The sequence below is a fragment of the Hyperoodon ampullatus genome (assembly GCF_949752795.1).
Source record: "Hyperoodon ampullatus genome assembly, chromosome: 10".
In the NCBI taxonomy this organism is placed as follows: domain Eukaryota; kingdom Metazoa; phylum Chordata; class Mammalia; order Artiodactyla; family Ziphiidae; genus Hyperoodon; species Hyperoodon ampullatus.
This window is the reverse complement of record NC_136923.1, coordinates 84,549,140-84,693,318: the sequence shown is the minus strand read 5'-3', so window position 1 is coordinate 84,693,318 and position 144,179 is coordinate 84,549,140. Positions and strand designations below refer to the sequence as shown.

Here is a 144,179-nt window from a genome sequence, read left to right as displayed (position 1 = left end):
AGGCACTAGATTAAATGTCTGAAGACATAGGGTACCTGTAAGGAACAGCTTTGTCAGATTATTTATTGAGGATAAATCTCCTACTCCAGCAAAAATAGGGATTTTTTTAAAAAGTATTGCAATATATGGTGATTTGCTTTCTAGAAAAGACCAAAGAGCATTCTCAGTTTACCACATGCTGGAAGTGAAGTTGGTTGAATCCTCTTCGGTTTCATCAACTATTAATGGAACTTAGCCTCCTTTGTTTTGCCCTTTTTAATTACTAAATACTGAAGTAGCTTAGAATAAATGATATATAGTAACATGAAGAAGATTACACGTGCTTGTGTGAGTAGTCGTGGCCGAGTGGTTAAGGCGATGGACTAGAAATCCATTGGGGTCTCCCCGCGCAGGTTCGAGTCCTGCCGACTACGCTTTGCCTTCACAACGTACAAAATTTGTGTATCTTTTTGCCTCGTAGGATTGACCTTCAATTTCAAGTTACTTTTTAAAATATTAAACATGCTCTCAGAACTTTTACAAGCTACATCAAAACAGAGTTCTCATAGACCACGAAGGAATCCTACTGCATGAGTGAGAAAGAAGAACCAGTAAGACTTTCTTTTAGTTCATTTCTGAGGTTTTGAGGCTCGCAAGCTGAAAGGAAAGATTTCACACATTCATATTTAGAGCAACAGTAATGCCGCTACTTCCTTTTTCTAAAAGTGTAAGTTGCTAGGAGTTGTGGGCGGGCCAGTGGCGCAATGGATAACGCGTCTGACTACGGATCAGAAGATTCCAGGTTCGACTCCTGGCTGGCTCGTTACTTTTGTAACTGAAGTTCCACAAATTCCCATCTTTCCCAGGCCTCTGCGTTAATTTTTTTTAATTTAAAAATGTGTTTATTTTATAATATCACTTTATACAAAATGACAAAAATGTTAGTAAACAGTCTTCAGCTATAGTTCGCTAGTCTTCTTTTACATACACGCATTTTCTTTAAATCACATCCCTAAACTGATTGTTTTCGAAACTGATGAATCCTTACATTAGATGTGTGAGGGAAATTAAAAGAGGAGACCTTTCAAATGCATCATTCTTCTGAGAGTTAAGATTGGAAGTCTCACAAGGAGAAGACTTCTAGATAGCAATTTTTTCTTTTCTCTTTTTTTAAGATTTAGTTTTTTAGAGCAGTTACTGGCTCACAGCAAAACTGAGAGGAAAGCACACACACCTTCACACATGCATAGCCTCCCCCATTATCAACAGAGCAGGTACATTTGCTACAATCGATGAATCTACTATGGACCAAAGTCCACAGTTTTCATTATAGTTCGCCCTCGATGTTGTACATTCTATGGGTCTGAACAAATGTAGAATGACATGTACCCAGCGTTACAGTATCACGCAGAGGATTTTCACTGCCTGAAAAATCCTCTGTGCTTTGCCTGTTCATCTTTCTTCCCCTCACCAACCCCTAGCAACCAATGATCATTTTACTGTTTCTGTAGTTTTGCCTTTTCCAGAATGTCATATATTGGAGTGATACAGTATGTAGCCTTTCAGATAGGCTTGTTTCACTTAGTAATATGCATTTAAGTCTCCTCCATGTTTCTCATGGCTTGGTAGCTCATTTCTTTTTAATGCTGAATAATATTCCATTGTCTGTACGTACCACAGTTTATCTATCCATTCACCTACTGAAAGGCATCTTGGTTGCTTCCAAGTTTTCGCAATTATGAATAAAGCTGTTATAAACATTCGTGTGCAGGTTTTTGTGTGGACGTAAGTTTCAACTCCTTTGGGCAATTTAACAAGGAGGGCAATTGCTGGATGGCATGAAATGCCAAACCGTCTTCCACAGTGGCTCTAACATTTTGCATTCCCACCAGCAATGAATGAGAGTTCCTGTTGTTCCTCCTCCTCACCAGCATTTGATGTTCAGTGTCCTGGATTTTGGCTATTCTAATAGATGTGTAGTGGTATCTCATTGTTGTTTTAATTTGCATTCTTCTCAAGATATATGCTTTTCATATGCTTAAAAAATGGGCCAAAGATCTCAACAGACACCTCACCAAAGAGGATGTACAGAAGGCAAATTTTCTTTATAAACTCTCTTCTCCCAAAGGTCTCTTCAGGAGGAGAAGTAACCGCCTTTAGCAGAGGATGGTGTCGATCCATCGACCTCTGGGTTATGGGCCCACCACACTCCCGCTGCGCCATTCTGCGGTAAACGCACACAGGCTCACAGACACACAGCCACCCACCCACCCTCACATAGTTAGTATTCAGCTTTTTTCAGACTTGTTTTTTTTTCCCAACCTGCAGAATTAAATGTGCTCTCGCTCTGTCTCTCTCTCTGTTTCTCTCTCTCTTTCTCTTCCCCCATACCAGGAATCTGACTTTTGTAATGCGATGGCCAAGGGCCTGAACTAACTACTAAGAATAGGGTTAATAAGAAATGGATAAAGATTACTTTGGATACTCTTCCCCATGCACAAAGGCATGCTTAGATGTAATGTCTGTTACTAGGTACTATGTGAATGTGTACATTACATCTATAACAAAATATCTGCTGATAGTCCATATGTCATGTTTTAAAGTCATTCTAAGTTATACAAAATAATAGGCTCTGATGAAATAATTGTGCTTTCCCTTTCTTCCATGCTGTCATGTGATGGTTCATAATCTGTTGGAGGGTTCTCGAGTCCCAGGTAAGAAAAATGAACATTCCTGTACATTTTTTTTTAAACAGAGTTTTAGGGGGTTCAGGGAACTTCTAGCCCAGAGGATTAACTTTCTCTGATGTAATGGTTCATTTCCTCTAGTCTCAATTTGGCAGAACAAAACGAAACAAACAAAAAACTTCGTTCAGGTTTTCTGCATCTGGAAATGAACTGACTCTTTCCATGGTTTGCAGGAGTAGGGGACTCGCAGAGACCAGGAATCTGCTTGCTATGTAAGCTCTCTAGCAAGGAAAAGCTGACCCAGGTGTGAAGCAGGTGAGATGAGGTCACCCCCTCGAACCTGACCAGTTGTCTGAGAAGATCTGCTAAGCTTCTGACGGTTGGAGAGAGATGTGGATCAGGAGATGGGTCAGGGACCACAGAAGTGAGCATGGAGAGAAGGCTGGGAGTTAGCAAAGAGTGAAATTCAGAACGTTTGCAATGAAAGAAAAATGTCTTTTGCAATAAAAGAATAAAAATGTCTTTATGGGCCCAGAGATAAACCCCCGAAGCACGTAACAGTAGTGTACACCTACCTATTTATTTACTTTCTAAAGGTGTTTTAAGGGTATCCAACTTTGGAGAAACAGGGAAGGCATTTTTGTCGTTCTCTACGTTTCACTTCATAGACCAGTACACCCCACAGACACTAAAACAGTTGACCCCGACGTGATTTGAACACGCAACCTTCTGATCTGGAGTCAGACGCGCTACCGTTGCGCCACGAGGTCTTGCGGGAGCCCCTCTCCTCCTTTACCTGTCAACCTGATCTATGAAATTAATTATCTGTACTAAGTAAGTGAAGTTTAATTGTGCCGCATCCCATCTGCGCGACAACGGCGTCTCCTTATACCCGCTCTTGTCCTTAGTTTAAATGATCGATTTCATACTGCGAGAGTTCTTTCTAATCTGATCACTGGATCTGAAACTGCCCCTAAGAAGAGCAGGAAATCTTTTTTGCCGGAGGAAGCAAGTGATCCGTCACCATGGTTTGACTGGTTAAAGCGCCTGTCTGGGAAACTGCAGGCGGGTTTCGAATCTCAATGAGATTTTTTTCCCGAGATGTAAATAAGGGAGAGTTCGCTTTGAACGCCTAGAAAAAGATATTCTGGAAAATGATCCACTACTGTAAAACAGACGCACCTCTCTCTGAAAATTAAAATTTCCAGTTCTGAATCTTGAAAAATGGGTCCAGAGCTCAGGATTCATTTTTCAGTAGTAGTAGTCTGTCCAGTAGTCTCAAAATTGTGTACCTCTGATTCTCCTTATCTCTTTTCCTTGCTTTTCCTAGGCTAGATGCTGCATACTATAGATCAGCATCTAGTATACCATATATTTTACTTATATATTTACTGATTACCTATTGAAAATAACTAAACTAAAAGCTAAGGCACAGCCTCTTTAGGGGCTCGTCTGAGAGGTCAGCTTGCCCTCCACATAACACATCCTCTTTGGCTACCACACCCACCTCACCATAGCATGGCTACCACTCCCTGCTAAGAACAAACACCAGGAAGTTGACCCAGAGGGACGGTGGCCTCTCTAAGAAATCAGACTCTCAGACTTGATATATGTCCCTCATTTTGGTTGTGGATCCCCTGTGACACAGAACACGTGGTAAATTATTGCAGCAGAGGCTGCTAGAGTAGTTATCAAAGTCTGTTTCCTCTTCTTCTTGGAAATACAATTGTCTTGGTCTGTTTGGGGTGCTATCACAAAATATCATAGACTAGGTGGCTTAAACAAAAAAAAAACATTTATTTCTCACAGTTCTGGAGGCTGGGAAGTCCAAGATCAAGGCATCAGCAGTTCAGTATGGCCGTGTCCTCACATGGCGGAAGGGGCCAGGGAGTCCTCTGGGGTCTCTTTTATAAGGACACTAATCCCGTTCATGAGGGCTCCACTGAATCACCTCCTGAAGGCCCCACCTCCAAATACCATCACACTGGGGATTAGGTTTCAACATATGAATTTTGGGGGGGACACAAACATTCAGTCTAAACTACATTTCCTAGCCTTCCTTGCAATTAGTTTCGGCCATGTGGCTGAGATCTGGACAATGGAATGTGGAAAGAATTGTAACCAGCCAGTTCGAAACTTTGAAGCTTGACCCAGGAAAACCTCTCCTGGTTTGGGGGGTTCCTCTCTAGGTCCCTTTGCCTTTCTATCTGTCAAACGCAGAGGACTCTATGGTCCTAGACTCCAAAGTCACACGATAATCTCTCAGCGACCATGTGAAGACCAACCAGAAAATCTGCACTAGATGTTGCCTGAGAGAAAAACATTTATTGAGGTGAAAAACTGAGATTTATGGGTTTTTTTTAAATGGGTTTTTTACGGGTGCTATAAAGCAACTGGTATCACTAATACAATACTGTTTTACTATTGCTTGCTTATTAATGTCCCACATTTTAGTGCTTAACTCTAAAGATCATAATTACATCTTTCTCATAATACACCAAGTGATAAAGTAATGGGAGTCGTTAACATACACATGCTACACATATGGCAGAAAATACACAAATTTCTCCAAAATGCTAAAAATTATTACCTCGTTAATAATGTATAATTATTTTGTAAACTAATTTAGGATTCTTCCTGCACTTCCCTTCTTCACCTTATAAATCCAAGCTGGGCAGAAATATAGAAACGTGCCACTAGAGATTATCATACTAAGTGAAGTAAGTCAGAAAGAGAAAGACAAATACCGTATGGTATCACTTATATGTGGAATCTAAAATATGACACAAATGAACCTAACTATGAAACAAAAACAGAATCACAGACATAGAGAACAGACTGGTGGTTGCCAAGGGAGAGGGGGTTGGGAGAGGGATGGAGTGGGAGATGTAAGCTTTTATACATAGAACGGATAAACAACAAGGTCCTACTGTATAGCACAGGGAACTATATTCCATAGGCTATGATAAACCATAATAGGAAAGAATATTTTTAAAAAAGAATGTATATATGTGTGTGTGTGTGTGTGTGTGTATAACTGAATCGCTTTGTTATACAGCAGAAACTAACACATTGTAAATCAACTATACTTCAATAAAAATATATTGATCAAGAAAAAATAAAGCTTTGTAGACATTTAAAAAAAAAGAAATGTAGAAATGGATAGTGCTGCTCTGCAAATGTTATACTACCCTAAAATTCTCATAATAATGTGGACTTCATATTAGGTATGACTTTACTTTAGACTGACTTTCCAATTTCTTCTGACTCCAATCAAAACAAATACTTTTCTTAAGTGCCCTTCCATTTCCACATTCATTTCTTCTCACTGGGCTATTGAGGCTCCTGGTCATCCCAGGAAGTGGTATGTTGATATGTTTAATAACCAGCTCTCCAGGAAAAAACACTATCCTGGCATAGATTCTCCTACCATAGCTGATTCAAGCTACAGCTTTGAAGTCACTGAAACCATTGAATGTTGAGCTAGGTAGAGATGTGTACAGTTGGCTCCTGCAAACCAGTACAAGCTGGCTCCAGGGTCTAGTCTATCATTGCTTAGCAATAACGACAATAAGAAGAAGCTAATATTTATTTTAAGCACTTACTATGTGCCCAAAAACATTTCTCTGAATTTTCATATGGTGTTATATAATTATATTCAATCTTCTCAATATGTCTGTGAGGTTGGTGTTACAACTATTAAAAAAAAAAAAATTCCAGGAGCTGGAAGCTAAATGCCAGGACACTTGAACACAATGTTTTACAGTATCAACAATAATCAGACAAGGCCACTCTGTTACCTGTGATAGAACAAGGTGGAGACACGGTCCCTCCATAACTATGTCTGAAACAGGAAAGAGATAAGGATACTCTGCAATCACAGACATAAGTAAACCCCTTTCCAGCTTAAGTGACTGTGCTTTCTGACCAGTAACAGCTCCAGCCTCCTTCCTCCTACATAAAGATTACTGAAATACCTACTCACTGAATTGCGCTGCTCCCTGACAACACCCAATCCATAACTGATGTCTGATTTCCTCACACCCTCCTCAGAATAATAAGCTCCTCCCAACTCCCTCTTAGCTAGATGCCCCAAGATTCCTCCAGTGTGCTCTTTCCCCAAACCTAACTTTGACTACAAGCATATTCCTGGAGGTCTTTGGTCAGCGGACTTTAACAGTGTCAGTAACCTGACTTTTCAGGAGAGAAAATTAAAGTTTACACTTAAGAGTCCTTAGGAGTCTGTCTTTTGAGTTATGATTTCATATCAGATTGCCTTCCCAACCTTCAAGGAGCAGATGGTCTGAGCCGTATTTAAAAGACATTGTAAGAGAGAGCAAAATGAACTGGCTGTCAGTATAGGGACTCACAGGAGGGTAATGCAGAGATTATCAACAGCAAGAAGCTGTTATGCTCCTAAAGATGGAGGCACAATGGGAAGAGGTGGCATTAGAGCCCAGAGCGGGGGCTAGAACAGAGGATGACCCAGGGATGAGCAGCAGGAGCTAGGATGCCAGAGGGAGGAGCTCTAGTCTGAGAACAGATGCAGCTGCAGCAGAAAATGCTATAGGAAGCAGAGAGATGGAGAAATGCCCTGGCTTCTGCCTTCCTCCCGCATTCCAATCTTTTGTCAGTCCTCCCATTGGCTACATCTACCCAGAAGCCAGAGGGGAAGGAAGCCTGGGAAATGTAGTCCCTTGTGGTACAGAGCAGAGCAAGAGAAGGGTAGGGGATGAACCTGACAACAGGCAACTTGACTGACACAATATCCACACCCCCCGCCCCCGCCTCAGCTCTGATCAAAGTATGAAATCTACAAAAAAAAATTTTTTTAATAAACCTATAAATGAATCTTCTCATTAGAGTTTGCCCTTTGGACCAATTCCTTTTAGTATGCAGTAACACTTATAAGAACTCTAGTATTATACACATTTACATTTTATATGTATTTATAGAAGTGCCTAAGTTTTATAGCATAAACATCATAGAGAACAACAAATTACAAATATTCCACTAAATAGAAAGTTTTCCTTTTTAAGATCTAAGCATCCAGTATATAAAACACACACTAGATCGCAGGTATAGAAATGCTAATAATTCACTTATGCATTTTGATTTGTATTAAATAGAAAGCACTTTAACAAAGAGTCAAGCTATGATTTATGGTCAGTTCCTTCACCAGATTTCCTTCATTTGAGTAAATCACTTCCCAATTTTTTTGTAGAATTTTAAAACCAGGTCTTGGGAAAGTTCTCAACTGTCAATTCGTTAGATTAAAGCAAGAGTCGGCAAGCATAGTCCTTGGGCCAAATCTAGCCCATCACCTGTTTTTGTATCACTCACAGCTGTTTTTACATTTTTAGATGGTTGAATATAAATGGAAAGAAGAATAATATTCTGTGACACATCGAAATTATATAATATTCAAATTTTAGTGCCCATAAATAAATAAGGTTTCATTGGGACACGGCCATGTCCATTCATCTATGGCTGCAACACAAGTGTAGTTATGACAGAGACCACATGGCCTGAAAAGCCAAAAATATATAATATTCAGCCTTTTACAGAAAAAAGGCTGGTCTTTTGGCTGGTCTAACAATCAAATTGATATAAAACAGATTAACAAGAGAAAAAGAAATTTAATTTGGTATATATGGAAGCCTCTTAGGCATAGGACCTAAGAAGTGACCAAAGCAGGCTGTTTATGTTCCTTTTTAGACACAGATAATCAATTATTTGTGAAGATTTGACAAAACAAAGGGTTTTTTTTTTGCTTGGGGTAGCAAATTAATGAAGAAGTAGCAAAGTTTGTGTATACAGCTTTCTCAGCCTCCAATTCCCTGTCTCCCCAGATAAGGATGCCCTCCATCCTCTGGGCATAGGGAGGATACCTTTCCATGGAAACTTTGTTTCTCAGTGAAAAAAAGGAAGGTCAGAGTATTCTTCTTGTACTGAACGTTTCTCAAGTGACTTTAATGCAAAATGATCAATATGCCACCTTGGCATATTTGGGAGAAGGTGTAGGCAAGAAAATATTAAGAAATGTTAACTCATGTATTTATCCTTTTGCATCAGAAAGCTCTCTGCTCGGCCTCATGCCAGAATAAAAGTTGTTCTTACAGCATTAATATGATGAGATATAAGTGCATTTTTACTTTCAAAATCATTTTAAAATATCCATGTCAAAAACTGTAATTTGAAAGTAAACATTCGAGCCTCAAAATCCTGTCTTTTGGGTAACAAAGCAGAGCCCTGCAGGACCTGAGGCATAACGTTTATGCCACAGACAATAATCATAGGACAGTGCTTTTCGACCTCTTTTCAACCTGCAGGTCCTGGTTCATTAATGGATTGTAAAATCAATACATTGAGTAGCGACCAACATTTAAAAAATATCAAATAGAACAAAAAGTTATAAGAGCAAATGGTATCTATATAATATGGATGCTGCCTTGAGTTACAATATAAAATGTATTTCTTACTGCGGATCACAGTAAAAAAAAAAAAAAAAAAAAAGTCAAGATTACTTCAGAAAAAAAGATGTAGGAACCCAGCGGACCCGGCTTCCGGAGGAGCTGAGGCAGAACCACAGCGTGGAACGGAAGCAGGTTTCCGGGTCCCGCTCGGTGTGCACGTGGCTGAGAGGCGCACAGTCCCCCGGACACCTCGCCAGGATGTAGAGGAAGGACGCGGGGATTTGCGGGGTTCCACGCTGAGAAACCAGCGCACAAGGATGTAGAGGCAGATCTCCTAGTGGGCAGATATCAGTTGAGAGCCGGCAGCTCTTCCGGGTACCTGGACAAAGGGCTCTTCTCTTCATGCGCAAACTGACATAAAATTCCGAAAAAACGTGGAGTCCCCAAATTAGTTGATAAAGTCCCGAACTAAGACAAAGCCCACTGACTTAGATGTAGCCCAATTTGGCTAAGCCCCTGCCACTAAGCAGAAAAGGGCTGGGGACTGAGATATACCTCAGTTCATATTGTATATTAAATAAACATACAGAATTAACTGCTGAATTTGTGGCCTACAGAATCCTAATCTATTCATGGGACCTTCTAAATCTTTTATAATGTTCTTGCGGGAAAACACCACGTCTTTCGGCTTTTGGGGTTCTGCACAGCACAGCCCTTGGCTTGCCTGTTTATTACCCACTCCTTTCATACTGGTAGAGAGACGGAGACTGTTTCCCAGGCACATAGCACATGCACTGATGCATATTGGCCACCAGGAGGCGGAAAAGCCTAAAGATTATTAACACAAGTCAGAGGTGGCGGAGGGGGCAGAAGGAGACGTGGGGGAAGGGACTAGAGCCCAGGAGAGGAAGAGGGAGGAGGAGGGAGGAAAGAGAGGGAGGAGGAAAGCGCGGGCGCCCTCTCTCTGACTGCTCCCTGACCATTTACCCGAGGCCCGCCTCTCATGAATAATCCGTCTCTCTCTTAGTCACCAGGCCTGCCTCTCCAGCTGAGGATTGTTTGGTCTAAACGTCCCCCAGGCACCTCCAACGCAAGAGATACTGAGCTGCCATCACCACCTGCCCTGCTCTTCCTCCTGGCTGCCCTGTCCCTAGTAGTAGTAGAAGTACTACTGCCTTCCTCAGTCACCAAACCATGGCCTTGGAATAAGCCAGCAAAGTCATTCTCTCTACCCCCTCCTCCAGCAGGTGCCATTTCTACCCAGAGCTGAGGCAATGGACTTTGCAGGACACAATGAAAATGTGGAGCCCCTTGTTCAAAACGCAGGGCAAGAGCCTTTAAAAATACTAAACTAGAAAGCTTTTCTCTTCCCTCTACAGTCTGTCTTTCCCTCAACTCATCATAGTGGCTTTTATTTGTTAGTTAATACTGTTCTGAGTAAAGAAATGTTAGATTTTTAATTCTTAACATGAATTTCACTGTCCATCTTTATAATGTACAATATCAGTTGTAAAGGCAAATATCAGAGCATTTAACTCCGGAGTAGAATCACTAAAATTACACCATTTGTATCTCATAGAGTGTACATGTATTTCACTCTTACCAGAACAATGGAAAACATGCACAAAACTAACTCCGCTGTTTTTATTTCTCTTCTTCATATATGTACATCCTACCAACACACTCTTTGACTTATTGATAAATGAGGAAGGACTGAGAGAAAAGGAACGACGTGTTGCCCTATCTTTTCCTGACCTTCTCTGTCATCATTTTAAGCATAAGTGGTTGGCAAATACAAGGAAGTAACACACGAAAGGGTATGATAGGATTGTGTTTCTTAGGACTTCACTGGCTTTTTTTGCATCTGAAGCAAAGTTTGGTTCAAAAGGGAAGCATGGCCCCTAGGCGCTGTCAGCACCGCATTTACTCAGTTGTATGTGGAACTTGCTTACCTTGTACTCACTCTGAGTCTCACTGAATTCGCACGCTTCGTGGGCCCCCTGGAATTCTGTGCTCATGGGGCATCACAAAGACTGTAACTGGAATGGAGCTGCCGAAATGGTGGACACACATACTCTGATTATATCCTTTCCCCATGAGCATGCTCTGGTGGCCCATTGGACTTCACTTAAAATACACAAGTTCAAAGATAAAATTATTAAGAATTTCAAGGTGGCAACAGCAGAGCATTAACCCAAGAGTGGCGTCCTACTGAGTCTGGATCCCGTGCCCCTGCATAGGTGACACGCCTCTGAAGCCAGCTTAGTCACCTTACACTCTCCTGGACCTGCCCTCTCCTTTTCAGCCCCTTGGTCTCCATCCAAGTCACTGGAACCTCTGTCGCAGCTGTTACAATAGTTTCCCTACTTCCTGTTGCCTTCCCTGTCCTTCCTCCATGTTGTCCTGAGAGAGACCTGCATAAAGCACACATTTGATCTGGTCCTTCTAACCCCTCTCCTTTTACATCCTTTTATGACAATAAAGTATAAAATGCTAAGCATGGCATCCAAGGCCCTCGGTGACCGTCCCCATCAGCCCTGCAGTTTCACCTCCTTCAACACTCAACCCCTGACAGACTAGTCTTTATCCAAGCAAACATTTGACTGATGAGTACTGTTGCCAGATTTCACAAATAGAAATCCAGGATGCCCATTTAAATTTGTCTCATGCATATTTGGGACATATTAACCAAAAAGATTATTTGTTATTTATCTGACATTCAAATTTGAACTGGATGTTAACTGTATTAGCCACTGGATCTCTCTCTTTCTCCAAGTTACACCTCAGAGGCTGCCCCCTCCTGGAAGTCTCCCTGGGTTTCCTGTCACTTCCCTCATCACAACACCGACACATTGCTCTCTTTGGTCCGTGATGTTTGGCCCCCAGCAGACCTGGGGCCAAGCAGCCTGATTTCAAAGTCTAGAGTCACTCTCCTCTAATTGTGACAAGTCACTGAATCTCTTTCTGCCTCACTTCCTGCATCTATAAAGTGAGCATGATGAGGACGGTGGTGATGAGGGTAACAGTGCCTGCTTCCCAGGGTTCCTGTAAGGACTCAGAAGTTCGTACATGTGTAAACCACTTAGAATGATGGCTGGCACATAATAAATGGTAATTCTTTGCTGTGGATTCCTGGCCAGCAGAACCTGTGTTCTATTTATTGCACCCTTGGCTCCTAATACCATACCTGGCACACAAATAAGGAGTGCTTGTTGAATGAACGTACCTGCTTTAAATGCCAACCTGAACTTTGAGAAGGAAGATTATAAAAAACCTTTCCTGGCCTAAGGCTTTATCCAGGGACCAGGAAGGCTCCTGTTGACAGGGCTGTTTCCTCCCCAGGCCCCTGGGGGTCCTCCTGGGGCAGCTCTCCACCCTGGCTTCTGTTACTTCCACACACTCCCTGTTTCTAGGCCTCATCACCTCCCTGGCTCTTCCCTTCTCCTGTCTCAGCAGCCGTGTTGCTGGATGTGCAGCTAAGCCCCGCTCTGCAGGCGGTGGCGGGGCGGGGGGCGATATTGTGCACCCCCTTGCCTGGCCTCTCCTGGTCCAGCATCTGGGCCAGACTCTTCTGCTCCTGTGACCCAATTCTGACAAACTCCGGAGAAGAAACTTTTCCTATCACTGAAGCCAAGGTGCTAGAAACGGGGAGCAGAGAAGAAAGGGGAGATGGGCAGGAACATGTGTGGGAGGTAAGTGCAGATAAAAGTCTGAGAGAAGGAACAAGAAAACCACAGTATCCCTTTCATGTTATTCTCTGGCCAAATAAACTCTGTTCGGGCAGGAAAAAGAGCCGCTGGGCTTGAGCCAAGGAACTTTGCACTGTTGTGTGACACTTCTCAGCTGGCCAGAGCTTCCTCTCCTGCCCTCACTGGCTGGCTCATGGGCCTGCACAGAAGCAGCTTTGCCCCTTAACTGGCTGGTCTGAGCTGAGGTCCTCTTCCTCGGGGTCAGGGGGGGCAACCACAGCAACAGGGCAGGCCTGCTGCACAGCTGAACCGGTTTAGAGGTCAAACTTTGTGCCAGACTGAGCCAGGTTCACTCTGGCATTGCTACTCGCTGGCTGAGTGACTTTGCTCCATTATTCAACTTCTCTCAGCCTCAATGTTATGCAAAAAATGGGAACATAATACCTCCCTGGCAGGTTTGGTGCAAAGAGGAGAATAAACAAAAACTCGCACCCCTGGGGCTTACTTGAGTCCTGGGGATGCTCACAGCTCCTAGAGCAGGGAGAGCACTGGATAACTATTGGCCTTTATGATTGGTATCTTAGGAAGAAGGTACAGTAGGATTCTGAAATGTGACCTGCTCCTAAAAAGGAGCAAAGTTGGAATGAATGAGACTCTTCCCTCCTTTTCTGTGATCTGATTCACTTCAGAGAACTCTGTAGATTTCTTGTGAGAAAGTGAGGGGAGGCTTCCGAATTCTATATAGAGGGCAGATGTGTGTATATGTCCTGGGGAGCCTGAAGCTGCATCTGCACAGACCTTCTCATACTATTGAAAAAAAAATGTCAAGAGTGTAAAAGATGTTGAAGGTTTGGGAGGCACAGTCCCAAATATGTTAGTCCCCAGTAGTCCCCAAATTTGTTAAATATGTTTTCACATTAAAAATGATTCGGAAGGCCAGGCTGAGTATAAAGAACACTGGCAGTGAATTGCGATAACACAATCTAGGGTTAAATTTTATGGAGGGAAGAACAAAAATACAGAAATGAGGAAGTCCTCTGTAAGTTGCTGTGGGAAATAATGACTAGTCAAACAAAAAAACATGGTGCTTTAGTTTCAGGAAAAATTGCCAGAACCTACTCTGTCAATAAAAATTCTACTGTATTAGGAAGGTAACAGCAACTGATTTTTCACTGTTCCTTTAATCCTCACGACAATGACATTTGTCAGATATTGGGAGGAAATTTGCTTATGCTCCATGCATTGACCTTAGGCTGTTACATTTATGTCCAGTTATGACTCTGCTCTGGCTGTACAGGTAGTTTTTATTTTGTTAATTTAACTTTTTCTACACATATAATGTGTCACTGAATTTGTAAAACCTCTTTGGAAAGGCTCTCTGTTCACATGGAATCCTTTTTCTGATAGAGAAATAAAGGGTTTACACTCTCACTTTTTTTTTTCAACTCAGTGGTGTTTATTGGATGCTAACTAAATGAATTGCATGGGCTGGGTGCTAAGGGAGATTGAAAAGAAATACATGCATAAAAGTTCATATAGATAGCCAAGTTCTCTTCTCACAATTTTCTTATTGAGCTGGTGGTGTTGATAGCACAGGTAATATTATTGAACTCTCCACTTTATAGGAAATCAAGACAGAGGGACACTGGATGGCTTGACTGAAACCACAGGTGGAATAAGCAGTGGGGGTGGGACTAGTACCCAGGGCTTCTGATTCCCAGCAGCATCCATTTCACTACCAAAAATATACTTCTCTCAACGATTGCAAGTAACTTGAGGGGTTCCCACACACGGGGTGATTCTCAGTGGAAGACTCCTCTTCTCATGATCTGAGGAAAAGAGAACAATTTCCATCCCTTCCTCCGGATCCCAGTTTCAGTTCCATATTTCAGGAGTGATTTGAGCCTCCTTGATGTAACACTGGGTCCCAGAGCCTTTATGTTTATTTGTTGTTGTTGTTTACCATGATGACTTTCAAGGTATCTTGGTTTCCCAACCATCCTGTGGGAGAGAATGGGGCAAAGCTGGAGTCACTCTCCCAGCCAGGCCCCTCTGCCACTGGGCTGGCCCAGGAATCTCGGAGAGTCCGGAGACATCCTCTGTGCTCTCCAGCACCCACAGTCCTTGGCCGTTTCCTGCTTTTCTCTGCAGGAATGACGCCCAGCACTTCCAGCTCAGGCACCCTCTTGCTGAAGGACTTTCCTTGGGCAGCAGCTCAGACTTCCCTCTTGCTTCTTCTAGGACTTCTCCTGCTGGCTGCTCTTGGTTTCATCTGGAAGCTTCACCAGGAGAAAGAGCAAGAATGCTGGACCAAAGGTAAAGCAATCAGAAGACCGAGGCAGTGAGGTCCAAAGAATTCTGTGGAAAAGGGATTGGACAGAGGGGAAGGGAGAGGACAAGGATGAAGAGGATTAAGGGGATTTGAAGGTGAGGTTTTTAATTCAGTCCTTCCTCCCTCAAAACCAGCAATCCTACCTCATTATTTCCCTCACCCTGTGACACGGACCGTGCCCTAGCTTTCCTAGTTCTAGGACAGCTCACAGGACTCACTGCACACATGATGCAGGAAGGGGTCTCCCCGAGGCCCTTTCCACATAAACCTGGCTCATCTCTTGTGGACGGTACTGATTCATTTCTTGTCCGTTCGCAGAGAAACTCCAAAGAGAGCTCCGTAAGTTCTGTGCTTCCCTCTCCTGTGTATACGATTTGAGACCCTCTCATGTGCCATTTATCTCATGAGGTTTCTTTGTCCTACTTAAGGCTGGAGAAAAGCCCAGAAAGTGGATGGTGAGTAAATTGGAATTTTTCTTTTTCCTCTAAGACTTTATGTGCATCATTTAATGGGTGCCTTTCTCCTGATTCTTTCCCCTGAGACCTTGCTTACTCTTACACTATCTGGACTTACCCCATAGAATCCCAATAGTTCTTTTCATACCTCATGGATGCCCCAAAGGTTTTTCTTCTCTTTTTTTTCTTTTTGGCTGCATTGGGTCTTCGTTGCGGATCGCGGGGTTCTTATTGCACCGGCCTCTTTTGTTACAGCGCTCGGGCTTCTGAGGTTGCTGCACGCGGGCTTAGTTGCTCGTTAGTTGCTCCACGGCAAGTAGAGATTTTCCCGGACGAGGGCTCGAACCCGTGTTCCCTGCATTGGCAGGCAGTTTCCTAACCACTGCACCACCAGGGAAGTCCCCCAAAGGTGTTCAAACCTGTGCCCAAAACTGAACTCCATCTCCTTTGCTGTCAACTTGCCCTTCCTCCTGGAGCCCCTGTTGCACAATGCTGCCAGCACCCACCCAAGGAGCCTCCTCTCCTCCCCTCAGGGCAAGTCCTGTTACTGCTTAGCCCAGGACCCCTTCTGAGGCATAGAATACCTCCCCAGTTTTTCTTTCTTCTTTTAACACAGATCCCTGGGATTCGGTTACCAAGACCCTTCTCTTAACAGCAAGCTGCTTCCATTCCCCCAAGAGCTGGTGTTGCCCTTTTCCTTTTAAGACTTTTAGTTTAAATAAATATTAGGAAACAGACAAGAAATCTGAAAAACAACCAGCATAAACAAGACATTGCTTCTGAAAAGTTTACCATTGTCTAGAGTTTCAAAGTAGACTTGTTAAAATAGAAACCCGATTACATTCCTCTCAAGTCCCAAACCTTCTGTGGCTTCCCATTGCCTTCTGCAGTCTTACTGGGGTGGGGGATGCTATGGACATGTGTAATCCTAAAACGATCTTCAATATTTTTTTGAAAAATTGTCTTAATGTTAATTTTAATCAAAACAAACACAACCTAAGCAGATCCTATATCACCTGCTTAACATCCTTGTAATCAATTATTGCGGAGTGGTTCCAGTTTCCAAGCTAACTGCTATGTTCATAATTGCATTAGTGACAAAGGAACTCCCTAATGACAGATTTTAACTTTTTTTTTTTTGCGGTACGCGGGCCTCTCACTGTTGTGGCCTCTCCCGTTGCAGAGCACGGGCTCTGGACGCGCAGCCCCAGCGGCCATGGCTCATGGGCCCAGCCGCTCCACGGCATGCGGGACCCTCCCAGACTGGGGCACGAACCCGTGTCCCCTGCATCGGCAGGCGGACTCCCAATCACTGTGCCACCAGGGAAGCCCCCTGATTTTAACTTTTAATGCTACATTTTTAAATTGGCTCCCTCAGGACTTTGAAGGTATATTTTCAGATGTATTTGGAAATTAATTTTTGCCTAACCAAGGTTCTTACGTAACTCAGTTGAAAAGGTAACTCACTACATGAAAAGGTAAAGTCCAATCCGTGCACTTTTTTGTTTGTTTATTTATTGATTTTTGGCTGTGTTGGGTCTTCGTTTCTGTGCGAGGGCTTTCTCTACTTGCGGCGAGCGGGGGCCACTCATCATCGCGGTACGCGGGCTTCTCACTGTCGCGGCCTCTCTTGTTGCGGAGCACAGGCTCCAGACGCGCAGGCTCAGTAGTTGTGGCTCACGGGCTTAGTTGCTCCGCGGCATGTGGGATTCTCCCGGACCAGGGCTCGAACCCGTGTCCTCTACATTAGCAGGCGGATTTTTAACCACTGTGCCACCAGGGAAGCCCAATCCGTGCACTTTTTAAGCCCACAATGCAGTCACTCGATGGTCCAGTCCTATTTCTGCTCCATTCCTGTACACTCCCTCACACGCACCACCCTACACTGGCCTGACCACACCACCTGCAGTGCCCCAAATCCATCATTCGGTTTCCTACTTCTGTGCCCATTTCCTCTGCCTGTTCACCACACCTGGTTGACCTTGTTTATTCTACTCATTCAGACAAACTGGGACAGGCTTCTTAACCTCTCTGAAGTTCTATTTTTCCCACCCAGAAACTGATTTAATTACAGCTACTACTTTGAGCAGATGTTAGGAAGTGAGATAAAGGTGTGGAGGACACCCAGTACAGACGTAGCACGTAGCTAAGTTCAGTGAACATTAGCTGTGATCCTTCATCACCACATCCTTTCCCCACATCTCTGAAGGTAATGCAACCTCAGAGAGAAAAGAGAAGGGGGAGTTGCCAAGCTTCCTGCCCCACGACCTGCACCTGCCCTTTCTAATCTGTTTGCTCTGATTTCAACAGAGCAGACGCCCTTTTTTCCTTTCTGAGGCTATTTCCCCCTTCTCGTCCTAGACCCCTCACTTTCCAGCTTCCCTCAGGGATTCCCTATTCATTTCATTCATTCATTCATCAACTCAGCAAAGATCCATGACTATTAACTATGTGCCAGTTACTCTTCTAAGTGCCCAGGGCACAGAAATGAACACCACAGAACTTTCCCATTCACAAAGAACCTACCTTCCAGTGGAAGAAGACAGGAAAAAAAAAAAAAAAAAAGAAATAGTAAAATATACAGTTTGGCACACGTTAATATGTACTCAGGAGATAACAGAATATTGCATTGGAAGGTGTAGTTTAAAATAGGGTGATGAATTGTACACCTGGAACTTACAAAATATTGTACATCAACTCTATTTCAATTTACAAAATTAAAATAAAATAGGGTGATGATGAAGTAAGGGAGCAAGCCACAGGAGTAGCTGGGGGAAAGCATTCCAAGAGGGAGAACCGCAGTGCCAAAGCCCAGAGGCAGAAGCACACTGGTCTGTTTGAAGAGTAGCAAAGGAGCCAGTGTAGCCAGAGGACAGGGAGTGACCAGGAGAATCAGAAGGGGTAGGATCAGAGGAGCCTGGAGGGCCAGATCACATACGCCTTGAAAGTCATCGTGCTGGCCTTGGCTTTGCCTCTGAGAAAGGAGCCACCAGTGAGTTTTGAGCTGAGGAGGAACTGAGCTTGACTTAATGTTTTGAGAAGTTACTTTAGATGCTAAACTGAGACTGGGCTGGCGGGGAAAGGGGGGAGTCATGTGACCCTGGATCCAGACACTGCCTACTCTGAACTCTTTCTGTCTGAAGATCACTGTAGTGTTAGGCGGAGAAAATTGTGGCAGGATCTCCCCAAAAACCTGAGAGCTTTTCTTTTGAGCCTTGTGTGCTGGGCCACGAGTACTTCTCTTCGGGGAGACATTACTGGGAGGCAGAAGTGGGCGACAGGACTTACTGGGAGCTGGGGGTTTGTGAGGAAAACGTAGAAAGGATGTGGGGGAATCATAGAGTCACCTCAGAATGGGTTCTGGGCCATGGCACTCTATGCTGGGAAGTACCAGGCCCTCACCTCCCCTCGGACTGTCCTCCCCCTGAGCGAGGCCCCCAGCCAGGTGGGGATGTTCTCGGACTATGAGGCTGGGGATGTCTCCTTCTATAGTGTGGCCGATGGGTGCCACATCTACACTTTCCCCCAGGCCGCCTTCTCTGAGCCTCTTCGGCCGTTCTTCTGCCTCTGATTCTATCACCCAACCCCTCTGACTATCTGCCAGTGAGGCCATCTGTCTCCAGACCTTCTCTCGGTGGAGCGTCCAGGGGAGAACTTGGCACTGGGGTTGAGGTGCCGTATTTCTGGGGACAACACCTCCAAGGCTCCAGCTGAGCCAACAGTGGAGGCTGAGGCCCTCTGACCTTTGCTGCAGATAAAGACTAGGGACAGTTTATAATTCTCCAAGGCTGAGTGGTGCAGAGGCCAAGAAAGGACAATGTGACCCTACAGAATCTTGTCAAGAGAGTGTGTCTGGTGTTGCCATCCTAGCTGGAAACTGAAAAAGGAACCCCAAAAGAAAGCAGAGACAAGATACTGATGGAAAGACTAGCTGGGTGGAGAGTGATCTCTGATCTTGAGCTCCTTGTCTTTAATGTCTGCATAAAAGAACAACAGGAAGCGGGATCTGGATGGGCCTTGGCTGTCTTCTGAGTCTTTTCATACAAAGACATTATTTCATTTGGACGCATGTACAACCCAGGGAGAGACTGAATAAAATGCACAGAGAAAAGTCACTTCTCCAGATCACCCTGCTGCTCTGGGACTTGATGCTGCCTTCAACATTCTTACATCTAATGCCAATCATAGCACCTCTAAGCGTCCAGTCATTCCTTATAAAGCAATTGCAATGGTCCTTTCAGTGACAATTTTCACCCCAGATCCAAGATTTCTTTTCCAGTTTGTGAATTTGTTTACTGCTCCTGTCCCTAAATATCTTCCTACCTTTAGAATATTTTACTTCATCAACAGTTAAGTGCATATTCTTTAACTTTTTTCTATGCTTATACAAATACACATACACACACAGCTTTTCTAATGAAAATTGAACCTTGTTATATTTGTCCCATGATATGCTTCTTTTACTTAACACCAAATCTTAAATACAAATCTTATATTATTCATAATCAACGTGGTTTTCTTTCTTCCCTGTTACAAACAATGCTACTATAAACATCTTTGTATGTAAATCGTTTTGCACAGCTCTGGTCACTTCCACGGAATAAATTTCCAAATTGCATTTGTCATTAGGATAAATTCTTAAAAGTGCAATTGCCATACAAAAGGAACTTGAAATATTATTAGGTATAGAGCTACCTATTTCCTGCAAAAGAAGCTTCTGCGTACAGTTTGGTATCTATCAGGCTCATTTTCCTAAAGTCAACAGTAGAAACCCGCCCTTCAGTTTTGCATTCCTTCAGCTTCAAACCCAGCCATCTCATTATCCTCAAAGGACAATCCAATCTATCAACCCTAAGAAGGAGGACCAAATCTATATTTTACTGCACATACATTTTTATGTCTTAATCTCTATGAAGCATGGTTGTAAGCAAATTGCCTGAATGATCTCATTTCATCCTCACAACAATAACCCAAAAGATAGGTGCTGTTATTACCCTTATTTTACGTATAGGACAACTAAGGCACAGACAGGTTAAGTGATTGGCCCAAGGTCACACAGCTAGTTAAGTTCACCCAGGCAACCTGACCTCCAAGTCTATGGTTTACCCATTTCAATATTAACTTCAATGCCTGATACCTACTAGACTGTAGGTTCTCAATAATAGTGTGCTGAATCAATGAATTCTTTCCTGCAAATGAATTCTTTCCTTTTCCATTTTATATACATTTCTCTCCCCAGGCTTTATGTAAAGTTCTGGATGAGAAGTGGATCTGGAGCCTGTTTCTTTGGAAACCATAAAGTTAAGAGGTGCAAAATGCTGGGCCTAGAAACCCCTTCTCTGAAGTTTAGCATCTAGGCTGGAAATCAAGTTTGCTTCTCTGTGCCAAAGTAGGTTGGATCCTCCAGACAAGAGGGAAATATTTCATTCTCATTGATATGATTTCCAGCAGCAAAGCTTTTTGACAGACTGTGAATTTTAAAAACGAAATTTCCCAGTGAGTCAGAAAGCAGGAAGCACTCAGAGAAGGGGGCTGTTTTTCCCCTTTGCAGCTGCAACATGACCTTGAGAGAAATACTATTTCCTGTTAAGTATGGAGTTGGCTTTATCAGGCATGTCTGTTATCCCAGCCTGATGACTGGGAGGGCAGATTTTTACTTTCTGAGCTAAGTTTTACCTTCTCACCCCTCTGTGATATCATGCCCACTGCTCTATTTTATTTTATTTTATTTATTTTATTTTATTTCTGAATTCAATCCCATGCCTTTCCTCAGTTTCCTTTATAAGTGGTTTTATGCCTGCCATTCTACATGTGATTTGGGGGCCTAAATCCTACAGGTCCTCAAGAACCTCAAGTCCCTTCTTGTGGTATCAGCAGAGAAAGGAGCATTTCTCTGAGTAGGTGCCAGGGAAGGGACAAAAGGGACCTGAGGCAGTGCTTGTCCCTGCCTCAGGTTGTTCCTGAGAGGCAGTCCTGGAGCCCTCCTGCTTACACATAGCCTGTTGGAGGTAGCCCTGACTCTTAGTAAGAGTGGCCAGGTACCTGGGGCCAGACCATCAATATCTTTGGGGCTGGCTGGACATTTAGGAACTAGGGATAGCCAGATAAAAATAACCCCCTGATCATTTTAGAACATATAACTGAAAGATATTCCTACATTTATATTTCAGACATAGCATTGGTGCCTCAAGCATTTCAGAACTATGTTCTACCTGATAGGTCTGTTGAAGTCTCCAAGGGAAAGTGCACTGATGTTTGCAACTTACTTTAGAAGGTACCAAATAAATCAATAAATATTGGAATAAATAATAAATAAGGATGGATAGGGGTGTGAACAGAAGGACAGATTATAATAGAGCAAGTATAATAAAATGTTCACTGTAGAATCTAGACCATAGGTGTATTAGACGTTCACTGAAAAATTCTTTCAACTTTGCTATCCGTTTGAAAAGTTTCAAGATAAAGTGTTGATAAGTGGGGACTGGGGAGGGATGAATTGTATTTTGCTGCTGATGATAGAGACCAGAAGTACTTCTGGCTCAGATAAAACAAGATTTATTTTCCTTTCACGTAAAATGAATTCAGAGGGCAGCTGTCCAGAGCTGGTCCAGCAGCTCAGAGATGCATCCCCAGCCTCCTTCTGTCTTTATTCTCTGCCCTCTCAGCAGGTAGTTTCCATTCTCAAGGTTGCCTCATGGTCACAAGTTGGTCATTGCACTCCAGCTCCAAAGACCATGTTCTAGGCAAGAGAAAGAAAGAGGTAGAAGATCGTGGACCTGTCTTGAGAAACATAACCCAACAACTTCCGCCTGCAAATCTTTGGCTCAAACTTAGTCCCTTGGCCTCTCTTATCTATAAGGATGGGCACATTGCACTACTCCCCAAAATTGGGTTTGAGTACTAAGAAGCAGGGACCTTTTGCCTCATTGGAAATGAGAAAGCAAATGGGTCACCACCAGCTCTACTGGAGCCATCTGAGAAAATTTGGCCAGGGTTGTCTTGCCATGTCTGCTCAAACCCTCACAGCCTGATCCAGAAATACTGCCTCAGTATGGGCTGCCAGTGTACCATCAGGATACGAGGTATGTAGGCTTTATTAAGCAGGACTCCGTGAACTTCCTTGAATGGGCCATCCAAGACATCTACCTTACCACAGAAAGAATGCTATCTCTTTGTACATTAAAAAAAAAAAAAAAAAAAAAAAGCAGGAAATAGAGCTTACACAAGCAACCAGCCATCTCTACCACAGAGCCTAAATTCAAACTGTTGTAATATAATTAAATTCCGGGAATTCCCTGGTGGTCCAGTGGTTGGGACTCCATGCTTTCACTGCTGTGGGCTCGGGTTCAATCCCTGGTCGGGGGGAAAAAAAAAAGGGAAACACACACACACACACACACACACAGAGTTGGCCAAAAAGTTCATCCAGATTTTTCCATAATATCTTACAGGAAAACCCGAACAAACTTTTTGGCCAGCCCAATATATAATTAAATTCCATCAGCCAAGTCATATCAAAGTCCTTTGAGCTTTAATCATTGTCTCAAGAGGCAAATAAATTGTCTTGGGAGGCTCTAGGCCACAGGTAAGACCACTTTGTCCCAAAGACCCCTTATAGAAACAGTATCCACAGACTATCCAGAATCTAACCTCGGAAAATACAGAATCCTGCTGGCAGAGTAGAAAGAAATACACAAGAAAATACAAATGTAGCACAAATAAGGCTCAGAGGGTGAATGAGGCTTCTGAGCAACACCCCAAATAAGAATTTTTCTGAAAAATGTAAAACATGCCAATCGGTCACCGGCAACACTGCTTTGGGAAATCTGAAAATTATGTTATTTGGTAATGGATCCGAGACCTGAATTTCAGAGGTGCTAAAAAAGGTGGAGTGGGTCTGGTTTTCTGTTCATACTCTCATTTGGCTCTGTTGTAAAAGATAAATCCTCCTCCATGTGCCTGTGTACATGCAAACAGATGTTAGCAAATAGCCACAGAAACATTTTAATTAATGCACATCTTCCTCTCTTCACATGTTAAAATCTTTTATTTCTCTACTCAGTAAACCTTTTATGATATAAAATAGATCTATTATCATATAGAAGAGGTAAAACCGGTATATATAATGAAAGACCGATTATACACATACATATACATAAGTGGTTCAATTAGGAAAACACAGGGTGACACAGTGTGAGAATTAGGCTGGAATTTTTCTTTACCATGTACAATCCAATACAGTTTCAGTTTTCATTTTAAACTTCTTCACTGGTTTCTGCCCAGCAACGGATGAGAAACACCCCTCTGAGCCAATCCAAAACCTAATTCTTCCACAGAATGACCCTGTTACTGTTTCTCATAGTGAGCAGGCATATTTCTTTTTCCTTTCTTCTAGGTAACGGAGCCTCTATTGATTACCTTTATTCTGAGGGCTGTGATTTTCAGATGGGATAGCCAAGAGGTAAGTGTGGGAAAATGGGTAAAAGCCAGGGCCACGAGCCCTAGAGGGAGAGAGGCTGAAGAGTTGAGAGTGGGCCTCCAGGGAGGCCCTCATCCAGAGAAAGGGATTGGTGCTTGTGTGCGCTGAAGTCAGAGGATGAGGGGGTGGAGGCAGCAGGACAATGCAAAGGCTAAAGACCTGAATTGGAAAATGTAAGGGAAGGAGACAATGTGAATGAAAAAACCTTGCCAACTGCATGTTCTTAGGAGCTTACTGTAATGGTCAGAAAGGAGCAAAGGACTCTTATCTCTCTTAGTCATCTCTGGGAATTTGTTCTAAGAGATTCTAAAAAGAGATGTGCCTTAAAGATTTATATGTAAAGCTGTGCATTACAGAATTATTTGTAATTACAAAAATCTGAACCAAACTACATATACAAAAGTTGGAGAATGGATACAAGCACACTGTCCAATCATAAAAGGGATTTTCATATAGTCATTAGGAATCATATTTTTAATAAAGAGTTTTTATTTCTAATTGTAACAAAACTGGATCGAATTTGGAGATTTAAATTGTATCTACATTTTGCTATTGTAGATCTTACTTATGATGAACTGCTTTAAACATGAATGTTTGTGTTAATACCTGATTTTTTTTTTTGCAAATTCTTGAGGCTATCTTTTTTTTTTTTTTTTTTTTTTTTAAAGAAGATGTTGTTGGTAGGAGTTTATTAATTTATTTATTTATTTTTGCTGTGTTGGGTCTTCGTTTCTGTGCGAGGGCTTTCTCTAGTTGTGGCAAGTGGGGGCCACTCTTCATCACGGTGCGCAGGCCTCTCACTATTGCGGCCTCTCTTGTTGCAGGAGCACAGGCTCCAGACACGCAGGCTCAGTAGTTGTGGCTCACGGGCCTAGTCGCTCCGCGGCATGTGGGATCCTCCCAGACCAGGGCTCGAACCCATGTCCCCTGCATTAGCAGGCAGATTCTCAACCACTGCGCCACCAGGGAAGCCCTGATTTTTTTTTCCTTTAGGAGTAATTTCTACAAGTGGAATTTCTGGGTCAAATTATAATTTTGACAATTTTCAGGCATTTAGTATATATCTATGGCCAAAATACTTCCAGAAATAGTTATATTCCCATGAAGCAAAGTATATGATTATCATCACAGATTATTTAAATTTTATTCCTTCATATTTTTCTCCATTTTGAAGTTGTCTATAATCAGGAACAAAAACCAATAAATATCCTTTAAAAAGTAGTGAAAATATATTCCTCACTCTGAGGACAGCACTGAAATTGTTACCTATATAATAATAATAATAATAATAATAATAATAATAATAATAATACTGTCCTCTCTCTAGCAGCTTAGAGAGTAGTTTTGAAGAGCAGAGGATATGGTGAAAGGCAATCTTTTGTCTGAGGGTCATCCAGGTTTCAGGCAGGCTCCAGAGAATTCCCAGCAGCACAGATTTCTGCTCCCGGCTCCTCTTCAACCCACCCACCCGCCTCTGCAGGCCTTGTTCTCAAAGGCAGTTCCTGGTGCAGGTATCACAGCAGCAGGTACTATGAATGTGGGCCTAATGCTGGTTTGTTTTGGGGGAATTGGTGTGAAGAGTTGGTATTTTATTTTTATTTATTTATTTATTGACATATAGTTGATTTACAGGAGTCGGTATTTTCTGAACAACTAATATGTTACAGTCACAATAATTATTTGTAACAATTTTTAATTGTTAAGTAAAACGTGAAAACTTTTAAAATTGAAAACATCCAAACAATTTTCAAAGTATAGGGGGCAAAGGACAAGTGTCTCTCACTCAGTCTCTGATTTTCATTTTAGCATGTAGCCCTTCAGAACTCTTTTAAGGCGATCCCATAAAAATGTATATACAAATTTATAGTTTTGTTTTTGTTTTTTAATAGAATCATTAGTATTTTTCTGCAGTGTTCTTTTCGTTTAATATATCTTGATTATCTGAGTTAGTGACTGTAAATCACTCTTAACTGCCATATTGAATTCCCTCATACAGATGAGCCTTTATTTAACTAACCAGTCTCCTGTTAGTGGTTAGAGTGGCTGGTTGGGTTGTTTATCTTTTTTTTTTTTTTTTTTTACTTTTAAAAATAATGCTTCAGTGTCATCCTTATACATAATTCTCTCTGCACCCATGCAAGTGCTTTGCTGGACCAGATATCTAGAAGTGAAATTCCTGAGCCAATTATGTACTTTCTAAAGTTCCTATTTCACAATGTTTCATGAGTAACTGAAGTTCAAATAGGTTTTGTCATATGACTGAGATCACAAAGCTTGTGAATCATCGTGCCATTACTTACTTCCCACACCCTTTTTATTTCCAACACCTAACCTGTAGTGGGCCTGGCACACAGTGAGTGCTCAATAAACATTTGTTGAATGAATGAAAACACACAGGTGAGACCTGGTCTTATTCCTAACTCTCCCATTCAGTTGCTTTGGGATTAAGAAGTGGTAGGTTCATAAGAGTTCCCTGGTGGTCCAGTGGTTAGGTTTTGGCACTTTCACTGCAGTGGCCTGGATTCAGTCCCTGGTCAGGGAACTGAGATACTGTAAACTGTGCAGCTTGGCCAAAATTAAAAAAAAAAAAAAAAGAAGAAGAAGAAGAAGTGGTAGGTTCAGCCTCTGGGTGACCCAGAGAATCTGCCAGGATCTTGACCAGAGTCTGATGGAAGAGTGATTTGAACTTGGTGATGGCCATGGGTTGGGGCCTAGAGGAGACAGCAGTGTTGCTCCGCAGACGGGCACACCCTGAGTCATTTGTCGGCACACCATCCCATCTGACATTTTCAGGGAAGGACAAAATACATGATGGGCGAAGGGAGAGGGCTACTTCTGGAGTCCTCAGTACTGTCTTGGAGTAATCCACCTGGGCCGACCCTCAGGGTCTCTACTATTCAGGGACGCAGCCAACTCTGGGGTGGCTGGAATGGAAGCCAAATTAGAACTCCAGCTAGAATCAAGCCTGGCTAGTCGGCAAGGGCCACACACTTCCCTTAACACAAAAGTTCACAGTGCTGCCACAGACCATGCCTAAGAGGAGGTAAAGGTGCTTTTCTGAGCCAAGATACATTTGGAAACACTGGTCTGGGACTGGGGAGTTGCAGGGGCCCTGCCTCTGAGCTGGAAGAACGCCAGCACTGCATAGAGGCGTGAGCTGTGTTGGGCTGCTGTGTGCTTCTCGGTTGACATATTTGCCCCTTCTGTGCAAGTGCTAGCACATACATCTCCAGCCCTAAAAGGCACTTCTCTAGCAGTGCAAAGACCAAGATAGGAAAATTATCCATTGCTGGTGAGCCCAGAGGCAGGCCATCTGCCGAGGAGCATTGGTGAGCACATGAGGAAAGGAAAGGAATCATTTCCTTTCCAGAAATGTTTCTCCCCCAAAGAACAGATGTTTCTCCCCCAAAGAACAATTTTTGGGGGTCCACACATGGGATTAGCTCCCCAACCAGGGATTGAACCCAGCAGTGAAAGCGCAGAGTACTAACCACTGGACCGCCAGGGAATTCCCAGAACAATTGTGAAACAATTGTGAAAGGAGTGCACTAAGGCACATCAAGTTGCAACACTTGCATGTCCAGGACAGGCTTGCTCCTTGAAACCACTTTATTGAAAAATAGGAACAAACACATTAATATAGTCAAGGCCCAGTGGGACCAAAAGAGGCCAAGCTCTGATCTCTAAGCCAGACCAAAAGAGCACTGTCATTATGGAGAAAAACACTTATCCTCATAAATTCTCCACCTCCCCTCCTCTCCATCCATTAGTTGGATGACCACCAACTAATCTGATCATCAAAAGTGAACTAAAATGCTAGTGAGTATTGATGGTTTAATATGTAACCCCTCATCCATTCACTCATTCAACAAATATTTACTGAGGTTTCCATGTGAACCACCACCATGCTACGGGCTTCTTACACATCAGGAAACAAAACAGACCAATATCATTATTTTGTGGAGCTTACATTCTAGCAGGTGGAGACAGATGATAAATGTATGACATGTTCACTGGTGAAAATTCAATGGGAAAAAGGGAGCAGATTCAGGGGGATGGGAGCAGTTTGCCATAATTCTGTGGTCAGAGAAGTTCCCATAGAGGAACTGACTTTAAAGGAAAGACTTGAAGGAGGCAAGAGAGGGAGCTTGTGAATATGCAGGGAAGAGGGTTCCAGGTAGAGGGAAGAGTTGAGGTCGAGGTCCTCTGTCATGTCCTGTTCAAGGAGCAGCAGGAAGGGCAGTGTGGCCGAGCAGAGACAGGGAGAGTAGGGGAGATGAAGTGAGGAGTGCAGGTCCTGGAGGTCCATGCCGGCCACTGGAAGGACTTCAGCATTTACTCTGAGTGAAATGGGAGCCACTGGAAAGTGCTGAGCAGAGGAGTGACAGGATGTGACTCAAGGAATGTTCTGGATGTTGTGTTGAGACTGTAGGGGATACAAGCAGAATCAGGGGACCCAGAGAGGGGGAGGGTCCCGTATTAATCAGAGTGTGATGGTGGAGGCTTGGACCTGGTGTAGCTGGGGAAGTGTGGGCAAGGGTAAGGATTCTGAAGATGTTCAGACAGCAGAGCCGAGGATTTCCTGATGGGTTAGGGTTACTGTCTGTACACTTAACATACATACTTTTTTTTTTTTTTTTCGGTACGCGGGCCTCTCACTGTTGTGGCCTCTCCCGTTGCGGAGCACAGGCTTCAGACGCGCAGGCCCAGCCGCTCCGCGGCATGTGGGATCTTCCCGGACCAGGGCACGAAGCCGTGTCCCCTGCATCGGCAGGAGGGCTCTCAACCACTGCGCCACCAGGGAAGCCCCAACATACATACTTTTATGGGAGATTTTCCATATTGGAACGCAAAGGTGAAGAGACTCCCAAGCAGACATTTTGGCAGAGGAAGATCTTGGGTCATCACACTAGTGATCCTGTGTTTCGCCCTGAGTTGGCCCTGTTGAGGTGGAGAATTCTGCGTGGAAACCTCAGAATTCCACGCAGAATTATCCATCTTCTTCCAGGCCGTATTTCTGCCTGACTCCTTCTTGCCTCTCTCTATTTGCAGCACAGATGAAAATGGCGCCGTCCCTAGATTTCCCTCTGCCCCACCTCCTTGTCTGCATCATCTTGGTCCAGCTGCTCACCTCTTGCTCAGGTAGGGAACGATGCTGCTTTTATGTATCGGAAGCAGACAATTACCTGTTAGCGCCCAGTCAGAACCTTTGACCGTTCAGTCCTGGAAGTCCCATCACAAACTGAAAGTACACAAGCCATTAAGACAAATGTCCTTCTGTCAGGATCCTGTTCCTCTCTAGGTTTTTCTGCCTGAGACACCCCCTTACCATCATGGCCCCAACTCCCTCTCATGGAGTTTCCCCCTTTTGCTGACCAGCTCAGTTTGCTGTGATTGGACCCCCTGGGCCCATCCTGGCCATGGTGGGTGAAGACGCTGAGCTGCCCTGTCACCTGTCCCCGAAGATGAGTGCAGAGAACATGGAACTGAAGTGGGTGAGATCCAGCCTCAGGCAGGTAGTTTTCATGTATGCACATGGCAAGGAAGTAGAAGACAGACAGACAGCAGAGTATCGAGGGAGAACTGAGTTTTTAAGAGATGGCATCACTGCAGGGAAGGCTGCTCTCCGAATTCACAGCATCAGAGCCTCTGACAGTGGAAACTACCTGTGTTATTTCCAAGATGGAAACTTCTACGAAAAAGCCTTGGTGGAGCTGAAAGTTGCAGGTGAGCCTCCGGGTTTTGTTCTGAGCTCGTTCCTCTGTGGGGCCTGGGGGCAGACACAGAGCTCATGCTCCAAATCCACCTCGCAGAGCTCCTGGTTGATCACCAGGAACTGCCTCCGCTGCCTTCCAACTTTGTTTCTCTGAGGCCCTCGGGAAAGATGCAGGTCTTCCTCCAGGAAGACTCCCTCCTGTACCCTATCATATCAAGTAGAGAACTCCCTCCTGCTGGTCGCCAGGGTCTAAGCTGGGAAGTGGAGGGTCGGGGATGAGAAGGATAAGAAAACATCTCCTCAGAGATGGTGCACAGTGGTTTGGGTTCAGTTGAATTCCCTGTGGCTTCTGGCGCCCCTCCAGGTACACCCTGCTGTGAGCCCTGGGAGGCTGAGCTGTAGGGACAGCATCTGTACAGCCACTGTTCTCCAACCCGAGTTCCCAGGAACACCCCTGCAGTTGTACCAGTTGACTTTAATCCTTGTTGCAGGAGGGGGAGTCCATGCCATGTGGGAACTGGAGGTCTCAGGAAGAGGCTGTTAGAGAAGACTTGGTACAGACTTTGGGCTTCTGTTAGGGGATTTGGGGCAGCGTTTATGGAAGTAGGCTTTGCTCTGGATTGGATGCTGTCAGGGAGGAGGGGCCGTGTAATTCTGTGGGTGGGTATCTTCATAAATCTTACCCAGGAGGAAGACTAGAGTGAAGCTAAAGCTGGGACTGGTAAAGGAGCATCATCACTCACAGCCAGGACAGGAGGATGTTTGGTCTTCGTTGTGTTTTGGACAGTGTTCGTGTTTTTCTCTATGTTCAAACATGATTGTTGTTGGTCTTGTTTTTGTCTTGACCCGTCATAGTGACAAAGGGCCCTTTGATGCTGACATTCCATGAAATGGCTTGTGTTCCCCAGGAGAACACCAAGACCAGGCCCATGTCCAATGTCAAAGGTTGCATTTCTCTTTCTCAGAGCATTCTCTTGCACTGTGGCTTCTGGCTGAGTTTGGTCAATGGGGAGCCATAGCTGAAGATAGAGGAGGGAAGGAGGAGAGAAGTCCGGGTGCTTATGCCCCTGGCTTTCTCCCTGCAGGGCCACCTTTAGCTGGCTGCATGCTCTTCCCAAAGGTCACAGCTCCTCTTATGAAAGTCCTCTCTACATGACTCTCTCCTTTTAGGTCTTCAAAACGGCTTCCTCTCCACCTCCCTTTGGGTTTGGGGGTGGGTGGTAACAGCTCTACTGTTCCTGGCCCTGGGGTATTGCTCTACCCCATATAGTTTTCTCCTCATTAATGACCACCTTTTTGTAAACAGCTTTTTAATGAAACCCTACTTTAATTTTCTAACGTGGGCGTGCCATCCATTTCCTGCTGAGACCCTCACTGATACTGGAGGCTCCCAAGAATTGAGGCTCATTTGTCCCTTCCACAGCTCTGGGTTCGGATCTTCACATTGAAATGAAGGGCCATGAGGATGGAGGGATCCACCTGGGGTGCACATCCACCAGCTGGTATCCCCAGCCCCAAATACAGTGGAGAGATGCCAAGGGCCAGAACATGCCAGCTGTGGCAGCACCTCCAGCTACAGATGGAATGGGCCTGTATGCAGTCACATCATCTCTAGTGGTGAAAAGCAGCTCTGGAGAAGGGGTGTCCTGTATCATCAGAAATCCCCTCCTCAACCAGGAAAAGACAGCCCAGATTTCCATTGCAGGTCAGTACCCTGCTTAGCCTCAGGTATATTGATCTGTGGCTATTGGAAGAAGAAAGTGTGAACACCTGGAACTATTATAATATTATAAGTCAGTTATACTTCAGTTTTTAAAATTCCATTAAATGCACCTTAAAAGAGGCATATGGAGGGGCTTCCCTGGGCTTCCCTGGGCTTCCCTGGGCTTCCCTGGTGGCGCAGTGGTTGAGAGTCCGCCTGCCGATGCAGGGGACACGGGTTCGTGCCCCGGTCCGGGAAGATCCCACATGCCGCGGAGCAGTTGGGTCCGTGAGCCATGGCTGCTGAGCCTGCACGTCTGGAGCCTGTGCTCCGCAACGGGAGAGGCCACAACAGTGAGAGGCCCGCATATCACAAAAAATAAATAAATAAATAAATAAAATGAAATAAAAATGAATTTTAAAAAGGAAAAAAAAGAAAAGAAAGAAGGAGGACGTGTGATTCTCTGTGCTGACTTTGCAGTGAAAACGAGGCACTGAGCAGGTTTCCAGAGGCGTCTTCTTGCTCCAGGGATGTTTCTTTTTCCCTGTTATAATGTCACAAGTATTTACTGAGCATTTCCTATGTGCCAGAAACTGTGACAGGCAATGGGAATTGGGGGAGAAGTGGTAAAGATCAAATCCTTAAGCAAAGACAAATGACAAAATGGGGGCAGGAGGAATATGTACAACTCATAATTTAGAGAAAGCACTAACCTCCTTAAAATATGAAACAAACCAGTAGAAAAAAAGCAAAGGATATGAATTATTCGTTCACAGAAAAGGAATGACGTATGAAAGAGTGTCCAACCTCACTCAATAGAGAAATTTATATTAAAACATTTTCCACTTGTGAGACTGGCAACAAGATAAAACAAAACAAAACAGTGCTGTTGATAAAACATTCTGATGGTAGGATTGTGGAGAGACAGTCACTCTTAGACATTTTTTGGTATACATAATTTGATATATTTTTGGTATGAATTGGCACAATTGCTATTGGGGGCAATATAGCAATATATATCCAAACTACCTACTTATTGATCCAAAATCCCACTTCTAGGAATTTATCTGACAGATATGCTTGCATGTGTAGAAAACTACCCATGTAAAAAGTTATTTCTTATAGCATTAATTATAAGAGCAAAAAGTTAGCGACTATGCAAATATCCATTAATGGGGAATTTTTATGCAATGGAATATTGCCCAGCTCTGAAAGGAAACACAGGCACTCTGTCTGTAGTAATATGGAAAGATTTGCAAGATACAGTGTGAACAGAACAAGCAAGACACAGAGCAGTTTATACAGAATGTTATCTTTGGAGTAAAGAGAAAAAATAAGAATACATTTATATTTTTAAATTTAATATACTCTTGGATAGCACTCACTATGTGTTTATAATGCTTTATAAACATTAATTTAATGCTTTAACATTATGAGTTAGGTTTTATTATTCTATTATTATTAATTTTATTATCGCCCCCATTTTACAGATTAGGACACCTGGAATAGAATGTTTAAGTAATTAGTCCAAGGTCATACTGCTAGTCAGGTGGACGAATCAGAATTTGAACCCAGGACCCCAGCTCCCAAGTGCACATTCTTAGTCACCACACTAGGCTGATTAAATGAATCTAATAAAAGGAGGCGGGCAGAGAAAGTGAATAGGAGACTTGGGTGATGTTTTATGTTTTTTTATTTGATATTTGAACCAAGTGAATATAACCTATTGTAAATTTTAATTAGAAAAATCTTGATTGTGACGCCCAAGTATCACATTTACATGTGAGAGGCAGACCTTTCAAGACAAGTAATGGTATTTGCTATTGCTGTAACTATAAACCCTTACTAGGGTTTACTGCAGTCTTCCCTAAAGTTCTCTGAGAACTTAGGAAGAGAAAGATCATTTGACGGCAGGAGATGAACTCCATGATCCCTGCCCTGAGGGTGAGAGGCTAAGACTGGATCCCATTGCAGATCCCTTCTTCAGGAGGGCCCAGCGCTGGATCGCTGTCTTCGCGGCGACGCTGCCTGTCTGTCTGCTGCTCCTCGCAGGGGCTGGTTACTTCCTGTGGCTACAGAGGAAAGAAAATGTGGCTCTATTCATGGAGAAAGAGAAAGCAGAAGAGGAAAAAGAAACAGCACGGGCAGAAAAAGAGCAGGAACAAAGAATAAAAGGTATCTGAGCCCGAGAGGGAATCTAAGGCCTGTGCCTACAGGAGGGAGCCGGACTACCTCTCCGCATCCCCATCCCATGCACCCAACCCGGCACTAGGTCATTTTTAAGGTTTATATTCTAGAGGTCCTCCTCCTTCCATCCCCATAACAGTACTTTTTTTTTTTTTCTGCTTCTTTTCCAGAGACACTCGAGTATGAACTCAGTAAGTTCTGATGCCCTGGGGGACTCAAGCTCACCTTCCTATCCCCCGCTGGGCCTCTTAATGACTCATCACCTTCTTCCATTGCAGAGTGGAGAAAGATCCAGTACATGGCTCGTGAGTGGCTCTGACATTTTCTCCGAATTCTCATCCAAGCCTTTCTCTGCCTGAGTATTTTCCAGCCGGTTTCCTCAGCCCCTAACTCTGCCCTGGGCTGAAGGAATGTTCTGGATCCTTTTTCCCAAGAAAAGAAATATGGGAGGCTGATTGGGGGGAAGTGGTTGTTGGGGAGAAAGGAGGAGAGAATCATGAGTGTTTTGTTTGTTTTTTTAATGGAGAAAGGGGCCTTCATTCCCCCTCCCCCCCGCCCCCGTAAGGAAGAGAGGGGAGGAGAGAGTTGAACAGGCAGAGGGAGGAAGTAGGAAGGGTAGGTGGTCAAAAACAAGGAGAGTTGGGTGCAAAAGGAGGAGAAAGGAAATGACTCCGAAATGACAGAGTTCAGTTGACGTCTCCGCCTTTCTTCCCTTGTAGGTGGGGAGAAGTCTCAGGCCTATCCTGGTGAGTGACCTGGATGTCCTCTGAGTTTCCTGGCACGTGTATATAAGCATTCAAACTTTTTCCCTGCTGTGTGACCCATTGGCATTCCCAGTAGGAATACTCAGATCTAACCAAGAGGCTCATTTTCTGTGGGGAGTACCACCCCTGCTTTTCTGCAGCCTCAGAAAGGCCCTTCAGATACAGCATCTGGGCACTTTCAGCCACTCCCCGCCCTGCTGGCACACAAGCACACAGCCTACTATAGCCTGACCATGTCACCTGCAGCCCCAGCATGATGAGGAAGTCAACCATTTTTGAGACCTTTTATGCCTAATCTGTCAGAGCTGTAGAGGAAGGAAGCTGGATACTGGAAGAGACTGAAGGGACACAGAAAAGTCTTGTTGAGGAGAATGGGTAAGGGAAAGATCAGAATTAATGACCTTTCCTTATTGTGTCTCCTTTCTTTCAGAGTGGAAGAAGGCCCTCTTCCAAGCTGGTGAGTGAATCACTATGTCCCCTAGGACAACAACCCAAAGGACCATATTCCCTTTTTCTTCTCCAAGTCTTGAGATTCTGGGACAAGTCCCCATGACTGGGAGAGTTCCGGGCACATGGCTTGAGGTCTCGATCTCAAGGCTGTGCCCATCTCCTATGCCCTCCCACTGAGAGCCCAGAGAACCAGGGAGAATTGCTCTCCTGGGCTTCCATAGACCTTTATGGGAAGGAAGAGGCATCAAAGGTGGAGCTGAGGGGAAGGACAGACAGAGTGAACTAATACTACAGGGAGAGCGAGGATGCAACGTGACCAAGGAGAGAAAGCAATGCTCAAAGATCTTGTCCTGGGCTTCCCTGGTGGCGCAGTTGTTGAGAGTCCGCCTGCCGATTCAGAGGACACGGGTTCGTGCCCCGGTCCGGGAGGATCCCACATGCCACGGAGCGGCTGGACCCGTGAGCCATGGCCGCTGAGCCTGCGCATCCGGAGCCTGTGCTCCACAACGGGAGAGGCCACAACAGTGAGAGGCCCGCATACCGCAAAAAAAAAAAAGAGGTCTTGTCCTTTCCCAAGCTCCGTATGCCACCTCCTGCCACTGTGTGTCCTCAAGTTCCTTGATGTTTTGAGCTTCAGTCTCCTCCATTTTAGATGATGATTGTAATTCCTATTTATGTGAGAGCTGAGGTAAAGACTAAATGAGCTCATAAATGTGTATTTGGTCAAAAAAACAGCAAGAAAGAGATGGTATATTCAAAATGGGTGGTTGAAGAGGGTTTAAAGAAGGAACTATTTACAAAGGCAAAAAAGAGAGTAAAGGGAAGCCGACAAAGGAACAGTCTGTCCCCCAGGACTCACAACAGTGGGGAGCTGTCACCACCCCTGGGCCTGAAGAGATAGGGAGAGGGTGCAGCCCAGAGGAAGCTATAGCTCAAGGAGAGGGCTGCCTGAGAAAAGTCATCCTTTTGTTAGAGCATCACCATCTGAAGCTGGCAGGGAAGAAAGGGGGAAAAATAAATGCTGTGCCTCTCTTCCTTCTCCTTCCAGTCTTCAGCTAGTACCTCCCATTGGCCAAATCCAGCAGGTGACCAGAGGCAAGAGAACCCAGTGACACCGTCCATAGAGGACAGATTCCCGGGGCCCAGAAGAGGGTGGAGCAAGATGGAGAGTGGGTCTGGGGGCACATAAAGCCCCCAACATGGCCCTTAGCACAGAAAAGACCTGGCAGCTTTTATAAGATCAGGCCACTTCCTCCATGCCCAGCCCTGAGCCAAATACACAACATGTGTTGTCTTCCTACCCTAGAGATTAGTATTTTTATCCCCATTTTTCAGTTAAGAAAGTTGAGGCTTAAAGATATTATATAGCTTAAGTCTATGGGAGAAGAGAAAAGGAAAAGAAATTCAGTTCATGAGTGGTAGTGCAAGGATTGAAATTTAAACCTATGTGCCTATGAAGCACAGTTGGGCAGAGTCATTTCAGGGACGGAAACAGGATAAAGGTACAAGGAAAGAGCCAGCTCCAGGTGTCAGTTAAGAAGACCCTGACCCTCATCACCCTCCTCTTTCCCACTGAACTTAAGACCCCTGATGGCTTTCTTTTGGTATTGCTAAGGGGGTCACATTCAGGGCAGGTTAGGGACACCCAGCTCTGGACTTGGGCTTCCTCAACCAGACCCAGGCCTTGAGGGCTGAGGCTCTGAGATCTAGGAACAATGGCTGACCCATGACCCCATCCCCAAACTTTCTGCAGCGGATGTGATACTGGATCCGAACACAGCAAACCCCATCCTGCTTGTTTCTGATGACCAGAGGAGCTTGCAGCGAGCAGACGAACGACAGAATCTGCCAGACAACCCCGAGAGATTTGATTGGCATTACTGTGTGCTTGGCTGCAAGAGCTTCACATCAGGGAGACATTACTGGGAGGTAGAGGTTGGGGACAGGAAGGAGTGGCACGTTGGGGTGTGCAGGGAGAACGTGGAGAGGAAATGTTGGATTAAAATGACACCTGAGAACGGCTTCTGGACTATGGGGCTGTCTGATGGGAATGACTATCGGGCTCTCACTGACCCCCGGACCAAACTGACAGTTGCCAACCCTCCTCAAAAAGTGGGGATTTTCCTGGACTATGAGACGGGTGAGGTCTCCTTCTACAACGCCGCGGATGGATCTCATGTGTACACCTTCCCGCACACCTCCTTTTCTGGGCCTCTGTGGCCTGTTTTCAGGATTTTGACCTTGGAGCCCACTGCCTTGACCATTTGCCCAGCATTGACAGGAGTGGGGAGTTCCGGTGTTCCTGACCTAGAGCCTGACCTTTCTCTGGAGACCCCAGTGGCCCTGGGCTCAGCTTATGAGAATGGGGAGCCTCAGGCTGAAGTAACATCCTTGCTTCTCCCTGCCCAGCCTGAAGCTGAGGGCCTCTTCCCTAACAGCAACAAATCACAACCATAAAATACCGAAGACACACACTGTGTGAAGCACTTCACTAATATTAATACAATTATTTATTCCATATGGACAGTTGAGTTTGATACCGCTTTATTGTCTTCTTTATATGGAGAAAGAAACCAGGGTGGAGAAAAGTGAATTCACTTCCGAAAGGTCACTCAGCTAGTAAATGACAGCTGGGATTTGAATATAAAACACTTACGGATGACGTAAGTGTACTGGGGGTTGTGTCAAAGCTTTCAATAAATGTATTCCTTTAATCCTCACAGCAACCCTGTGATATAGCCTCATTGCGCAAGTGTGGAAACTGAGGTAGGGCCGAGTTAAGCGACTTACATAATTCATCAGTTTGTGCTGCCAGGGGATGTTTGGCCCCTGTCCCCCGCCTCCACCCACCCTCTACCCCCTAGCCTGTTTTCCAGCCCGATTGCCCCTGTGGGGAAGGGACCATATGCAGCCCTGAGTGTCCCTTCCCAGGGCACCCAGGGTAAGGATCACTGTAGGTGTCTATGGAGGCCACAGCCCACTGGGTTCCTTCAAGGTCAACAGTCAGAGCCATAGGTCCAGCGCGCCGCTGGATTGGCTCTGCCGGTGAGTTAGTCCAGAGAATGAATTCACAGTGACTGCATCACACAGGACTGCAAAGGAACTAAAGGCCAAAATCTTAACTACTAAAGGGCATGAGTACCACCACCGCCCCACCCCCTCTCCACCCCGATTACCCCGGCCAATGTGATAGGTAATTGTGGAGCCAGAAGCAGTCCTCCTACGTTTAAGGTTTCTAGAAAGCCTAACTTAATACCTAAAGACTGACTGTGGAACAAGAATTTGGGAGGAATGAAGCTAGATGAACTTTAGCAGTATTTTGATCACACTGTAGAGTCCATCTCCAGGAAAGGGATATTTCCACGCCTGATCAGTTACTGATGTTAACGGATGTTCCTTGCAGCTGATGGGTACCGGGCAGAAGTTACTCTTCATTATCATCACTATTTTGTTCACCAGTGTATCCCCTCTACCGGGCATGTGGTTGTCAAGTTACCTTTGTTAAATAAATGTGTTAATAATCTTCACTCTTCAACTGAGCATTTTCTAGATTTTAAGCCCCTACAGTTTACTCACCACAGTTTCACAATTTACCTCACTGCAACATTTTCACAAAGTCCTTATTGTATTAGTTTTCTATTGCTGCCATAATAAATTACCATAAATTTTGTGACCTAAAACAAAATAAATTTATTATCTCACAGTTTTGTAGGTCAGAAGTCCAACATGGGTCTCAGAGGGCTAAAATCAAGGTGTCTGCAGGCTGCATTCCTTTCTGGAGGCTCTTGGGAAGAATCTGTTTCCTTGCTCATTCAGATTGGTGGCAGAATTTAGTTTCTTGCAGTTGTAGGACTGAGGCTGTCATTTCCTGCTGGCTGTCAGCTGAGGGCTACTGCCAGTTTCTGGAGGCTGCCACGTTCCTCAGCTCGTGGTCCTCTTCCTCCAGCTTCAAAGCAGTAATGGCAGATTGAATCCCTCTCAGTCTTTGAATCCACCCTGGTTCTTCTTCCACTGAATCTCTTTGACTCTCCTGCCTTTTTCCACTTTTAAGAATTTATGTAATTAGATATGTCCAACCAGATAATCCAGGATAATCTTCCTATGAATCCAGGATAATCTCTCTATGTTAAGATCCATAACCTTAAGATCTCTTTTGCCATGTAATGTGTCATAATCACAGGTGGTAAAGGTTCTGGTGTGAACTCTTCAGGCTAGCACACGTAGTCACAGCCTCACTCACTCTGGAGGAGGCCTCTGTCCTGTATACACTAAGGGCCTCCATGATTGGAGATTCCCATGAATCTCAATGAGTGACTCTTTTTGGAAATTTTATCTGTAGCCCTTCGTTCACTTACTAAACCCAGGTATACATGTCAGAGTGTCCTTTTGCAGAAAAGATAATTCTCACTGTTGATGATGACTGGTGAACTTTCTACCGAATCCATCTCTTAGTTTGGGTTCCCAAAAGCTGACTGAGTCAAGGACTCGGAGTCACGTTGTCTGCTTGAGAACTGATCCCAGGAAACTCAAGTTCGGAAATAAAAAAAAGAGAAAAGCCAACTGAGAGAAAAATTACATAAAGGGTACATTAATCAGTTGGTTATCATGTGGGCAACTGGGCTCCATCCCACCCAAGACTAAGAAACATGTGAAGCTGTGAGATATGCTTATGCTTACGTCATCACACCCCCAACCCCAAACACTACACACACACACACACACACACACACACTTCTACACACGGCAGGCCTCTCCTGGTGATTAGCAGCAACGCCAAAATCCTCGGGGAATCTCAAGGCTTTTCAATAAAAATATGAAAAGGATCTCGCTTCTGAAGAAAGAAAAAAGAAAGTTTTTTAAAGGCTCCGCGCAGCTGTGAGTTTTTAAGTCCTAAGCTGTTTCTGTGTATTCTACCCAGTAACTGGTGAGAAAGCAGGTTCAGGGATGCCATTGGCTGGCTGACCCACGGCCTGCTCTAAATCATTCATTGGAGATCTTGTGACTTTGTGGTCCCCGAGTGGATCGGGTACCAGGGGCCGCAGCCCCCAGGCCGCGACTAACAGGAGGCGAAGAAAAGTTCCTTCTCCGCTTTCGGAAAGGTTTGGTCTGGTTGTGCCTGTGCCCATGGGCGGGTTTAGGGGGAAGACGGACAACCGGAAAATCATCATTTGAGCGTCAGAGGAGAAAAGAAAACTCAGAAGTTAATTCTAGAAGGTAAGAAAGGGAGGGGACGCGCTACCGCTCGAGGTGGGGCGGGGAGTGGGGGGTGGTAGGCGGGAGGAACAGAGCCTGATAAGGGGAAAGGCGGGGTCCCGGGTAGGGGATGCTTCCGGGGGCGGGGGTGAAGGGAGGGAGGCTCTCCACCCCGGGCTTGACTTGGTGCCGAGCCAGATTCGCGGCGAGGAGGAAGGGAAGGGAGGGAGGATGGGTTTGGAAGAATATCAAGTGACGTCTGAAGAAACTCAACTCTGGCCGGAGAAGTGAGCCGAGGAGGGCGGAAAACTGTCTTCCCGATCGTTGTATTGTTGGCTTATTCCATGGAATTTTTAATGAAGTCATCTATCGGGAAATACCTGAACCGGGAGAGGAAGGGGGCTGCCCAAGACAGCAGTTGGGGCGCTGATGATAACCAACACGGGTTACAGGAAAGTTTGACCTACATCAGAACTGTAGTGCCGAGTCTCCCTGGCTGATTCTCCACGTCTCTCTAGGCTTCCCGTCCCTGCCTCTCGTGGGTGCTTATGGAGCCAGTTGCTTCTCTGCATTTCTCCCTGCCAGTCTCCCTTCTCTTCTTCCACCTCCTCACCTTGTTTGCAGCGGTCTCAGGTAGGGGTGCATGCCACTAACTCCTATCAACTTCTCAGAAAGGAAAATCAGCACTTCAGTCTGCAAAGAGGAGGGGTAAAGAAGGGCTGCAGTTGTGTTCGCTCACCTTTTCGCTCTGCACACGGCCTTCGAATGGATCCCAGCGCCCTCCATTAGCAATCCAGTGAGAGCCACAAAGGCGAGCTGCGTATATAACTTAAAATTCTTAGTAGCTACGTTTAAAAAAGTAAAAAGAAACAGATAAAACAACCTTTCATAATCTATTTTAACTCCACATAACCAAAATATTATTATTTAAAATTTTAATTAATGTAAAATATTAACAGTGAGATATTTAACATTTTTTCTAAATTTTCAAAATTGTGTGTATTGTACATTTACGGCACACTCCAATTGGGACTAGCTAGTGGCTATCATACTGGACAGCTCAGGTTTATAGTATACTCCAGGCACTGTGCTAGTTTGGGAAATAGAAAAAGATCTCTGTAAGCTCAGGGTCCATGGGGGGTATCAGGGTATGCTTCTCCATGTGTTGTTCAAGAAGCATTAGCATCCTCAATAGACACCCCTCCTACCCCTGCTAGGTGTCTGTCACTATAGACCAGCCACATCTCTTGGCCCCCAGAATCCTGAGCTCAGGAAGCCCCTTAGAAAGAACATGTCTGTGCCCTGGCATATCCACTTCTTTTCCCACCTTAGAGAGCTGATGGCTGGTGCCCTTGTCTGACTCTACCGCTTTGTTGAACAGTCCAATTTATTGTCCTGGGACCAGCTGATCCTATCCTGGCCATGGTGGGAGAAGACACCAAGTTACACTGCCACCTGTCACCTGAGAAAAACGCTGAGGACATGGAGGTGCGGTGGTTCCGGACTCAGTTCTCCCCTGCAGTGTTCGTGTACAAGGGCCAGCGAGAGAGAACGGAGGAGCAGATGGAGGAGTACCGGGGAAGAACAACCTTTCTGAGCGAAGCCATCACCAAAGGGAGCGTGGGGCTGATCATACACAACGTCACAGCCCGCGAAAACGGCATCTACCGCTGTTATTTCCAAGAAGGCAGATCCTACGACGAGGCCATCATGCACCTGATGGTGGCAGGTACATCCTTTCATTTTGTTCCATTGCTTTTTCACAGCCTGACTCTTAGGGAAAGTTTTTCTCCTCACCTCAGGCCCCCTGCAGACCAGCAGATTTTTGCCTAGAATCCCCTTTAAACAGGGAGGGTGGCTTTCCCCTGCTCAAGGACCCAGTGAGTGGGTTTGCTCTGCTAAACGGTGGGCATCGACTCTTGAGACGCACGCACGGAACTCAGCTGTCACCTTGAGTAGGGGTGAATGCTTAATCCCTACAAATTATTCTTATGCCTACTTGTGAGAGATCTCTAAGCATCTTCCTCAGTAACATGTTTTAGAATTAGACATCTTTATTGTGAAGTATTATACTCATACAGAAAAACTCATAGAACATTAATGTACAGATTACTGAATTATTATGAGCTATAACCCATGTAACCACTACTCATGTCAAGAACTAGAACACTGCCTTCTACTGACCATGTTAGTTTGCTAGGGCTGCCATAACAAAAGGACCACAGACTGGGTGGCTTAAACAACAGAAATGTATTTTCTCACAGTTCTGGAGGCTGGAAGTCCAAGATCAAGCTGTCAGCAGGTTTGGTTTCTTCTGAGGCCTCTCTCCTTTGTCTGCAGATGGCCACCTTCTCACTGGGTCCTCACGTGGTCTTCTCTCTGTGTCTTCATGTGGCCTTTCCTCTGTGGGTCTGCGTTCCTGGTGTCTTTCTCTGTGTGTCCTAATCTCCTCTTCTTATAAGGACACCAGTCAGATTGGATTAGGGCCCACCCTAACAGCCTCATTTTAACTTAATTACCTCTTTAAAGGCCCTCTCTCCAAATACATGCACATTCTAAGGGACTGGAGGTTAGGGCTTCAACATATGAATTTTGCGGGGGCACAGTTCAGTCCACAACATGCCACTTTCAAAATCTCCAACTTAAACAGGTTCCTAGGAAGAGACATGCTGTATAATGAGAAATATACATCCTTAATAGGTACTATACATTTGTTTTCCAAATTGTTTGTACCAATATACACTCTCGTCAGTCATATATGATGCTCCATACCTTTTTCATTAAGTTCAAAGAGAAGTTTTTCACATGTGATTTCAATCTATTTTTTTTCTTTTTCGTAAGTTATTTTCCATGACTGTGAGGATCAAACACCATCCTTGACCCTTTTTACCCTCCTTCCCTACTTTTTTCCTCAGCACCTATCACCTTCTTAAGTATATGCATTTTACTTATTTATCAGATTACTATGGCTCTTCCACTAGAATGTAGATTTCATAAGGGATTGTTTTCTATTTTGCTCCTGCTGTATCCACATCTTTAGAACAGACCCTGGAGCATAACAGGTGCTCAACAAATATTATTGAAGGATTAAATGAATCTCCTCCATAAAGTTGTAAGTGGTCATCACATCGTGCCTGAGCTACCTCTATTCTAAGCCTGAGATCTGCTTTTTTTAACCTTTTTCCATGAGCCTCTTACCAGTCCATGCTTTTAATCATCTTTGAAGTATGCATTAGTCAGGATTGTCAAGGTTATGCTCTGGTCACAAGCAGCCCTCAAATCTCAGTATGTTAAATCAACAAAGGTCTATTTCTAACACATGAAATATATCCTTCCTGAGTCTGGTGGGGCTCTACTTCATACAGATCTGCCTGGAGCCTTGTGGTTCACCTGAGCAGAGGAAAGAGAGCCCGGCCAATTACTCACTGGCTTGTAAAGCTTCTGCCTGGGAGGTGCTACATGTTATTTTTACTCACATTTCATTGACCAAAGCAAGTCACATGGTTATACCTAACTATACAGGAGAGGGAAGTACAAGCCTAACCATGGGCCCAGGTGAACTGAAAATTTTTGTAGACAGCACTAAAAAGTACTCTTTCAGGTTTTTATTACTAGACGTTCTTTTAAAGCGTTATAGTTCACATCACAATCAGAACCAATCAGGTATTCACAACTATGTCTCCAGCATCGAGCAAATTGCTTGGCACCTAGCAGGTACTTAATAAGTAGTTGTAAAATGAAGGAGTGAAAAAGATGAACGGCTGATATCAAAATCAGAGTGGAAAAATTTACCCCTGGGCACCCCTCATTGCGGACGTTCATAAATTCATTCCACAGATACTTAACAAGCATCTCGTGTTCAAGTCACTGTTTTAGAAACTGAGGATAAATCAGTGAACAAAATACATGAAGATCCCTACCCTCATGGAACTCACATTCTGGAGGGTGCACAGAGCAATAAATGAAATAATTAAACTGGATTTTATATCAGATGGCTATGAGTACTATAGGAAATAATAAAGCAGGGAAGAGATAGAAAGTTCTAGGAGGCATGGAGGTAAGGTAATTAGAAATAGAATGGTCAGGAAAAGCTTCACGGAAAAGATGGCAATTGAACAAAACGAGAATGAAGTGAGGAAGTGAGCCATGCACGTCTAGGGCTACTGAGAGCATCCAGTGTGAAGTCCCATCTAGCACAGCACAGGGCGTGTGGGCTCCTGATAGGGGACCACATAGTTTATCATTCAAACTGCACACTTCTGAGAGTGAGAGGAGGCACTGTCAATAATTGCACAGGGACAAGTGGTATCAACAAGGACTGCCCAGGAAACTACAGCATATATGGACATCTCATTTTTTGATAAATATTAAGTTTGCCTTCTTTCCCTTTCCTCAAATACTAGTTGTCGTGTGAGTGACTGACATGTAAATTATATATTAAGCCTAGTGGTCTCACAGAGAAAATGAGTGAGAATTTGGCCAGGCTTCAGGATAGAAGTGGCATTTAAACTGAGATTTCTACAAGTTTATTGGCTTTAAGGTATGACCTCACTTCCGGTGTCAGAGTATTATACTTTAAAAGAAAAGTTTGAAGAATGGAAAAGCCTTTTGAAGAATGGAAAAGCCTTTAAGACACACATAAATCAATGGCATTTCAGTCCACCAGACCAATGGAGGTTTGTGGACGGTGCGACCTTCCCAGTGAGCCTCAAACGTAACTGGCAGGAGATCCCATCTTCGTTACTCAGAAGGGCAGTTTTGTATCTGATTGATATAGAATATCATGGAAGAAGGGTTTCTCCACCCTTGTATCCTGACTTTGTTCACAACAGCACTACAGAGCTGACCACCATGTGTTCGTATGTGGCAGGAATTTTCCATTCTTCCCCTGTAAACAAGACCCTGACCTGCCCCACTCTGAAGTGAGTCGGTGTACAATTGTTTGCTTGTTTGTTTGCTTACTGTTTTCCAGTTTGGTTAATTGGCTGGTTTTGTCCTTAAGTCTATGGTCTCCTGCTTGCCCTTATCGAACCCCCCCGGAACATTCTGTAGGATTTCTTTCCATCTTGCCAAGTTCTTTTGAATCTTATCCCACTTCAAAGTTTCTTTGTGAGCCTTTCAATATGACACTAGTTGTTTTTTATTTTCCATCTTGAAAAGATCAAATTGAGCAAGAAGCAGTAAGACTTAAGTGACTGCTTTAATTTTGTCTTTGGTGTAATTTGTTGGATAGACTTAACAAAGAAACTCCTTAAAAGAAGTTTGGATGATTGCTGGATACCTGGCTAAAGGGGCAGAAGTCTCCCAGGACCGTGCATTTGCAGCTCTCTCCTGCCCAGTGTTCTCTTTTATTGAGGATTCTCTGAAAGACAGAATAAGTTAGGAAGAGTCTGGATTCTTAGGACTTTTGACGATGATCTGCTGACGTTTAGGAGGTGATGTTTTTATCTTAAGGATCCCGGGAGCATCCAGATCTAATAGGAGAATGTTGTCAAGGGACTGTAAGAAAATTACCTAATTGACTGAGCCCAGTTGACTGGAAGGTAAACATGTCTGAACTGAGGTGAGGGTTGGCTTTGCACACTGGCTCTGTCAGTTTTCCTAAAAACCAACAGCTGCTTATGATTATCAGATAGCTGTGGCGATGTGAAGTCCTAAACCAGGAGAAGAGGGTCAGTGCCTTGAACTCAAAAAGTTTCTTAAGATTCTGCCAGCCTGGCAGGTTTCTCTCTTTACTGTATTGACCTAGAACTTCAGGAAGCCAGAGCTACTGAGAAGTCCTTTCAGGGCAGAAAGTGAAAGCCTGCTTCTTTCTGGTCACAGTGGACACACCCACCCGGAAGTGAGAAGATTAAAATCTCTAGCTGAATGAATCAATCAACCAATATTTATTAGAAGGCAGATAAATGCTTGCTCCTGTGATGGGGTCTGTAGGTGGAGCACAAAGAAAAGTATAATGTAATCCTTTCCCCACTTAGAGATCTCACAATTTTTTTGACATGTTGGTCACCTGGTGTTCTCCAACATCAAGGTTTTCTTCCTTCCTTTCCTCCTAACAGTCTCCTTCCTTCCTTCCTCCATCCCTCCCTCCTCTCCTTCCTTCCTTTCTCCCTTCACAGAAGGGAGTGCATGGAATGTACGTAATCAATTTCTCCAGACACCAGCCTCTTGCTCTCTCCCGGCTTCCCTTGGCTCTCATCACTAACAGATGATCTGCTAAGACACTTCGGCTAAGACATCATTACCTCTTTAGCTGGTCTGTCTCCCCAGGCCTGGGTTCTAAGCCCGTTATTGAAATGAAGGGCCACGAGGATGGAGGCATCCGGCTGGAATGCACATCTGTAGGGTGGTACCCAGAGCCCCGTGCCGTGTGGAGGGACCCTTATGGTGAGATCATGCCCCCGCTGGAGGAGACTTACACTACGAACGCAGATGGCCTCTTCATGGTCACCATGGCTGTGATCATCAGGGACGAGTCTGTGAGGAACATGTCCTGCTCCGTCAACAACACCCTGCTCAACCAGGAGAAGGAAACTGTGATTTTCATTCCAGGTTAGTTCCCTGCTCTCTGGAGGCTCATCTCATGGAGGCGGGATCCTCAGCAGACAGTCTGGAGCCCAGCATGGGGATGGGAGTAGGGGCGTGGAGTGGAAGGGTCCTGGGCCCTGAAGAGCTAGAGGCTACAGCTGAGCTGAGGCCTCTCCCCTTGTCACAAGAGGAAAATCAGATCACCTCAAAACACAGGAGTAGGAAGCCTCTTCTCTGAGGGTAAATCTGATAGTTTTGTCTTGTTTTGTTTTTCTCTGTTATGGTCCTTATCCTGCAACAATTTTCAAACATTTAGAACAATCATAAATCTATGGGCAGGTAGTATCTGCTGAAGCCCTCCCTTCCTGCCCAAGAGATTTCCCAAGGGACAGAGTTGGAGAAATTCTCTGTCTGTAGACATTCATAAATTCATTAAATACTGAACAAGCGTCTCATATATTCAAGACATTGTTCTAGAAACCAAAGGTAAATCAGTGAACAAAATACATGAAGATACCTGCCCTCGTGGGGCTCACATTCTAGAACAGCAGAAGGCAATAAATGAAATCATGAATTAAAACAAGGAGTGAAATAATTAATTAAACTGTGGATTATATCAGATGGTGATAAGTACCGTAGAAAAAAATTAGTGAGGGGGGGGATAGGCAGTGTCAGGGCCATAAGGCAGTTGTAATTGTAAATAGGACGATCGGGGAAAGCTTCACGGAAAAGATGGCAGTTGGGGTAGTGAGGAGTGAGCCATGCAGATGTTTGAGGACTGAGCAAGCCAAGTAGCAGGAACAGCATATGCAAAGGGCTGAGGCAGGAGCATATCTGGCAGTTTCAAGGACCCCCCAAGACACAGTTGTGAGTGGAATGGATTGAGGGCAGGGAGAGTTGGAGGAGATGAATTCAGAGAGACAGTGGATCCGGATCATATGAGGCAGTGTAGGCCACAAATGGACTTTGGCTGTTAGTCTGAGTGAGATAGGAAACACTGCAGGGTTTTGAGCAGAGAAGTAACATGATCTCACTTAGGCCGCTGTGCTGAGCACAGACCGCAGAGGATATGGACCGAAGCAGGGAGAAGGCATTGCAATATTCCAGGCAAGAAGGGAGGGTGGCTTATACCATGTGGTGGCCGTGCTGATTCAGTATGGCTGGTTAGCTTTTAGTCACCCTGGTCTTACCCATGGTGACTCCAGATGTTACTGCTTTTTGGTCTGCTGGGGCCCCAACCCTGGCACTCACTGTGGGGCGAGCCAGTGCAGAGCCGAAGCCTCTTTCCCTAGCTGGGGTTTCTGAGAGAGAAGCTGACGGAGCAGGGACCTGGTGGGGGCCAGGGGGTGCAGGGGGGGCGCTCTTCAGATCTGCGTCTGGAGGGGCTCTCATCCCAGGGCACCTTTTTCCTCACTAAATGGGACTTCGGGGCTCCCTTTTCAGAATCCTTTATTCCCAGCACATCTCCCTGGATGGTGGCCCTGACTGTCATCCTGCCTTCTCTGCTCGTGCTCATCGCTGGGAGCATCTGTCTCGTCAAGAAACTCCAAATGGAAAAAAAGATTCTGTCCATGCAAATAGAGGTTGAAAATGAAGAGAAAGAAATTGCACGTAAGGAACTGGGGAAAGAACGTGTGGAAAAAGAGAAAGAACGTCAAATAAAAGGTAAAAGAGTAGGAAGACAGTTCACTGTCATGCAAAAGGACACAGCTCGGGCAGCTAAAAGCCTGCGAAAGAGAGAGAGGACGTGAATAAAGGCAGCGGCAAGGGCTTAGAACTCTTCAGGTCCTAGTAATGAATCCCTCAGACCTCGCTTTCTTCCATTCTGCAAATGTTGCATCCATTCACCTGGCTACGTAGAGCCCTATATTGTTGGACAAGAGCAAACCCAAATAAGTACTGATAATATCCAGCCACCTGATCATATGTTATTTCTGGTATCTTGACAATTCCCAAGGCAGCGGGGGAGGGGGACAGTGGTGTTCAAATAGAAGACCAGCCATCGTCATTTAAGACAAACTCAAATTCTCTTAGTTCTTCTTTTGAGGACATTCATTTGTTTCTGTTTCTTTTTCAGAGCAACTTCATGAAGAACTGCGTAAGTTGAGCATTTCCTGAACTACCCCCCTGCATGATTTGCATTCTGCCCTGCATTATCTCCTGAAGCTCACCTCTCTGCCTGTCCCATTGCAGGATGGAGAAGAAGCCTCTTACATGCGGGTGAGCGCCTCTGACATTCCCTCCGATCCCGAGCTTTCTCCCCACCAGGCAGCCAACAGGACACATTTGAGGAGATGAACAAGGAGACCCAAGGCTGGCTAGGTGGGGCAGGAGCCTGGGGTCGGTTCACCAGCAGTATCCCACCCAATGCCGGAGCCTACCTCTGCTGTCAGGGAAGCCGTGCAGCTCTTAACCAACTCTATAGCTTACTTCCCACCATCCTTTCTTTTTTAGAATAATTTCATCCATGATTACCAAAGGTCTACCATACATAATAGATGTCCCGAAAGGTTACCTTTTAGTAGCTGTAGCTCTTTGGATCCTGGATTAATTTGAAAGAAGACAATACTGGCTTAGCTATTTATAACCTGGGAGATGGTATAGACTGCACAGTGGAAGAGCCACATGTGGGAAAAGCAATAAGCTTCCCACGCCTGGCTGAGGGGTGTACAAATAGGGACCAGAAATGCCTTCCTGCTCCAAGAGAATGCTGATAACTCTGTGTATAGCCTGCCAGTGGAGAGGACCTGGGCAGGTGAGAGAACACAGGGTCCAATTGCCTGGTCCTAATGAGCACTTTGAGTTTTATGATTTGTCACCTTCTGCTCACAAGCATCAAAGAATGCAGGCTTTGGGCTTCCCTGGTGGCGCAGTGGTTGAGAGTCTGCCTGCCGATGCAGGGGACACGGGTTTGTGCCCCGGTCCAGGAAGATCCCACATGCTGCGGAGCGGCTGGGCCCGTGAGCCATGGCCGCTGAGCCTGCGCGTCCAGAGCCTGTGCTCTGCAACGGGAGAGGCCACAACAGTGAGAGGCCTGCGTACCACAAAAAAAAAAAAAAAAAAAAAAAAAAGAATGCAGGCTTTACTAGATCCCACAGCACTTGGACCTTTCTTCTTTCGAATTTCAAAATTATCACCATCAGACATAACAACTTGGAGAAAGAAGAAAATCATTTTAACACAATGATTTTGTGTTAGATGTAGACTGACTAAGTAATAGTAACTGCAGATGGGAGAGGGCTGCAGAACATCGGGGGTCTGAGGCATTTCCTATATCCAGAGAGGTCATAGCTGTAGATGTCACACCAATGTTATTAAAGCAAAACTACCTTTTGCCATACTCACCTCTCAGGCAAGTATGGCAGGTAGACTTTGGGGGACATTATCCTTCTTTTTTACCCTTTGAAGGGTGTGCTTATTAGTCTTTTAAATCAGTTGTCACCTGGTTAAACTGGTAGAACACAGAGGACCAGTGTAGGGACACTTTATCGCCCTTATCTGTGTAGGGAAAAATTGGCCTTAATGGCTTAATTGGGGGACGGGGAGGGGATAGGTCCTCTTTGCTGGTTTAAGCCATGTGGGAAACTTTTCAGCTAAAGAGAGTCCCAGAGATCATATATTTTGAATAGAAAAGGGGGCAGATCTGAGAACATTGAGAGTAAGCGGGGCCATTAATTTCAGCTCATTTGCTGAACTTTATGAATTTCTTAGAGCCCCAGTCCTCCTCGACCTGAGGCAGCACTCCTGCCACTTTAGAGATAGAAGTGCAGCCTCAGGAATTTTCTCTGTGAGCTGCCTGGGATCTGGGATCAAGGGGCCTTCACGGAAAAGGCAGTTACATGGGGGAATCTCCCACCAGCTTTCTGGGATCTCTCTGGGGACCAGGAATCTCACAATCTCCTGAGATCCTAGGCCTAAACCTGAGACTTCCTCTGCAGCTGATGTGGTCCTGGACCCAGACACCGCTCATCCCGAGCTCTTCCTGTCACAGGACCGGAGAAGTGTGAGACGGGGTCCCTTCAGGCAGAGCATGCCTGACAACCCAGAGAGATTTGACTGTCAGCCTTGTGTCCTGGGCCTAGAGAACTACTCCTCAGGGAGACATTACTGGGAGGTGGAGGTCGAAAACGTGATGGTTTGGGCTGTGGGTGTTTGTAGAGACAATGTTGAGAGGAAAGGGGAAACCCTACTGGTTCCTCAGGACGGCTTCTGGACCCTGGAGATGTTTGAGAACAAGTACCGCGTCCTGTCCTCCCCGGAGAAGATTCTCCCCCTGAAAGAGCGCCTTCGCCGGGTGGGCATCTTCCTGGACTATGAAGCTGGAGATGTGTCCTTCTATAACATGAGGGACAGGTCGCACATCTACACGTGCCCCCGTTCGCCCTTCTCTGGGCCCCTGAGGCCTTTCTTCAGGCTGGGGTCTGATGACAGCCCCCTCTTTATCTGTCCAGCGTTTACAGGGGCCCAGGGGGTCACAGTGCCTGAGGGCGGCCTGGTCCTTCACAGGGCAGAGACCCACCGCAGCCTCCAGCACCAATTCCCCCGTCTCAGAGCCAAGTAGAGAACCCAGGCCACCTCTACTACCACAGCACAGCACCCCCTGGAGAAAACCCACCCTCCGTCCTTCTGGTCACGGAAGAGAATCTCCTCCAGAGGTCCCCTGGACACCTCCTCAAGCCCCAGCCCCATCTCTCCCTCATTAGGCTGTTGCTTTAGTAACTCATTTGCACGTAACGATGGGGCAGGGGCCAGTCTCAGGAACACAAGTGCTGCCACATGGCTTCCAACCAAGAAGTGTGAGAACGTGACAGGCAGAAAACCGGTTGCTTTAACATCAGAGGGACACATTCAGCCTGAGACTGGAGTTGACGTCAGATACTGTGGATTTGGGGCGAGGATGCACTAGGATGTAAGAGGGGAGCGGGAACCACAAATGCAAGTCAGAGATAGAGGAAGTGAGACCTGAGAGGTGGGCCGAGGCTATGGATGTGGTTAAGCCCCACCATTACAGCTAAGGGGTCCCAGGAGCTGATGGTCCATTTCCAACCCACCCCCAAGATTTCCAGGGCATACAGTAAAGCTCCCCAGGCCTAGATCCGTATGAGGAAGGATGAAGGATGAGGATACTTCTGGACGTGGCCTGGCTCAGGTGTCCCTACAATAAACAAGGTGTCAGTACTTAGTTATTGAGAGTGGCCTAAGGTTTAAGGTCCCAGCTGAGCAGGTAAGCATTGGACCAAGTGGATCTCAAGGTTCAGGTTCAGTGGGGAGAGCAGTGCTTTCCTGCTTTTTGGCCTCAGGATGCCTTTGGACACTTAAAAATTACTGAGGACCCTAAAGAGCCTTTGCTCAGTTGGGTTATATATCTATCAATATTTGTGGCATTAGAGATTGGAACTGAGAAATGTTTAAAATTGTTTATTTATTAATTTATATTAAAAATAGCAACAAGCCAATTATAGATTAATATTAAAAAAATTTCATGAAAAATAACTGTCTGTTGTTTCCAATGCAAAATAAAGTTTATTGAGAAGTGTGGTATTCTTTAACGTTTTTGCAAATCTAATGTCTGGCTTCTCGAAGGTGGCTAGATCCTCACATCTACCTCTGTATTCGGTGCTGGGATATCACAGGTCATGTAGGCTCTAAAAAATGTAACTGTACACTAGTGAGAGAGTGAGAGCAAAAATGAAAAATAATATCTTAGTATCATTATTATGGAATAGTATTAATCTTGTAGACTATTTGCAAGTATTACAAGGACCACCCAGAAATCTGCAAAACATCTTTTGAGAACCAGGATAGAGGATCTTGGAATTGAGTCAGTCATCTAAAATGATGACATAAATGGCAGTATTTTGAACTTTACATAATTCAGCCATCCAATTGTGAAACTTGGCTGGAAACTTTAAAAGTTATTTCAAAAGTTCAAAATTGTTTTACTGCAGTTTCAAATGGAGACATTCTGGAAAAGATCAGGAACATTGAAATAGGTGATTTGCTGAGATGGAAGACTGGCTTATTAATGTGTATGTGCGTGTGTTGTTTTTATTTTTGGTATTGTTGTTATAATAATATTTGAACAGTTTTAACTAAAAGCACCAGACTGCGAGTCAGGAAACAAGTACTACTAGTAACTGCCTATATTAATCTTAGGCAAGTTAGAGCTTTTCGGTGTTTTGGTATTCTGTAAAATAAGGCTTTGAGTGGGTTTGCATATCTTTTATTATAGTTTACAAACCACTTTCACTTATGCAGTATCCTTGCTTTCTCATAGCAAATATATTGATCCCCATTTCACAGTGAAATAGTGAGGTATAGCAAGTTAAAGCGATTTTATTTTTTGTTCAAGGAAAATAGAGTTTTCATTTATACTTTTTTTTTGATAAATCATGCCTCATCCTTAAGGTGCCTTATAAACATAAATTTCAAATGTTTTAAGTATTTATTGAAACTAAGCATGAACCCAATGCTCTGCTAGTCACTGTATAAAATATGTAAATAGTGTAAAACTCGGCTCCTATCCTTTACTGTCTTCCTTCATATCTTTGCTTATTCATTCACTCTCAACAAATTTATCACCTTTAATGTGTCGACCATGTACAGTCTGTTGTGTCACGAAGGAAATAAACAGGGTGATATTATGGAGAGGAATGGGTGGGGGCTGAGGGGGACCACTTTAGATGGCAAAGTTAAGGAGGGCTTCCTGGAGGAAGTGATGGTTTTTCTGAGACTTGAGGACTAAGAAAGATTCCCGAGCATCGGGAATCTTGTGCATTACGAGCCCCAAAGCAGAAATAAACTAACTAGTTAAAGGAACATAAACCCCTACAGTCAGAGCAAAGATTGAGAATGGGACAGGCAGGAAACAAGTAGAAAGCAGACTATCTGGGGCCTCGTAGCAAAGTGCTGAGAATCAAACAGAGTCTTACTGAAAACCAAAGCTCAAATGAACAGAAGATGTCTGGAGTCACCCGAGAGTTATTTTTATTTCCTTTTCCCAGAAGGATTACCTTTTTTGGGGGGGTGGGGGGCTGCTCTGCGTATCTTGCTGGATCCCCGACCAGGGACTGAACCCAGGCTCCGCCCCGGCAGTGAAAGCACTGAGCCCTAACCGCCGGACCGCCAGGCAATTCCTGGGTTACTCATACTTAGCAGCATGAGTAATTTAATTTTCCAGAGTTTCCTTTTTCCTGGGTTTGGGGGCTGGGAGTGAGGTGGAGTAGAGTGTGGAGAAAAGGGGGACGCCCCCCAGGGACTCTTCCCCTTTGGGTGTCACGGCTCAGGCCTGGCGTAGTGATCCCAGCACCCTCAGTGGCTGAGATCCACGGCATCTGTGATCCCACCTGCCCTCTTGGCTCTGTAACTTAGATCAACCCTAAGAGGAGGGGGGAAAAAAAGAATTCTGAATCAAGACCTTCCAGTGGAAGTTTTTCAGATTTTGGCATGTTGGATTAAAGAGAGACTGGATGGGCTGGGAGTTATTGTCAGTGGTTATTACTGGGCAATGGTTAATCCTGTTACCCTTTGATCCCCGTGTGGGAGAAAGTAGGCTGGGCCAAGGAGGGAGATGGGGTGGGGGTATTGGAAGTTAGGTCTTCTTGGCATATCCTACCATAATTAGAAGTTTTCCCAACTTCTGGGAAAGTGAAACTTACATATCCCTGGACTCATGAAGAGCTTTCCTTGATCATATAACCATTTTCACAGGTCTGACAGGAAACAGCCAGGCACATTGCTGCCAGGCTGGTTCACAGGATCATTTCATTTTCTCCCCAGCCTCCCCCATGCTTGGCCCCAAACCAGCCCTTTTGTACCACAAAGCACAAGGCACATGTATAATTATCCCAGACCTTTCAATTACAGTTACTAATCAAACTTAGAGGACTTTGGTATCAGAGACAGAAGTAATCTGACACAGATAAGGTACATGTACAATGATCAGTAAATAAGCTAACATTTATATCCAAGCAGTTTCTGGTGAGTATGAGTCAACACCCCTACAGCTTATTCTTTTTTTTTTTTTTTTTTTTGCGGTATGCAGGCCTCTCACTGTTGTGGCCTCTCCCGTTGCGGAGCGCAGGCTCAGCGGCCTATAGCTCACGGGCCCAGCCGCTCCGTGGCATGTGGGATCTTTCCGGACCAGGGCACGAACCCGTGTCCCCTGCATCGGCAGGCAGACTCTCAACCACTGCGCCAGCAGGGAAGCCCGCAGGGAAACCCCCTGCAGCTTATTCTTAAACCCAATCAACAATCACTGGCTGTTGGCCACGAGCCAAGCACTGTCTAGGCACTGAGGAAAATAACAGTGACTAGGACAGGTGACGTGCATGGAGTATTGCAACCCAGGAAGTACACTCAAGCTTCGATGGCCATACTTTCTATTGAGGCTTCATTATGTAGGCTTGATTGATTGAATCATTGACCACACAGTGATTGAACTCCATCTCCAGCCCCTCTCTCTTCCTGAGTCAAGCTGACAGCACATAGCCCAAAGCCCCAACCCCCTAATCACATGATTGGACTTTCTGGCTTGGTGATTCCCCATGAGTCATCTCATTAGAGTAAACTATCAGGTACAACCCAGAGAGCTCACCAGGAATAACACAACACTCGGGAAATTCCAAGGGTTTAGGTTATTTCCCAGGAGCCTGGACAAAGGCCAGACCTCTTACTACACAGTTTGAGAAAGAACATCAAGGGCAAAGGACTAGGGTGCAATTGGATTTGGGGTGCTACCTGAACAAAAAGGTGAGAGCAGCCAAAGGATGGTAGGCAAAAGAGTGGGCAGACCAGAGAAACAGGGAGAGCCAGATCAGTGTAGACTCGGGGCAGCGAAAGAAGTTTGTGTTTTCTTCTAAATATAATGGGAAGCCACTGTATGATTTTAAACAAGGAAGAAACATAATGATTTCCGGTAATTCCCTGGCGGTCCAGTGGTTAGAACTCCGCGCTTTCACTGCCGAGGGAGCGGGTTCAATTCCTGGTCGCGCCGCAGCCAAAAACAAGAAAACAAAACAAAAAACACCTAATGATTTCCTTCTAAAAGAGAGTCAGAGGAGACAGAACAACAGAAGCAGAGGATAGAGATAGAAAGATTTGAAGATGCTATGCTGCTACTAGACGAAGTTGGAGAAATGGGTAGCCTCTAGAAGCTGGTATTGGGCACGCTACTCCAAAAAGTCTGAGAAAACTGCAGGAGGAAGGCTTCCCACTCTCGCCTTTTTTCCTTGAAAGCAGGAAATAAATCTCACATATGAAAGGTACCCTCCCTGTGCCAGGAGGAAGGGAGATATCCTTATCACCAGAGAGAAGGCTATATAAACAAACGTTGCTACTTCTTCACCATTTACTACCTCTAGCGCAAGCCCCTTTGCCATGTCAATTTTTCACAAATTTATTGTTTCTTTGCCTAAAATGTATTAAAGCTTCCTGCTCTGGTCATTTCTTCAGGTCTTCATCCTCTTGTGAGGGCTCTCATGTACATGTAAAAATTCAATAAAATGTGGATGCTTTTCTCCTGTTAATCTGTCTTTATCAGTTTAATTTTCACACCCAGCCAAAGACCCTCAGAGGGTTGTTTTTTATTTTTTATTAAAAACATTTTTTGTTGAAGTATAGTTGCTGTACAATATTATATAAGTTACAGGTGTACAATATAGTGATTCACAATTTTTAAGGGTTATACTCCATTTATAGTTTTTATAAAATATTGGCTATATCCCTCATGTTTTACAATATATCCTTGTAGTTCATTTTTTACCTAATAGCATAGCCCAACCTCTATATTGCTCCTCCCCCCAGAAGGTTGTTTTTTAATATGATAGCCCTGCACTTCTAGGAACCAGTTTCTACACTGGGTACTTATTACTGAGCAAAAAATCACCCCACAACTTACTGGCTTAAAATAACAGTCATTTGTTATTTTTCCTATGTCTGGGTGTCAGATGAGTGTGGCTAATCTACTCCTCAGCTCAGCTGGGCTTTTCTGCTTCAAGCTGCAGTGGCTAAACGGCTCTATGAGTTGGCTGGGGCAACTATTCCACTTGTCTCTTATCCTCCTAAGACTAGAGGGCTGATCAGAGCAGTTTCTTCTAATGATAAACAGTTCCTTATGGTGTTCACGAGTGAGTAGAAACATGCAAGGCCTCTTAAGAGGTCTTGGAACAGACACATTGTCACTTTCACCCACATGCCACTGGCCAAAGCAAATCATGTGGGCAAAGGCAAAGTCAAGGGGTGATTTGCCCAGGATGAGGCCATACCAAAGATGAGGATTCAGGGAGGACTGAAGGAATGAGGTCAGGAATTCAATCTTTCACACCATTGTTCAAGGTCCAACCAAATTTCTATGTCCTCCACAAGGCCTTCTCTTAGTATTTCCATCCACAGGACTCCTCCCATCTGTAGACATGTGCTGGGATGCCATACCCTCTGAGATGAATTCCACTCAAAAGTCATCCTAGTTTAGAAATTTAGAAATATGATTCTAGATTTTTCAAAGTTGGAAGGGACTCTAAAGGTTATAAAGCCCCAAATACCTTTAGATCTGAAGGAAAAGGCAGCCTCTGACTGAGGAAGAAAGAAACAAGCCTGGCAGTGGCTCCAGCGTTCTCCACTTAAACATTTCACAGACACCAACATCAGGCAAGACCATTCTGTGATTGTGATGGAGTAAGACAAAAACAAATCCACTCCGCAGTCATGTCAGAGCACAGACGAAAAAACAAGAACACCGTGCAAGCTGCAAAAATGACCATACACCTCCCTCTCTCGGCTGACTGCAGTAATTGCTGCTTCTTTACCACTTAAATCTCTTCTTTTTTTTTTTTTTTTTTTTTGGCGGTGCCCCGTGGCTTGTGGGATCTTAGTTCCCCGACCAGGGATTGAACCCGGCCCCCTGCAGTGGAAGCATGGAGTCCTAACCATTGGACCACCAGGAAATTCCAGCCCACTCTGTTCCTCCACTTCCTAATAAAAATTGGTATATTCAATCATACATCAGTCCGCTGCTTTCTTACAGCAGTCATCCAGAGCAAACCCTTCATTCTTTGAACCTCCCCCAAATCACCCAACACAAACCTAAATCCTATAATAAGTTCTACCACACCCTCTCACTGAGACACACACCCGCAAGCCCGCATGGTGTGTTGAATCCACACTGCTGTAACAAGCAGCGACAAATCCAATTTCGTTCAACTGCAGTTGGGCTTTGGCTGGTGGCCTTCAACATGGTCATAGGCAAACAGAACCCCACTATCAGCCTCCAGGGCTCACTCCCATCCACCCCAAATTTGGCCCCAGACTTTCAGTTCTCCAGATAACAACAAAACCTCTCAGTATCTAAAGCCAAGAGGAACTTCCTGCAGATTTCTCAGAACAAAAATTGAAACAAAAAGTATTCTTTGTTCATGATTTATTGATAATTTTTCAATAATCAAGTATTCACAGAAGGGAACAGTCACTCCATTGTGTGTTTCATGCTCACATTCCATCCTCCTTCCATCTTTAACTCAAATCTTAACTGGTTTAGTTCTGTGTATTTTCCAAAGAAACTCATAAAAGAGCTTAGAAAATTCTGGTGTTCCCTCCACTGTTCTATAAACGAGGCTTTGTATCTCTTATAAAACCTCTCTGTTACTACAGAATACAAAGAAGTGCAATCGTGTGCAGGTCAATGGCTCTTCATTTCTCTGGGACTCAGAGCTCATATCTCCTAGGGATTCAAAGCCTCACGGTACACAAAATGAAAAATACTGACAGCATTTCACTGATGAGGGTGGAGAGAACAGAGATGGTGGTAAATTGCCTCAACATTCTCCTTAGGAGACATACAGGTCCCTTGGAATATGACCATAAGATTAGCTAACCCAAGAAACTTGAAGTTCAGGCACACTAATCGGTAGCTGATAATCAGGAAAGAAGTTGGTGTGGGGCTGGGGCGGGGAAGGCTGGGAGTGGAGACAAGGGGGCAGGCGGAAAAATGTCCCCTGGGGATACCTGACAATTCCTACCACGGTGTCTCATTTCTTTGGAGAAAAAGAGATGCCCTCTGAATCTCTCACATTCACTGATTCTCAGTCTCCCCTCTCTCTGTCTGTCTGTCTCTCTCCCCTTAGTGGTCACCGGCATACCCTTCCTACTGGTGTTCACCTAGAAAATCCTCAGCCAATGAGGGGCTGGATTATGGATAAATCCTTCTGCTTTCTCATACCTCGGTGACAACTCTGAATTGGGTAGTTTCCAGTTCCACACAATCTCTCAGAGAGTCCCTAGCAAGATTGAGTCCCAGGGACCCATAACAGTAATCCGGGTGTTATCACACTCTTTATTGGCCCTTCCCTGTCTCATTTCTTCCCTTCCCCACCATGTTTTCTAGGATCACCTCCCAAATAAATTACTTGCATCCATATCTGTGTCTGAGGGTCTGTTTCAGGGAGAACTCAAACTAAGACAAGGTCTGATCAGGGAACATGGAGTGACATCTGTGATAAGAGGAAAACAAGGTGAAGTCAGACCAATAATGAATTCATGGCCTGCTTCTAAAATACTAATCTCTGTATTTTCATGTTTTCTATAGCCTGTCCTCCAGAGGGTGGATAGAGCCCTGCTTTGGAGGAATTTGTCCCACCAGGTAATGAGGAGAGAGGGTGCAATGGGGTGGATTCTGGGAAGAACCCAGAGTGGTCCATACAACTGCTCCCTCCCCTAAATCTTCTAATGTTTCCCTTGCACAATCCAACCTCACTTTACTGACTCCCATACGTTCCTTTCCTGACCCTCTTCTTTGTTCTAGGAACTCTCCAATTCAAAAGCACTTCCCAGAATATGACTCAGAGATGTCACCACTCAACCAGACCTCAGCCTCTTGCTCCCAGGGAACACCTTTAACCTCACTCCACCCCGACGGACCCTCCTTCTACACAGAATTCCATCACATCTTCTTCAGACCTCTTCAATTTCTTTCTAGCCCCCATTCACATATGCAAACTCTGTTGGGCTACAATGCGCATAATTTATTTTCTTCCAGTTTTATTGAGACATAATTCACATACAGCACTGTATATGTTTAAGGTGTACAGCATAATGATTTCACTCATGTATATCGTAAAATGATTACCACGATAAGTTTAGTGAACACCCACCATCGTATATAGATACAAAATAAAAGAAAAAGTTTTTTCCTTGTGTTGAGAACTCAGGATTTATTCTCTTAACAACTTTCATATATATTATGTTAATTATATTTATCATGTTGTACATTACATCCCTAGTACTTCTTTATCTTATAACTGGAAGTTTGTACATTTTGACCACCTTCATCCAATTCCCTCTCTCCCCACCCTCCACTTCTGATAACCACAAATCTGATCTCTTTTTCTATGAGTTTGTTTGTTTGTTTTGAAGTATAATTGACCTACAGCACTATGTTAGTCCATGCTGCACAACACAGTGATTCAATATCTCTATACATTACAAAGCGATCGCTACACGATGCACATAAATTTAATACAGGCTTGGTAAATAGGGGGGTTATGTCAGTATTATAATGTCAACATATCATGAGGTCACATCTAGTTATTACCAGTATGCCAATAGTGTATGCCCTGAGAAAGAGCAGCTGACCACAAAGCTCACTACAAGCCACAGAATACGGTGCTATGCATGATGTGCCCATTCGCACCCAGCCCTTTGTCCTAGCTCGGTTTAGCCACGTGCAAAAGGAATAAGCCCAAGACTCAGCCAGAACCATCCCCCAGGGTCATCTCCGCAATTCGTGTAGAGCCAGCAGCTGCCTCTTCAGCTGCGGATTCTGAATAAGGAAGAGGAAAAAGCTCCTGTGGACCGGCAGCAGCCAGCAGGAAGAATCCTGGTAGCAGTCCAGACCTAAATCAGAATGTATTTTTAATAAGACCCTCCAGTGAAGCATATGCTCATTGAAGTTAGAGAAGTGCTGCTCTGGGAGGGATGGGGATGGGGCTAGGGAGGGATTGTAATAGCGCTAATAAATTACCTGAGACGTTTGACTATGGAGACTGTACTTAGAGACTGTTGAGGGCTGGGAAAAATCTGTGATGGGAACACAGAAAGCTAAACAAAGGAAATAAGGTGAATCATTTAACTCCCTCCCTCCCCCATCCCCCTCAAACACAAAAAGTTGTACAGGAAAGTAAATGTTATCATATGTGACCCTCAGCTCCATAAAAATATAGCCACAAAACCATAGTATTGGAAACACTGAACCAAAATGATATATTTCTATTGGTGATATAAAAGAATGGTAATAATCAGAGTTCTCCAGAGAGACAGGACCAATAGGATATACAGTATACAGATATGTAGAAGGAGATTTATTATGAGGGATAGGCTCACGTGATTATAGAGGCAAAGAAATCCCACAATCTGCCCTCTGCAACCTGGAGGCCCAGGAAAACTGGTGGTGTAGTTCCAGTCCAAACTTGAAGAACTGTGAACCAGGGGGGCTGATGATGTAAGTCCAGGTCAGAGTCCAAATGCCAGAGAACAAGAAGTGCTAATGTCTGAGGGCAGGAGCTGGAAGTCCCAGCTCAAGCACAGAGCAAATTCGCCCTTCCTGCATCTTTTTATTCTATTCAGGCCCTCAAAGGATTGGATGATTCCCACCTGCATTGGTGAGGACAGTCTCTTCATTTACGGATTCAAATGCTTCTCTCTCCTGGAATCAGCCTCACAAACACACCCAGAAATGACCTTTTCCCAGTTACCTGGGTAGTCTTTAGCCCAGTCAAGCTGACACATAAACTCAGCCACCACAAGAACGAAATCATCACTGCTCATGATAGAGCATCGAAAAGTAATATCTAAAAGTGGATTCATCAAGAAATAGCAAAATAAATATTACTCTTGAGACATATCTAGATAAATACCAGACAAAACAACAAAGCATTTGAAGAGGCTGTTTCTAGGGAATGAGGAAGGATAGGGTGGAAGTGGGACTAGTGCTTTTCTTAAAAGCTCTTTATACTATTTTTTTTTAAATGCTTTGCATGAATTACTTTGACAGAATAAAAACTACTACTTTTTTACTTCTTAAAAAAAAGGAGTAAGTGGTTGCCTCGGTCAAATGCTGTTGGATGTCAAGTAAGACAAGGAAGAGGATAATCTTTGGATCTGACTAATTTATAATATTAGGAAATTTGAATCGTGTGTGGTGAAAAGGGGAGTGTAGGGGGAGAAGCCCTGACATCTCGTTATTGGATTTGCTCTTATCCAGAGCACATCACACTCCTCAGCCCAAATGGTTTCATGTCTAAGAGGAAACAGTTTATGTTTCTAGGGCCCCAGAATAACAGGAACTTGCTCATAGTAGCCCCACATCACAAAGGCACCTAAAAAACAATGGGAGCCATGAAAACTGGGGGCATCTAGAATCTCTGTTCCCTGATTGAGCCTGGACAATTCAGAGATCCTGTCATTGATTGTCCAAAACTGCTAGTTTCTGTCGAAATGACTCAGATATTATCCAGTCAGAACCTTGGCTGCCACAAAATACCCTGAATACCATTTGCTCTCTATTTCCCCAGCTCCTTTCTTTCAGTCTAGCTCTCTTGGGTGCAAGTAAAACCTCTTCCCCCTGCCCCAAATTTTCCTATAAGATATTTTGACAATGTAGAGCAAGGGATAGAAGTCTAATCAGAATGGGTTGAGGAGAGGAAACTCATTATCGGTGATATTTTTGAAAGTTAAGCACAAATGGAGGCTGAGAATGAGGCAGGCACGTTTCAAACTAGGAAAGCCAAGAACTGGTGGGTGTGATTTAAGCTGCAAATTCTACTTCGGTCTATATGCTGATAAGAGGTCAGAGACCTCAAAGAGCTCAGTTTAGGAGGGGAAGAAAGACTTGGAAACAAAAGACAAAAATTAACATATCTGCATCACACAGTAGGATTCAGGTCAGATTTGTGCCAGCAAAGAGGGACCAGGAAGTTGTCCATGTCACAGGATAAACCTGGCCCATCTTCCTGGAGAGTTGATTTCACTTGGAGGGGGCAAAGTCTAGCCAGAGTCATATTTTTTTAAAATTTCATGTGTAATGCAGCAAAATGTTTAATTTACTTTAAACATTACAGATAAGACCAAAGACTTCAAAAGTGTTTCTCATGTGAGTTGGACAGTACTGAGAGGCTCTGGGGAGAAGAGGCTGAGAGGAAGGAAAGATGGAGGCCACTAGATCTTACAGCATTTTCTTGACCAGATTAAGGTGCCTGAACTGGGTGTTGGGGTCACTAAGGAGACATATAGGGATTTTTAAGCAAAAAGTGACAAGTTCAGATTTGTATTTGAGAAAATTCATTCTCCTAGCACTCAGGTGGGTCCACTGGAGGAATTATTTTTTGTTGGTCTTGATCATAGTCCCAATTAAAAGGCAAAGAACAAACGGGTGGTGAAGGGTTTTTGCCACACATATAATACAGGGTTGATGTCTTTAATTTCTAAAAAGTTCATACATTTTGATTAAAAAAAAAAAAACTCCAGAATCTATTTAGAAAAAAAAAAGGCAATTAGCTTGAGAAATTCACTTCCGGAATATATTAAAATATATAAACACGAAAAATGACAAGCCTCATTATATAAATGCATTGTGAAGTAATAATTTGGTCAATATCATCCATTCCATTAGTGATGACGAGGAATAATAGCCCTCAATGCTGGCAGGAATTAGGTGAGAAGGACATTTCAGTTGATGGTGTGATAGGCTTGACATTTCAGGAAGAAACTTTGACAATATGTTCGTACCGTTTGACCTGATGACAATATTTCTGGGAATTCATCAGAAAGTTTATCAGGAAACTATCAAAGATGTGGACAAAGACTTGTGTATAAAGCACACTATTTATAATAGGCAAAAAACTCAAGATGTCCCACAATCTGGGGAATTATAGGAACCTTCAATATGATATTATGTAGCTATTAACAATGTTTCAAATTATATTTACAAAAGTATCAACAATTCTGCCAGAGGCTGTCATTATTTGCTGACATTATGAGTGATTTCTACTTTCAAAAATATACATATTTTTTAATTTTCCATAATGATAAGGGTTTTAACCCAAAACAAGAAATTGCAGTCCTCATGAATTGCTTTTAGGGAAGTAGCTTTGGCAGAGAGACAACTTTGGGGCCCTGAAAACTGAAACACACAAATGTATTCCTAGCCTATCTTTAATTTTCAACTCACATAAATAATAATAGAATAACAACTTTCTCTCTTCTAAGTCCCTATTATATGCTAAGCACTTAACATGCTTAATCTCATTTAATCCTTGCAACACCACTCCAAAGAAGGTATTATTAACAATACTCCCATTTTAGAGATAAAAGAACTGAGGCTTCCAGAGTTGAATTAACGGCCCAAGGCTTTACATTTTCTTTTAGTGTTTTCTTGAATCCTCTTTCTTTTTTGCCCTGTCCCCTTCTGTTTAGCCCAGGTCATCAATGCATATCCTGATTTCTCAGCTGAAGACCACAAATCCACAGACCTTCTCCTCTCTGGAAAACTTTTTTTTTTTTACCCAAAGTAAATACATCAGGGACCTGGGGGCAGGCTTTCCTGAGAGCACTTCCCCCTTCCTTCTCCTTTAACTTTTGCCCCTGGGGCCACAACCAGCTTTCTCATTTGGTAGCAGAAGCTTGTTGGTGCCTTTTCCTCCAACATCAGAGGTCAGTATCTGGGATTACTCTCACCCCCTGAGAGAGCCAGCAGCCAGGAGGCATTTTCTCTCCCCCTGGCTCCTTCCTCCCTAGTCCTAGGCCCTCTACTCTTCAAGCCCTTTAGCTCTCTTCAGCTCCCTTTTCTTGTTCTATCTGCTCCCAATCTTTCTTCCTTTTTCCTCCAATTTATTCCCCTGGTCTCCATCTCTACCTCCATCACTGTATCTTTACTATCATTGCTAAAAGCAAATGCCAAATTATTGTATTTGAAAGAAGAGGTTTTTTAGGGCAGTGGTTCCAAGGTTTGTCTATTTATATGAAACCCATTAATGGGTACTATGCCTCACAAATCCCTTCTCCTAAGTCTCTCTTGGGGGTTCAGGGCCCATTTTGTTGTTTTATACAGACAAGATTGACCAGACTTAGGGTGGTCGGTGAGAGCGTGCTGAGGGCTGCCTGGACTGAAAGTCTGCCCTGTGGGGGGAGGTGAGGAGGAAGCTTCAGGTGCAAATGACTCTTTCCAAGTTGGAAAGAAGTGCTGGGAGGACGCCGGGAGAACAGTGTCTCAACAACCCATAGCTATCTCCTATCCGTTCATCTGTCTCCTAGGCTGAAGCTCCTGACAAACTCGAGTCCACCAGCATCTTGCTGCCCACAAAGGTTGGAGATGGCAGTCTTCCCAAACTCCTGTCTCTCCGGGTGTCTGCTTGTCTTCATTCTCCTCCAGGTGCCCGAGCTGGATTCTGGTAGGTCTCCCCTGTCTCTCTCTCTCTCTCTCTCTCTCTCTCTCTCACTCTCTCTCTCTCTCTCTCACTCTGGCCTACAAGGTTGAAATTTCTCAGTAATTGTAAACAATCCCATTTGGTTCTCCTTAGCGACTTCCATAAGGGTCGAGATGGACTCCCTTGGGCTGTCGTAGGAATAAGAGAAATGGTGGGAGAGTCTCCGCCCTTCGGCGGGATCCTGGTCTGTATCAGTCCTCATCTCCCACCTCCACATTCTGTCTCACCCTCCTGGTTTTTTGGCAGCTCCCTTTGACGTGATTGGACCCCCGGAGCCCATCCTGGCGGTGGTGGGTGAAGATGCCGAGTTGCCCTGTCACCTCTCCCCCAACGTGAGCGCCGAGCGCATGGAGTTGCGGTGGTTCCGAGAGAAGGTCTCTCCCGCGGTGTTCGTGCGCCGGGAAGGGCGAGAGCAGCCCGGAGAGCAGATGGCCGAGTACCAGGGGAGAGTGACGCTGGTGGAGGACCGCATCGCGGAGGGGCGCGTCGCTGTGAGGATACAGGACGTCAAGGCCTCTGATGAGGGGAAGTACCGATGCTTTTTCAGGCAGGACGAAGACTACGAAGAGGCCACCGTGCATCTGAAGGTGGCTGGTGAGTAGACCGGTTTTGACTTTCTCCGGTGACTCCATGAGGGATACATTTTCCTATGTATCTGTTACTTTGGAAGCCATCAGATTCATTCCCCAAATCCCTTTTAGGTTGGAAGAGGTTGGCAGGCCTAGAGTAGGAGATGAGTAGGAAGGGGGTTTGAGTTGAGAGTGGAGAGGGAGCAGCGGAATTATCTTTCTGGGCGGAGCTTTATTTCAATGATGGCCTGCCTTTCTCTCTCAATTATAGCATAAACATTTCCCCATGTTATTAATTAAATAAGTGTAAGATGTAATGACTCTATAACATTCTCTTCTATTAATAGACCATAATTTGCTTGATCAAAGCCCAGAATTAACCATTTCAGTTGTGTCTATTTTTCACCAATACATTAAGGCTGTGGTGAGCAACCCCAATGCATACTTTGATGCCACTTTATGGATTAGTACCCAAAGGCCAATTTCCTAAAATCATGGAGCATGGCTGCTCGTTAAGGGTTTTGATCTACCTACAAAAGTTTTTGTTTTTGTTTCCTTTTTCCTTTCAAGCCAAATTTCAGAGTAAAACAACAAGGAAAATGGTAAACACTCAGGAGGAAAGTATGCATTGAGGTCTGACTTTTCCACTTGGCATCAAACAAATCTCTTTCTGAGCTATATTACCTACTGTAAAACTGGGAAAGCACCACCTCTCAAACAAGGTTTTGCAGAAATGAAATAAAATGAGACAATACATGAGAAACTGCTTTGTCAATTCTAAAAGCATTATGTACTTGTAAGATATTATTACTGTGCCTTGGACTGCCCTACAATGTATAATATACAACTATATTGCTTTTCATGTATGTAGTCAAATAAAGATAAAGTTTGAAAAATACTTGGGTGAAATCTGGGTCCCTGCCTCGTAACAGAGTGCCCCACGTGGCAGCATCATATATAACTCATATTTCCTTTTTAGGGAAGTATCTTAAAGGTTGGTTATAAAGCCCTAGAGATTTGATAGCATAAAGCTGTCATTGTTATTTCTGAGTAATAGACACCTTTGAGAATCTGCTGAGGGTGGTGGCCCTTTTCATGAAAAGAATACACATTTTCACGTACACGCACAACTTGGTATATGGATTTAAACCAATAGTTGTGGATATGTGTTTAAGAACTCTTCTCTGAAGCTTGCTGTTTTTCTGTACTTTGTGGAATTGTAAGAAAATAATTAGGCTGAACAGAAAGGTAAAACGGCTTCATGTTGATTTATGTCAACATAATAAACAGCTTCATGTTGATTTATGTCAATTTAATTGGGGGGTGGGGGTAGATGAGGTTGAAATCATTTAAGAAAATTCCTGAATCAGTATCACAGGTAAGTGAAACTTAAATTGTCAACTACAATCTCAGTGCAAAGAACCTCCAATCCCCCTTCTCCTCAAGGATACTCCTTCTCTGTTTATCCTTACATTCTCAGTCCTAGCCCTTTTCCTACCCAAAGCCTTCTCATGATACTTCCAACCACAGAGCTCTCTCCCATCTCTGGAGCTCCCAGCCTAGACTAACTAACCCACCCCTAAGCTATTGGGCTTGCCGTTCCCGCTGACTGGACCCCTTGTCTGTCCATCAAACTCCTGCCCACAATTCCAACACTAAATCCCAACACAGCACCCCTCTCTGATAAGATGTATTCTTTTATTGATACCTCTGTTTCCTTGTGTAAAAAAATATGGAGATGAGTCCCTCTCATCCCCAGTTCCCTTGGGTTTCTCTTTCTCAAACTATGTAGTCCTGTGGTTATAAGCCTCCCAGAAGGATGTCCGCTAAAGGAATAAGTTGCCTCCTTTCTCCATAGCTCTGGGCTCTGATCCTCACATCCACATGGAAGTTCAAGAGAGTGGAGAGATCTGGCTGGAGTGTACCTCAGTGGGATGGTACCCAGAGCCCCGGGTACAGTGGCAAACTCCCAAGGGAGAGGAGTTTCCATCCGTGTCAGAGTCCAGGAACCCTGATGAAGAAGGTCTGTTCACCGTGGCAGCTTCAGTGATCATCAGGGACACCTCCATGAAGAATGTGTCCTGCTGTATCCGGAACCTCCTTCTCGGCCAAGAGAAGGAAGTAGAGATTTCTATACCAGGTCAGTGAAATCAGTGCTAGGTTCCTTTTTGACACAGCTTCAGGGCCACATCACCTGGGACACCTGCCCGGCTGTAACCTCATGGCAGACTCGTCTATTTTCCTCACCTTAAGCTTTCCCCCACCTATACTCTTGCCCAGCAAGCCCCACCAGCCTCACTAGAAGAGTAGAGATTCTGAAGGCATAAATTTTACCTAGATCTCATACAAATTCCGGATTTTCTATCTTGGGAGATATATCTTGGTAGAGAAGCTTTGTCTCTGGTGGGGGGGGTCTTCTGGATCTAACTAAATTAGTTCTCCTGTTTCCTTGCCTCATCTCCTTGCCTCGTCTTCTTCCCCATTCCATGCTAGAGCTCTGTCTAAGTTTCCAGGGTCCTCAGGGAAGCAAATCTTCTCATTATTCCCTACACACTGTCTCCGGTTCAGGCAGGAACTTTTCCTTATTCTTTGGTCATTGAGTCCTATTCTGTTGCACTCAGATGTGATATTTCCCCTTCCTTATTTATTTCCCTCAACCCCTTGGCTCCCATCCTGCATTGATAGCTAAGGAGAAATTTCCATGAAAACAGGAATTGGTCCATTATATTCTTTATCTCACAGGTCCTGTCCCCAAATGTCTCTTGTTCATCTTCATTCCTCTCTTTCTCTGCCCTCTGTTACCTAAGATCAAAATTTATCTGAAAAGCTCAGAGTGGCATTGCAGGGACTATTTTGCCATGGGAGGAATGTGAGAGGTCCAGGTCATCCTCTCTTCCACCCCATTTTGGAATCAGGAGAGGAGCTGGACTTGCTCTGAGCTTCTCAACAAATGTCCTTCTTGGGGATTTTGTTTTAGCTCCCTTCTTCCCAAGGCTGACTCCCTGGATGGTGGCTGTGGCTGTGGTCTTGATGGTCCTAGGACTTCTCACAATTGGGTCCATATTTTTCACTTGGAGACTATACAAGGAAAGATCCAGACAGAAGAGGCATGAATTCAGCTCTAAAGGTAAGTCATAGAATCCCAGTCTTCTTTTTGGGAGTGCTTCCAAGTGGGATTGGATCCAAGTCCTTTAGGATGACTGCCAATGGGAAGATAATTGATTCTAGAATTCTGAAAGTCAGAGGGGATTATAAGCCTCCTGAAGTCAGTGGCACCAAATATGAAGAATAACAGAGGTTTGGGGTACAAGATGAGTCAAACCCAATTCTAACTGAGAGAATAGACCTGATGTTTACTCACCACTCACCTTCAGACTCTATCCTTACTTTTAACTTGGTTTCCTAGTAACGACTAAAGATCTGATCCCAAGCCAGTAGGAACTTCCTGCATATTTCTTAGAAAACAAAACATAATCCTTGTTCTTCATTTATTGATAATGCTTCAACAATCAGGTAGTCATGAAGTAAACAGTTACTCCTTTGTGTGTTTCTTACACCTGTTTGGTCCCCTCCCTCATGCCCACTCTAGAAGGTCACTAAGGTATTTCTGTTTGTTTTCCAGAGAAACTCCTGGAAGAGCTCAGTAAGTTCTATCTTCTTCTAATTATTTCATCCGCAAGGTTTTCTCTCTCTTATTATAAAACATGTCAATAACACTCTTTCTCCCCTCCCCCCTTGCAGAATGGAAAAAGGCTACATTGCATGCAGGTCAGTGGCTCTACATATCTCAAGGGCTCTGAGGATCTACCTTGCAGGGATTCAAAGTCCTACAGTACTTGGAAATAAAAACCACTAACATATTTTAGTGATGAGGATATAGAGGGGATAGACGATGGCAAATGGCCTCAACATTTTCCTTGAGGCACACAGAGTGTCCTTGGAAGATGGCTAGAAGACAAGTCCCCTCTGACAGGGTCCCATGGGGCACTAGGGACAGTCAGTTCATACATCACCCTGTGGCTGTGGATGGAAGAGAGGACTAGAGACAGCTGAGCAGGCCAGGCAGCTCTCTTCCTGAGGAGACCTGTCAACTGCTAGAGCAGTGTCCCACTTCTTTGGAGAAGAAAGGATAGTTCTTTCAACCTTTAACATTCACTGATGTTCAGACTCACTTTCTTTCTGTCTCTAGTTGATGTGACTCTGGATCCAGATACCGCCCACCCCCACCTCTTTCTGTATGAGGATTCAAAATCTGTCCGACTGGAAGATTCACGTCAGAAACTGCCTGAGAAACCAGAGAGATTTGACTCCTGGCCTTGTGTGTTGGGTCGTGAGGCCTTCACCTCGGGGAGACATTACTGGGAGGTGGAGGTGGGAGACAGGACTGACTGGGCAATCGGGGTGTGTAGGGAGAACGTGACGAAGAAAGGATTTGACCCCATAACCCCTGAGAATGGTTTCTGGGCTGTGGAGTTGTATGGAAACGGGTACTGGGCTCTCACCCCCCTGCGGACCCCTCTCCCATTGGCGGGACCCCCTCGCCGAGTTGGGATCTTCCTGGACTGTGAGTCAGGAGACGTCTGCTTCTACAACATGACTGATGGATCCCATATCTATACTTTCTCTAATGCCTCTTTCTCAGGCCCCCTCCGGCCCTTCTTCTGCCTGTGGTCCTGTGGCAAAAAGCCCCTGACCATCTGCCCAATCACTGATGGGCTTGAGGGAGTCACAGTAGTTGCTGATCCCAAGGACCTTTCTAAGGACATCCCACTCTCGCCCATAGGGCAGGACTCTGCCTCTGGGGATACAGACACCCTCCATTCTAAACTGATCCCTCCCCAGCCCAGCCAACGGGTACCTTAAGGAATACCCCAGCTCAACCGTTTCCCTTCGCTCTTACCCCCTTCTCTATCACCCCCTGGGGCTTCATCTGCCAGCTGTACCCAGCCCCTGTTTCTTCCTGTTGGGTAGGGATTAATTAATCTGGAGACGGTTGTGTTGCTGCTGATAGAGTGTGGGGTGTAGGACCTTCCTAATCTGTTTCCGTTTCTGTTTCAATATTCAGGGGGCGGAGAGGTGACTCAAACTGCTTCTCGCGTTCTCCTGGCCCTTGAGGCCAAAGCCTATAGGAAGGCACTTAAAGCTCGGGGATCAAGATGGGCTTAGGCTGGCCTAGGGTTGTGACAGAAACATCTTGGTGTCCAGAATAGGAATATGTAGAGGAACAGGCTTTAGGCAAACAGAAAACCCAAAGGATCCTGGGAAGGGAAGATCCGAGGCTGAAATCCCATAAAGGAACTTGGGGGGGAAGTCATGATAGAAGAAAGTGAGGTGAATCCAGGCCAGTGATGGACATCTGGCCTGCCCCTAGAGTTTTAGGGCCTATATGTCAAAATTTTTAAGTCATATCCTCTGGGGTATATCTGAGCAATTGGCAAGGAGAGTAAAGAAGAGATGAAATGAGCAGGGCTAGGGGATCAGACAGAACGTTTGATAGAGGGGAGAATTTTAGATAAAATTCAAAGGCTGTGTTCACAGCCATGCCTCGGCCCTGTTCCCTTCTCTGTACCCGCGTTTCTCCCTTGCCTGGGGCTCATCTCAACCTCACTTTGTTGACTCCACAAGTCTCAGGTTCTCTTCTTCTTTTTGATTTAGAATCTCTCCATTTCAGAGGCATTTCCAGGCATCATCGTTCAGTAAGATCACCACTTTATCAGTCATTGTCTCAGCCTCAACCCAACATCTGGTTTAAACCCTCCACCATACCTTTAATTAGCTTCAACCACCACCCACTTCCACACTGCACCACCATTCGCTCTCTCCCCACCCAGCTTTCCTACACGCTGCTTCTCTTCAGGGTTCCCTGAAGGCTGCATCATTGTGCTCAGCACAGCTGGATTGATCGCAGTTGTCTGTATTTGCATTTTCCTGTATACGTGTGTCTTGTCTTCCCAATAGACTGCATAGTTACCCAGGCTCCAACCTTCCATTTCCACTGGGTTTTCCAGTTTCCGGGACAGATGTCGCCCATGGTCTTAACCTAATAAATAAGTCTGTCTGATTGCTGAAAACAGCATCTGCACCTTCCTTTCTTTATCCCAACAAGTGGAACTGAAACAAAAACGGAGGAATTAGAGGAATTACCAAGGTGGAACAGACGGCTGGCACCTGGAGAACCAGATAAAAAGGGCTCCTCCCTCCATCATGTCATGGACGCCCAGCACCCAAGGTCCTCCTCTCCTTGCCCCTTCTTCAAACCCTACTCACCCCACCCTACACTGTACTCCTGGGAGAAGAACATCATTTACCCCTGCTTTAAAAGTATTCATTTGTGTTCAAATTGTACTTTTAGAAAGTAAAAAAGTTCAAAAAACAAAGTCCAAACTTCTTTAAAAACACTTGAGAACCTCAAGCAGTTGTTTTGCTAGTTTAGTGTACAATGTGTATCCTGAAATGTATATGTAACATCTCACTCCGAATAGATGGGACTGCCACAGGAACCCCTCTCTGAGAGTAGAAGGAGAACTCGTCATAGGTTTTAATTAGTTCTGCGACTTCCCTCCCCTTCCTATTTCCTCATGATCTTCAAGGAAAATGGTTACCAAACACAGTACTGAGCTGGTAGTAGATTCTTAGGAAACATCTGTGTCCACCCCCCTCCCAGGTTTAGCCTCTTCACATGAGGCACCCTGAGGCAGAACTTATCTGATGAGCCCTGAGGCTTTCTTTCCAGCTGGCACCAGCTACCAGTGCCTGGAAGAAATTAACAGTCTTGGTCGTTCTGGCTTTATTTTCAAATCTTCCAAAAGAGAAGAAAGGTGGCCTTGCTGATGCTTTGCCAAAGCCCGTCTTAATCACCTGAAGCAGAATCGGTGATACTGTGATTTTAGAAGCACCAAAAAGACATCTCTTCCACCACTGCAAATAATTGTAATATTTCCAAGGCCTGATTTTCTTTTTTAACCAGAAACAAAAACCACTCACCCCACAGCTAAAGATCAGCCCCAAAACGCAAATGCTACTGAAATGATAGTAATAGACTTCATTTCACACACCAAATGCCAACTCTGGTCATCACATGTTTGAAAGGGCCTGCCTCTCTTTAACAGAGATTCTGTGAGATAGTTGAGCTCAGACATTCAAATTAAGAGAAGAATAACTGTACAACTTCTATCATCCCTTATCAACAACAACTCTTCCGTGCCATCTCTCTGCATATCCCCATTTATCTATCTGTCCCTTCTGCCTCCAGACCCACTCAGGTCTCCTCAAAACTCCTTCTCAAAACCTCTGAGTCCACTCCCAACTACATGCACATGTACTCTCATTTTAAAATTTAAAATGGAAATAGCCTTTTTCCTTGAATACATATGGAAGTTCATTTTAAAAAATAAAAATGATCAAAATCTCATCACTCAAATATAACCGATGTCAAAATGTGGGTTTATCCTCTCCTTAAAAGCAAAACAAAAAACTATATGTCCATGGTTTAGTTCTAAGGAGCTAAACTAAATTCTCTTTGAGGAGTGTTCCATACCAATTAGAAACTCTTTGTGGTACAGATCAGGTAGCTTTGCTGGACACAAACAGAGATTTCGGAAAGCCATAAGAATTAATGGAAGATAAAGCGATACACTTGTAGAAAGTGAAAGGCAGAACTGGTCTCAGTTTGAGGCCTCCTTCTGAGAACAGTATAACATCCATACAGAAAAGTCCACAAATCCTCAGTGTACAGCTAGATAATTCGGAACAAGAAGCAAGACACCCGGACACCCTTACACCGGTCCCCAGGGTAACCCCAGCGGGGAGATTTACAACAGAAAGGACAGGAGGGAGGAGGAGTGAGCGAGCACCCGAGAGGGCTGGGCCTCGGCGAGCACCAAACTGAATAAATAGCCTAAAACCTCCTGGGAGCAGGTGTCAATTTAAGTAAGGCAACTTCAGCAACGTGGGTGCCATTATTTGAACAAGCATTCTGTCGAGAATGGAGAAAAAGTTCCCTTACTCTTGGGTACCCAGGCCTGCGCCGCCACACCCGCGGCAGCCTGGAATCGAATCCGCTTTCATGCAGAAGACGCCCCCCGCCGGCCCCGGCAACGCGGCACTTATCCCGCGCCTCCACCCAGGGTCGGCGTCCGGGGCCGTTCGCAAACTTGTGGTTTCGCTTTTTAAGCGAAGAATTTCCACATCCTCCGGAAAAAAAACAAAAACAAAAACAAAAAGGTTGACTAGCGTTGAGGTAGACACGGAAATGAAATTCGAGCAGGAATTACTGCCAGGTAGTCAGGATGGCCGAGCGGTCTAAGGCGCTGCGTTCAGGTCGCAGTCTCCCCTGGAGGCGTGGGTTCGAATCCCACTCCTGACAGTTCACTTTTCAAACTATTTGATTGTACGTGTATTACATTCTTCCATGTTCACCTCGTGGATTCATCCTTTTTTTTTTTTTTTTAAATAAATTATCCGAAATAAAAAAATTAAAATATTTAAAAAAAAGAATGAAAGCTCTAGAATGAAAGCACTCTACCCAGAACACAATTTAAGATCTAGTCATTTTAATTTCATCTCCTTTCACTGTCTCTAGTTGTCTGTCCCTCTCTCTCTCTCCTTCACATTCAAGGAGTCGAATGAATGTTACTCCTCAATTATTTATCACTGATGTCCACAGGGCCCTTCTTTTGTTTTATTTATTTATGGATTCCTTTTTAATTGCCTTTCAATTTCATTTTCGTCTCCCACCCCCATAAGAAATCACTGGAAAGATCATCCTTTTCTTTCTTCCTATATGTTTTTGTAGAACATGTATTTTTGGTTTTGGTACATGCGTTTTTAATTTACATAAATGACGCTGTGTCATATATCTCATTCTGTTTTTACTTTGTCCCTTTCGTGCCACAGTTTTTTAATCTGTGTTGCTGTGCGTACCTCTAGACCCCATCTAGAACTATTATTTTTAATTATTGCACAGAGGTCTGCAGTGTGTGTCCTCACCCAGGGATGACTCCCAGATTAGGTCCAATGCCCTCCCACCACAAATAAGGGTGCCATCAATGAACATCTTCCTATGTATTACACTATGAAGCTGTGTAAGATTTTCCGCAGGATTGACTTGCAGGTCATGAAGGTCTGACAGTTTACAAATTTTGCAGTTCAGAACAGCACCCAGGACCCAGGACCTGGGAAGGGAGATTTAGACACACACAAATTCATGTTTAGTGACATCTCCAGAAACATCCCTCAAATTCAATTTTCCTGACGTCCAGCCCTCTTATTTTGAGCATTAATACTACAGTTACAAATATTAACCTACAGTGTTTCTATTCTGAACTCAATACTTGGATAGTGAATATTATTTTTACATAATTTATTGCAAAGCCCCCCAAAATCAAAAACCTCAGGTGACTGGAATTTTCTCCTCTCCATTCCTTTTTTAAAAAGGAAATCTAATCTAATAACAGGTTACAAAGGCAGAAAATAGGGTGAATCTCTTATGATCATTGATATTTAGGATTGTTCTGCCCTCTCCTCTAAATTCCTCAGAACTCACAGAAAGGTTCATACATACACTGAAAGAAAAGTGAATTGGTATGTCTTAGAAAGATGGTCATTAGCAAGGCTAGAAAAGAACAAACAAATGAAGTTTCCCTTTATTGCCTAGGTGACCACATATTGTCCATTTCTGCCCATTTAGGGTCCCCACGTGGGCCCTGGAAACATATGAGAAAGGAGGAAATGGCAAATAGGCACAACTCCTAGGGTAATAGGAGAAGCACTCAGAAGTGCCTGGAGGGTCACTAGGTGGGTCCAACGCTATTCAGGCTACCTGGGTTCTGCCACTTACGAGCTGTATGACCTTCCATGCAAATGACTTTGTATCCCTTGCCTTGGTGACTTCCTCTTTAAAATGGAGGAAATAATTGAAACTTACCCCATATGTATGCTGTGAGATTGCATGACTTGGTATATACAAAGTGCTTGGCAAATAATAAGGGCCCGATAAATCCCTGGCATAAATGCCTAATAAATCTTTTTGTTGTTGTAATTGAGCACCCACTGTTTGCCAAGGTCTGTGAACAGGACAGGTGCAGCTCCTACACCGAGGAATAGACATGTTGGCAGCAAAAACAGGTATGGAGCAAGTAGATGAGTGTTGCTACCCAGGAAGAAATGGGAAATAAAGACCCTTTTAGCTTTACATCTCCATAGGAGTATCTCAGCAGCCCAGCTAGAGGTCCCACTTAATCCACAACTTGTAAATTCAAGTTCCATCCATACTGCTTTGGTAATGTATGGTCTTTTCAAAAGAAAACATGAAACACTTGAGACTTACCAACTGTCAAACCAAGTCCAGCTGTGGTTTACTTGATTCCATAAATCAGCAGTTCCCAACCTTTTTGGCACCAGGGACTGGTTTCGTGGAAGACAGTTTTTCCAAGGAGTGGGGCACGGGATGTTTTCAGTATGATTCGAGTGCATTATCTTTATTATGCACTTTATTTCTATTATTATTACATTGTAATATATAATGAAATAATTATACAACTCAACATAATGCAGAATCAGTGGGAGCCCTGAGCTTGTTTTCACTTGCCACTCACTGATAGGGTTTTGCTATGAGTCTGCAAGCAATTGACTTATGGTCTCTGTGCAGTCAAACCTCTCTGCTAAGGATAATCTCTATTTGCAGCCAGTCCCCAGCACTAGCATCACTGCCTCAGCTCCACCTCAGATCATCAGGCATCAGATTCTCATGAGGAGCACGCAACCTAGATCCCTCCCTTGGGCAGTTCACAGTAGGGTTCGCTCTCCTATGAGAATCTAATGCCGCTGCTGATCTGACAGGAGGCGGAACTCAGGCGGTAATGCGAGCGGTGGGGAGCGGCTGTAAATACAGATGAAGCTTTACTTGCTCGCCCGCCACTCACCTCTTGCTGTGCGGCCCAGTTCCTAACAGGCCACGACTGGTACTGGTCCATGGCCCGGGGGTTGGTGACCCCTGCCACAAATTATGAGGATGCCTATAGGACTATGGTCATCGCGAGACAAAGAAGAATTTCAAGATCTGCACACCCCATTCTCTAGTTGCTTCCGCTTACCTGAACTGAGCGTCCTCTTTCTCACCTCTAGGCACACACTGTTCCCTTTGCCTGGAGCACCTCTTCCACTTCTCTCTCCAGCCCACTCTCTTGCCTCGATCTTGCCTACATCTCCTCCATGCTCAGTTTGGGTGTCACTTCTTTCATGACGTCTTCCCCACCTCCTTGTATCTCCACCCAGTCTGAGTTAAGTATCAAAGCGTGGCCTACAGTACCCTCCACTCCCAATGGTGTTATATCCCACTCTACTGTAATTGCTATTGAACTGCTTGACTCATCCTCCCACCAGCCTCTTTAGGACGGAACTCATGAGCCATGTGACATTAGCATGGTGCCTGCCACATGATAGGCACTGGGTGGATAAACAAGCATTTGATTGTAAACCATTTCCACTTGTACACATAAATCATTTTCATGATTGATACATGGAGAGTTAGGAAGATTTTTAGGCTTTTGGGAGAGTTGGTTAGATTCCTCACCTGGAATATTCTATAGCTTCAGTAGCCAGCAACACTACCTCACTGGTACAGATCAGGCAGTCTATTGAGGGCCACTTGGCTGGAAGCATCCTTGTAAAGGTATTCCTAGAGCCTGATGGAGCAGAAGGGTGAAGGTTAAGGCAGCTTTGGTGACAGGATGAAGGAGTGGTCTAGTGTTGACATCTACACTGGGATGCAGCTGGCCTCACCATTTGAGGGAGGTGTGTAATCCGGGCCTGGGAAAAAGACTTTTTCGAGCAGAAGATAGGAGAATGTGAAAAAGAGGGTCTGTCTTTTGATGAAATAAAATTTATATTTTAAGGCAGGGCAAGAAAAATTAAACATAATATTCTCTCTCTGTGTTTGTTTGGACCTCCTCCTTCATGTGTAGTGTGCATTCGCATTACACATTAAACAGAGCACCTCAAAGATGGGAGTGACTGCTCCACCATAAAGATTATATTTTCCCCCTTTCTGCTGATGCTAGCGATGTAATTTCTTAAAAGAATAGCGTTCTTTACCAAATTTATAGGGAGTCATGGTGACTTGCTGCTCACTTTGTATGTGCTTATATGGACTATGTATAGTCTTGGTGAACTTTATGTAAAATATCAGCATACATATCCGTACGTTTTGATGTACTATCCTTTGTCTCGAAAATGTATATGACTGTGCATTCGACTTCGAACAGGTGGAACATTTCTCAGAGCTTTCTGAGAATCTGTCTCCTGGCTATAATCCTCAGTTTAGCTCAAATAAAGTCTGCTTTTTTTTCTTCTCAACTTGATTATTAATTGAATTTTCATTGGTACTCTCCATTGCTGTGTGATGCCTATAAAGAAAAGTGGGGAATCAAGCTTCAGAGTGAGTGGAGAAAGTCTCCATAAAAGTAGAATTGTTTCCTGAACTATTCTTCAAAGTGTTGGGACATTTTGTTTCTGCAGACAGAACAGGAGATCACATTTCAACCCTTGACCATCTACATAAAATAATGTGCTCTGAGGTAAAAGCCAGGTTGGTGGGACTTTCTGGGCCAGGTGGAGGGGGGTTTGGTCTTGGGAGATGAGTAAGAGGGTAACACAGTGAACTTCATTTCCCTGGTCTTGAGTTTCTATGTAAAGGGGCCCAGTAATGACTAAAACTCCAGACTTCTTTTCCACCTCTCACGTTTCCTTCCTCTCTCTTACAGAGAGTTTGGAAGAAGGCACCTCAGCCCTTCCTGGACTGCTTCTTCAAGTCAGCCTGCATGCTAACAGCTTCAGGTCTGTCTGTTCTAGTGGGCTATCCACTCCGTGGATATGCAATCAAAAGGATGCTTCTCCCTCACAGCTTCTTTTCTGAAATCCCGGGGACAAATATTTTTCTCTTTGATTTTCCTTTCCAAAAAACTCTGACCACAAGACCACCTTTTAAAATAGTTATTTACAACTTGCATTGTATAGTTGGATTTTAGTGGCTGCTATGAATTGAGATGCTGCAACCTTCTCAACAACGCATTTATCAGTCATTCCAGAGGCTGATCTTGCTAAAAAATAATGCCTGTAGATTATGAAAGTGCATCCATTTGGGATTTCCCCAGGAAAAATAATAGAATGACCGGAGATTATGATGTTGCTTATAGTTTAAATCTGGCGACTTTGCCTTCTGCTTTCCCTGGTTCCCTTTTTGCTTGCTGAAAAAACACTACATAAACATGCAAGAACGTCAAGAAAGATAGAAATTCTTCTGAAAGAAAAACAAATTCATCTTTGTCTCTTCTTTTTCTTTTTTGTAAACAATAAAACTGTCCCCACCCTCAGACTCATATAATACAGTTCTGTCAAACTCCGTAGGGAAAATTTACCCTTAAGATTGATTACATTTCAATCCCCCATACCCTTTTCGAAGTCAGGAAAACCGCAAAAGGCCCCGCTGGGATTCGAACCCAGGATCTCCTGTTTACTAGACAGGCGCTTTAACCAGCTAAGCCACGGAGCCGACCCGTCTGCCAGCTTGCAAATCGACATAGAAAAGGAATGGTCTTAGCTTTTGTTTTGTACATCTGTTTCCTCGTCATTGAGGTTCACGAGCCCCACCCCCAGATGGTCTCTCAGACCCTAAAGATGAACCTCTGCTTCGCCCTCAAAGACCTAAGAGACCGCGCAGCCATAGGAAAACTGAGACCCTCCGCGCGGGGGTGGGGTGAGGGAAACTCTGGCGCGAGTCTGAGCCCTCAGGCGGCGCCAGAGGAGTCTTCCAGGAACTGCCAGGAAGGGCAAGAGTTCAGCAGCTGCAGCTTCCTCGGGTGAATTATGACCTGGGGCCCCTGGAGGAGAGGAAATTGGCCACATTTGCACCAGAACACTTCCAACACCAAGAACTGGTCCCTTCAGGAAGCAAGCTATGTGCTCTTTATTTCACGGATTTTAATTAAAATTCCAGCTCTTCCTTACCCCATTTCTTTCCGTAAAATTGGGTTCCACCAGCCTGCTTCTTGCTTAACTAAGTTGCATCTTTAAAAAATTCAAGACTTCATCATTAAAACCTAGTTTGGAAAGAGATAAAGGAGCAATCTCCTCTCCTCTGCAGCTAGAGGAAGAGAGACGCTTTCTTGTCCGAAAACTTGTCCAAAGGATCTGCTTGACAAGCTGTCAAACTGAAAGAATTCACAAAAATTTCTATATTTTCATGGGGACTTGTGTATTTGTAACGGTTCCAAATTCATTCTATTCTCTGTGAAATAGATCCGTCCTTAGGAAAAGGGCTTTAGTGGAATTCGGAAGAGTTTACAAGTTGTTGCCATAGCTGTGAAAGTAACTTCCCAAATGAAACCTGTAATTATGATTGGCTGCTTGCTTGAAATCTGTTGCCGTTCTGAAAATGTTGAAATTAACACTTCAGTATTTCCGAACTGTATCAATATTGAAGGATTTCTCTGTCTCACTTTAAACCAGCCATTGGCACTAATCTCTGCCTACAAACATGATTTGGGGGAGAGGTTAAAAAGCCCAAGACTCTGCTAGATTTATTTTTCATAAAACGATTGAAAGTCTATGAACTCAACACACAGTCTGATTCACTCCATGAAATAAGCACCGATTTCTTGAATAGTATAAGATTAACCATTGTATTATTAATGTGCTTGGAGCCAAGATAATCATAAACAGCAGAGTCACACCTAACGTGGCTTTGACCAAACTGTGGTAGATAGACATTCAGAAAGACAACAGAGTCAACAATATTTGGTCTGGGTTTTTCCTTAGACTGGCAGCTGTCAAAATTTGCACAGAAATTCTGGGAAGTCAAAGGAGTTTTTTTAACAAGCCAGAGACAAGTCTTGGGAGAAAAATTAAGACTCAGAGCAATCACTTCCAGAAATCTGGGAGTGACCTGCAAAGACCATGGAAAGGCCCCTCACAATGGCTCTGTTTCACACAACTGAAATTGGAGAAGGTGCAGATCGTGGTGTCATAGACTGCTGACAGTGGAAATGGCTGGCAGTGCTACTATTTTCCAAATGCTTGGGAGAGAAACTGGAAGAATAGTGCACTGTGACCCAGAGGAGGAGGAGAGTCCACCGCAGTGATGGCTGGTTTTACATGTCAACTTGGCTAGTCTATAGAGTCCAGTTATTCAATTAAACATTAATCTAGATGTTGCTGTGAAGGTATTTTTGTACATGTGGTTAACTTCTACAATTAGTTGACTATAAGTAAAAGAGATTATTCTCAGTAATGTGGGTGGGCCTTATCCAACAAGTTAAAGACTTTAAGAGTAAAATGAAGGTTTTCCTAAGGAAGAAGAAATTCTGTCTCAAGACATCAGCTCCTGCCTGAGGTTTTCTAGACTGCCAGCTTCCACTACAGATTTCAGACTTCCCAGTCCCCACAATCACGTAAGCCAACTCCTAGAAATACATGTATATTTTCCTACTGGTTCTGTTTTTTCTGGACTCTGTTTCTCTTTCTCTGACTGGAACAACTACTGAAGAAAAGACTGGAAGCTGGAAACTGGAACTCTCAGAAAAGAAGTCCCAGTAGAAAGCTATCTAAAAACAAAATGAAAGCATGCCTCAGCTCATGTCAGAGCATGAGCAGAGAAATCTGAGGCAGCCAAAAAAAGCTTTTAAAGCCTTCAAGGCAAAACAAAAACAAAAACAAAAACCCCTTCAAAACAGAGGGAGGTCTTTGCAGACATGAGGAGGGCAGATGTGAACATGGCCTCCAGCTAGCTGGGTTGAAACCCATTTTAGAGGTGCAAGATGGGACCTGTGACTTCCAGGGATGCCCTGGAATCTGGCCTTCCCATCCTGGGTATGTGATGAGGATAAAATAGAGTGAAGAGGTACCTCCGTTTGCTTCTGTTGAGCTGCACCCCACAGGCCTGCAAGCCCTGTACTTGCCCCACCTCAAGATGGAAGAAAGAGCTCACAGTCAGCTACAGAGACATCAGTGGTTTAATGGATGGGGGATCTTACACATCTGAAGCCAGGTCCTGGAGTGACACCCCACCGTGTTCGGTACTTGGCAGTAGCCTTCGCTCCCAGGGGAAGAGGGAGGTTACCAGTTATACGGGGAATTGACATCGGGTTGGCTCATCGGTTACCAGGGAAACCAGCTGAGGAGCATACCGCTCACCACCCCTTTGATAAGCTATCTTGGTGGAGATGTTCTGATCTAAAGATTAGAACAATCAGTAGCTGGGGCCCCGGGTGAGTATGTAGGCATTTACTGACTTGGCTCTACAATTAAGAGGGAGGGTCAGTCATGTAAGTAGGGTGTAGGTGAAGCAGGTACTGGTAGAGCAGGGGATGTACAGAGAGCAGAGAACAGCCAGCTTGAGTGGCCTAATCATACAGCTTCATTTCTGAAAATTCAGGCGCAATTGCTCATGTTTCCAAACTCCTCTTTAGAACAGAAATGTCTTTTTCTTCTGATAGGGAGGGGACAGTCTGTAAGCTTGGATGGGAAAATAAATTTTTATCTTGACTAACTTCTTACTGAAATTTTGTATTTTCTTCCATTATGAATGTAGGCAACAAAGCACAGTATATTTCAGTCCTTTTCACTTTATCACTATTGGCAATCACAAATATTTTCACAGAAAATTACAGTTGTTGCAAATTTCTTAAAATATTATTTATGCTCGTTACTGCTTTGAAATTATAGTATTTATTAGAACTGCTGCTGGATATTATCATTTGGTGCATTAATAAAGGAGCATAAATATTATAATATAAATTTTTAATAGTTTGATAACATATTTCAATATAATTGTTTTCCCCTTGAAACCTTATGTATTTATCTTCTTAATTTATATTTAAAAGTATTATTCTGTGATGGAGTCCATAACCACCAAAGTTCCTAGGGGTACATAATACCAAATCTGGTCAGAAGACCCCTATTTACTATCTAGGGAGAAATCCCTAACTAAATCTACCTTAATGTTTATGCAGAAACAGGAACATGTACATTTTTATTAAGGGCTGTTGCAACCTTATGAACTGAAAACAAAGATTTTCTAAACACAATGTGTACATTCTCAATGTCAGGCAGTTTTACTCTGCTTAGTAGCCCTCAACTTAGTGTTTTTTTTGGGGGGGGGGTGAAGTAGAAATGAATAGCTTTATTGCTTTGCCAGGCAAAGTGGGCCACAGAGGGTTAATGCTCTCAAAACTGTGTGTCCCCAGCCCTCAACTTATTTGCGATGCTCACCAGGCATGGAGATAATGATTCCTTCTCAGAAATATAGACAGGCTGAAAGGCTCACATAAGAGACGCTTCCTGAGAAAGCAAACAAATGCTCCTTTTAAAGGTGTCAAAATTCTGAAATGTATGTCCTGAGGTAGGAGCAGCATGCGGTGAGGGTGCTTAGCATAGAGTCTTGCTTAAGTAAATATTGGAAATAAAATGTTTTCAACGACCCAAGAAGAGACAAGAAAGAATGTCATGTATTGTCACCCTACAACGGCTTCCAATTTCCTACACGGTAAGAGCCAAAGCCCATACAAGGGTGTACAAGGCCAGAGGTCATCTCCCGGCGGTGTCCTAGCCCTTTCCGCTCAGCACTGGCCTCCTCGACATTGCTGGAACATCCCATGCACTCTCCCACCTCCATGCCTTTGCCCTGGAGATTTCCCCAGTTAGGTCGCTCTTTTCCCTGATACCCGTATTTATTGTTCATCACCTTTCCTGCTGGGCTTTTCCATTCTCTCTCCCGTTTGTCTTTCTTCCTCTAAGTGCTTATCACAATTATTTTATTTATTTAATGCTTTATTATAGTCTTCGCTACGTCCATGCAATCTTCTTGAGAGCATGGATCACCTCTGTTTTCTTCACAGTTGTATTTCCGGTGCCATATTGGTTGAATGAATGAATGCATGAACGAAGAGATGATACTGGGGCAGAGAATGCCGGGGTCTGTACAGACAGAGTGAGAAAGCAGCACAGACGCTAGGGCGCGCGCAGGCGAACTGGCCGCCTGGGGGTTCACGCGCTGCAGTCTGAGTTAGCCAGGAGGACGGGGCTTTCAGGGCCAGGCGCAGACCCCACAAGGTGGACCGGTTGCCGCCGCCTGGTTTCTGATGAAGGCATGTCCGCCTGCTAGTTATACAGGTGCAGGGCCAGTGGCGCAATGGATAACGCGTCTGACTACGGATCAGAAGATTCCAGGTTCGACTCCTGGCTGGCTCGGAGTACGCATCACCGTTTTACTTCTTTCCTCTACCGACCACTGAGGAACCCAATGGAGTTAGAAAATCCATTACAAGGTGAAGTTTGCCTGGAAGTCTCAGGAGCGAGAAGGCCCCGCTTTTGACCACAGCCAGGGTCATCATTCCTTTGCAGAGCAAATTCCGCATCCGGCCATGCGGTGGCGCTAGCCAAAGCCAGACTGAGAAATGTGCGTGGGCCCCGCGTCACGCCCAGCCCCACCAGTTCATTCCTGTTGGAGGATGGGTTTGAGGTAACCTGGTAAGCAATGAGGAAGAAATTAAGATCCAGAAGTTCAGATTGAGAAGTAATAGTGAAGGGATTGAAGTCTCTTTTTTTTCTCCCCCATCCGGTCATTTCCAGAATAAATTATTAAGAATTTCGCTTCAGAGCTGTACGCTGCAGGGGCTTGGTTTGCGCATCTAATTGGCCTCTCTGGTTTGGGAGAGTGGTACAAGACGCACGCGCATATTAACCACGCACATTTGCTGGGACGAAACGGCGGGGCGGGGCGGGGCGGGCGGAAGTGAGGAAATGAGGAAGTGGGAGGGAGGGGCGTGTTCTGTAGGGAGAACTGTCAGCAGGGGTAAATCCTTTCCATCGAGTTTCCGTAGTGTAGTGGTTATCACGTTCGCCTCACACGCGAAAGGTCCCCGGTTCGAAACCGGGCGGAAACAATGTTTGTTTTTCTTTTTTTCCCCCCTACCTGTGTGGATCTCATTTAAAACTCCACTTATTTAAAAAACTCTTCACGCCTCCTTTTCTTGTCTCTCTTGCCTCAGGCTGTGGTGCTGAAGCGACGCTGCTCAAGGTGGGTCCGGAGCCCGCGGCCCCGGAGGCGGACACACGCATCGCAAGGGGGAGAGCCGGGCTGTCCCCGGCTCTGCAAGGCGGCCCGACGCCCGCAGCCCCGGAAGCGCATCCTCGCCTTGCCTTCCTGTTCCCGGCAGCGCCCGGCTCCGGGCGTCGCTTCGCTGGCCCACTGTCTGCGCCGGCCCTGCCCCAGCCGAGAGCACCTGCGCGGCAGGCCCGCAGCTGGCAGCCTCGCGCCCCTCACACGGCCGCGAGACTCGCGTGAGTACCTTGGGGGCCTTAGCGTGCGTCTCCGGAAAATGGGGGTAGTCCCGCCGCCCTCCATAGATGTGGGACCCTCCTGCAATCTGGCCCTCGTCGTGATTAGGTGACCTCGGGCCCCCGACATTTCCACCTTGCTTTCCACTCTCCACAACAGCTGCAGTGGCTCTCCTGGGCTTCGGGTGTGAATCTCTGGGAAAAGCGGAAGCCGGGAGGTGAAGATCGCAGGCCCTTCTGGGATAAGTCCCCACACAGACTCTAGGGCAGAAAAAAGGGAGGCGAGGAGGGGGTTTGAAAGCTTTGGGCCAGCAGGGCCGTGGCCTGGAAGAGGTCGTGGCGGGTGGGCTGGGCTGCCCTGGCCTGGGCTCTTTCTCGCCTCCCCTCCCCAGCTTACGAGGTGCCCCCTCCTGAGGGGACACCGAAGGGCTGAGTCTTCCTCCGCTTTGGCCTTCTGCTCTTCCTGTCAAAAAGAAAAAAAAAAGATCCCAAAGTTAAGAAATGGGGCAACTGTGGATTTTGCGTATTGCCTTGAAGCTTGAGGAAGGTCACTGGCAGCACTTGTTTAAAATCAGGACTTGTGCCCTGGTGTCTGGCCTCTTACCTCTGTTTCTGACATGGCCTCCTTCCATGTTAATTGGATCTATCAAACGCTTTTCTGGGAAAGAACTCTTGATATAACACCAAACAGCCTCAGGTATATTCTCAGGATCTTCTTCTTAGATGTATTATTATCATTATTATTATTACTATTTCTAAGAGTTAGCCAAGGCCTAGTCTCTCAGATCGCATTGCTCCAGATTCCCTCAAATGACTGACAGGAATGTGATGTTTTTATGGCCATAAGACAAGAATAAACTGTTTTCTCTTCCTCCCTTCCTTTCTTCCTTTTTTTTTTTTTTTTAAACAGGCAATTTGTATAGGCATCCCTTCCCCAGCCCTATTATTCCTCCATTTTCATACCTTCTCTGAAAGACCCATGCTTTTATCATCTTGTAGTTTCCCTTGTTAGCAAGACAATAAGTTTGGCAGGTGCTCAATGCAAATTTCTCTAAGACATTTTCATTTAAAATTCCCTCTATAGGGAGACGCAAGAGGGAGGAGATATGGAGATATATGTATACGTATAGCTGATTCACTTTGTTATAAAGCAGAAACTAACACACCATTGTAAAGCAATTATACTCCATAAAGATGTTAAAAAAATTTTTTTAAAATAATAAAATTATCTCTATACCACTCAGAAATACAGGTGAGTTAATGTGGTGCCCTGCGAGGAGCAAGGGTCTCAGGGGCCCAGGAGGTGATGGGGATTTGTCCTCTCCATCTTTCTATGATGCCAAGGGGCAGGAATACTTTAGCTGGGAAGCTGAGTGTGCCCCAAGCCAACCTGTTGCAGATGGGTGACAGTTTGTTTGAAGCTTATGGCTCTCTCCTTCTCTTTAAACCAGGTGCGTTCTGGCAAGATGAAGCAGCAGCCCTACCGTTTTAGACACTCTGCCCTTTCTCACCTTCTCCCACTATCCCTCCCTCCCTCCCTCCCCCAGTCTCCCTCATTTAACCTCAAATGGAAGCTCTGGCTACTCACCTTGTCTGATATTTCCTTTGAAAGGTGGAGAACAAATGGGCCCTGAGGAGTAGCTGACACTGTGTGACCTCTTGCTCCTGTATAGTGCTGCACTTTGAATAGGGTCTTTTATTTGTTTGTTTGTTTGTTTGTTTTTTTACTATATCCTCTATTCTCTCCTTCCTAAGCTTGGTGTTGTAATCTTCTTCCAAGTCTTCTCTCCAACCCCAAAGCACTATCTTGCCATAAATAAGAGGCAGAGAGAAGAGGGTGGCCTTCTGGCTTTGGGGTGGGATTGAGACTAGAACCCAAGTTAGAACAAACTCCTTGGAACCCATTTCAGTAACAGTCAAGGGAGCGAAAGGACGTTGCTAAAATGTGCCTCTGCTGGGGATGGCGTGGGAATGTGTATTGGATGAGGTGGTATTTGGTCCGTGGATACTGGAGAGAGACTCATGATGAAAGAGAAAAAAAAAAAACATGGAAAAAATATTCTGAGAGCTGGGCAAAACATCAAAATTAATCTAACCCGAGATGCGTCATAGGTCATTGAGATCTTTATACTCTTTCCTTCTGTATTAGTTTGCTAGGACTGCCATAACAAAACGTCACAGACTGAATATCTTAAATAACAGAAATTTATATTCTCACAGTCCTGGAGGCTGGAAGTCCAAGATCAAGGTGGCAGGTGGCAGGTTTGGTTTTCTTGCTGTATCCTTACATGGTCCTCTCTCTCTTTGTGTTGTCTGTGTCCTAATCTCCAGTATGACATGAGTCATATTGGATTAAGACCTACCCATAAGACTTCATTTTACCTTAATCACCTCTTTAAAGGCCCCATCTCCCAGTACAGTCACAGTCTGAGGTACTGAGGGTTAGGACTTCAACTTATGAATTGGGGGGCGGGGAACGGACACAAATTCAGCCCATTTCTGGGGACAGAGATTGATGTGTTTTGTATATTTTGGGGAATTCCCAGAAGTTAACTGCAGAAGATTTTAGCATACCTGCATCTCCTCATCTTACTAATCATTTGCATATTTTTATTGTAGAAGAAATACATCATTTGCTTTTTATTTCTCTATTAGTCTTTTTTTAGGCTATTTCTGTCAGTACATTTAAATATATAGGTCTTTTTCTAAAATTAAAAAAATTCAAGTCTTCATAGGTAAGAAAAGGACTTTAAGAAATGGATGTTCCCTCCCCCCTTGAGGCTGTTAAGAGGGATACCTTTTCACATCCTAAAACCAGCAAGTTCATTAAATGAAGAGTTAAACTGAGACTTTCACAAGAATTTCAGTCCAGTTCTTTACAATATGAAGACATGTTATTCAAAAATTTCACTAACTTGTTCTGTTGTCTGTTAATATAATTTTGCCCTGGAAAGTGTTATTTTAACAAAAGGGAATTGTTAGATTCCTAAAACTTTTAAAATTGTTGCCATGTCTTGGGAAAATAACCTCAGTATCTGTCTTGATAATTTCTTGCCTCATTGATAAATCTCCGTATTCCCAAAAGTTATATTACTTAAAAGATTTATCTGCCACTCCTGAAACTAAAATAATATTGCACATCAACTATATTTCAATTTTAAAAACTATGAAATTCTTAAAGTAAAAAGTCTTTTAAAAAAAAGATTTACCTGCCAGTTAATAATTTTTCTTTTCATTCACCTGCATGGTGGAATGTTTGTAATCCTATGACTTATATATTTTATTACCTAACAAATTATTTTTTCTTTTTTTAATTCTTAAAATGTATTTGTTTGTTTTTAGTTAGTAGACTTTATTTTTTTGGAACAGTTTCAGGTTTACAGAAAAATTGAGCAGAAAGTACAGAGTTCTCATATATTTCTTCTCCCTCTACCTCAGTTTCTCCATTATTAACTACTTGCATTGGTGTGGTACTTTTGTTACAATAGATGAGCCAATATTTATTATTAACAAATTATTATTAAATTATTAACAATTATTAACAAATTATTATTGTTAACTAATTATTATTATTATTTACATTAGGGTTCCATGCTTTGTATACAGTCCTATGGGTTTTGTCCAGTGCGTAATGTCATGTATCCACCATTACAGTCAGTAGCATACAGAATAATTTCATTGCCCTAAAAAACTTCCCTGTACTCCATCTCAAATAATTTCTTTTAAATTAACACCACTGTGTGGTGAGAGCCTCTCCCTCCCCGACCTCCTTGGCCTTCATGAAAATGAAATAACCTTTTATCCCACCAGCCCTTTTTCATTATTTGTGCATCTGTCTCCTATATTTGTAAGGTCAGCCACCTGTTCTCCTGATAAGCTTCCTAAATGTGAGTTTCAAGGACCTAATCCATATTCATATACTCAGATCCAGAATCCAGCTAGTGGCCTCTTTTCCTTGAATTTATCTTTATTGTCACCTGCTGTGTTTGGGCCTTTGACATGTGCCAATCGTGGTTCCCCTGCTTGGGATGGACTGCAAGGGATCCAACATGAAGACCCAGCCTAGGAAACAGACTGTGAGCATTCCCAGGACAGGACATGGGCTAAGAAACACAATTTTGGAGTGAGATGGAAGGAGAATGGTATGGAGTGTCCACTGTTTAGGGAGGTGTGTCGTAGAACAGAAGCTCTCCCTTTGGTTTCCTCTCTCATTCTCTGGTAACAAAAAGACCTCTCAGAATATATGCAGATTATTTAGGGTGACCTTATTTATTGTCCAAGTTGGCACACTTTTGAGAGTAAAAGGGAGCATTATTAATAATATACTAGGGCAACAGGCGCAGAACAAGTCACCCAAATATTAGACCAAATGATTTTCATGCCGTAAAAAATCTCTCAATATTGTTTTCTTCATGGTAAGAACAGCTGTCTTTTCCTCCCTATTCCTTTCTGGGCACACCATTACCATACCCAGAATTGACCTTTGTGATCTCTGGCATCCTTCTCAATTATTTTCTTTACACATTTTTTTCTTCATTGTGTTCGATTTTGGATAAAACAACAACAAAAACACAACACTTTTGTTCTTTAAGAATTGTCCAAACATTTCTTTAGTGGTGCATTTGGGAGAGAGTAAACTAGGCATAAATTCATGTAATGTCTGGGGAAAGATGTCCTCGGGAGCGAGCAGGTTGGGTCTGGCTGGGTCAGCAGAATTGCAGGGTGTCTCTGTGGCAACCGGGACTTTTGGACCCACCAGTAATTTAGAATATTTAGAGGCAAGGCAAGAGCACAGTAAGGGAAGAGAAAGGCCCAGCTAATTTCTTATTAGCTTTTCAGTGAACTGCTGTTTAACATGACATTAGAACTATTTCTCCTCTCAATTTTTAATCTCTGTTCCCAAAGTTCGTTACAAGGTACCAAGGGAAATAATGACTGATTCAAGGTGCACTCCCACTTTGGCTCCTTCCCTCTTCTTTATACTAAGTCTCATGTCTCCCTCTGTTACATGAGAAGGAAGGAAAACTGCAATATTTCCAGAAATTCTAGTCATAGTGGAAAAATGGGGGAAGAATAGATAATGAAAGTGATAGAAAATAGAAAAATAGATAATAGATAATGAAATTATCATATAATCAAATTATCGAGTGATCATTTGATGTTTTAGCACCATTTACAGGTGGTTGCCTTTGTTATCCGAAGAACATAAAAATCAAATCTAAGTTTGCTCAAAAAAAAAAAAAATCTAAGATTGCTCAAGGAACATGTTTGCCCATTCTATCTAGATGGTGAGGTCCAGCAAAAACACAAAACAAAACTCTGGAGCAATTTAGAGAAAAGATAATTTTTTTTTTTCTTAAAATAAAACATTGTGGAGTAAGGCAAGGCATAGGGTTACAGAATTCCCCAGGAAACATTTTCAGGGGCGCGGCAGAAGGTGTGAGTGGCTAGTTTTGTCCCAGAGCTTTAAAAAAAAGTCCCACAGTGTTTGAATGCCAGCCATGGACCCGGGTCCTAATTGCCCAAAATCGAAATAAATCACATCTATTTGTGTGGCCTTGAATCTGTGCTCGGGGCCACGCACCTTCTTAAAGTGGCTTTTATTCTTGAGCAGACACATAAAGTTACTCTCTGTAAAATATAGAGAATAATGGTGTATTACCCCTGTGTTGTTCCCCACCCGCCTCCAGTTCAAGGAAGAGAACTCCCATCCCCTCTCCAATCACCAACCATCCTTTTCTTAACTCCCTGACGTGACTACTGTCCTGATTTTTATATTTATCTCTTGCTTTTTTGACTACCTACTTGTAGCCTAAGAAAGTCATTTAGTTTTAAACTTATAAATGGATCCATACTGTAGATCCCTTTTGTAACTTGCTTTTTTTTGCTCAACATTATGTTCTTGAGATTCGTCCATGGTTTTGCATATAGCTGTAATCTATTCATTTCTGCTGCTGAATAGTATTCCGTTGCATAGATATTACCAAAATGTATTTATCTATTCTATTGAAGGACACTGAATGGTTTCCAGGTTTTTGAAATTACAGGGTTTGCTAGAAACATTCTTGTAGGGGTCTCTTGTGCACAGCCCCAAGAATTCCTCCAGGTAAACACCTAGAAGTGAAATTGCTTTAAATAATGCCACACACTAATTTACACACATATAAACACACACCCTAGCAGTGTATGTGTTTTAATTGTTCCACATCTTCTGAGCCCTTAATATTGTCAGACAATATAGTTTTCACCAATTTGATGGATGTGAAATGTTATATCCTGTGATTTTTGTATTCATTCCCGTATTAGTAATGAAGTTGACCTTTTTTTTTTGTTTTTTTTGCTTATTCACCATTCATGCTTTTTCTAAGAAGTACGTATTAACACTTTTGCCCATTGTTTTTAAATTTTCATTTTGTCCTTTTCTCATAGATCTGTAGGAATTCTTTACATATTCTGGACTCTAATCCTTTGTCAGTTATATGTATTATGAATATCTTTTCCCCAGCTTGTAACTTATCTTCTTACTTTTTATGCATCTTTTTGCTATATAAAAATTACTAATTTTAATATAGTCAAATTTGAATTTTAATGTAGTTAAATTTGTCAGTCTTTTCCTTTACGGTTTACACTTTTTGTGTCTTGTTAAAGAAATCTTTCTAGGATCAGTGAGGAAGACTGAAGAACCGCTTGGGCTGGTAAAGCCATCTGCCAGGCACTACTGCCACCATGCCCAAGAGAAAGGCAAAAGGAGATGCTAAAGGTGACAAAGCAAAGGTGAAGGATGAGCCACAGAGGAGATCGGCACGGTTGTCTGCTAAACCTGCCCTTCCAAAACCAGAGCCCAGGGCAAAAAAGTCCCCTGCAAAGAAGGGAGGGAAGCTGGCCAAAGGGAGAAAGGGGAAAGCAGAAGGCAACAAAGATGGGAACAACCCTGCAAAAAACCGAGACGCCTCTACAGTCCAGTCACAGAAAGCAGAAGGCACCGGGGATGCCAAGTGAAGTATACTTTTTTGATAGCTCTGTACTTCTAGTGACTCTACTGTTTGAAATACTATTTTTTTTAAATCAAATTTTGTAAAAACGTAGATTTTTTTTTTTTTTAAGTTATGTTGTTAGCACACAAGACGCTTTGTTGTTATCTTTTGTGGAAAGGGCAAAATAACCACTAGTAGAATGTTTCAGAAGCTGGATAGAAATGGGGGAAAACAGAATTTTCTATCCTCGTATTTGAAGATTATTCTTGGTTCCCAGGAGAGATTCTCCGACATTCACACATGACAGCCACTATGGCTCAGAAGCCTTACTGTGTGGGGAAGCAAAACTTCATGTCTTCTCCTTTCCTGATGCCATCAACACATCCTTGACTTCCTGAAACCAAGAGTCATGATGCGGCCTTGGCACCCCTAGAATCAGCTGCGTCAGGTAACAATACTCAGGATTTCTGGTGATGACATCAAGATGGTGTTGCTCAAAAGAGCCAGGATTCCTGTTTGTAGTTTATGGATCATCTCATTAATAGTCCTGGAGTTTTTAGTTCCTTTCCTCCATGTCAGAGGTGACCTGTGAAAAGCTCTTATATGCCTCATGTGAAATATTCACCCTTTCTGAAAACTTTTCCTGTTTATTGCAGCAACAGACTTTGTTGACTTTTTGGAGAGGGGAGTTTGAAAGTTGTAAGATGTTATGGATTGTCACCCATGTCCTGCTGGAAGTAACTATTTTTGAAATGTATCTTATAAAGCTGGATACAAGTTGGCTTCATGGGATGGGAGGGATCATTTCCTACTCTAAGTCATAAAGATATCCTTTACTGCCTTGTAAAAGTTTTATAGTTTTGCTTTTCACATTTGTCTTTAGTCTTCCCTGAACTGATTTTTGCAAAAATATGAGATAGTAATTCAATATAATATTTTTTCCATATGGTAAGTGGTTGTCCCAACCAGTTGGTTGTCCCAACTTTTCTGAAAAGTTCATCCTTTCCCCACTGATCTGTAATAGTGGCTCTTTTCATAAATCAAGTTTCTTTTGTGGAGTGGGGAGCTGGGAGAGGTCTGTTGATGGTTTCGATTCTGACTCACTGGTCAATTTGTCTAACCTTGTGGCAATACTATACAATCCTGAGTACTACAACTTTAGAAAAAGGTCTTGATATCTTGGGACAAATACCACCTCCACCTTTAACATCACCACCAAACTTTTCTTCGTTGGAGTATCTTGGCTATATTCTTAGCCAACTGCTTTTCCATACAACTTCTAGAATTAGATCGACAAGTTCCAAATCAAACTAACAAAAGGTGGAATTTTTATTGGATTTGTATTGAATTTATAGATTAATTATAATATTGAGTCTTCCAATCCATGAACATGGTATAATTCTCCATTTGTTTAGGCTTTCTAAATGTCTTTCAATAAAGTTTTATAATTTTCTCCATAAATGTTTTCTTTTGTTAATATTTCTTAGGGACTGTACACTTTTGGATACTACTTTATATGGTATGTTTTTAGTTGCTACATTTTCTGTTTTCAGCTAAAGTTGATTTTTATATTCAACAACCTTGCTAAACTCATTAATTCTTATGTCTGTATATTCTTTGGGGCTTTCTACATAGATAACGATATACTCTTTTTGTTTTGTTTTGTTTCTTCACAGTCATTATACCTTCTTTTCCTTTTTCTAGTTCTAGGCATTGTCTAAGTGCTGGAGGTACAACAGTGAACAAAACAAAGTCTCTGCTTTCACCAAGCTTATACTCTAGTGGGGGAGGGTGTAGAAGATGCACAAATTTATGTGACAGGGTGCTTTAAATAAACAAGTGTAAGTGGGTGCTATTTAGATAGGGTGGTTAGAGAAATCCTCTCTGATGAGATGACATTTGAGCAGAGCTCTTAATGAAGTAAAAGAATAAGCTCTTAATGAAGTAAAGGAATAAGAGACATGACTCTGAGGGGAAAACATTCCAGCAGAGGGAAAAGCAAATGCAGAGATGAGGTGAAAATGTGTTTGGCATACTGAGGAAGAACAAGGAGGCAGAAGTGGCTGAATTGGCATGAGGGAGGGTAAGAGTGATAGTTGATATGATTGCAGAGATAGCCAGGGGCCAGAAAATGGAAGATTCTCCACATTCTCACTTTTCTCTGAAAATGATGGGATACCATTAGAGTTTTGAATAGAGAAACCACACAATCTAAGTTATCAGTGTGTGTGTGTGTGTGTGTGTATGTATGGCTGATGCATGGGCAATAGGGTGTAAGGGGGGGGAAGAATTGAAGGAGAAAGACCAGTTAGATGGCTGTCACAACTGCTGGAATCGCTGGAAATTCTACTTTGTCCTGCTATATTACCATCCTTCCTCTGCTCAACTATTCCCACCCCCCGCCCCCCCCCCCTTTTTTTTTTTTCGGTACGCGGGCCTCTCACTGTCGTGGCCTCTCCCGTTGCGGAGCACAGGCTCCGGACGCACAGGCTCAGCGGCCATGGCTCAGGGGCCTAGCTGCTCCGCGGCATGTGGGATCTTCCCGGACCGGGGCATGAAGCCGTGTCCCTTGCATCGGCAGGCGGACTCTCAACCACTGCGCCACCAGGGAAGCCCTCCCACCCCCATTTTAATTGGTAAATTACAAATATTATCTGTGCTTTCTCTTTGCCAAACAACAGAACAGGATCAAAGGTAAACATTCCCTGTTGTCAAGAATCCAAAGTCAAATTCAGGAAAGTCACCACTGTGTGCTTGGTGTTGTGATAATACTGCAGGAGGCCCTGACTCTGATGCCAGAGCATGAAAGGGTTTTAGGAAGCACTTTCTGAGGCATAATTGACACCTAAGCAGCAAAATGAAAACAAGTTGGTCAAGCAAGGGGTGGGTAAAAGGCTTCTAGTAAGAGTAGTAACATTTGCAAAGATATTAAGAGAATATTGTGCGTAGTAGGTGTTCCATAAAGTATTCTTGAATCAAAAAAAGTTTAAATGTGTAACCAAATAAGTTATATTGGGCTTTTTAAAATAATAAGGTATTTCTCATTAAGTGCTTATTTGTTTGCCAAACACTGTTCTGCTCAGTGATTTATAAAACATGCATAATTTTATTTCCATGACCGTATGAATTGAATCATATTACTGTTCCCATTTTTATATTTAGTGAAACTGAGACAGAGATTAAATAATTTACCCTGAGGTCATACAGTGAGAGTAAAATTCAGATTAAGACCCATGTCTAGAACTCCAAGGCCTAGAAGGCTCCTCGTTGTTAAAAAGATCATTGGTATAACCTCAAAGGTAATCCATCCAAAAATATATTTGGTGTTTCTGAGTAAATTAAGGAATTTCCCAAGATACCACTAGGAAACAGTCAAATGTAAGTAATAATATTCTACAAGCTAAACAGTTGTAATTTCCAATGAAGAAGATTAGTAATGCAAGGAAAATGAATTCCAGGGGAAAAGTGGTCATGGAATTTAGAATTTTAGTGTATCTCTAGCAACATAAAGCTAGAAGGGATGTTATTTCTGTACAAGGATGATAATTTTTTAGACAAATACTTATGAAGTGGAGAAGAACAAATTAGGAAATTATAAATTAGCCTTTAAATCTCCCTTGCCCACTCTTCTGATCCATTTGGCATTTACATTCCTATTTGTAAATTCATAAATTAACATTCCTGGTTTATTAATACTCTGAGAATTTGGGTGTCTGACATGAAACAGGCTGAGTGATCCAGAGTTTTCAGTAATCAAATTCTGACCATCAGAATTGAGGCATTGGTCCCGTAAGAGTTGGAAAAAAGAGGGAGGGAAACATTTTTCGTATCTGCCTTGTCCGCCCTTCGTTCTAGTCTCAACAGTGGTCGCTGTGCTCCTTGGGAAATGTACGTCATTCCCTAGCAGACCCTGAGATGGCTTCCACCCGGGGTCATGCAAATGACCTACAAACGCCGTACTTGAACTGTCCGCAGACGCGGCCAGATGCGCACCCCGACGCCCCGCCCCTGCGGCCGCACGGCGCCGGGACACACTTCCGAGCCCTTCTAGGTCGCCCCGAAGTCCGTGCTGCTCGGAGTCGCCTCGCGCCGGCCCGGCTGGAAGCTGGGACCATGAAGTTCTTTCCCTGGGTTGCTCCTCAGACCCTACGCAGAGCTTGCTCGGGCTTCCGGTCCCGGTCTCCAACCCCGAGTCCCCTTCAGTGAAGTCTGGGCCAAGGGCATTGCCAGCACCCGGCGGTCGCTGCGGACGCGGGGCTTCTTAACCTTTTCGGTGCCTGGGAGCCCTCTGGCTTCGTGACGAAGCCAATGGAGCCCTTCTCAAATTATATTTTAAAAAGCATTAAAGTAGGATAACAAAGAAAACCAATTATACTACAGAAACAGTTATCAAACAAAATAATTTGCGGTATAGTAACACGTGTGCTTCTTCATTAATATATTAAATATGAAACATCAAGACCCGTCTTATAACTACTGTAACTTCGAAACAGTTAAGTATGAGATATTTGTAACATACTTCATATCTCAAATATGGGGTATGAAAATGTAACTTTTCTTAGTGACAAAGCCGCAGGTACTTATCTTCTGACTGTAATTTGTTGCCAACATTCATCCGTGAAGGACATGCTAAATTTCAGTTAGAGGTTAGAGATATTAAAGATGTAATTTCTTTTTCCTATCCAAGTTCACCAGTCCCCAAGTTAAGAAAACCTGCAAAAGTGCTTAACACAGTGCCTGGCACAAAGTCCCCTCTTAACATGTAGATATTAGTAATTTTATTATAACTTTTCTCGCATCTGTTCAAATTTCTTTTAGGTGACCATGATGAAGTTAATCAAATGAAATCCTGAAGGAGCACAAAGATAAATCAAGAGTTCAACCCATTAATTCAGTCGTTTTTTTAAAATTATTTTTTATTGAGGTATAACTGACATAACATTGTATTAGTTTCAGATGTACAACATAATGATTCGATGTTTGTATACATTGTGAAATGATCACTACAATAAATCTAGTTAACATCCATCACCTTACATAGTTACAAAAATTTTTTCTCTTTTGACAACTTTTAAGATTTACTTTCTTAGCAACTTTCAAAGATGTAATGCAGCATTATTAACTAAATTAATTTTAGTTAATAACATATAACATATATAACTAAATATATGTTATATATGGGTTACATATATATAACATTTTGTTATATATAAATATACATACACATATATATAAATTCAGTCATTTATATATGAGTTCTAAAAGAGTGCTGTCTGCACACTCCAGTTGAGGTATAAAGGAAAGGAAAACGTGAATTTGGTGGTTGTAGGGAGTAGGGGGTTGGCAACTCGAAGAGAAAGAGAGGATGACATGTTTTTAAGGATTAATTCCTTGATTTATCCAGCAAATATTTTTAGAGCTTCAATTATGTGCCAAGACTACAACGCAGGTCCAAGGGCCTTGCCTTCACCAGAGAGCGATGGTACTCAGCTCCCAGAGACAGAGAAAAAGCTGTTCCATCTGAAGGAAGAGTAGAAAAAAGCAGAAGTGAAAAGCTCCAAAGTTTGACTCCATCGTTTCTAAACCATCCATCCTTGCAAGGAAAGACTCAAAGGCTGCTTTGCCCAAAGGATTTAGCTCTAGGCATGACCTTTGATAAGAAGACCTAGAAAGTGCCCATATCCTTCCACAACCCTGCAGCCACAGGTTAAGTTGAGGTAAGATGAAGCATAAGAACAAAGAAGTAGGTTGTGGGGAGAAATACACCAGAGGCAAAGCAGTTCAGAAGGTCTTTCTCTTGCAAAGGATTTCAGATTTTATCCTGCTGATCTTGAAAGTTTTAGCCCTGGGGAAAAGCCAGATCAGATTTGCATTTTACAAAAACCTCTGTGTCGTTGACCTTTGTATGGTTGAATTAGAAGGAGGATATTGGAAGTGGAGGTTTCCCTCCTGTAAAGTATACTGCTTTATTCAGGCCTAAAAAAAGGACTTTCAGGTGGATGAGGCAGAACACATGCCTCCCTTGCTAAAAAAGATGTTTATAAGACAATTGCCATACTCCTCACACGAGATGACAAGAACTTGAATTTGGGTGGTAGGTTGGAGCCGAAATGGAAAAATTTTCACAAAATTCCCTGCATCCTCCCTCTTAAGTATTTAAAAGGTAGACTTCGTTAGGGATTGGATATGAAAGAGTGGGGTAAGGGAGGGAAAGGAGTCTGAGAAGGGACCCTAATTCCTAGCTTTGGCATTTATGTGGACAGTTGTAAAACTAACTGAGATAAGGAATATACGAGAGAGAAGAGGAGAGGGGAGAGACTGATGAGTGTAAAGAAACGTGAAAGGTCTGAAATTTACCCAACTTGCGAGCTCAGCTTGTTAAGTTAGCCTGCCACGCACAGTTTCATGGATGCTGGTTCAACTCACGAGACTCCTGGGTCAGAGACAATGCACAGTTTATCATTCCAGGAATAGCAATAACCAGATTATCAGCATATTTTCTCTGATTCCCCACCTCTAACTTCCAGAGGGCAACACATGACATCTGTACATTCAGTGGATTGTGTTACAGGCCGGAAACCCTAAACCTGGGGATCCCAATTCTTTAATAATGAGCAGTAAGCATGCCTGCCTGTTGCTCTGGAGAGAAACATTATCTCTGTCTTCCAACGGTGTTTGCTATATAAGCATCCTTGAAAAGATAATCCAGAACAAAGGACAGTCAGTGCCTCACTAGCAATACATGCAGAAATGTGAGGGATCCATGACGAATTATCTCCTAACAATGAGTTGTTTTCACTAGCTGAGTTTTGTTTTTAAACAAAGTCTTCCAAGACTAGATGAGTTGGGTGGAGGGTATGTGAGATCTCAAGTGAAAAAGAGTGAGGCCAGTTTACCTTAACAGGCCAGAAGCTCCAAAGAACCTCCACAGAACTGTTGACATCTACATTAGTTATTTGCGCGCTTTTTCTGTTTTTTTTAAATATATATATATATTTTAATAAACAGTAGAAAAGAAGTGTGGTTGACAGTGTAGCTTGGGAATCTGAAGGTTTATCTAAAGTCACCTGCCTAATAAAAGAGTAAATGACCCATGGAATCTTCTAGTAGGTTTTCCCTCTAGGCACTACCTCAAGGTACCTAGGCTTTTTGAATGGAGGATGCAGGTTTTGACTGGTAAAGCAAATTATTAGAATTAGTTGAGTTTTTTTTTTCCATTTGTTTTTAAATTGAGGTATAGTTGATTTACAATAGTATATGTTTCAGGTGTACAACATAGTGATTCATAATTTTTAAAGATGATACTCCATTTATAGTTATTATAAACATTGGTTATATTCCCTGTGCTGTACAATATATCCTTGTAGCTTATTTATTTTATACGTAGTAGTTTGCACCTCTTAATCCCCTACCCAGAACTCATTGATTTTAAGTGTTTGAAGATATCCAGGCTAATGGGGACAGGTTTAGAGATGGAGAGAATAGTGTAGGATGGAGATATAATTTATCTGTTAATTTAATCCAGTGCCATTTTGTAACTACCTACTATATAAGCTGCTTGACTCCTGGAATTGGAGTAACATTCTTGGCAAGTCTGTCAGTCAACCAATCACATCCAGGTTGCACACAGATAACAATCAGCTCAGGAAGGCTGGTGTCTCAGCCCACTAAGATCCAAGCGGCAAAATGTAAAAGCTCAAGTGATTGTCTTCTCTTTCTATCTCAAACTTCCCCCAAAGGCTGCGAATAGAATCTTTTGACTCTCAGCTAAGTATACATACTGACATATCGGTAAGTCCTTCATCTTCTCAAGAAGTGTAGCAGCTCAACATTTTGATTTTACTGCTTGGCACACTCTCTGAGACCAGGTTGGAATCATCTGGAAATATTCAATTTTGTGATCGCCCCCCGCCACCGCTTATTTTAAAAATGTTGTGAGAAACATTTTTAAAATGTTGTGAGAAAGAGGAAAGTTTAATTAAAGTTAGAGGAAGTTTCTTTTCTTTTCAAAAAGCTTGGAGCATTGTAAAAAACAAAAGGAAAAAAAAACTTGTGGGGTCACAGCCCAAATGGTCTTCCTTACAGACAGAAAAAGCTTTCATCTACAGGTGTGTGGCCTTATCAAAGTTACAAGGTGACAAACGCTTAAAGAAAAGATTTCTTGTGTGACTCTAACAGCAATAATAATGATGATCACATTGGGTTACTTCTTCTGCAGTATTTTCTTGCTGCAAAATGCTACACTCTCTGAGGATTGGCCTCGAGGCTCTCACATTATGAGGCTCATATGCTGCCTACCATGCCAACAAGACACATGACAGGAGCGTTCTGTTATTCTTTTCTAGAGGTTTTATAACTTGTTTGATAATTTTTAATAGCAAAGTAAAATCTTATTTGTCTGTTATCTGCTGGATCCATTGGGATGAAATTTCTGCTTTGGGGAGTTACCAAACGAGGTCTCAATCAAGGGCTGCCAAGTTATGCTGCTTTAGTAGTTCCTAGCAGGGCACAGATGGTGTTGGTGCCCCTGTGCTCGGGTGACCTGAGGCTTTGGGTCCTCTAGAAGAGTGAACTTGGATTTAGAGGAAAAGGCAGTATAGGCAGGTTACTCAGCATGTAATGGGGAAGAATAATTTACTTTAACCTTTGTATTCTATTGCTTTTGCTACAAGTTAGTCACTAAAGGGATGTTGCCTATAAGCTTAGCTTATACATTATGGCTCATCTCTGGGAACCCTTCCTCCCATGTAATGAGCGTTAAGCTAAAATACCTTTGTTTAGCTCACAGGAAACCTCCTGACCAGGCCCACCTATGAATGGCTGCAGGAAGGAAGAAATTAACACATCCTAGAACCAGGACTTTGCCCCCTCCCCTTTTAGTGTAAAAGAAGCCTGAATTCTAACTCAGGGAAGATGGTTCTTTGGGACACTAGTCCACCATCTTCTCCGTCTGCTGGCTTTCTGAATAATGTCGCTATTCCTTGCCCCAGCAACCCGTTTCTCAATTTATTGGGCTGTGATTCTGCTAGCGGTCTGAGCTTGGACTCGGCAACAAGCACAGTACCCATTGTTCTGTACTATATGTTATGTTTCATCTTTATGATCACCCTACAGCCCAGTGTTTCTCAATGAGGGAGATATAAAATGAATTTAAGCATGGGTATCACCCAGCATTTTTGAGAATAGCATGGAATCTGAAATAGAATGCAATGCATGTGGTAAGTGGTAATTCAGGCAACTTTTGTTCCTGTTACACATGTGTGTATGGGTCCAGGTGTAAACTAAACTACAAACTAGTCATGGCCAAAAATGTTTGGAAAGCACTGCCCCTAGGCCATGAATCCTGAGTATGGCACCACCTCCTCTATACAGTTTACCTGGGCATCCCCAGAGCTGAGCTCCTAGAGGAGCACACCAATGTAGAGAAGAGCGAGCAGTTCTGCACATTGGTTGCTTTTCAAGAAAGAGTTTGGCCTTTAATAATTTGTTACCATTGTTAATGAAACTTTTACTCGAGCTCTAGATGAAATGTTTTGTGCTGTGGCTTCCTGCTAAAAGGCCCTTCTATTTTCTGAAAAGGTCCTAGGTTGTGATAACTATGCCATGCTCAGGGTCCCCTCTTTTTATTTTAGGGAAATCGGCTTGTGATTTGAGTTTACCTTCCTTTCTGTTACTATTCTTTTGTGATGAATATATAGGAATAGGAAAAGAAATCAGCAACGCCCAAACAGGGACTTGAACCCTGGACCCTCAGATTAAAAGTCTGATGCTCTGCCAACTGAGCTACCCGGGCTCACACAGGATGGAAAAAAAAAGCGCCTTCCACATCAACTATAGTCAATTTATGCATACATTCAGAACGATTTTAGGCATTTCGCCTGTGATTCCGGTTCAGAGCTGGTTATTCAGAAAATGCTTGGCATAGAAACTCAGCCACAGTGAAGGGCTTTAAGGCCGCGATAAAACCATATTACATTAATTATAATGTCTCCCCAAATTGTATCTTTCTCTCTCTCTCTAGTTTAGATATATGCTATATGTATAAACACTATATCTCTAAGTAGCATATAGAGATATATTCTATAGTACCATATAGAATTCAGTGCAGTCAAAAACTGCAGAAGGTGGCCTTTAGTTCCTAGGCTTTCCAGAGAAACAAGTCAAATATTCTACATTTGGGCCCAAACACTTTCAAAAGGAAGCCAATCCAATGTTGATGCTTTTAAGGGATAAATAAATCACCTTTCGGCCGCGCTTTGGATATCTGAATATAGGTCTAGGGACTGAGGGAGCGATTTGATTTCGTGCTGGGTCTCAGCTGTCTTTGGAGAGGGGAAAAAAAGGAAAAAGAAAAAAGGAAACAAGCTTTTAAAGGAGAGTCCCACTCTCTTTTTTCTCGTCAGATTTCGTCCCGTCTCTAAGTTAAGTGCTTGACAAGGGTCCAATGACTGGAAGGCTTTCTCCACTCGGAATGCCCATGAACGTTGCCCCATTAACTATATCAAGATTTTGCTGAATAAGCAAAGGAGAATTTAATTTAAGCATTCAGAAAATCTTAGAGCTGCAGAGGGGGAAAAAAATTCAGATTCAAAGAATTGGGAAGCGCTACAAACGCAGCCTGAGTAGGACGGGGATGTAGCTCAGTGGTAGAGCGCATGCTTCGCATGTATGAGGCCCCGGGTTCGATCCCCGGCATCTCCAGGTACTTTTACCTACATAATCAGAAATTGCCGTTTAAAAACATTAATACTTACTTTGTATTCTCCTCTAATTTTCTCGGTACTCTTTTAGCCACAGCGCATAGAACTGTATACGTAGAGAAGGAAACAGGATACCTTTGAGGTTTTTTAGGATATCTGTAATGAATGAAATTGGAAACTCAGCAAAACACACCCAATGGACAGATGGCGGAAGAGGAGCAACTTGGAAACTTTCCCAGGATCCATTAATGAACGGCTAGCTGAGGTAACTGGTCTGAAAACACTCAAAGGGGAGGAGGGGGTATTGTTGCTGAGTCATGGTACTGAAAAGTAGGACAAATGTTGGGAAAAGGACGAAGCCTTGTTTGGTGTAGGCGAATCCAGCAGCTCAAATGCACCATACTATTCCTATTATCAGAACATCGAGAACGAGAAAAGATTCTTGTAAAAGCTTCCAAAACAAAGTGAGAGCAAGTGGCCGGTTAGCTCAGTTGGTTAGAGCGTGGTGCTAATAACGCCAAGGTCGCGGGTTCGATCCCCGTACGGGCCACAACCACCTTTTGACCACCACTGTAATTTAACCGTGGAATACTTTTACTTTCTAGCCAAACTGTCCAATGACAGTCCTACGAGACAGCCTGCGGTATCTCCACAAAAGACATTTTGCCACTTTGCACAAGTCCAAACCATCCTAGGGAGTCCAGAGCACACGTCTCTGAGCAAGACAGATTGCTCAAAATTTTGTCCAAGAGAAGCAGAAAAGCAGCAAGACACCTTAGGAGTTATTAAGTTCGTTAGAAGGAAAAACTGTCACCAGTGTGTTTAGTGGCCAAACACTGCCTTCGAAATAGTCTGAAAACATACTGAGATGCGGGGCAAGTGTGAAAAGGCAGTGTTCATGATCTCCGATTGCTCAGTTGAGGATTTCTATTCGGTTAGATCATCCCTCACATGAAGGGAGGACTCCCATATTGGGAAAAGTGTTTTCTTGTTACTTTGATTTTTTTAGGTAAGAAAGGACTAAGCCCTTTTCCAGAATCTACTTTGCCGTCTGTCACCAACCAGTTGGTCCACGTTGACCGACACCAGCGGACCCTCTGTTTCGTCCACTTCTCGATGTTACGCCTCTTGAATCAGTCTCATTTTCCACCAAAACCGACTTTCTGAACACTAATTATGTATCCCCTTGTTCCTTGTACAACGAATTTTCTTTATTCATTCACGACCTCAGAACTTTATATCCCGTTGAGTGAATTTTCACTGTTTTCCGTGGAAAATACTGAGATCAAGCCAAGAGGAGTTAGGGAGCTTGTCAAAAATGCAGCTTATTGGGCCTCACCTCCAGCGACTTGGACTCAGTAGATTTGAGGAAGACTACAGGTTTCTTTATTTTAAATAAACGCCACGGTTGTTTCTTACAAAGGGTGGATCAGCGATCTCTGAGAAATAAGGCTTTATACAGACCAATCTTTGAAGGATTCGGTTGTGGGGAAATCCAGGGAACTTCTGAGCCAAGTCGATCTGGTTTTAAAACTAGGAAGGGAGGGTAGCAGGGAGACAGAAACAAAGAGAAACAGAGGCGGGAAAAAAATGTTGTATATCCAAGTACAAAAGAAAAACGGAGACATATTTAGGAGAAGTAAATATTTAATCTGTTTAGACAAAGCTTCCAAACAGGCGGCTCGTTGGTCTAGGGGTATGATTCTCGCTTAGGGTGCGAGAGGTCCCGGGTTCAAATCCCGGACGAGCCCAGGTTTTGCGGCCTACACCCGAGGTTGAATTTCTTATTAAACTCACTCAAAAGAAATTGGTACATCTGCTGTTAAATTAAACTGCTATATTTTTCATGTAGAAATATGTAGGCTGTATATGCACTTGATTCCAATAAGTAACTAGATAACTCTTCTAATTAAGAGAGACGTACTTTTCAGTTTTGGCTCTTACTCAGTTTTCCATCAGCTCTAAATTGACTCTTGCAAAGGCAAAGGTTTCTGGTTATTCTAGAATTTCGACTCCACGGTTGTGGTCATATGAAATGTATAGGAAACAACATTGTAAAGCAACTATATTCCAATAAAAGTTAATTTTTAAAAATCCAGGTAATAAACATTATATTTTTAAAATTAAAAAAAGTATAGGAAGACGATGGTCATATCAATTCAATGTCATCCATCATTCATTCATCACATCAAAGAAATGGGTTCAAATGGAAAAATCAAATATTGACGTATAGAGCTGGGGTGCTGGAAACCTTTTTACAAGTTATTTCAGCTTTCCTCGTTGCGTATTCCTCCATCATTCAGGAATAGGGGCTCTGCTTCATTATTGAGAAGGGGCACTTTTTCTCTCTTCCAGGAGCGTACTGTTGGTACACTCTTTAAACAGATATTTGTTTAGCATCTATTATAATCAATGAGCTTTTGCAGTCTGTGGTAAACAAAATACACAAAAATCACTGGATCCTATATTCCAGTGGTTGTCAAATATTTTATATTAAAATGCAATTGCAACACCCCTTCCCGCCTCCCTTTTTTGTGTGTGCAAGCCCTGATTGTGGAGAAGGACAACAAATGAACAAGAACAAGCGGCCTGAAAAGGAGGGAGAAAACCGCAGGGAATTCCTTTAGGACCACATTTACACAGCGTGGCAAGAGGGACCAGAGTTGACAGGTGATAGAAACAGGAGAGGAATGTCTCAGTGGGTTACAGAGAAGGCCCAGTGCAGTGTTTTGGTTCGAGGACCTGACCTTTGGGACTGAGCTTGGAGCCACATTGGCAACCAGGCCTGGAGCTCTGGGAATGCCAGAGTTGGGCTCACCCTTAGAGCGTTCAGAGATTCCGACTCTTGGATTCCGGAAGCATTTTGTGTTCTATCAAGACATGTTGGTGAGAATGAGGCGAAGAGGGAAGATGTAGTGAAAGCGAATGGAATGCATGCCAATAATTTCAGATAATGCTTACATTCTTTGCGTTTCATATCATCTTATATAACAAAAACAGTCAAAAAATCTAGTCCTATTAATCCCTGTCAGTCCAAGGAGAATTTTATAGTCTCTTAATTCACAGAGGGAAAAGCTGTTTTTCAGGGTGCCCGGCTAGCTCAGTCGGTAGAGCATGAGACTCTTAATCTCAGGGTCGTGGGTTCGAGCCCCACGTTGGGCGAGTAATCCTTCAATCTTTTGTTCTCAGCTACATTTCTGCACCTTCCTCTATCTCCAAAACAAAGTGCCTCACCGTTGTCAAACGAGAAATTTTAGAAAGTACTGAATTGTGGAATCCCGGTGACCAGCTGTGGTTTACTGGCTCTGTTGAAGTATTCCAGCCAGCTCTGTGACTCCTGCAGCGTTAAGCTTCGTCGCCCCCTGGCGGCAACGCACTTCTCCGGCTTATTAGAGCTTTTGTTTGGATAACTAGAGATACCTGGTCTCTGGTAGGGCATTTAGGCTCCTGGGATGATTCTGAAGCACTATCCCCACCGAAAAGGGTTTAGGATGCAGGGATGTTGGAAAAGGTAGTGTGAAGGTGGAGACGATCCAAACAAAGGAAACAGTTTGATGGGCAGAGGCTCAGAAGCAGCAATGTCCATGGAGAGTTTTGAGAATGGTGACTACTTTCTGGCCCAAGCAAGTGTCATTATGTAATAACGGGAGACAGATTTTCTATTACCACTACCTCATACACCCTTTCAGCTCCTGATCAACCACACCTAAACAGCACAATGGACCTCCTTTTAGATAGTGCTATTTCCAACCTTTCTTCCCTTCCTTCGGCAAGTAAAAGAACCAACCAACCCACAACAGGTTGCAACTGCCTACAAAATAAAATCTAAAAGACTTAAGCCTGTTTTTTATAGTCCAAATTGCATTTCTGCCATTCTCTCTTGAATGGGAGTGTGAAGGCTAGTCAAGAATAACTTTAAAGTCAGAATACCAGCTTTATAAATTTATACTAAGAAAAAAAACTAAGTGGCCCAGTGTGTTTTTATTTGCCCTCAAATTTGGGAAGGCAAAATTCATACGAAGGGTTGCCTAGTGTATAATCAGAGCAAAATGAGTTAGATGTTAACAATATTTATGTCGCTTTGAAAATCTGATAATGCTGTCTACACCCATTGAGACCAAGAGTCCCAGAACTATCAATATTGTATTGAAAGAATGCCCACTTCTGAGCATGCTGGAGACAGGACAATTTACCACTCTCCATCCTCCCCCATCCAAACCTTCCTTTTTTCTTTACTCAGGAACCTGAATATTGTTAATATATTCCTTGCTCCATGTGATGTTATATTCAGTTTTAAAACTATTCCATATTTTACCTATTTAGATGAATAGCACCTATGGTTGGGCACATGAAATCACATGTTTTAAACTAGGTAGACTCCCTACAACTTGGAAGTATTGTCAGTACATACACGATGAAACCGAGAATCATGAGTCAACTTAAAATGGATGGACAAGAAACAACTTTCCTAGAAGAGTACACTGAGCCTTGACTGTTTTCCAGGTCTCAAGACATCTTTCAAATTAATTGATGAACGTATTTTCGTTAAGCACCTTTTCCCTGTTGGATACTTAAAATGAAAACATGCATATAACATGGGCCGTGCCTTCAAGAAGGCTGTCATTTACTTACTGGGTGAATGTAACTGACTCAAGTGAAAATTAAATTCTCAGTTGTATTTTAACTGTCTAGCATTAGGAAATGAAGGTGCTTGGAGTGACTGTTTTAAAAAATAGGTGATGGTGACAGAAACTGAGTTAAGAAATTACCAGTGTTTATCCAGTAAAATCAAGGGAACAGAGGCCCTGTATCTGACTCATATGAATATTCTACTTACTAGAGAGAACAGTCATTGAAGATTTACAGACTACATGTTGTGGGTATTAAGCCCTAAGTCTTATTGTAAAGCCTGAACTCTTGATCACCCAGCAGCCTCAGCTCAATGTTTTGGTTCCCTGGTATGATGAAAACTATAAAGGGATGTCCTAGATAGAGGAACAAGTATTGCTGGTGTTAATAAGCCACATGTCCTGTTGTCAATTAACTTAATGGATTTCTGGTTTGTAAACATTTTTTAGTTGCTTGGAACAGACTGCTTTTTCCCATTCTTATGGCCCTTTGGCTATATTGTTAAAGTTGAGTTGACATACTTAAAAATTGCATTTCTGAACTCAAGGCCTGTGCCAACATCTCCAAGGCCAAGGCCATCTTGAGCTTGGTCCTGAGCACGGTCCTGAGCACAAGCTAACATAGACATAACACGTCAACTGCAAAGGAGTCCTTGATTAAAGGTGGTTAAAAAGGGCACAGGTTGGGGGCTGGTGTCTTAGTCTGCTTGGGCTACCAGAACAAAATACCACAGACTGCGTGGCTTAAACTGAAAAATTTTATTTTCTTGCAGTTCTAGAGGCTGAGGAATCCATGATTAAGGCACTAGCTGATTCAATTTCTGGTGACAGCTCTCTTCTTGGCTTGTAGAGGGCTGCATTCTTGCCACATCCTCAGTGGAAGAAAGAGGGAGTGAGCTTCCAGATGTCTCTTCTTTTAAGAACACCAATCCAACCTTAATTACTTCCTTACTCCAAATACTGCCACACTGGGGGGTGGGTGTTAAGGTTTCAACATATAAGTTTGGGGGGGACAATATTCAGTCTACAGTAGGGGGGACAAAAAAAGCAAAACACACTACGACATTTCGGAATTCAGGAATTTGACACACAGTAAGCTCTCACATATTTGTTGAAAGAATAACTTAGTTGCATTGCCTTTAGGATACTTAATAATCTTTTATATAGATAACATTGTTTAATAAATCTTATCAAATTAACTAAAAAAAAAACTTAGTGGCTTTTCCTTAGGACAGATAATCTGAAAGCAGAGTCCACAGACTCTCTATTCATAACTAGAGCTTGACTGATACTGGACTGAGCCAGATATGAAAGAAAAGCCAGGTCAGTAATTTGGAGGCTGCCTACAAGAACATGTTAGCCTACAGTTAGGTCTGAACTTGGGAGGACAGTCTCTGGAAGAAAAGCAAAGGCAGACACAACTACAATTTTGTGAATACACAGGTCTGTTCAGAGGTTATCAATGGCAAATTGTATAGTCAGGTGTGCTTCAGGAAGTCTTGGTAGTTGAGAAGAGTAAACAAGAGACAGAAGTCAGGGGCTTAATCCTGTTCCAGAGCAAACTTGGAAAGCTGGGGTCATAGGTAAAGGAAAAAGGAAGTATTCTACACAAGAGTATTATCTGCACCAGCAGCCCAAGGTGACAATAGCTCAGGCATTCCAGAAACAAGCCAGTATTATTTTTTGAACATGAAATAAAGAGGAAAACATATGTATGCCAGAACATATTTTCATAATCAGCTGATTCCAGAGTTCAGAGTCCTAGGACTTTCTCTAAAAGATAAATGTTTACATTAGTAGAATACACTTTTATTATATAGTATGGTCTAAACTACCAACAAGAGAGGTCCCATTAACTTAAATACCAAGCGTTTTGAGTCAGAGCTTTCAAAGCTAAAAATCTTTACCTCCATGATTGACTCAAACTTACTGTTTGAGCTTTTCAATTTGACACCTTTTGGGGACAGAGTTTATCTTATTTGCCTTTGTGTGTTCCCAGCACTTAGCATGGTGATTGGAATAGTCAGTGCTCAATGCATGTTTGTTAATATTAAAGGTCACTGTTGTGTATATGTTACCGAGTTCAAGTTCGCACTGCTTGCCGCATGACAGGTCAATAAATTGAGAGACAAGTTTTGGGGGCACGGAATAGTGACTTTATTCGGAAAGCCAGGCATCAGATAACATAGTGATCTAAGCGTCCCGGAGTACCATCTTATCAGGGGCTGGACGCTAGTTTCTTTTATAGTACAGAGAAAGGGAGGGGATGAGGAAGTAAAGTAAAAAGGCCTTAAGTCTTGCAAAATACCTCCGGGTTTAGGCCATCCTCGGGGAGGAGAGGCGTTAATTTCTGCTTTTCTGCAGCCATTCACAGGTGCGCAGGGTCAGGGTGTTTCCCTGTGGGCTGAACAAAGGCACTTTAATTTAACATTCAGGCAGAGGGGCAGGGTTCCCCGAGGCAGGCCATTATGTATGCCTATAGCTATAGACCGAACAAAAGCAATGAAAAGCAAAGGTCAAAGTAAAAGAAACAGATCCAACATTGCAGTCAGATTTTGCTCTTCCCTGTTACAGTATTGGGGCAAGGCCGGCGGACCGAGAAGATGGAAGACAAACGTCCTCAAGAACCATCTTGCCTGGGTTTGGATGCTAGTTTCTTTTATGGAAAAAAGAGGGGGAGGTGAGGAGATAAAGTAAAAAAGGTGATAAGGTGTTGCAAATATTTCCTGGTTCCGGCCAGGCACCGGAGGGGATATGTTAATTTCTTCTTTCCTGCAGCCTTTCACCGGGAGGGTAGGTCAGGATGTTTCCCAGGGAGCTAAGCAAGGGTATTTTTAGCTTAACCCCTGAGGCATGGGAGGCAGGGTTCCAAGAGACGGGCCATTATGTATACTTGAAGGCTTAGGCAACGTCCCTCTAGTGATTAATTTATAGCAAAACTAATAGAATGCAAAGGTTAAAGAAAAAGAAACATATCCAGTATGGAGTCATATTTGTTCTTCCCTATTGTGGTAGGATTCGAAATTCATCCCCCACCTGCATGTAAGAATACTGAGGAAGGCGAAAAAGAAAGGAACACCAAAACTTTCCTGCTTCTTATATTTTCACAGTTATATTTTATTGTGTAAATATATGGAAAAGAAGGCTAGATATATATGGAAGAACCAGACGTGATTCTTGACCTACAAGAATTCAAGTTATTCACATACACACACACTCCTCAGAATCCCTCAAATCTGCTGCTTGTTCTTTTCTCAAGGCTCCATAAGGCCTGTCTAGCTTTCTCTCTGTCTGAATCTTCTATAATGTGGAGTGGGAGAAAAGGAAGGAAGGAATGGATCCTTTTTGTAAAAGCGTATTTTTACAAAATGGATAGTACTAAATACATTTATAAAATAGGATAACTTAGTCAATTGGAGTTGGGGAGGAGATAAAATTTTATATTTAATTTATTCAGACTAGCCTCCTCAAAACAGATGTTTCATGAAGACTTGAGGAGCTAAATGGCTAAATTAAGTGATTAGCAACTTGCTTTTAATTCCAATTCAGAAAAAGAAAATCTTGTGCCATAGAGGAGTGAACACTGGTCTCAATGTTCCACTTGCACAAGGGGGATCGTTTGTCCTATGTGTATGGCTCCACTGTATGACAATGTAATGATTTTTAGTGGAACGTGAAGAACAAAGATTCCTGACGTCGGTTGCCACCTCAAGTGGATTTCACTTACATGAGAGTAATAGCCATTCTGAGCTTCAGACTGTCACAGAAAATTAGACTAGACTTACATTTTGTAAAATTAGTGTTTGAATGACATTACTTTCTACCTTGTTAAGATAATTTTAAAAATATTTTAGCGTCCCATCGACAGTTTTTTTCTGAGTTTAGAATTAGTGTGTTCGTCTGGTTTATCTACAGGGACTAAGTGTCAATTAAGAACGTCTTAGTATGGTTTTGAAGAGTTTAACCCTGTGCTTGTTTTCTTCCTCCTCCTCCTTCTGTTAATTATCTGTTAAAATTGCAGATTAAAGTACTTCAAATTCTATCTAAGATTGCTTATTTAAATTCATTCATCACAGTAAAAGACACTCATTGGTAAATTTTTGTCAGTTCCTCATACCTCATTATTTTATTTTCTTTTTTGCAAACCAGTGGGTGCTACCGTTTTCTCCTTGGTCCAGGGCAGTGGTCCTGTGAAGGAGTGCTGGGTTACAAAACAACGTGGAGGCCACTCGAGCAGACCTAATCAACAGCACTGGTGAATAAAACAATAAGCAGCAATGGCTCTCCAACCTCACGCAGAGATGGCATGCTCTGTGGGTGAACAGCCACTGTGATTCCTTCGATAGCTCAGTTGGTAGAGCGGAGGACTGTAATTAACTAATCCCTACCTTAGGTATCCTTAGGTCGCTGGTTCGAATCCGGCTCGAAGGAGTTTACGTTTTCTGTGTGGGTTTTTTTTTCACCCTCACCCTTAAAAAGGTCTATCTCAGCTATGTATATCCTTGCTGTGCATCTTTTTAAGACTAATCTCAGTGTGCAACGAATCTAATTTTTTAAATTATTATTCTCTGTAATAATTACTAATACGCGATCAAACTTCAGGCCCATAGTTCATAAAGGGCCCGTGCCGCAAAGAAGTCCCGAGACCCAACCAGACGGATCAGAAGTGGGCCCCTAAGTAAGGGATCCAGTGACAAGTCTCCGCCACCCTACCCGGCATCCCAAGACTAGGGGAGGGGCGGCCTGCTAGGAACATAGCTTACCAACGGTTAGTAACTGGTTGGGCACGGGCGCCCTCTCGTGGTATTAGAGTCCCGAGTCTCTCCGAAGGTTTTTTTTGTTTTTTTCCCAGGTGGACGCGCAACTACTGGCAGTCGCCCACAGACCCTGGGGCACTACTCCCCCTTCTCCGTTTAATTATGTAAAGGTGATTCTCAACCCTGGCGCAGAAAAGTGGGTGGATGTCAGAATCACCTGGGACTATTTAACAAAGCGCCTTTAGTTGCGCCACTTTGAAGGTGGGACCCAGGCATTGGTAGTTTTAAAAGCTCCCAGGTGATTTTAATGTGTTGCAAGGTTTGAGAACCACTGCAGAAGAGAAAAAATTTAGAATTAAAAATAATAGACAAGGGGAAAATTGATAGAATTTTCTACCCACTTTGGTCTAAACTGGTAGCTCCCTTGCTCTTTGAAAGCGACTCGAGGGCAAAAGAGTAAACAAGAAAAATTGTCCAATTTTCAAAGATAATGTGGGCCTTGGTTGCAAATTTTATTAGATAGTCCTGGACTGAGCTTCTCACCAACGCACCATAGATTCCAACCCAAACAAGTTCTCCACTGCAATTTCCCTCCCATAATTGGGCCATATTCTGCAATATTCCAGTATCAATTGGCAGTAGAGGCCCCACCATCCCCGTAGAAACAGCCAGATGACTCCAAAAGAGGACGAGTGAATGTAAAAAAACCAAACCTCAAACATACCTACATATTTTTGACTCTTCAAAATTTCATTAAGAAATGGAAATTATTTGTTCCAGTTGTAAGAACTTGAGGTGGCCCTCAATAGGTCATACATGTGGGAAATAGATTCTGAGAATAAAAATGTAATATTAATGCATAAATAATTCAAGTGTAGATTTGTAAATCCACCTGGCAGAGACCAATATTCAAATCTTCAAAAGGCTAGAGAAATCTCAAAGAGCCCAACCTTCCCTATCCTCTCACTGGAGACAAGGGAGCAGCCATCAATTAGGAAGTGGGCCCTTATGTGGTAACGTTGTAGCAAGGTGTTTATTTACAGAAGCATGGAAACAAAGGCCAAACAACAGGCGGAACATAAAGCTGGAGAATACGGGCATCGATCCCGCTACCTCTCGCATGCTAAGCGAGCGCTCTACCACTTGAGCTAATTCCCCCCGCTGCTAAATTCTTCTGCCTCCCATACTTTAATATCCGAATGTAATTCAGAACTCGCGGCCACCTTGCTTTCTAGCTGGCGTTAGACAATAGGACAAAGTACGTGTTATCAAACAGCCCCTGGGGCGCCACCTATAGTCTGTTCTACGGTGCTGGATCCTGTTGAGAGAAGAAAGACTGCAGAGTGCAGGTGGACCAGGGCGTGGAATCCATAGAAACACCTGTCTTCGAAATTGGGCAAGAGTTTAACACTGGAATCATATCTACGGAAACCGGGGACCGGAAGGAAATTGTAGGTACATCCAGGAGGGCAAATCAAGTTTCTCAGGCAATGAGACTTGGCTTTTGGCCATCCCAATAGTTCCTGCCAATCCCCGCACTCCTAAATATTCCACCAATTGATTCTGCTAGCACCAGAAACAGATTCTCCAGAGTTCCTACGAATGTCCCCTAAGATCTGCTTTCTGTCTGGCCTTTCTTATCGACAAAAACCACCGTCGGTGGACACAAGGTCACGAGGGGGCGTGCGTCCCAGTTAATTTCTCCCTTCATTCTGGCTTCGTAGTCCCGATTTCGATCAAGGGTGTACAAGTTATTTTTCTAAGATAAACACTAATAGGAGAAGTGAATATAATCATGGCTGCATGCTTAGATCTGGATTCCTTGCAAAAAAACGAAAGTAGTAGTTGTCTCTTTTTCTTCTGGGCCTGTGGAGTACTAGGTACCAGGTACTGTGCTAGGTGCTCGGTACTTCACAGAGCTAGTTCTTTACAGGAGAACTCTTGAGCATTGCCAGAGACCCATCACTTGCAGGAAAGCCATGTGAAGACCCTTCCGGTCAACTGGTTCTTTGTCTGAAATTCCATCATTAGAAACTTTTTTTGGGGGGGTTAATGTTATTTTCTAGTGTCAATGAAATTGGGACAAGGTGATGAAATGGAGAAGATGAAACATCTTACTTAAGAAAGTGACTCTATGTCCCTATGCTGTGCAGGCATGCTGCACAGGCCTTTCCAGGACCCTTTTAATGCCCTTAATGCTTGCTCTTCTCTTTTCTTTTTCATTGCAGTCAGGGCTGACAAAAAAGTGAATAACTTTCTGTGGGAAGAAATCCTCCACCTTCCTGCACCCCCTCCATTTGAGACAAAAGAGTTCAAAACTCAGGTGTTCTAAGTGGGTGTGTAGAAACCCACCATTCATCTCAAAACTTGGCTCAAGGTCAGCCTTGCCTTGATTCTCTCCACCGTCTGCGTGTTCTCTTCTTACTTCCCCTTGGACAGAATTTACCCAGCTACAGAAGTCAGTTTGGCCTACACTCATTTTTTTTCTCCATTTATTTTCCATGATTCTATTAGGGGTGCAAGTGTGGAACTGGAGTGAAAGAAAGTGGACTAATTCCATAGCTCAGATCCATAAATTAAGCTTTGGGATGACTGACTGTGAACTGGGAGCAACTGGGGGCTTTCAACCGTGAGCTGGGAGTTCTAGTTTCCAATAACATTGGATTAGGTATTAAAATTTCAACAGCTTAGCTTGCACAGTGGTAAAATGAAGATCAAAAATAATATCTTAAAATTCACATGGAAGTTTTCCCAGTTGTTAAACTACTGACTCAATTTTAAGCTCACTGTTCTGGACTGCATTGTGTTCTTCCAAAATCCAAATGTGACTGTATTCAAAATTGGAAAGTAATTAAGGTTAATGCAGCCCTTAGGATGCGGTCCTGATCCCATAGGATTACTATTATCATAATGGGAAACACCAGAGGGTTCTCTCAAGTCAGGAAGAGAGCTCTCACTGGGAATTAAATGGCTGTCATCTTGATCTTGGACATCCCAGCCTCCAGAACTGTGGAGAAAATAAATTTCTGTTATTTAAGCCACCCAGTCTGTGGTATTTTGTCACATCAGCCAGGGCAGACTGAGACACTTATCCTCTTTAATCTGCCTTGTGATAAAGGAGGTAGAACTCTGTAAACCACACTGCTGATTTACTGCTTGGCTCCATATTAGGCTTTGCCAAAAAGGAAGCTAGAGGGAGAATGCAAGGCTGGAGGAGGAAGAGGAAAGGTGGACTTGTCTTTTCTGTTTCCTTTTGGAGAGCTTCCTGTTCCTCTAAGTATCATCCCAGGAAGACTTCTGCATCCCAAGAGACGACAATTCTGTAGCAGCAATTGAATCCAGCACCATGCTGAAATTTTACACTTGTTGGCATCTCTGCTATTTTCCACCTTGTATTCAAGGCACAGATAGGAGGACACTTGACAGTGAAAGAGAAACTCCACGTCCTACAATCTCTCTTCTCCCACTGCTAATTCTCTATTAGGTCAGGAACACTGAAAGTTGCTAGATGATATTTTCTTAGTTTGTCATGGAAAGGGATTTAATTACTGAGTTCAATATTGACTATGTCCTCTCAGTGCCCCTAATAGAATGCATTGGCAATTGCCATTTGAAAAAAAAAAAAAAATGGAATTTTTTTTAACAATATCATTTTGTAGAAATAATAGTTTTGTATAAATTTGTAGAAATAAGCACAGATATTTTATAGAGAAATACACTTAATCTTTTCCTTAAGCATATTTCCAAAGAAAGCCTTTTCTCTCCAGATAATTTAGTGTATTCTCCATTTGTGTCTATTTCTGCTTTAGGCACAAGTGTAAGGCAATCTCTGTTGAACCTCGATGTTTGATGATTTTCTTTGAAAAAAGAATATATTTGCATTTAAATTTTTTAGGGGTTTTTGTTTCACTTTAATTGCTCCACAATAATTATGCAATATAATATGAATCACCCAAATTATTTATCCAAGTAAGAAAATTCACACACACACTCCACATATTTCATCATTAGAGCTAGGAATACACACGATTTCCCATTAGATTTTTCAGAAAGGAGAATCACAATGATACAAAAATGCACTGGATATTGCTCTGTTCACAACTTTGGGATCCTCTTCAACCCAAATGTCTGTGTTTGCGTAATTATATCATTTATTGAGCCAACCTAGACACTTCTGAGAGAAAAAGGAGAAAGTAATTAGAGGGGACAGCAGGAAATCGGGCGTAATACAGGGAATTCACCCCAGGTATATAATACTTAGGGAGGAGGACATGGGATACCGGTAGGGTTTTTGTTTTGAGATATACACAGAACAATATCCTAACGTCTTAAATGTACAACTCAATGGATTTTACATGTTTATTAAACCCAGGAAACCAACTACCCAGATCATGACATAGAGCCCATTCAGTGTCTTAAAAGACTGCTTAAATTTGATTATACTTTCAAAAGTGAATATGAATATTATCAAAGTGGAAACCATCTGGATAGACATTAGGATAGGGATTCTAAAAAAAATAGTCACGAGAGGTCCTTCGATAGCTCAGTTGGTAGAGCGGAGGACTGTAGCCTAGAACACCTAGATATCCTTAGGTCGCTGGTTCGAATCCGGCTCGAAGGACAAGAATTTTGAAAATTGTAGACCGAAACAAATCAAACATACACGTAGAGTGAGTGAACTCCTTCAGGTACAAAAGAATAAACTGGACAGTAGCTCTGTTTCAAGATAATAGCTCCCTCTTCAACCCATTTAGGAAAACCCTTTCATTTATGGCTCACTTCTGATTGAGAGAGGAGGCGCTAAGCTGATGAAACAGCAGGAGTGTCAAGCGTGATGGTCCTATCTGTATTGTATCCAAGGGAGCAGGATAATGAATTAAAGCACAACTCCTTATTGTTCAAGGGCATTAATTTTTTAGTATACTCCTATAATCACTACCCATATCAGTTTTAGAATATTTCTAGCACCTTCCATGTTTGCTTCTAGTTTTGAAATAAACTTATAGTCAGTCAAAACAAAACTACAGGATTGAGGTAAAGATTATTTAAAGTAGTCTAAAAGTGTTCACTCAAAGGGCCTTCGATAGCTCAGCTGGTAGCGCGGAGGACTGTAGATGTCTAATTACCAGTCATCCTTAGGTCGCTGGTTCGAATCCGGCTCGAAGGACTTCCCCTTTTTGAAAGGTGGTCATTGACACTGCAGGCCTGGACATGATAGAAAAATTGAACAGTGAACAGTCATTTGTGCTCATATCTTGTAGAAATGAGTGTATAAACAAACAAGCGATCCTCAAGTACGCCCAGGAGCCTGTCAACAAAGGTTGCTTCAGCGAGACAGAAGGTGAGTCAGAGTGTCCTCTTGTGGTGACCATTTCTTCGGTACCTTTAATTCAAAATAACGAGTACGCCATTGAGGCATATTTTTGGGTGGCCTACCCTGGACCCCAACACTGTGAAAACAAGTCCTGGAGAGAATAAAGCTCGCGGTACAGGCAGTCGCCTAAATCAGGGCCACGTATACATTTGACAATAGGTATTTGTAACATAAGTATAAATACGAATCCATGCATCAACACAAATGTAAAACAGGCGCCAAATAAGTTTTAAAAAGAAATAATTGTCAAACATTAAAAATTTTTAGACATTTTATTCACAAAATCAAAATTTAAATTAATATTTTAAACTAAATTTTTTTTAACTAAATGAAAAGGTCACAGATGAAATTTTCAAAAATTAAATCTCAACTAAATTTCCAAAACTTATATTTACAAACTTAAATTACATTTTCACATTTTCAAAACTTCAATTTAAAATATTTAAATCTCTAAGTTAAATTTTGAAAAATTAAAATTTCAAACTTAATTAATTAAAAAATTGAAATTTAAGTAAGCTTTAAAAGTTGAGTCATCCCCCAACCTGAGTCTCACCCGAGTCCATTGGGTAAAATGCTATTTTGACCGCTGGAACACAAAGAAACCTCCCCTCACTCCCAAAATAGTTCTCCAAAATTTCCGGAAGAGCCTGCCTCATCCCGTCCTTTTGCATCTCACCGAGGAGTGCTATAGGGTAAGTTATACTTGCGGCTCTACCTCTCCGGTTCTGCCTCTTCAGCTCAAGTTCTCTCACGCTTTGAATCTCCCGGCAGACGCGGGGCCCACTTCCGCCCTCTTCTCTAGGCCTAGACTCGCGGGCACCGCCCAACCTTGTCCTTTCCTTTGTCGTCACCCGGACCGACACCGCCCCCTCGACACAGGCCGTCGCACACGGTGCGCGTCAGAGGCGCGGCGCCTTTACGGCTGCCCTTGCTTTACCTATCCGCAAGCATGGAGGCAGAGGAATCCGAGAAGGGAGCCGCTGAGCTGGAGCCTCTGGAAGGGAGTGACCAGAAATCAGAGGCAGAGGAGGAACAGGAGGAATCCGAAGGGGCGGCTGGCGACAGCAAGAAACGGGTAGTGCCAGGTATTGTGTACCTGGGCCACATACCGCCCCGCTTTAGGCCTTTGCACGTACGGAACCTTCTCAGCGCCTACGGCGAGGTCGGGCGCGTTTTTTTCCAGCCGGAAGGTAAGTGCTCAGGCCTTAGCGGTGAGGGTAGGAAGGTGATGCTCGCTGGCAGTGAGCACGCAATGCGTGTTCTGTTGCCTCAGCTGCCCTGGTCCGAGGCGCTGACGGATCCGGGGACCCGCGTCCGGCTTCTTTGGTAAATCGGTAGCGTGCATGTCTCTTAGGAGGCGGCGATGGGATGTGGATAGCGCAGTATATACCTCGCTGAGCCTTAGTTCTCGGATAGCTAATTATTGGATTTTAATTTCGGCTCCGCCCACCCTTCTTTCCTGAGCCGAATTTACCAGTTTGTTAAGTGGGTACAGCCTGAATTAAAATCTCAGTGGTTTTTCCACAAAACCGAACGTATCTCTTTGTCATCGCGGCCCAGGTCAAGAGAAGGTTTATGATCGGTCGCCCCCAGCTCGCATACAGACAGTAATTGGAATTGGGGTTGGGGGCTTGTGCGGGTTTTAAAGAGAGCGTTTAGGGCAGACCTGATAAAGGAGTTAACATTTGAGGAAAGGATTGAGTTAGACAAGGGGAAAAGGGTGGACTTTGCAGTTATCCGCTTCCGGGCAAAGACCTTGAGGTGGGACTCTGGCCTGAGGGAAGGTTTGGAGAATTCGGCGAATGGGAGGTGCAGTTGAGTGGGTGCTGTATTGGCCTCCTTGACCACTGCTCTGTCTTTGCTTCGCAGACGGGTTCGTGAGGCGCAAGAAGAAGGCAGCGGCAGCCCCCGCTGCGGGAGGAAAAAAGCGGTCCAAGTACAGCAAGGACTACACCGAGGGCTGGGTGGAGTTCCGGGACAAGCGAGTAGCCAAGCGTGTGGCGGCCAGTCTTCACAACACGCCCATGGGCTCCCGCAGGCGCAGCCCCTTCCGTTATGACCTGTGGAACCTCAGGGTGAGGGGATCGGCTTGTCTGCCGCATCGCTCAGCCTCCCGTCTTCCCAGCCCCAGCCGGCGCACCCCTGTCACCTCTTGTTGGCCCTGGCCCCCCATCTCCTCTCCATCCCAGATCTGCCCTACTCAGATCTTTTCTTGTTTTCCCTTCCGCAGTACCTGCACCGTTTTACCTGGTCCCACCTCAGCGAGCATCTTGCTTTTGAGCGCCAGGTACGCAGGCAGCGCCTGAGGGCTGAGGTTGCCCAGGCCAAGCGTGAGACTGACTTCTATCTTCGAAGTGTGGAGCGTGGACAGCGTTTCCTTGCCGCTGATGGGGACTCTACCCGCCCGAACGTCTCCTGGGCCTTTGCCCAGCGTCCTACTGAGCAGGAGCTGAGGGCCCGGAAGGCAGCTCGGCCAGGAGGACGTGAACGGGCTCGCCTGGCTAACGCTCAGGACCAGGCCCGCTCCAACAGAGGGCTTCTTGCCAAGATCTTTGGATCCCCCACCCCCTCAGAGAGCATGGAGGACTCCTTACTGGTCAGGAACTCTTGAGGGGCAGGGAGGCTCCTTCCACCTCCTAGCCCAGCCCAGCGTCCTATCTACCTGATAATGACTACCCAGGCAGACATTTTATTGTGTTTCTCAAACCAGGAGTGAGTGCTCAGACATAAAAGTTTTGAAGGCCTCTCCTTCCCCCTCCAACTCCTGTACATGCTTCGCTGAGGCACTTAGTTCTTACTAGCATGATTATGACTACTGCACACGTCTGTTTTGCCTTGTTTGATTCTTGGCCACCTGCCTCCTTGCCCACTGGGGCCCTCTAAAAATCCTGCTTTCTGGCCCCAGGAAGAGCTTTTACTTTGAACTAGACTGATAATGGCTAGTCCAGACAGCTGTTTACCCACCACATTACTGGGCATCAGCAACATCCTTTTTATTTAGAAAAGATTAATAGGGACAGGGGTTAATGGGTTAGAGTGGCTTGGGAGCCACCTTCCAAATGTATTTATAGAAAAGAAAAAAAAAATATATATATATATATTTTATATGTCTTTGTAGTTTATGTGGGGTGGGGATGGTCATTGGATAAGTTCCAACTTCTATGTCCCATTCACTCACCTTCACTCCATCTCCTGGTCTCAGACCCTCCCACTCCCCCGGAATTCAACCTGGACCCTTTTCTATGTATCTAATCAATTTCTTAGGCCATGTTATTAATAGTTATCTAATTCAGCGTTTCCTAACTCTCTGTATGAGGACATAGAGTGACAGTGGTTCACATGGCCCTTGGTGTAAGTCTTACAGACCAGGGGTCCGCAACCCTTGGGCCTCGGGCCGGTATTAGCAGCACAGCAGGAGGTGAGCGGTGGGCAAGCGAGCGAAGCTTCATCTGCCACTCCCCATCACTCGCATTGCCGCCTGAAGCATTCCCGCACCCCACCCGGCCCCTGTTCATGGAAAAATTGTCTTTCACGGAACCGGTCCCTGGTGCCAAAAAGGTTGGGGACCGCTATTACAGACCACTTAAAAAAAGATAAATGTCTAAGAAATAAATGCATAGAAGTACTACAGGCATCATGGTAGATGTGTATAAGGGGTAGAGTGGGGCCATGGGAAGGCATGGGTGACTCTGTCTGGGAAGGGAAGCAATGCTCTCAATGTGGAGCTGATTTCTGATCAGAGGCTTCTGACATGGGTCAGTTTTCACCAAGTTTTTCAGATCATTCCTGAAAAGTGAACAGAAGTCTGAAAGAGCCTAGTGTATTCCTATAACTGAAAACAAAGCTCCACGCATGGAGTGTTGGGTTCAAACCATTGTAAAGGTAGGCAAAGCCTAGGAGGTGTACACATGATGTCCCTCTGGTGCACTTATACATGTTGTCTACGCTTAGACGAGAAAGTTCATAAGCAACATGCAAAGCACCTCTGGAGGTGACAAAGAATCCGTGTAAACCACTAAGGGGAACTGAAAACTGAGGTGTTAACAATAAACAGAAAAATCTACACACAGCCTCATAATAGATGAAAACTCTGGTCAGTACCAGGCTTTTAAACTTACAGGAGGTGTTAGAGTGATAATAATAAATAATTTGAGTTTTGCTTATGCTGTGTTTGTTTTTTGGTTTCTCCCTTCACTGTCATCAGTATAATTATCCATGTGTTCTTTGGATGAAGTGGATTCATCCACTTTGGCTCTAAAATAACTTAGCCATGTTAAGATCTCAATTTGAGAGGTGCAGTTTATTTGGGAGAATAAAAATGACCATACAATAAAAAATTATGGTCTGCTTGGTGTAACATTTCTCACAATCCATACTCCTCATACCCAGCACACAAACACATCTGTGTAATGTTATACCCTCATCTTAGGAACTTGGTATTCTTGTTTGTGTTCATTTCTTGTGAGTTTGTTCCATGTGGATTCCTAAGGTCATGATGTCTTCCAAGCGAACCAGGAAGATTGAGTTTCAGAATTTGACAAGCTGTCATATTCATTTATTCAAAGTTCTGAGTGCCCATTGTCACCTTTGCTAGATAAAGTGAATACCAAGAGGAAGAAACTTCTTAAGTTCTAACAGCTTAGAAAGTAAAACACAGTAGGGCTTAATTTCTTGAATGAATGAAATTCTGTTCCCAGGTTGGCCTCAGATACCAATATTTTCAAGGTCAGCATTTCAGGCTCAAGTTTAAACAGTTCTGCACAAAGAGCTCACATCTGCAACTTTAGGTTGCTTGGGAAGAATCTATGCAGACAGGGAATGCTCCATTTGAAAGTGAGTTTCAAAGTCTTCAGGAGAAAGTTAGTGGCATTCAAGAAAATGAAATGCAATTCCAGAGAATATTTGATCTAGAAAGAATTCATTACTTAACATGGAGATGAACATACTCCATGTTGTATGTCTTCATTGGAAAAACATCTGTTCAGGTCCTCTACCCATTTTATAATCAGATTGTTTTTTTCTATTGTGTTATATGAGTTATTTATATATTTTAGATATTAACCCCTATTAGAATATGATTTGCAAATATTTTCTCCCATTTGGTAGGTTGCCTTTTCATTTTCTTGATGGTTTCCTTAGCTCTACAGAAGCTTTTTAGTTTGATGTAGTCTCAATTGTTTATTTTTGCCTTTGTTGCCTTTATTTTGGTGTCAAATCCAAAAAATCATTGCTAAGACCAATGTCCAGGAGCTTACCTCCAATGTTTTCTACTAGGAGATTTATGGTTTCTGGTTTTACATTTTAGTCCCTAATCCATTTTGAGTTGATTTTTGTGTATGGTATAAGATAGGGGTCCAGTTTCATTCTTTGCATGTGACTGTCCAATTTTCCCAAAACATTTATTGAAGAGACCATCCTATCTCTACTGTGTATTCTTGGCTCCTTTGTCATAAATTACTTGACCATATAGGCATGGGTTTATTTCTGGGCTGTCTGTTCTGTTCCATTGATTTGTGTGTCTGTTTTTATGCCAGTGTCATACTGTTGTGTACATTATAGAACAGTCAAATCATAATGCCTTATATTCACATAATATTCTTTAAAAAGAACCCAAGACCTAGACAAGACTAATATTTCTCAACTTTTAAATATGAGATAATTAAGGTAGGCCAAGTTAAGATGAAAATATATCTACTGCTTTGGAAGTATCTAAAATAGTATAGGTTGTCATCCATTTCTGCCTCATTGAAACCATGAAGGTGCTAGAAATTTTGAAATTTAAACTTCTTTTTCCAATCTTACCTTCTGGTGTTTCCCAAGAAGAAACAATAGCACTGACTGAGTAAATAAAAAGGCTTAAATTCCTAGGATTTTTTCCCCTAGTTAAATTTCTTAGTCCACAGGGATTTAGTCTCTTGCCTTTAATTTCACTGGTGAAGTTATCTTCAATTTTTTCCAAGGTCATCAAGGTAATTGCTTCTGTTTCCACCATAAGCTTTGTTTTTGATACCAGGTAGTAGAGAATGATGTTTCTTTCATCATTAATAATATGGAGTGCTTGAAATAGTCACCTAATGTCTGGCTTTAACATCTTCACAATTTCTCCTGCCTCTGTCTGAGTGGTTCTCAAACTTAGATACTTACTAGAATCTTTTGAGGAGATGATTCAGAAATGTTTTCTAGTACCTGACCTTTCTGGACTCATTGAATCAGAATCTCTTCGGAAGAAACCAGGCATTGCTATGTTAAAAATCTTCCCAGTTGATTCTATTGTGCAGGCTCTCTTCTTCCAAAGTTAACAATGACATCTTGGTCCCTGGATTTCATTGTTCTCTATCCCATGGAAAAAGTTGTTCAATAAGCTTTTTTCGTTCACCCTATTTTGTCAGTTGACCCTTTTAGATTAAGCTACTGATAAGCCTCAAACATGCTTGTTCTTCATTAAACAGCTTTCATATAATGCATAGGCTTGCTGCCAGTGATATTTTACTTTACTATGGTTAAGAAAAAGAGAATTATTTGCTAACTCAGAGTCTGAGATGATTGCTGAGTTGATGACGAATATTCCCTTCTGTACCGCTTTTTTTTTTTTTTTTTTTTTTTTTTTGCCGTATGTGGGCCTCTCACTGTTGTGGCCTCTCCCGTTGCGGAGCACAGGCTCCGGACGCACAGGCCCAGCGGCCATGGCTCACGGGCCCAGCCGCTCCGCGGCATGTGGGATCTTCCCAGACCGGGGCACGAACCCGTTTCCCCTGCATCGGCAGGCGGACTCTCAACCACTGCGCCACCAGGGAAGCCCTCGAATGTTCAATAATGGCCACACATTGTCTTAAAATAGACATCACCAGTCATTATTGGCCTCTTTTTCCTTATGACAGGAGTGATTCAAATATTGGGCCTTCATTCAACAGTCATTACATTCTTAGTTCTCTCTTTGTATGGCTCCCACTAAAATTTCCTGCATGACCCTAATTAGAAATCTTTAAAAGCTCAGATTCAAATGCCTGATACTTATCATCAGTTGGACAGTTTGGGGATATGTGTTAGTTCTTCTGATCACCAGGAAATGTGGAGTCCTATCATTTCCATGAGAAGGACCCATGGGAGGAGAGGTTCAGTAAACACTCAGAAGCCCCAGTAACACTATGAGTAAGAATAGTTGGAAAGCTCCTCCCTATAAGTGCCACATGAGGGATAGATGGAGCCTTATCAAAACTCTACCTACCTTATTTCATCTCAGTCCCCAAATCCATTAAGCTACTTTGTAGCTGATTTAGAGTATTGAGCAAGTTGCTGTGTAACTGGGCTTTATGATACCAGATCCAATGGTGCATCAAAGGTCCGTGTTAAATAGAGATGCTCTATGGAGCCTCTGTCAATTCACAGGAAAAGAATACCTGAGAAAAAGCACCTCACTCTTTACTGGGCTTTGTAGAGACTTAATGCTGCACAATGGGATACAAAGGATGGCCATGTGACCTGAACTTCCTTTTAGATATTGAGTATCGTCTGACTCACAATCCATAATATTGTGCAAGCCCAGTAGAGTCCTTCATCCATGGATATCTTCCATAGTCACTTCCGGTCATCAAAGAACAGATACCAGAGAGCCTTCCAAGGATGTATGAGTTCCATATAAATTCATATTTTGTCCAGATATTTATATTCAGATATTTAGGTTTGAGTAGCTAGAAAGCAATATGAAGCACAGTCTAAGTACAGAAAGCACAGTAAACAAAAAACAAGTATGTTCAGTGGATAGCAAGGAAAACTGCCTAACTAGATAAGAGTTTATGGAATATATGAAAATGTTTTCAGTTATAAGTAATAGAAACCCAACTCAATAAGACATAATCAAAAAGGACTTCTTTTTTCTCATATAATTGGAAGGCAGTACCTCACTTCGGCCATGGTTCTTGACCCATCTCTTGGCAATTCTCTCAGCTCTGCTTTCCCCAGAGCCGGATCAACCATGCCGTGGAACGAGTGGGGAGGAGTTTATATAACATAGTTATATAACATGTAACATATAACATATATATATAACATATAACATATATAACATAGTTATATAACATAGGCCAACATAGTTTATGTGGCCACCTTAGACCCATAATGCTAATCAGGATAATGCTAGGTGCTAAATTAGCTTAAACTTAGGCTCACAAACCAAAGGAAATGGTATCTCATGCTTGAAGTTGCCCTCGATTCATCAAACCACACTCCTGCCGCACGACGGATGAGGGTGAAATGTCAGCTCTAGATTAATTTCAGAAAATATATCTAAAAAGGGATCAAATTTTAGGCTCCTTAAAAGCTAGGTTAGAAAACGTACAGTTGATGCTATACATAATGGAAAGTAATCTATTTAAGGTTGCATAAGACAGTGTAAAAGGCAGGTAAACCTACTGAACTGAGTAGGATGGAGAGAAAGAGGATAAATAGAGATTATTGTAAAAATAAAAACTAGTAAGTTTCTGGACTAGAGTGGTTATAGTAAGAATGCAAATGAAGGAATAAGGGTGAGAGACATGAAGAAAGTATAACAGGACCTGGTGACAGTGGAAAGAAAGAGTCAAAGATGGTACCCTGGCTCAGCAAAGGTGGTGCCATCAATCTTAATGGAAAAATTGGGACATGGGTCAGTGGTTGGAAATGGAAATGAGGTGGATTTTACATGGTTTGAGCCTTTAAGAGAAATATGTGAGTGTGGGGGGGTGCAAACTCAGGATGCTGGAAAATTAAAATTAGCTCTTATGGGAATGAGAATTTGGAGGTTATTTACATGTGAGTAAAAGACATACAATACAGATGAATATTTTCTAAGAAAAAGCCCCTATGCTTTATGCTCCTCTTTGGAGCCAACATAGGCATCAACAGAAAGAAATGTCAGAAAGACAGGGTGAGAATCAGTACTATACTGTATTGCTAAGGACAAAAAAAAAGAGGCAGGCAACTGATGTGCCCTGTTGGAGAGCACATCATCCACTTTGGTTCAAAGGTCGCTCATGATCTTTGAGACAACAGCTAGGTAGGAAATTGTGTAAAGCCAGATTATAGCATGATAGGAAATGAACACTTAGAAATGGAGGCAGTATAGATTTTAAGCTGGTGAATTCTGGAAGGGGGGATATTAAGAGAAACACTAGCCTATTAAGGGCAACCTAAAGTTTAAAAAAAAAGGGGGGGGGAATGAAAGGGCATCTATACATATTTGAAGACGAGGGAAAATCTCAATGAAGGAAATAAATGAAAAAATCTAGAGATAAATGAGGAAGGTTTCAGAGGTTGTTGAAGAGAATGTGCTTGGCATGTGAAAGGAGTCAGGACGTTTATTCCTTTGGGAGAAGAAAGGCAGGATAAAGAGATTTGTTTTGAAGTGGGTCAGAAGGCCTCTCCGAGAGATTTTTCTCGTTGGAGCAGATGATGCTGTGCAGGGGTGGTGGGGTGGTGGTGGCTGAATAGGGCTGGAGAAGGAGGGCTGCAAGTGTGGGCTTATGACACTGACAGAGGAGAGAAGACAGGTCACTGCAGCAGTGACTGTTCCAAACAACTCCCTTATCAGTCCCCTGCTCAGTCAGAAACAACTGATGTGGTTTAAATTGCCTGTTGGTAAATCATGATATGGCCCTACTGCCCCCGAACCAATTGCCCCCATGTCTCCCAAAGCAGCTCCAACTTCCTCCACCTGCAAGACTGAGGCTCCTCATCTAGACGAGATGCTGGATTCAATAGTGAGGAGGTCCACTTAGAATTCCATATAAAAGACTTCTCATTTTCAGATACATTAATGCAAATTTCTGAGCCAGGCAATTAAGACCAAGGTTCCTGGATACAAGAGGGTTGCAGAGAATTTGAAAGTGGGTATAAAAGATAAACAACAGGAGTTACTCCAAGTCTTCTCTTTTCTTCACTAATTACCAATTATTTGATGTTATCAGTTACTACTCAGAGTTGGATTCCTATACCCCTATTTTTAACGTGTCCTGTGCCAGATGGAAAAAGGATTCTCTCTGCAAGGGTTAACCGCCTTCAGCCTCCCTCACTTTAAAGTCCAAATCTCTGCTTGGGTAATGACACAAACTAATATTTTGGGCATGAAACAAGAAAGCTTCAGTTGCATACAAGTCCTCCCCAGCCCGTCAGGAAGCAATGTGAAGAACTCTTTCAAGAAACTCTTGTGGCATACACGTGTACTGGGAGGCACCTTTCCCTTCCTCTACCCGAGTGTGGCACTATTTCTCTTCTAATTACTTGTAAGGGATGTGACTAGTGTTCTTCCCAGAAATATTTCTCCCCACAGCCTAGCTAAACGTTGGGATGTAGCATCACTTTAAGCGGGGGGATAAGCGTGAAGGCCACAGGCCTTGTTCTAGCCACACCACTTTATGTCAAAAGAAAAAACAAAACTTGAAATTGTACCATTTTCCCTTCCCCTTTTCATCCATCCAAATTGTCTTAACTCTTATTCTTTTCCCACAATGCAATGAGAGCCACTTAAAACGCTGGGACCTATTCTGTGGCAGAGCAAATAGATGTAAACTGGGGCAAACTTCATAATGGGAGGTACATCAGTGCCACCATTTTTACACCATCTCCTTTGCCCCACTCCAACAAATGATAAGATGAGGTGACAAGAGGTAGAACTGGAGTCATACATGAATTCCACTGGTAATTGAAAATTCAAAATTGTCCTTTATTTTGAGGGTGTAGACAGACAGTTTTGTTGTTTCTGAATTTTAGTCCCAAGTACGGTCAGTTTAAGCTATTACTCCTCCCTGTACTCCGTATGTAATGCAATGGGGAGGCCCCAAAAGGATCCAATGCCTACAGCAGAGCAAAGACAATAATTCCTTCCAGGTTTCCATTCATTATTTGCCTTAGCATCAAAAATTCCTGGAATTCTTAAAAAAAAAATCTTGGAATTCTAGAGATGGTCCAATGGCTATCATCACCACCAGGCCAAAGGGTCACATGAATATCCACTTTATTCCTTTCTCCCCCAGCTTTACTGAGATATAACCGACAAATAAAATTGTAAGGTATTTAAAGTGTACACTATGACAGTTTGATATACGTATACACTGTGAAAGGATTCCTGAACATCTGCTTTATTCTAATGCAAGTGTAGGGGAAATGCTTTTTCTTAGTACAGTGGAGACAAAAATGGAGTTTTCAGAACAATGTTTTTATTTAAGAATTAAGGGAAAACAAAAACATTAAAGCATAGGAATACATTGACCGAATACAAGTGTCTCGTTTGGTCTGAAATCTTGAAAAAGTCACTCTGACTACTTACCTGAGGTAGATTTAGGTTGGCACTGTTTCAAGAGAACCTCCATCCATCCCAGAAGTTACCTTCTAGTTTTGGTTACAGGCTCCCAAGTGGTCCTTTCCAACCTCAGGTTATTCTATATGAGTAATACCAACACCTTTTCCCCCCCATGATTAAAAGCCCTCAGACCTGTTTCATACCCCCAAAGTTCTCTGTCTGAGGGATGGTCCATTCTTAATTTACTTAAAGACTAGAGACAATTACCAGGAAGATTAGTTGAAAGAAGGGGCAAGTCACTGCCCTGCCAAAGATACAAACTCTGTTCCCTTCTCCAAGTTCTCTCTAATGACTAACAAGTAGCCATAAGGACTAATTTTCATCACCACCAAGCCATACACCCAATACTATTTTAAGAATTACAATTGTCAAACATATACTAGTGATAGGCATGATTTTCACCAAAGAGAAACAAATACATCTTGTGTGTTTTATCACACCGAGCAACTTTTTATGGTATAAGAGCTATTTAGGAAAATTACTAAAATACATCAGATCAAATAAACTTCCAGGACCTGTTTTCTAAAAGAAGAAAGAAAAAAACACCCTAGAATCAGATTCCTTATTATCACTATGAGTTATATCCTCTGACCCTAAGATTATCAAGGTCATCAACCAGTCATCAGGATCAGAGCTGAGAGCCAAACACAAGGTGGCAGTGCAAGAGTTGGCCACCGCCATGAGTCCGAATACCAACGCTCTCTGGAGTTCAGGATTTGCTAAGATAAACCAGAGGACTCAAAATACTTATTCACCAAGTCTACAGTCCCAAATACTGTAGAAGTTTTAAGTATTTATATTAAATGTCATTTTATCTGAGGGAAGGAAAAAACCTCAGAAGTGTCCACTTACAGATCCCTGGATTAATTAGAGTATTTCTGGAGAATATTAAAGGTAATCATAATTACCCTGTTAAGTTGGAGGTAAGTGCTTATCCTTAAACCTCTGATGAATCTGCCAACTACTTTCCCCTTCTAGCATTTAGAATCCTACATTACAAGCGAAATATATACCTTATATTGTGGTGATTGCAGTCTTTTCCCTGGGAATAAAAAGTATTCTCTTTCCTTGGCAGAACCGAAGTAAATGAAAGGCATGTCATTATGTGGCTTGATTTGCTATAAACAGCAGGATAATGGAGTGGAAAAAAAACAAAACAAAAAAAAACCACCAGCTTTTGAGTCACGATTCTCAAAATCAAAGTCTAGCTTCTCCACTAATAATGCATCATTATGTGTTCTACTCTGTGCCTACTCAGGCTTAAACCTTTCTTTCAGCTTTCTCTTAATTATTTTGCAAGGAACTGATGAAGATATCTTACCATTGAAAGAAACATGATAAATGAAGTCACAAAAGTATGGGTACTAGTAAAAATCATAACGATTATCCTGGAACGTGCATCTCTGAGTTGAGAAGAAATGAATCTCTAAAGCTGAAACTGCAAATACCAGTAATAATCTGAAAGATTTTAGGGAAAGGAAACTTGTAAGGGTATGCCTCAACTCACAAGTAAAAAGCTGAGTATTCTACCTCGTTATGAGGTTGGCCCTCCAAAGGGGAAGCCTTGGGAAGAGTTTTGATCTATGATAACTACTCCCTAGCTGCTTAGTTCTTTACACAACCAGCAAAAGGTTCCCACGCTGCTATCAACACACTAGTCCCCATTCCAGCCAAGACTTACAAAATCGACAGAGGCAAAGTAAATGTACTTCTTTCCCCCAACAGTAACACATGCCACACCTTCTCTCTCAAGGTTACAGTCCTTTCCTTTATTGGAGTTCCAAATTTAAAAAACTGAAAGTAAAGCAATCATTAAGTGGTTCAGATAAAAGAAAAGCATCTTTACCTGAGTTTCCCACCAGGCCTACTCTGACCTGCCCTAGCTCCTTGCAGAAAGTTTCTGGGTATCTAAAAAAAAAAACAGTTTACATATTGACTCATTAGAAGTCATCTCTACTATATGAGTCAACTATGAGAACAGTTGTTCTCATACCTATTAAATGTACATAGTCCACAGTTAGATCTCTTACTAGAACAAAATCATCTGCAGAGTAGGGTCTTTGGGGCGCAATAAGGTAGGGATTTCCTGCAAGGCTTTTTTTTTTAGACTCAAGGTTATTTATAGGGTTTTTCACTTATGTGAGTTCCCCAGTATACCACAAAAACCGATCACTGACAGAAGCTTTTCTCATTCAGAGAATTCATAAGGTCTGTCCTCAGATTGTTTTTTTTTTGGGGGGGTGCAAACCCAAGAAGGCTCTCCACCTAATGCTTTTGCCACCTTCAAGGCAAATATAGAAATTTTCACCTGTATGGCTTCTCTGATAGGTAAGAAAGTCATAGTTCTGTTAGAAGATTTCTTCACACTTGTGGGGGTTTCTTCCCAGTGGGGCGTTCTGACGTCCAATGAAATGTGCACACTCTCTGAAGCACTGTTGACACAGGGTATTAAAAATGCTGTCCACCAATGTGAATTCTCTTGGAATGAGAAGAGGTGACCATTGCTAGAAAGCTTTCTCACATTCAACAAATCTGTAAGGTTTCCCACCTGTATGAATCCTCTTGTGGGTGATCAGATACAAGCTTGGACTAAAGGTTTTCCCAAACTCAGAGCATTTGTAAGGTTTCTCATTGGAGTGGTTGATAAGCTTCTGTAAGGACAGCTCTCTGGGCAAACCATTTCTCAACTTCCTACAATTGCAGATTCTCTGGTCCCCAGTGAAATCTGAGCTCTGAGGAAAGTCTGAGATTTGCTTAGAGTTCTTCATCTTAAGGAGTTCTCTTACATTGTAATACATTTTTTATGGCATTATAACTTCTTGTCTGGTCAAGACATTTGTGAGGCTTCTGATGCACGGGGAGGGCTGAGCTCAAGACCTTTTTCACCCACATCACAGATATATGGTTTTTCACCGATGTGGATTGTCTGATGTTGAAGAAGTGCTGAGCTCTGGTGAAAGCTTTTATCACAGACACCGTATTTATAATGCAGCTCCTCTGTCTGAGTTCTCATTTTCTGTTGGGCAACAAAGTCCATGCCCAGGAGGAAGCCACTCTCACATGCAGACCACTGATGTGGTTTCTCTTCCATGTGAATTCTCTGATGCACAATAAGGTCTGAACTACAGTTGAAACTTTTCTCATATTCCAGGCATTTAAAAGTGTGAGTGTGAGTTGCCTGGTGCCTGATTAGGTTGGCGCTCCGAGTAAAACTTCGCATACATTCTAAGCATTTATACGGCTTCTCACCTGTGTGGACTCTCTGGTGTACAATAAGGTCTGATTTCTGGCCAAAGCATTTCTCACAGGCACCACACTTATAGGGCTTCTCCCCAGTATGAACTCTTTTATGAACAATGAAGGCTGAACGGTGTCGGTAACTTTTCTCACACTTATTACATTTGTAGGGCCTTTCACCAGTATGAGTTCTCTGGTGGCTAATAAGATCTGATTTCCCACTAAAAGCTTTTTCACACTCCAGACACTTAAATGGTTTCTCACCTGTGTGAGTTCTTCGGTGTCTTATAAGGTTTGTACTTCGGCTGAAGCATTTGTCACACTCACTACATAGATACGGTTTCTCGCCTGTATGGCTTCGCTGGTGGACAAGCAGATCAGAGCTCTGACCAAAATTCTTGCCACAAATATCACATGTATAGAATTTTTTACCTGCATGTGTTCTCTGGTGTCCTGAAAGGGCTAAGTGGTGCCAAAAGCTCTTCTCACATTTGCTACATTTATAGGGTTTCTCATAATTGTGGATCCTCTGGTGTGAAATAAGATCTGAGCTTTGGATGAAGGTTTTCTCACACATATCACATCTATAAGGTTTCTCCCCTGTATGGGTTCTCTCACACATAATAAGAGCTAAGTTTTCACAGAAATTTTGCTCACGTTCAAGGCACTGGTATATATGATCATCTATTTGAGTAATCTCATGCACATGAATAAAAATCTTTTTACCCTTCTGAGGGCATACATGATATATTTTCCTTTTTTGAGTTCTCTGATTATACCTCTCTTCCGAAGTGTACATTTTCTATGGCTCTCTCCTAGGGAGTTTTCCACTGGTCTTCCTGACCCATCATTCTCTTCACAGTCATTCTCTCGATGAGAACTTGAAAGATACATCTGTTTTAGGCCTTTCAGTCATGAGCAGCTCCTCTCTGCAAGTTTCCAGCATCATATATACTAATTCTTTACTTGGTATCTCCAACCCTGTGAAACAAAGAAGAATTATTATTTATATTCCTTTAACTAAGAAAAAATGCTCAAAATTAAAATTGCTGCAAAAAAGACAGAATTTCTGCATCAAAGTCCACAAGTGCTCTAGGTTTTACAGGGGTTGAAAGCAGTTAGTTTTCCTCTTTACTAGTATAAAACCAGTCAGCAACACATACAGGGCAAGTACCAGAAAGAATTGTTTCTTTAATGAGCTCAGGTGATCTCAAAACCAGGATTCCTCCTCTTCCCTTGGTTCAACTGAATAATCAAGACGCCTAATAATTAGTATGCCTGCTCATGAAGAAAACAATCCAAAAGGGGCTATGAGTATCTGTGCAGTCCTTTCTGTAGTAAGGTTTGGAAGAAAATGGTTAATGATCATTAGAATTCCCAGTGCAAAGACAGAGAAAGTAAGTTTCTATGACTATCATCCTAGCTGTGTGATGTCAGGCAAGTTACTTAATCACTCTGTACGTAGTTTCCTCAACTATAAAATGGATTAATGATGGAAATTACCTCAGATCACTGAGTTGAATAATAAATTAATCACGATGTATCTCATGGTAAGTACTCTGTGTTAGCTATTATAATAACTATTATTATGGTAAAGGGGCCTAAGAGTCTGCTTTGATATGGTCTTTTGAGCACAAACCTTGCTCAAAAAGAAAAATCCCAACTTACTGCTGATAAAAAAAAAATAGGATGACTTTGCTTCCTATTTTACTGAGAAAATCTAAGGAAGCCAAAAACCAAAAACATAAAAAAAACACTTCCACATGCTCCCACCACATCAACCAACCTCTTCCAAGGTGGTCATGCACTCTCCATCTTTCCTTCTGTTACCATGGATAACAAACTGCCCCTGCTCAATCTAAGGACAACCTGTCCATTGGTGTACTGGATTCCACCCCTTTTTGCCACGAAGACATCACTCCTGCAATTCTATCCTCTCTCTCCTGCAATATCAATTTGTTCTTTCCTACTGGATCACACTAATCAGCAAACTAGCTGTTACGTCTCTCCTAAAACCAAAGCACTAGCAAGAAACTTCTCTCAACCACCTCACGCTCGAGCTATTGTCTCACTTCTGTTTCTCTTTACAGCAAAATTCCTCAAAAGAAATCAATCTGTTTATTGCCTTTAATTCTTATCTTCCAAGGTTTCTGAAACATACTCCAATCAAATACCCTCACCACTCCACCAAAACTGCTCCTATTAGAACCTAGCAGACCCTAGGAAATCTGACTCCTAGTTACCACTCCGACACACTTCCCTGCTCTTCTCGTGTGTACTGCAAGCTAGTCACCTTGGCCTCCTTGCTGTTGTTCAAACAAGCCAGGTCCATTCCCATTTCAAGGTCTTTGTACTTGTAGTCTCTCCCTGCTAAAGTGCTCTTCCTTTAGATCTTCAAGGCTCCCTCTCTCACCTCACTCAAATCTTTGGTAAACTGTCATAGTCTCAGTAAGGCCTGATTGACCATCCTATTTTAAATTATGACACACCTCCACCCCAGCTGGCCCACACATACAACACTCCTTCTCTCCTTTCCTGTTTTATTTTTCTCCATAGAATGTAAGCCCCAAAGGTCAAGGATTTTAGTTCATTTCATTTGCTGCTGTTTCCCTAGCACCTGGGACAGTGCCTGGCACAGAGGAGGTATGTTCACGTATAATGAGGTACTATGTAGCTGTAAAACTGGATGAAGATAACCTTTATGAATTGATGTGGAGCAATTTCTAGGATAAACCATAAATTTTAGAAAGCAGCGGTGTAAAAAAGTATGCTGCATTTTGTGTAAGAATTAAGTAGAAATAAGAAACTACACATATATCTATTCATTTGGCCAAAAAGAAACTCAGAAAAGAAGAAACTAATGAGTTTGGTTATCATCACAAGGTAGGTGTAAATGGGATCAAAAGGACTGGAAAATGAAATTGGTACCAAAGGGTGGATGGAAAGAGAGTCATACTTCTGTTAGTATATACATTTTTGTAAAACACACATTTTTACTTTTTAAACTGTTACATTTCACATATTCAACAAATACATAAATAAATAGAAAAGCTGGGGGAGAAAAAAATTAAAATGGAATACAAATAAAAACAAACAAGTCTGTATTTCAAATTAATAACAAAACCACCCAGGAGGGGGAAAAATAAATAACTTTATAATACAGTATTAGGATTATATAAACTCAAACTAAAGATAAAAAGGACTATAAACAATTACGGAACTCTAATTAGTAGGAGTTTTCCCCCAGAGTGGAAAAGGTTCGCTACTTAATGTATAGCCTAGGAATGAACAAATAAATAAATATAACGGCACCCAGATGCTTCACTGTCAGCGAAGGGGGTTACAAACACAGAAAAGGGAAAGGCTACAATGAACTCTGCACCTGTAGTGTTTAACTGGAATTAGAAGTATCAGTATGAGGTCAAGGTTTTTAAGTATATACAGAAAAAATAGAAATGTGTGTATGTGTGAAGGTGGGTGCTTTTTTTTCTACTAATGTCTGGCTGTGAGGTCACAGAAACGATGAAATCCCAGTAGTAATGAGCACACCAAGCACTTAGAGCATGGTTTCTAAACACCATTTCTCACTGAGAGGAATCAAGGCTCACTGGAGAAATGGCTAATTCCAGGGTTTAGAAAGTACAAGATGAACCTGGAGCATCTTGTTGTGTCAGAAAATAAGGAAGTGCTCAAAAAGTGGTGACAGGGCTTCCCTGGTGGCGCAGTGGTTGAGAGTCTGCCTGCCGATGCAGGGGACATGGGTTCATGCCCTGGTCTGGTAGGGTCCCACATGCCGCGGAGTGGCTGGGCCCGTGAGCCATTGGGCCTGTGCGTCCGGAGCACAGGGAGAGGCCACAGCAGTGAGAGGCCCGCGTACCGCAAAAAAAAAAAAAAAAAAAAAAAAAAGTGGTGACAATATGCCAAGAGGACCCAGGAGCCAGGCTGAAGGGGCTGCCACTATACAAATCAGGAACAAACAACATCAAAATAAATAATGATAGTGATAAATTAGTAACACAATAAGAATCCATGAATCCATACTCATTTAAAAAGTGAATAAATGGTCCGCCGCTGCCATATTGTCTGTGTGAAGAGAGGGGAGAGCGTCCGCCGCCACTGCAACTTCCACCACAGTTTGAAGAAAACAGTTCTGAAACAAGCTCTTACCCCCAGCTGCCTCTCAACACAGTGACTGTCATCTCTCCAAACGTCAAGTCCAGCTCTGTCCGCCAACCTGTCTGACATGTCGGGACCCGTGCCAAACAGGGCCAGAGTTTACACTGATGCTAATACGCACAGACCCCAAGAGTACTGGGATTACAAGTCACATGTGGTGGAATGGGGAAATCAAGATGACTACCAGCTGGTTAGAAAATTAGGCCGGGGTAAATACAGTGAAGTATTTGAAGTCATCAACATCACAAATAATGAAAAAGTTGTTGTTAAAATTCTCAAGCCAGTAAAGAAGAAGAAAATCAAGCGTGAAATAAAGATTTTGGAGAATCTGCGAAGCGGTCCCAACATCATCACACTGGCAGACATTGTAAAAGACCCTGTGTCACGAACACCTGCCTTGGTTTTTGAACACGTAAACAACAGATTTCAAGCAATTGTACCAGATGTTAACAGACTATGATATTTGATTTTACATGTATGAGATTCTGAAGGCCCTGGATTATTGTCACAGCATGGGGATTATGCACAGAGATGTAAAGCCCCATAATGTCATGATTGATCATGAGCACAGAAAGCTACAGCTAATAGACTGGGGTTTGGCTGAGTTTTACCATCCTGGCCAAGAACATAACATCCGAGTTGCTTCCCGATATTTCAAAGGTTCTGAGCTACTTGTAGACTATCAGATGTATGATTACAGTTTGGATATGTGGAACTTGGGTTGTATGGTGGCAAGTGTGATCTTCCAGAAGGAGCCATTTTTCCATGAACATGACAATTATGATCAGTTGATGAGGACAGCCAAGGTTCTGGGGACAGAAGATTTATATGACTATATTGACAAATACAACATGCAATTAGATCCACGTTTTAACGATATCTTGGGCAGACATTCCTGTAAGCGATGGGAACGCTTTGTCCACAGTGAAAACCAGCACCTTGTCAGCCCTGAGGCCTTGGATTTCTTGGACAAGCTGCTGTGGTACGACCACCAGTCATGGCTCACCGCAAGAGAGGCCATGGAGCACCCCTATTTTTACACTGTTGTGAAGGACCAGGCTCGAATGGGCTCATCTAGCATGCCAGGGGGCAGTATGCCTGTCAGCAGCACCAATATGATGTCAGGGATTTCTTCAGTGCCAACCCTTTCACCCCTTAGACCTCAGGCAGGCTCACCAGTGATTGCTGCTGCCAACCCCCTCGGGATGCCTGTTCCAGCTGCCGCTGGCGCTCGGCAGTAATGGCCCCTTCTGTCTCCTGATGCCTGAGCAGAGGTTGGGGATTCCACTCACTCCCTTGATGCAGCTTGCGCCTGGCGGGGAGGAGTGAAATACTTCCGAAGGACCGTGTCTGAACCGAAGCACCGTGTCTGAACCGTTGCTTGTAGATTTATAGTAGTTCATTCATAAAAAAAAAAAAAAATTACAACAGGCTGATATTCCTTTTTTTCTTTCTTTCTTTTTTTTTAACTCGCACTTTTCATAATTCAGGGGATTCCCTGAAAAATTATCTGCAGGTGGAATATTTCACGGACAAATTTTTTTTCTCCCCTTCCAAATTCAGTTCCTTATCACTGAAGAACAAAGATAAACCAGCCTCAATTCTGGCTGCTGCGTTTGGCTGGAGATTTCTTCCCATGCCCACCATTGCTCCCCTACCATTCCACATTTTGAGGGGTTTGTATTTCACGCTCTCCTCCAGAGATTACAAAAATGTAGCTTCTTGAAGCGAGGTGGGAAGGAAGGAAGAAGGAAGGACCCAACCTATAAGAGCAGTGTACTGCTAGTCACTTATATCACTTTACGCCAAAAGTGCTTCAGTGGGGTTATACTGGTGAATCTAGTGGAAATACGTCTTACACTGAAATACGTTACACTGAGATGCTGAAAATCTACCCAAAGTGCAGACGGGTCCTGAAAACGTCTGTTCAGTATGAATCATGTCTTATTGACCTAACCTAAATGCAACTCACTTGTAATTTAGTTTCAGTTCAGTTTAAAACTTTAATACCGTCCCTCCCAGGCTCCTTACCTCGGTCCTCTCCCCTTTCATCTCCCAACATGCTCTATAGCTGGTAGGAGGGGGAAGGCAAAATCTTTTTCAGTTTTCTTTGACTTGGTCCTTTTGAATTCAGTTAGTTACTGGGTATAATTACTTTTTACAAAAGAAATTGCTTTTTACAAAAGAAAAAAACATTGTCTATGTTGGTTTCATGATAGCAACTCTTGAAGAGCGAATGAGAGATGTGGCCACTGCATTTTATTTTAAGCTTTCTACCTTCTTTTCCTCCTACCTTCCCCTTCCCTCACATGCCATCCATTGAGCAGACCTGCCCCTCAGTCTTATAAATGTACCTGAGAGGTAGGAGCAGAGCCACTATCTCCAGTGAAACTGAAATGGTAGACCTGGAATTGTGGGAAAACTAAACTCTCTGGTTACAGCCCTGCCACCCCTTGCCGTCTGTATATATATAATACTTTGTCCTTCATATGTGAAAGATCCAGTGTTGGAATTCTTTGGTGTAAATAAACATTTGGTTTTATTTATCCAAAAAAAAAAAGTGAATAAATAGTGAGCGAGAAGGGAAAGTTTTTTCTTATATTAAAAAAGCCAACAATTAAATGTAGAATAAATGATGGAATTAAAAACATCACATGTCCAATGAAGAGTAACAACTGTTTCAGGCAAAAATATAGTGGATGAAAGTTTTATGAGAATCAGGATATTTACACAATCTGAATATATCTCCCCACTAGATATTTAATAATTACAAAGACAAAAAAAGTAACTTCACAGTATAGAAACCTGGAAGACACCACCTTAACCAAATGATCAGAGTTAACACCACCAGTAACAAGATATATAGTTGCCTCCTAATATGATGCAAAGAGAAGAAAAGAACATCACTTCTGTGCTATCTTGCCAAAAATGTATAACCTGAATCTAATTATGAGGAAACATCAGACAAACCCAAATTGAGGAAAATTCTGCCAAATAAATGGCCTAAACTTAAAAAAAAAAAAAAAGTCTAAAGACAAAGTCTGAGGATATGTTCCACAATAAAGACATGACAATTGGGCTTCCCTGGTGGCGCAGTGGTTGAGAGTCCGCCTGCCGATGCAGGGGACACGGGTTCGTGCCCCGATCTGGGAAAATCCCACGTGCCGCGGAGCGGCTGGGCCCGTGAGCCATGGCCGTTGGGCCTGCGCGCCCGGAGCCTGTGCTCCGCAACGGGAGAGGCCACAACAGTGAGAGGCCCACATACCGCAAAAAAAAAAAAAAAAAAAAAGACATGACAATTAAATGAAATGGGTGATAGTGGAATGGATCCTGGACAACAAAAAAACCTTATTTTTCTTTTCCTACAAAGGACGTTAGTGGAACAACTGGCTAAACTCCAATAATGTCTGGCGATCAGATAATAGTATTATATGAATGTTAATTTTTTGACTGTGATAACTGTAATGATAATATAAGAGAATAGCCTTGTATTCAGGGAATAAAACAATTGAGTATTTAGGACAGGCTTTCTCAACTAGAGTTCTGGCAAAGAACAAAGCCCTACAGAAAATGACTTGAGTAACTATTTTTTTCAATTCTCCCAAGGATGGCATGTAGCTAGTAGCACTGAACACACATGGGAGAGAAGTTAATTCATTGCATACCTATTACTTCAGGGCTTAGCATGTCTTAGGACTTTAGGGCTTAATTCTCATAGTTTGAGATGAGGTATTATATCTATAACTTACTCTCAAAAGGTTCAGAAAAAATGTACATACAGGTACATGTATGTATAGAGAAATTAGTATAGACAGACTCATAAAACATAGTAAAAGGTAAACATTTAGGGACTGTGGGTGAAGGGTGTATGCGTATTCTTTATATTATTTTACAACTTTTTTGTAAATCTGAAATTACTTCAAAATTTAAATGTATGTTATTTTGTTTTTTAAGAACATGGGAGCTGAGGGCTTCCCTGGTGGCCCAGTGGTTAAGAGTCCACCTGCCAATGCAGGGGACATGGGTTCGAGCCCTGGTCTGGGAGGATCCCACATGCCATGGAGCAGCTAAGCCTGTGCACCACAACTACTGAGCCTGTGCTCTAGAGCCTGCGAGCCACAACTACTGAGCCCGCATGCCACAACCACTGAAGCCTGCATGCCTAGAGCCTATGCTCCGCAACAGGAGAAGTCACTGCAATGAGAAGCCTGCGCACCACAATGAAGAGTAGACCCCGCTTGCTGCAGCTGGAGAGGGCCAGCGTGCAGCAACGAAGACCCAATGCAGCCAAAAATAAATAAATTTTAAAATATATATATATATATATATATATAAATTTAAAAAAAAAGAACATGGGAGCTGAGAGTTGTATATTGTGATAGTTAAAGCTGAATGTTCAAACTCTGGAATCAGATTTTGGCTCAAATTCCCACTGTGCTCTTTTGTAGCTATGAGAACTTGGGTAAGTTACTTCCTTCAGCTTCAAACTTCAATTTCGATAAAATAAGTAAGATACCATTACATGTCTTAAGGAGTTGCCATGGGAACTGAGACACTGTCAATAAAGGACATGGCTCAATGCCTGGGTCTCAAGAGATGCTCAATAAACAGTAGGTTCTATTATTTTCTTAATTCCATCTTCACAGTCACAAAAACACTAACATTTCTTGAGCTCATCCTCTGTGTCTGTCTCTTATGCAAAGCCTTGTTCAAAATCCATTTAAAATGGTTAACTAAATAATAATCAGTTAATGATTAATATGAAGATTAAGCAAAAACCAGAAAAACATTTATAGAGAAATGCTAGGAGGAAAAGGAAGACTTTAGAATCACAACTAAGTAAAGATATGCATCCATACAGACAAATAGCTACTCTAAGATGGTGGCTGTATGGGAGTTTTGTCTTTTAAAATGTGTATTACTGTTAAGGTCAAAAGGAGAGAGAGTAGAGTGAAAATAAATGATTCTGAGCATGGTCATAGCCTGGTAAATGAATTAGAACATTCCCTAATTTTATCAGCCGAGGGTATCATATTTGCCCTAAATAGCCAACCAACTGTAGGGCACCAAGGAAAGAAATTAAAAATAAGGAAAAAATTAAAAATAAGGAAGTCTTTTAGAGGTCAGCACCTAGAAAATAAAATACAGTCTGGCTGTCAAAATTTAAAGTAATCCATGACACTTCCCTAGTTCAAAATACTATAACTGCTTCCTACCACTCTAAGAATAAAACCTAAAGTTTTCACTGCGCTATATAATGCGGTACCTCCCCCTACCTTCAGCCTCACACAACACATCAGAATCTTTACACTTGCTCCTTCTGCCTAGAATGCTCTTCCCCCAAGTAGCTTGCTCCTTTATTTGATCAAGTCTCTGACTGAAAATTATTTCCTCAAAAAGAGGTACACCCTGATTACTTCATCTAAAATAGCTATGTCCCCTTAGCCTGTTTTACAATATTTCCCTTCATAGCACTTATCACCATCCAACTTTGTGGTATATATCTTATATTTGTTAACTTGTTTCTCTCTCCTACTAGAATATAACTTCCATTAGTGTTAGGACTTAGCCTTTTGTTCACTGCAATATTCCTAGCGTCTAGAATACATTTGTTGAATGAATGAAAAATATGAATATCAGAACCAAAAAAGAGCCATCATCCTCTAAGCCTCAGTAGCAATATAACAGGCTAGGCTAGTAGCCCTGGCTGGTGCATCTGGCAAACCCAAATATATACTTCAAGTCTTAGCTTCAGGGTACCCTTCGCTAAGAGGTTTCTCTTACCTCTTCCTAGGAAAAGACTGGTTCTCTCTTCCATGGCTAGGGTCAGAGTGCACAGAATAGGCAAAGAGGCTGAGTACAGAACTTCAAAGCCCAAGGCTATCCTGACAGGCAGATAAAGTGTTATCTGAAAAACTAGATAATGCTTACTGTATCAGGTCCCAGGCTAGGGATTACCTCATTTATTTTTCATTGATTACATGGATTATCTCATTTAATCTTCCCAAGGTTGTAAAATAGGTATGAATACCAATGTTTGCGCCTTACAGATAGAAAACCTGATGCTTAGGGCAGTTAAATAACTACGAAAGAACTCACAGCTAGTAAGTAGCAGAGCCAGTATCTAAATCTCCATCTTCTGACTCCAGGGCCTGCTTAAGCATTGGGAATACTGCCTTTTGGGGGCTGCAAATCAATCACAAAGGAATTACTAAAAGCCTATTGTAAATAAGCCTGTTGAAAAGGAGTAGAAAATACACTTAAATTGGTAGGACAGCACTGGGTTTTAGCACTCTGCTATCTCAGGAGCTAAGAAAGGGTCATGTATCTTTTTTTGCATGTATCTTCTCCCATTCCTCTTTGTCTCCCCCAGTTTCCCTCTCCTCTGGCCTCAAAAATCCACTGTTTATATAGAAACATACACCCTGGTATGTTACTTACCATAACAACAAAGACTCAAGGCTATCTTCCTTTTGGCTCCAAAAGGTCTCTAGTCCATAACTATTCACAACACCCAATTCTTCCCTCTCCTAGAGGAAAAAAAATCAACGATGTAGAAATTTATAATTTTTGTGAAATTTGTAACTTTTCTGAGGCTTCAACATCTAAAAATTGGTTCCATTTACTCCCCAGTCTGGTCAGTATCTTTCAACCGTAACTTACCTCTTCCCACCTTTCCTTACATTCTCTTTTCTCTTGCAAGAAGCACCTGCCACTGGTAGCCATCAGTTCCTTCCCAAACAGCTCTAGACAAAACATCGAGAATCCTTCTGGGTAACGACTAACCTTAACTTCATAATAAAGCCCTGAGTCCTGTTCTACTTGTTTCAATTTTTACCTCAACTTCTGAGATCAATGACCCATTCTTCTACCACTATAAATCTCAAGATGCAGTTGATAAGTGCATATGATACAAAGCTATATATAATGCCGGTTTCCAAAAATGGTTATGGAATGATTAAACAAACCAGATTTTTCTGCATACAGATTCGATGCAACATGACGAATCTCTGCCTTAAAGATAGGGGTGGGCGGTGGGTGGAGAACATTCAACGTCCTTGGGTTTTTTTCCCCCCAAAGTGAAAGATACACTTAGATCACTTAGGAAAGTGCCTGGCAGTGTTTACTATTATCTCCAGGAACGATAGTACTAAGCTTCTCTTCCTTCAACTTTTCATTGACCTCCTTTCAGTCGCCGTCAGGGGGGTCCCAGACCTTGCTCTGTTGCGAGGACCAGAGGCTGCTCCTACCAGGCGGAGGCCGAGGGGGTCTCCGGTCCCGCAGAACCCCTCCCCCGATCCCTGGGCCCCGCAGGCCATGCCCCTCCCAGGCCCCGCGGGCCGCGCTTACCACGGCAGCAGCCGGCGCCGCCTCCGCCTGGGACGGCACTTCCGGTTACTCTCCGGACACTCGGGTTTGGGTTTCCCGGCGGCCGCAGGCTCCGGGCGGTAAACCTAAGGGCCCACCTTCGGGAAAAGAAGGAAAGCCAACCTGGGAGGCCGACGAGAACCAGAAGCAGCCCTCTCTGCGTGGCTCGGCGAGGGCAGTTGGGGCCAGGCCATCCAGGGGGCTCTTTAAGGGCCGACAAGGCCGGCTACCCGAGCCCTTTCAGCCTGGCTGGGAAGCGGCCGGCGCAGCCCCGCCCCCTAGAATCACATGATCACCCCCTGTTCAACCACTGGGGCGGTCCACCCCCCCGGCCTCTGGGCCAATAGGGGCCGAGCCTCTGGACCGGGGGCGGGGCCCTGGGGCGCCTGCGCTCCGGGGCCCTTGGTGTTTCGGGGCGGAGCGGTCGACGACTTTATTTAGGGATCCTTTCTGATGCTACTGACGTCTGGGGGTGACGAGAGGACCCCACTACCACGTTGTCTAAGAAGAAGCAGCCCTCTTTATCTTACAGTTTCCGACTTAAGTTCTCTTTCCTGAAGGCTGTTAAAAGAGGACTCGAGGCAGGAGTAGCGTCCGAAGAGATGGATGCCACCGACCCTGTGGAAAACACCCCGAAGGATCTGGAAGAAATGGAGGATACCAAAACACGGTGGAAGCGCTC

At 43.1% G+C, this 144,179-nt stretch overlaps 4 protein-coding genes, 1 long non-coding RNA gene and 1 pseudogene across 6 annotated transcripts; 5 read left to right on the top strand and 1 right to left on the bottom strand.

Moving 5' to 3' along the window:
- Nucleotides 1-29,442: 29,442 nt before the first annotated feature.
- Nucleotides 29,443-37,313, top strand: BTN3A3 (butyrophilin subfamily 3 member A3; the record flags this gene model as incomplete). The annotated part of the gene is made up of 8 exons (XM_079712256.1): nt 29,443-29,764; nt 31,177-31,458; nt 33,430-33,630; nt 33,813-33,833; nt 33,921-33,947; nt 34,362-34,388; nt 34,837-34,863; nt 36,610-37,313. The coding sequence occupies exons 1-8, from the start codon at nt 29,458-29,460 to the stop codon at nt 37,311-37,313; spliced, it is 1,596 nt and encodes a 531-aa protein (XP_079568382.1). The 5' UTR covers nt 29,443-29,457.
- A 3,284-nt stretch (nt 37,314-40,597) lies between these two features.
- Nucleotides 40,598-70,482, top strand: LOC307058992 (uncharacterized protein; the record flags this gene model as incomplete). The annotated part of the gene is made up of 14 exons (XM_079712680.1): nt 40,598-40,682; nt 41,431-41,778; nt 46,320-46,601; nt 48,021-48,242; nt 48,655-48,675; nt 48,771-48,797; nt 50,516-51,134; nt 64,878-65,014; nt 65,297-65,644; nt 67,478-67,759; nt 68,597-68,746; nt 69,242-69,262; nt 69,361-69,387; nt 69,809-70,482. The coding sequence occupies 14 exons, from the start codon at nt 40,598-40,600 to the stop codon at nt 70,480-70,482; spliced, it is 3,243 nt and encodes a 1,080-aa protein (XP_079568806.1).
- A 21,195-nt stretch (nt 70,483-91,677) lies between these two features.
- On the top strand, nt 91,678-91,950 carry HMGN4 (high mobility group nucleosomal binding domain 4; the record flags this gene model as incomplete). The annotated part of the gene is made up of 1 exon (XM_079713966.1): nt 91,678-91,950. One exon carries the CDS (start codon nt 91,678-91,680, stop codon nt 91,948-91,950), a length of 273 nt encoding a protein of 90 aa, XP_079570092.1.
- Nucleotides 91,951-116,013: 24,063 nt separating this feature from the next.
- On the bottom strand, nt 116,014-118,213 carry LOC307058744. The gene is made up of 3 exons (XR_013811104.1): nt 118,100-118,213; nt 117,137-117,215; nt 116,014-116,184 (listed from the first exon to the last, which is right to left on the bottom strand). It is a non-coding gene; the product is annotated as an uncharacterized lncRNA (long non-coding RNA).
- Nucleotides 118,214-118,333: 120 nt separating this feature from the next.
- ABT1 (activator of basal transcription 1) lies at nt 118,334-121,004 on the top strand (the record flags this gene model as incomplete). Its single annotated transcript, XM_079714015.1, has 3 exons — nt 118,334-118,574; nt 119,254-119,459; nt 119,615-121,004. The coding sequence occupies 3 exons, from the start codon at nt 118,334-118,336 to the stop codon at nt 119,993-119,995; spliced, it is 828 nt and encodes a 275-aa protein (XP_079570141.1). The 3' UTR covers nt 119,996-121,004.
- A 15,192-nt stretch (nt 121,005-136,196) lies between these two features.
- Nucleotides 136,197-137,572, top strand: LOC307059057 (casein kinase II subunit alpha-like; annotated as a pseudogene). The gene has a single exon. The product of its transcript is annotated as a casein kinase II subunit alpha-like (transcript).
- The last annotated feature ends 6,607 nt before the right edge of the window (nt 137,573-144,179 follow it).